Source organism: Zootoca vivipara, chromosome 1 (genome assembly GCF_965207765.1).
Source record: "Zootoca vivipara chromosome 1, rZooViv2.hap1.1, whole genome shotgun sequence".
Lineage (NCBI taxonomy): Eukaryota > Metazoa > Chordata > Lepidosauria > Squamata > Lacertidae > Zootoca > Zootoca vivipara.
The window spans coordinates 105692406-105836584 of NC_142582.1; the positions used below are offsets into that span (position 1 = coordinate 105692406).

Sequence of the window (144179 nt, forward strand, 5' to 3'; positions counted from 1 at the left end):
TTGGAACAGGGGCACGGCAGGTATTTTCCCCACTTGGCTGATTGGCTGGTGCCATTTGGGTTTCGCCTGCCATGTAGCAAATCGTCACAACTTGTAAGGTTGCGGATAGGCTCTGGTTCAGGTGATAGGGGTGGCAGAACGCTCTAGCCATCCCTATGCGTTGGGTATTCCCTCTAAAGGAATCCACGGACTCATTGGTTGGTCTTCCCTGTGAGGGGTTGTGCCCTGAGCCTGAGTCCAGGGGACATCTGGGTGGAGGACTAGCACGGCTCCTGCTTTCCACTGTCCCAGGTGTTCAGCCGAGGCTGACCTATGGTTGGTGCCCTGGGTCAGCGCTACCTGCAAGGGTGCAGGGAGCTAGTTGAACCAGAGCCTATGCAACCACTCACTTGATTGTAATCAATAAAATTGTGGCCTAAATTCTGCCAAAAACCAAACCAAAATTTGAGTCTTGTCTGAATTTATTTTGGGGGGTGGTTAAAAGGTCTCCACATGCAAATATATATACCGTATGACAACCCACATTCTCCTGAACAGTTCAATGACCATTGAGCATGCTCAGTGGCTGTGTGTGGTGGTGGGACTTTGGAGGAGCAGGGATGGGATGGAGTGTCATGTAAGAGGGCACCCAACACTTCCAACAGATCCCACTTATTCCCTAGTTCTAATGGTTAAATGTTGGCCTGGTGGCAATGTTATGAACTGACTATGTTTTCCTGCTGGCTTATTAACTGTTGGTAGCTGGTTGCTGTTGCTTTATCTTTTTTTTTTTTTAATGCTTTGTATTGCTTATCTCCTATCTGCATTCTGAAAGCTGCATTCTGCAAGGAGCAAAGTAGGCAAATGCATGCAACAAAGCTTCAGTGTTGTGGTGGCGGTGGCATTAAGTGTAAATTAGCCTTAGGAGGTTGTGATTTTGAGAAGAGGAACGGGGGGAGCATGTGCTGCCTTCCACTGAGAGCTCCTCTCCTTACTTGGGGATTCCAGGTTGGTGCTTATCGTTCAAGTCAGATGATGACATGCTTGCAATGATCTGAATATAAGGCATTGGGGCATGAGTTTACACCAGGCTTCCTCAAACTCGGTCCTCCAGATGTTTTGAGACTACAATTCCCATCATCCCTGACCACTGGTCCTGCTAGCTAGGGATCATGGGAGTTGTAGGCCAAAAACATATGGAGGGCTGAGTTTGAGGAAGCCTGGTTTACCCAGCCAGATGGGCGGAGTATAGATAACAAATTATTATTATTATTAGAAGAGTTTGGATTTGATATCCCGGTTTATCACTACCCGAAGGAGTCTCAAAGCGGCTAACATTCTCCTTTCCCTTCCTCCCCCACAACAAACACTCTGTGAGGTGAGTGGGGCTGAGAGACTTCAAAGAAGTGTGACTAGCCCAAGGTCACCCAGCAGCTGCATGTGGAGGAGCGGAGACGCGAACCCAGTTCCCCAGATTAGGAGTCTACCGCTCTTAACCACTACACCACACTACACACATATTATTATGTTGAATATGCTGGATGCATGGATGCCGAGGGGCAGGGGCAGCAGACACAGCCCTGTTGTTCTCTGTCCACAAGCTGGTTGACTCCATGCAGAGGGTTGTTGGATATCCCTTATACTGTATTCCCCTGGAGTTGCATATTAATCTCACTCAAAAATGTAATCTAGAAGGCAGAATGTCCAAATGCAAATGTGTGGAATGGGCCTTATGCCCCTTCACAAGACATCAGTTCACTTTCTCATTTATCATTTCCTTCAATGAAGCAAGTTCCATCCATCGACAATACACCGTTTCCTTTGTTTAGGCATTCACATATTTTAATTGAGCGTGTTAATAGTTTAGCCTCCCACAAAGTCGGCAAAAGAGGAAATTTGCAAGGAACAGTGATTAATATAACCTTGCTTCTTTAACAGCCTTCATGATGTAAATTATCATATTATCCCCTTTGTCTTTGAGACATACTGTGTTTGGGTTGTATCTAGTGCCACTCATGCAACACCTTGCTGCTTGTGCAGTGGAACTTCCCTTTCCTCTTTTTCTCCCTGCAGCCCTCCCCCATGGGCACCCTCAAAACCTGCTCCAGAGTATTGGAGAACTCTCCAGAGCAGGCCAGCACTTCTCCTGCACAGTATTAGATACAACCCTTTGGTTCTGACAATTATGAAGGCTCCTGCACTCCTCACTTCCTTCAGCACAGCCACAAGGAGGAAACCCAACTTTTTGCATCCCATCTTCATTAACCACAGCTTGTTGTTTCATCTGAACCCGTAAATCTTAACCAGTGCTATTTTTCTAGAAAAAGAGGTGCCAGAACTCCCGATGAACACTTTCCTTGTTCTCTTATAAAGGCAACGGTGCCCACCTGACAGGTGCCAGAACTGAGTTCCAGCTGGGGGAAAAAGCCCCGATCTTAACCATGGTTTGTTTAAAACAAGCCAACTTTAAACCAGGGGTTATGAAAGTAGTTTGTTCAAGCAAAGCACAGTCAAGATTAACTGCAGTTTGATCTGCTTGTGGCTGTGCTGGAGGAGGAGAGGGGAGGGAGGCAGCATGCAATCCCAGGGTTTGCTGCGGCTAGTTCCTGTCACAGTTTATTATGACTTTCAGCTGCAGACTTTTCATGAGCTAAAGTGAGATTTATGTGCAAAAGAGAAACTCCTGTTTGATTCCCCCCCCCTCTCCTGCAGTTTGGAGTATTGTTTGGTGAGTTCCACATCATCGACTATATTTGCATAGTCAAGAATATGTTATGCTCTTAAATCCTTATTTGTTCAGTTTTGTTTATATACAAGTTCAATGATAGGGTGCCACTGACACTTCTGGTCTTGTAGCATTGACAGTGGTCTTCAGTCTTCAGGCCTATGTTTCACACCAAACTCCAATCTGCTTTTAATTTTTCTCTCCCTCCTCATGCACCTTACTGTAAATGCCCAGAAGTTAGTATTTAAGTTGTATGCCGCACTCTCGCTTCAACACACACACACACACACACACTGTGCATGTCTTTCTTCTTTGCAATCCTCCTTCTTCCTTGACAATGAGCAGCAAAAGCGGGGGGCGGGGAGGGAGCAGAGAGAAATGGTTGAAGCACCACAAACACACCCACCTTAAATCATGTGATGTCATAGACGTGGCACAGTAAACATGCAACTTAAGTGGAATTTACACACTGAGGATTACGTCGAAAGCCAAAATCATGCTTCAAAGCACATTGGGTGCTGTGGTGGGTGGAATTGCCAAAGTCTTTCTCCCCTGGACATCCGCCCTCTTTTTATTGATTTTTTTTTGCCAAGTATGTAAAGCTGAACGTGCACAAGTTAAATGCATGTAAGTTGTGAGCTTATTGTATTCAAAATGAAGCCAAACTCAGAGTGGGCCGACTGAAATCCATGAGCTGTGGTTAGCCATGAATCTGAGTAACTTAAAGCCATTGATTTCAATGGGTTTTAATTTGACTACCGCATGTTGGATGCAATGCTAAATGTATTCTATAGCAAGTGATTGTTGGAAGTGTTGAAATGCAATCAGCTAGCACTGGAGCCTGATGTGTGTCTGCATGGGAAATAATAGCTGGAGGGAGGAACCTTCAAGTTTCCTAGACTGTCCTTTCTGAACAAACCTGTGCTTACCTTCCCTCAGGTGCTATACTAATACTCTCAGGGTTTCTGAAATCATTTGCTACTTCCTTCTTCTCTTTCATTACCTTGGGACTCTGGAGAGGCAACATCTTTTTGTGATTCTCCTGCTGAGATGAAAGAGCAAGCATAGCTCTTTGCATCTCCTCCTTACTTAGTTAGAACTAAGATCTTTCCTATCACACTTGTACTTCCTGCAATAAACATAGTTTTCTTATTTTCCTAAATTCAGAAGTCTCAGTGTGATTATATTCAGGGCAACGTGTGCTTCTCTAACATAAATCCAGTGCCCAGTTCAGTCTCTCTGTACATTTTAACCCCAAACCAGCAGTTGCATCACCATAACTCAATGACTTCCACGGAGTTGAAATTATTCACGGAGTTGAAATTATTCGGATGACCATCATATCTACTACTGTGGGCAAGAATCCCATAAAAGAAATGGACTGGCCCGCATAGTCAACAAAAGAGTGGCGAAAGCTGTACTGGGATGCAATCTCAAAAATGATAGAATGATCTCGATATGAATCCTCCAAGGCAGACCTTTTAACATCACAGTAATCCAAGAAACTGAAATTGACCAATTCTATGAAGACTTACAGCACCTTCTAGAAATGACACCAAAGAAGGATGTTCTTCTCATTATAGGGGATTGGAATGTTAAAGTAGAGAGTCAAGAGATAAAAGGAACAACTGGCAAGTTTGGCCTTGGAGTTCAAAACGAAGTAGGGCAAAGGCTAATAGAGTTCTGTCAAGAGAACAAGCTGGTCACCACAAACACTCTTTCCCAACAACACAAGAGACGACTCTACACATGGACATCACCAGATGGACAGCATCGAAATCAGATTGATTATATTCTCTGCAGCCAAAGATGGAGAAGCTCTATACCAGGCATCCCCAAACTGCGGCCCTCCAGATGTTTTGGCCTACAACTCCCATGATCCCTAGCTAACAGGACCGGGAAGATGGGAATTGTTGTCCAAAACATCTGGAGGGCCGAAGTTTGGGGATGCCTGCTCTATACAGTCAGCAAAGACAAGACCTGGAGCTGACTGTGGCTCAGATTATCAGCTTCTTATAGCAAAGGTCACTTGGTAGGTCATATTTAATGTTACAACTTTGTGTATGCCAGCACAATCTTGTGCACGTATGTAGTCCTCACCAGGAAGGGATGCAGTTCAGTGGTAGAGTGCATGACAGAACCAGCGCTACCGTTAGGTGGGGTGGGGGGACTTGTCCTTTGGCTTAGGCAGTTTGCCTGCTTATGTTTTTACAGCGGGTTTCATTTTCAGTACTGTATACACCTGACAACTTAATTCCCATATGAGATGCCGCCTTTGCATTCAGGGTCAACGAGCCACGAACTTTGCCTCTGTTCTTAACAGAACGTTGTGCGTGTGCGTGAGAGAGACTTTTGAGGTTTGTGTCTTTTTTGTTGCTGTTGTTTGTACGTTTTAAAGAGACCGAATCTGGTGCTTAAGGCTGCCGTCTTCTGTTTTGTGTCCCCCTCACCCCTCACCAAAAAAACAAAAACAAACCACGTTTCAGCGCTGGCCGTTTCCACGATCTGCAGCTACCGGTAACGAGGCGCGAGGCACCATTCTGGGATAAGCGGCGCTTAGGAAACCGAGAGCTCCGCTAATGGGCTGATAAAGAGCTGTCAGATTGGCAGCCACGCGCGCGCACGCGCCAGCCGCTGGGGAAAGCTGTGCATGCGTGTGTGTGTGTGAGAGAGAGAGAGAGAATGTGTGCGTGTGACGGAGGCGCGTAATGCAAGTTACAGACAGTATTTCCAAAAGTTGCAGGACGGAGACTGACCTCGTCCCTTGCCAGAAAGAGGGGTGGGGTGGGGGAGGTCAGCCAGGATCAGGCTCTGTGAGGATTCGTTTCCTCTCTGTCAGTGTCTATGCTGCTAACTGCTTAGCTTCATGCCAACGCTGCCTTCTCTCTCTCACCCCTTTCCCTTTTCTTTTTGGCTCAGAGTCCCGCTCCCTCCAGGATCATTTTATAATTGCCTTTGAGGAAAGAAAGAAAGAAAGAAAGAAAGAAAGAAAGAAAGAAAGAAAGAAAGAAAGAAAGAAAGAAAGAAAGAGAAAAGCAAGGAGCCACACAGGCCAGCGTCCGACCCGCGCCGTTTGCAGCAGCCGCTGGCCGCTTTCCCTGTCAACCGGTGGGGAAAGGAGCGAGCGGCAGCCTCGGAGGCGGGCGGGACGCGGCGACAACAAACAGCTACACGCGGGCGCTCCGAACACGCGAGCGCGCCCCTTCGAGCCGGCCGCTCCGCCCGCCTCCCTCTTTCCTCGCCCGGCTCTCTCCGCGCGTGGGAATGAGTATGAAGGTCGCCCGCGCCGCCCACACTCCAACCCGCCAGCCCTCCGGCAGCGCGAGAGAAAAGGCGCGCGCGACAAAAGCGAGCTTCCCGGCTTCTGCGGCGGCTGTTTGGCCACGTGCGGGGCTGCGAGTCGCCCTCGCGCTGCCCTCCATCCGGCGCTCCCCTCTCAGACTCTCCCTCTCGCCCCCGCCCGCCGCCGCCGCCGCCGCTGCCTCTCTGTCACTCCAAGTCCAGCCCCTGAGAGGCAGCCAATAGCAGCCGTGCCATATTCATCAGTTGGCCCGTCTTAAAGCGACAGTGGGGGGTTAGTGGCATCTAAATCTCCGGCGCCTGGGCCGCCTCTGCCGGCTCGCTGCTCTCGGCTCGCTTCAGTGTGATTGGATGAGCGGGAGCGTGTGGATGGGCGAAGCGCTGAGCTCTCCCTCCCGGGCTGCCTGTCCTTACTCTCCGTCCCGGCGCCTTCCCTCTTCTGCTTCTCCTCCCCCGCTCTCTCTTCTTTTCCTCTCCTTTCCCAGAGTCTGGTCATTTCCCTGAGTTTGCCTCTGGTGCTTTCCCCTTTCCCCCTCTTGCTCTCTTTCTCCTCGGTGTGATCTAGTCGCTCCCCACCCCACCCCCCTTTCTGCCAACTGGGAATGCTAAAACAGAACTGATGGACATTTCCGAACTTTGCATCTCAGACCCTCTCAGCTACCACAACCAGTAGGTGCCCTCATTGCTTTCTTCTCTTTCTTGGGAATGCTGTTTGCAGGGGTGGTTTTTTTCCTCCTCCTCCTTCCTTTGGACTCTTGCAGGAGAGCGTGCGGAAGCCAGATGCGTTTGAGTTGGAAAGGGGAGAAGGAAGTATTTTAACTTTCTCTCTACCCCCCCCCCCAATTGCATGTGGAGACGTAATCTCTCATTACACCTGCACCACCTCCTGGCTACAATATGTGCCAAAGTGTTTTTTTGCGTGCGTGTGCGCTGCGTATCATGGTGTAAATAGCTTGCTCCTCTTAACAAGCAGGAAGGATGCAACTCTCCCTTTGGAGAGATGCCTAGACAGTGGGGCTGTCGTAAAAAAACAAGAGGTTTGCCGTGGGAAGCTACTAGGTTGGGGTGGCTTCAACTGGCACGGCTTTAATGATCGTAAAACTTCTTTCTCTTGTTTCACAGGCATGTAGATTGACAAACATTGGACAGGTGTGGCCTTTTTTTGCTTTACTGTAAAAGTTTTATGCGGCTGTATTAACTCAGAGATGCGTGTGCACCAAGGCGTACCATGCCCCATATATATCTGTGGCTATTGGGAGCTATTTAAAAATAAAATAATAATTGTATTCCATCTGAAATTCCCCAGAGAAAGCGACCCTTCTGTTCACAGGGAAGCCAGTGTAGGGATGTTGTGAGTGGACCGGAGCAAGCATCCCAAGCTGGGACTGGTGATGACAGACAGATCGTCAGCTTGCTGGTGTTCTTGTTTTCCTTTGTACGATGCAGCAGTGATGCTTTGCCTGCGCTTCCTTGCCAAGCAAATAAAAGCTGCGCGCCTTCCGTGGAACTTTGGAAAGTGAACGGGGTTCGCTTGTCATTGGCGTCCGCTCCTCTTACGCGATACGGTCTCCAGCCCGCTTCTCCTCTTCTGATAAATCAGCTGCGAAGGAAGCAGCCAAGTCCCCCTTTTGTGTGTTGGTCCGCATGAAGCGCCTGAAAGAACCGTGCGCTGCTGAGAGGGTGAAAGACCTCCGCTGTCCTGTCATCCCGGATGGATAGGGCATAGCTTTAAAAACTTCACCTTAGAAAAAGAAATATAAAAGGGCTATAATTTCTTTGAAAACAATCATTCCCTACTCTGTTCCTTTGGATCTCTCTTTTTCCTCACCTCTTTCTTTTTCTGAGCAGCTGTCAATTCCATGTCCCATCTTATGAGATGCCAATCATTTATTTATTGTTGTATACGAAAATTTCTAATGTTGTTGGTTCATGCTTTTCATAGCACTTTGGTCTATGCTCTACTGGACTATTTAAAAGTAAAGTTCCCCAGTCGCCCAAGAGTGGCTGGAGAAACCCAGCCAGAAGGGTGGGGTATAAACAATAAAATTATTATAATAAAATTATCATTCCCCCCTCCAAATTTTATTTTCATAGAACAGTGGATTCAGAATAAAATAGAAATCAAATACCATTTATTTTACTAAAAACTGCGAGCTTAAAAAGCGAAGTGTGGTCTCTTTTCAAAAGAAGGCTTTTATGGTTTTGTAGCCTCTAGTTTTGTGCTTTTCCTCCTAACTTTTTGTTGTTGTTGTTGACATCCAACCTACTTGTAGAACAAGAAGGTGGTTGCAGACTCAGGAAGAAAACCAAAATGAAGTACTTAACATATTCCGTTTTTAATGGCTTGTAAAATTTGGTAGAAAGTAACCAACAGGGCTGTGAGCCTGGTGCAATTTTCCTGCTTCAGTTTTATCTTGGTTTCCAATTAAAGGTAAAAAAGTGGACCAGGTGGATTTCCTAGAATGGAATGGATGGGCAGAAGAGGCACGCTGTTCTTCATGTTACTAAATATAGTCCTATCAGGCTTGGCAGAAGTGGTTTTTTTCTGAGTTGGCATGGGACTTCTTTTGTTGTTGATGTTGAAGGACTGTGTGCTATATCAGGTCCGGAGGATTTTCATAAATTATATTAAAAATTTATTTGGAAGACACTGGTACCTGGAGAAAGTGCAGAGTAAAAGGCATTCTGAAAAACACGGTCTAATTATTTCAGCATCCCATTTCTGTTTTCATTTACATATTTGTTGCATAATACAGCAAAGGTATAAGTCAAGGCCAGCTACAGTTGTGCAAATGGTAATTCATCTGGGGTATGCATGTGTTTGTAGGCGTATTTTTTAAAAATGATATGTAGATATTTGTATGTAGGAGTATTTTATAAGAGCATTTTAAAAAAATCATTTGTCTGCACATGTGTTGCAAGTTCCCACCGTGAATGCTGGTCACTTAGATAATTTGCACAATTATTTGAAAGCCGGTCCTTTTCTGTAATGGTTATTGTTGCTATTTTTAAATAAGCAAGAAGCACATATTAATTCATAACATTGAAAATGAGCTCTTTTTATTTTGCAAAGCCATTTGATTATAAAAATGAGTATGGCTGCAGCTAATGGTTGATTCCCCTTATATGTTCCAAACACTGATTTGGAACTTGCAGTATACATGTTTTAATATTGAGAAAGTCGCAGATGTGGCAGAGAAGTATTCCATGCAGGTCTCGGGACTGTGGACTCAGTACATACCACAGAATTCAAATCCTGTCCTACAGTGACTCTCACCAGGGCCTGACTGAGCTGAAGAAATCAGCATCTGTTCACTCAGGGCATGGCATTTCACCTTACTGGGGTTAGGAAAGTTACCCCTCCCCCCTTTGCTTGTTCAAATGTGAGCCCTTCAACAGGGTGTTAGCAGTAGCCTTCATGAAGCTTAGGATCTTGCCTGTGGTAGCTTGACTTCAAGCATTTCTATATCCTTTTGCTAATTTCATCTCCGTATATATATATTGGAGTAATTCCTTGCAATCACTGAAATGGTGTTAGAAAAGTCTGCCTGTCTGAATGTAACACGGAGAACAAGATGCAAACTAAAACTTTTTTGTAAGAGTAGGGTTAGCAAGCAAGCATACCCCCCCCCCAAAAAAGCCCCTCCAAAAACAAAATAAAAAACCACCAGCTTTATAAATGAATCTGCAGTTTTTCTCTTTCAGGTCAAGGCAGGTAAAGTCCATAAAATTAGTCAAATTGTACCAGTGCTGCCTGTCTGCGGTACAACAATTGTGTAATATAGATCTGTATGTGTGCATAAATATGCATGAGGTCCAGCTACATCTGTGCATGTATCTATGCATGTATATCATGCTTACATTTCGGACTGTAATTGTCAACACCCAGAATATCCCTTGAAGTGAAATTCAGCACTTTTTGTTTGCTTTAGCATTAATGTCACAGCCCAAGATGAGAAGCGATTTCTCCCTCCTTGTTTCCTTTCAGCTATAGCCTCAGATGTTGTAGGACGATACCTTTTGCCATTCCTAATCAATAGTGTGTATGGAATAATAGAATAGACCAAGGTTAGCACATTATGAAAAAATAATGTCACTTTGGTGTACAGCAATATTCTGCCAGGTGTGCCTGTTAAAAATGCTTTCTTTGACAGGTTAAAAAGAAAAGCATAAATTACGGCCCAATAAATGAGTTAACAGCTGCAAAAGAAAGTGCAAAATAATAATTTCATCTGTGGACATGGAAACCCATATTTAGAGGAATTGGTATAATTCCATTTAGTATTAGGATAAACTTGGGATAATTATTATCTTTTGCGTTTGATTTTGTTGATCCTTATTTACAGGCCAAAGAAATGTGACTTAGATTCTGAAGGATTGTTGAAGTGCATTTGCTTCTGTATTGTCAGAAAAGCTGAATGAAGCTACTTGAGTTCTAGGCACTCCTGGAAATCTAGAGTGAGGAGTGGTTGCTCTTTTCCCCTTCTCCCCAGATTTGTGAATTGGAAAAAAAAAAAACCTAAACAGAAAGACTGAATGAAGCTGTAAGTGCTCTGGGCGCTCTTGTGTACCTACAATAGGGAGTTGTTGCTCTGTGTGTCTATTTTCTTACTGACAAATTAATTCAAGAAGAAGCTGTAATGCAAAGGAACGGGACTTAACTTGTCCCTTGAATAGATTTCCTATTGTGTCGCTGGGTCCCCTTTTCAAGAGCCTGGCTAGTCTTGAATGTGAAAAGAAAATGTTAGCCTTTCTTCTGCCTGTCTTTCAGGTTCTACTTTTTCATATCAATTATTGAAAATTATGGAAAGATCAATTTATTATTAATATTTTAGGGAAGGAAATACAGCGGGACAGGGATATTTTCATTGTATTGATTAAAAGCAATCAATAGATATTGTGTTTAGCCTGAGAGGGACAAGACTTTGGAGGAATTGCGTCAGAGAAAGTTGCTGTGACAGAAATTTCACAGCACTGTGGTTATTATTATTTTTCTGGGAGAATATGGTACTTGAAATCCTCTTTCTTTAAATTTCTGATCCACTCCCACACTCTCTACTGTTCTCTCATTTTAAAGTGTGTGTGTGTGTGTGTGTGTGTGTGTGTGTGTGTGTGTGTGTGTGTGACATGTCTTTCACACCCGCACTTATTTAATCTCTCCAGTAAGAAATTTCATATGTGCCATAAGTCTGAAGATCTGAAATGTTTCTGTTCTGGATATACAATCACTTCCAGTAAAGGAGAAAAGATGGGGGTGGGGGTGGAGGAAGAGTATAGATTTAAGCTGTTATATAACCATAGTTCACGAATGCAGTCATACTAGATATCTCATAAGCATGTCTAAATGTTTGTGATGCGTTCACATACAGAAAGAAATAGCAAAAGCGGAATAAGCCAGAAATGCTTATAGCTCTCCCTACTCTGCTCTGTGCCTACTACCACACTGGGGTTGATAAATGGTCGTGGTTACCCTGTTGTGGGTGGAACCTTATGGCACCCTGGAGACACTTAGATGCTCCTTCAACTTCCTTTAAATATGCTGCAATCCCAAGCAGCATATTAGTCAAACATGAGTTTGACCAAACTGCGGGAGGCAGTGGAAGACAGGAGTGCCTGGCGTGCTCTGGTCCATGGGGTCACGAAGAGTCGGACACGACTAAACGACTAAACAACAACAACAAAAGCTTCGCTGATCTCAGTGGGACATACCTCTGAGTAAACATATTAAGTTCACACTAAAAGTGAGATTGGCACGCTTCGTTTGAAAGCTGCTCAGTAACGATTTTATTTTTTTTATTTCTATACAGACGAACAGGTAGGGAAATAGTTTCATTATCTAGGAAGTGTCAAAAAAACACACAGAGCACAGGAGCCCCACAGTAACCTCTTACAAAGCGTGAAACTAAAGATTCTGTAAATATTAAGGAATTGTTTGGACACTTGTTTAGGGATAGGTCAACATAACAAATGCCATTCACGACCAACTCTAGAAATTAACCGGGGGGGGGGGCGAGTATGCTTTATTTCCACATAGCTAGCATGTTTTGATGTAAGACAGAAAAGCACATTAAAGTTCAACTTGAAATTGTATCAGTTGGGGTGAACGATTTGCAATTTATAAACCCTGACAGAGACTTGGAGGGGGGGGGGAGAGCTTAATTTCTGGGGAATAATTTTTATGGAGCTCTTACAAGTTCATTTTCCTCCCTTCTCTGCCCTGGCTTGGCCTCCTGTCTTGAAAGCTCTTTCCTGCCTCCTCTTTCCACTTGGACTGCCCACAAAGTGGCCTTTACAGCTGAAGTGCCAGTTATTTTGTCTGTCAAGAAGCACTTGTGAGCTGTGTGCTGCTGGAGGTGACTATCTGTTAGGGAAAGTGCGCCTGCTTGAAGTGCAAAGCACTGTAGAATAATATCTTTGTCATGTTTGTAATTGCAAATGTAATTAGCAAACAAGCTCTGGGGGATTAAGGAGTTGAAACTTTCGCTGCACATGACTTGACCCTGTGTTAGCCAAACAGGAATGGTGTGCACTGTTTAACCCGTGCCAACTCTGCATTTTTGTCCGGGCATATTTGCTGTTCATAGATTTCTGCTTGCTCTTAGTGTTCCCTGTGCTCCAAGCTCTCTCCAGAAAGAATTGCATTTTTTCCCAGTGTGAAAGAAGAATGTGCTAACATATACTAGCTTGCTGAGCTGCTTGGTGCTCATGAGCGCCACAGACGGCATTGCCCTTAATTATCCGGTTGTATTTTGCACCGGGCAAATTGCGAAGAGCAGGTGGCACAATGTGGTCGTGCAACTTGTGATAGCTTTGTGACTGATTTTGCTATATTGTCTCCCCTGCGTCTACCGTGTTGAGTTCACTTTCTCACTCCCCAGGGAGAAATGTCCATGTTTAGATTTTTTGGGGGATCACCTCCCCTAAACGTCCAAGTTCTCTGCTCATTTTTATCAATCTGCAAATAATATTCTTGCCTCTGGAGTGTCATGCAAACAGCAGACACAGAGTCCATTCAGAAAGTCACAAACTTTGAGTGTGTGCATGTCCAGGAGGTGTTTGCTTTCTCATGCAAATTCTGCCATGCTAGAGGTTCTTTTCTGTCCCTTTTGTGTGCAGTATTTAAGTTGCAGTAACATGCCATGACCAAGCTGTTTTTGTTTTGTTTTTTAGTGTGAAAGGGAATGGATTGAGAATAGAGAGAGGCGGCGTATCTTGTCCGATTCTGCATTGCCGGTGAGGCGTTGATTTCTAGGGTATCTCCATAATTATTGCATCCTGTTTATGGGGTGGCTGGGAGGAAAGGGAAACACCACAGGCAGGCTCCCGAAATTTGGTCACATCCTTTTGCCCACATGTTCCTCTCTTGTTCAACTAAATTTATTTTCATATGCCTTGTATGCATCAAATAACAGTTGGGTAGTGTTGGGAGCATCTTCTGTGGTGACGAAGGAGATGTTCTTTTATCTGTCTTCTTGGTTGACAGTATATACAGTACTTTAACTGAGCTGTTCTAGCTGACTACCACCCTATATATACATATAAAACCTGACTTTCCATCAGTGGACATTAATTTTGGGGGGAAATTTCTTTTGTAATTCAAGTTTTACTCTTGCACTCTTACCCTTTAAAACACCTTTTCTGTTGAAACTGAACACTCATTGTTAAGGGTACCTGAGCGCATATTGTTTTGCCTAGCCAAGGATAGGGTAAAAAGTATGTTTTTTAAAAATGTTTACTTACCTGGTTTGGTATTATATAGGAGAACTGCTGTTTGAAATACTGTTGCTTCTTTCCTGTAAAAATACAGGGTGTGTGTGTAAAGGACATAAATATAATTTTATAGGTAAAATAGATTCTATAATATTCTTTAAGTGTGCCCCAGAGACCAAGGACATATCCTTTTACTGCTATACATGTCACTTTATAGGTCTCTTCAGCCAATGGTCTTTATGCAAATATTTTTTTACTCATTTTGAAATGTAAGTGAATGCCAGTTACCTATAATTGTTTATTATGTATCTGCGTATCTCAGATGGCTGTTAAGAACCTGGATATTCATTTCAGGGGAGAACAGGTCTTCACATTTTCTAGGACAGTCATTAGATTAGTAGCGGGGGCTTATTCCTGAGATGCTTTGCAGATTTCCCACCTCTTAAAAACAAACAAACAAAAAAGCAAAAACACACTCTGATACAAAATAGCATCTGAATTACAGGGTCTTTTGATTGCTATTAACACGTTATGCATTTAATATGTGAAAATTACTTCTTTTTAACATCAAATGATAATGATAAATAGCTGAGGCACATCTCCATTCAAAATCCTGTTTATAAGCTACCACCTCCCATATTATCCTTTCCCAAGTACTTCTGTCCTTTTGCCACCCCTCTCCTCTTACCACTTCATTCAACATCTCAAGTGTTTCTATTTTTATGCCATTTACTTTTTTAGTAACTCAGGGAGGATGGGTGGTGGTGGGGAGAAGAAGAAGAAGTGGGGGTATTTGTGCTGCAGCAGCAGATCCGGTGAAACCTAAAACCTTAATGCCCATTCATTGCCTGCCACACTTTAGCAGTCAGCTTGTCATACAAGTCTTGCTTTGTCAAAAAGAGGTATCTGCAAGGAAGGGGGCCTTTATGTTGCTATCTGGTTTGTGACAACGGGTTCTGCAATGCAGTCTAACCTGGGACCAGAGGCAGGGGGGAGAAGGTGCTGCTTGTCACAACCTTCCCTCCAGGCGCAAAGGTAATCCCAGGCTGGGCTTCCTCGGCTGATGTCCCAATGCCCTTTAGAAAGGCTTGCCTTGGCTTCTCACTAGTGGATCCTCCATTAACAGGTTGTAGCAATGAACCTTTTCGAGAAAGGTAGCAATCGGTGCATTCAGGTGTTACTTTCAATAAAGGGTAATGGATGACTTAGCTTTAGAATAAATGTTCACGTGGCTGTACCTTTCTTCTCATACAGGCGTTGCATAGGTGATAGAAAGGAATCTGTTTTCAATCGCACTCGTAAGCCTGAGTAAGGTGTGTATACCCTGTTTCTCATATTTTAAGACATACCCATAAATTAAGCCATAGCAGGATTTTTAAGCATTCAAGGAATATAAGCCATACCCCGAAAATAAGACATAGTGATAGGCACAGCAGCAATGCCGGCCGCAGCAGGAGGAGGAAAAAAAAAAAAAGACATCCCTTGAAAATAAGCCATAGAGTGTTTTTTTGAGGAAAAAATAAATATAAGACGTGTCTTATAATATGAGAAACACGGTATATGCAAAGGCTTTCATACACTGTGGGTTCCTGTGCTACATTTACACACATATAGTACATGTGAGAATCAATAGATATGTAAATCAGTGTGAACTACGCAGGGTATAGGTGTGCCTGTAGTACACAGAAGTAAGCATATGTTATATGTATATCCTTCTACATACAGCATGAATGTTCTTGTAAATCTGTCCCTGCAGTCTACGTTTATCACCATCTGTATCTCTAAGCATATCAGTCTGTAGCAATAGAATAAACTTAATCTTATCTCCCTTAAAAGGCAGTTCTGTGTCAATGCTTGTGAAACGTCAAAGATTATTGTATAAAGATAACAGAAAATGCAAAGTAATGTAAAATGTAAATATAGTGCTCATAAGGCTTATTGGAAAATATAGTTTGATGTGGAGCAAAACAGAGCAGGAGAGCAAGCAGCATGTTGCAGAAGCAGGCAATAGCTTTTTTTTTTGGCTTGTTAAAATTTAAGGACAAAACCCAGATGTACAAAGCATTAACAAATCACTGCCTTAGTCTGGCAACAATCAAGCAGGGTGATTCTCTGGATTTCATTCATGTGTGTTTCATACAGGCTCTTCAATAACTTTGTGGAAGGGGTATTTTGGCGTATCATACATTCATTGTTTATTACAATATGAGCAATTCAGTACTGTATGCATCTCCCCTAGAAGCCATCACAAAAGATTGCTCTTGAAAACACTTAATTGCATCAAACAACTTTTCTCTTTTTTTAACTCATAAAACATCAACTATTCTTTAAAAATAACAGATAGTTTCCTCTTTTTTTGGAATTCTAGTTCTCAGACTAATATTGCAGAAAGCACCTGCAAAAAAATCATATCCATGACTGCTTCCCTTTCTTACTGATCTCAGAGTTCCTCATCTTCTGAAAATACTTTCCTGTCTTTAAAGAACCAGTGCAGTTGAGCCTTAATACTGCATTTGTTCAAAAATATGTTTGATCCATATATATCTCTGAGGAATAAATATGAGAAATACGTATACCCAAACAACATTGCATTGATTCACTTTTCTTTTCAACTCTCATGTAGGAATTTAAGGGAAATCGAGTAAACACTATTTAATTGTCAATTGAAGAATGAAAGAACCTGACTGGTTTTTCCCCCTCTGTCAGTGAAGCTTCTTTGCCTCAGTCTGTGCAAAATTGTATAGATTCAATTCCCTTGTTGGCCCAAGAGTTAAAAATTAATTCATGAATAATAAAAACCAATCAGTCTTGTTGAGTTTAAGAGGGATTAGAAGCGAGGTTTTTGTATAGAAGCAGTTATATATCTTGGTGCCGATGTTGTTGGACTATTAGACATTGTATAGCAGGGGTGTCAAATTCAAATTCATCGGGGGCCGCATCAGCAGTTTGGTCACCCTCAAAGGGCCGGTTGTATCTGTAGGACTATGTGTCCACTCTTTATTATCATAAATTGTTGTCACTGCATTCAATTATTACTGTTTTTGTAATAATGTAAGTAATAACTAGCAGCAGCCGTTTCCAGGCGCCGAGCCGTGGCAGGAGGAGGAGGATTCAAAGTGCTACAGAGCACTGCTGCGTCGCAGAGGCTCGGGACTCTCCGTGCGGCGCTGCTCCGGCCGCCTTTCTACCCACCCCCCCGGCCCCACTGTTTGTTGGCGCTTTGTCGACGCGGCGCTTCAGCAGCAAGGTCCCGCTGCTGGGTCCCGCTGGCTGGGGCGCTCGGCGGGCCACATGACGAGGTCTGGCGGGCCGGATTTGGCCCCCGGGCCTTGTGTTTGACACCCGTGTTGTATAGGGTCTTGCTGGTCTATCTGATAACAGTGCCTGATTTGCAAAATACAGTTGTTATCCTGATGACTAACGAGCCTAATATTGGGTGGATTAACAGAGGTCACACAGCTAGTGTCTGTTACAGGTTCTGAGTCCCTTCAGAGATAATTCACTTCATTCGAAAGCATTTGGAAGGTAAAGCGATGGTTACAAAGCACATTTGAACGAGAGCAGTTCTTGCTACTGTTGCTCATTAGTTGGATAGAGCTTTTCAAAGGGATTTAGATTATTACTTTCCATTGAAAGCCAGATGGAGATTTGGGTGTTCATTTGCCAACACTGTTTACAGTTCCATACACTATGCACATTTATTCACATCGGTTTTCCTGCCCTGGTGAGGTTACGGTTCAGTACATAAGTACTAAAGGTAATTTTAAGTCAGGCTATCCCAGCCTTTGGAATACTTTTTATTTCCTCCTGTGTGATGGGTGCTTTGTATAACAGAGGAGCCTTGGCTGCTATTTATTCATTTATTGCCATTACTGAGCCCGTCTGCACCATTTTAAGTTTTTAGGAGAGGATTCCTAAAATCCTCATGACTACAAGGCAGAGATGGGGAACCTGTGGGCCCCCGAGAAGTTGCCATCCAATTCCCATAATCCCAAATCAGCATGGCCAATGATCAGGGATGTTGAGAATTGTACTTTCACAACGTCTTGAGCGCCGCAAGTTCCCTACCCCAGCTCCAGATCACGTACTCCTGTGACATGTCCCTGATCAGGTTCCTTATCTGCTGTTGGCAAACTATCGCTGCTTATTCTATTAATTTGCTTGAAGCCAGGCTTACGATGTCAGGTGACCAAATGCATGCTTTCCCACAAGCTTCATCTCTATCCCCACACCTCTGTTCAGCGAGCACATGGATTCAAAACTGTAAAACCACCTGGGTTGGGTGTTTTGTTTAGCCGAAGTATCAGCTAGCTCCACTAAGAAAGCTCAGTGGTAGAATGTCTGCTTTGCACCTGGAAGGTCCCAGGTTCAATCCCTGGATAGAGTTTCTCAAAATGTGGAAAGCCTGTTCCAGTCAGTGTTGATGCTAATGGGCAAGATGGACCAATACTCTGAAGTATAAAACAGTTTCGTATGATGTGGTAGTGGTGTTCAATATGCCATTTTGCCTACTTTCCTCAGGTTGGGGAAAATGTGATGAACCTGCTGTTTTGAGGTTACAACAGATTGGAATCAAAACATGAACACTTTAAATTTTTGCACAAACACAGAATAGAAACTTCAAAAAGCTCTGATGTGTTAGGTCCATGAAATATTCACACTGACTTTCAGTGCAACAAATTTTTTAGTAGATATAATATTCATATTTGGGATTACTTTTATTCTTACTGATTATAGTTAGGGCTGTTCATTAAAGAAATCATAGTCAATTCTAAGAGTTTTAATTAATCGCTTAGTTGAATTTGCATAAATTTGCAAACAAATAAAGCTATTTTTTCTTAAAAGTGGAATCCGATTTAGAAGCTTTTTGGCTATGGACAAAATCTGATTCAACAGGCACCTCCATTAATGGAAGAGAAGGAAAGGTGACTTTTTGTGGATTCCCCATTTCTCTGGCACACCCCTCAACCTGAGGGGGTTTCAAGTTGGACGGGGAAATCTCCTCCCCTCCTCTTTTGTTGATGGAGGCATCTATTGGAGCAAAGGCCCTTCCAGCTGGATTCCAGTCTTTGTTTCTTTGATTTTGCATAGTTGTATCACAACATGCACCATTTTCGAAGAGGCACACATCTATATCTCTCTGTGTGAGTGAGATATACGTAAATAAAACCAGCACCTCTTCTAAGGTGGAAGTGGCCACCCTTGATTTTTTTTGTAAAAAAGCACATTAAAAATAATTAGCAATTTTAAGAAATCCTCCTGATTATTTAGAAACACTGTTTTAATCGAACAAAAGCAATTTGATCCATTAATTTGATTCATTAACGAAATGTTGATTATAATACGGTTATTGCATAATATGTCCTTACCTATGTTGGTAACCGAACCAAAATAGGTGTAACATGAGTCATGTAACATTCCCCCCCTATTTATCCCTGCCTCCACTTCTGTTCCATTCTTGTTCTCCTGTGAAATTATAAACTGCTCAGAGCCGAGGCCAGTCCTCTTGTATTCTGTAAAGCATCGTGCCAACTGATGTGCTATATTATTATTATTATTATTATTATTATTATTATTATTATTATTGCTACATTTCGGTCCAGTATTCCTGAAGGAGCGTCTTCACCCCCATCATTTAGCCCGGACACTGAGATCCAGTGCTGAGGGCCTTCTGGCGGTTCCCTCACTACGAGAAGCCAAGTTACAGGGAACCAGGCAGAGGGCCTTCTCGGTAGTGGCACCTGCCCTGTGGAATGCCCTCCCAGCAGATGTCAAAGAGAAAAACAACTACCAGACTTTCAGAAGACATCTGAAGGCAGCCCTATTTAGGGAAGCTTTTAATGTTTAATAGATTAGATTATTGCATTTTAATGTTCTGTTCTGTTGGAAGCCACCTAGAGTGGCTGGGGAAACTCAGCCAGATGGGCGGGGTAATAATAATAATAATAATAATAATAATAATAATAATAGGCAAATTTTGCCTGTCTTCATAGGCAAAAGTTGCAAATTTACCGAGGGTTAAAAGCAGAGTTCGTGCTCAGCTGTTATTTGGACACGTAGTTCTAGTGATCAGGATGTGAGGCATATGGGGAGCTCTGTTTTATCTGTCACTGCCCAGTCAAGAACAGTCTGTCAACATCAGATTATGTTATATAGATTGGGAAGGAAAATGAAGACAGAATGATGACGCTGGGTATGGCGCTGCAAGAAAAGTCTGTTTTGCTTTCAAGACTAAGGGTATCTATGCTGGGGGCACTAAAAGTTAGAGCACCTTTTAATCTGGTACATGTGTTGAAACTGTTGTTCATGTAAGACAGGAAGCCATTCCGGTCAACTTTTTTCATTCAATTTACCTGTGCTGATAATGCAAAGGGATGGGGAGTTAACATGACAGTATTGCACATTTTTATTCAGAACTAAGGCTCACTGTGTTCATTGGTATTACATATATGCATCCTAGGATTGCGGCCATAACACTTTCCTGGGAGTGCGTACCATTGAGCACAGTTGTACTTACTTCTGAGTATACATTCATAGGATTGCGCTGCATGGCACTCGTTAATAGAGCGTAACTAGTGGAAGCATTTTGTGTCCCAGAGCAATGCAAGCCTTTAAAAAAACAACAACCCACCTTGGTCATTGCAAATGTAATGTAAACTTGGGTTCCATGAAGCCTTAATGGAAAAACATGGAACTGGCTATCCAGGAGGATATGTCCACTTATCTGTTTAGCGTGAAGCAGACATGCTGTTTTACAGAGGAGGTGTGACAAAGTCTTTGACTAGCTCAGTTTAGCATCATTGCAATCCTCCTCCAAATAGCTCTGCACGCTTTTCGGGTCCATGTGCTGTGGCAGCCACAGAATGTGAATGCAGAAGAGCTCGACAGCCCCCTACAGGACTCTGTTGACACTTAGCAGCACATGGTTTTCGGCAGAGCAAAGAGGCATGGTTGCTGTTGAATTGCACTGGGGGGGGGGGGGTCAGTCATGGTATTCTTTTTACAGATGTAATCCTCAGAGGTAATGAAATTACATTGTGGTTTGAAAGGCAAAATACCAATTCCTCTGCCATACTTTGATGATTGTTTAATCCCTTTCTCAGGCACAATTTTGCAGGGCTTGAGATGAGCATACAGATCAGATTCTCTAACGGGTTTCTGTTTGCTACCTCAGGATTCTGTCCTGAAGGAAGTTTTTCTAATTGGTGCAATCTCATTTTGTCCAGTTAGGGCAGACATGGCTATATAGCCATCAATACTAGTTGCTGCTCTGTATAGGCAGCTGCCCTTGGTAAATGAGCACATTGCAGAATAAACAAGAGTACATTCCAGTAGTCAGTCTAGACTCCTTTTCATAGGATCAGTGATTAGCCTCCCTCCTTTCTTTTCCATCCATAAAATTTATTTTGCAATTAAATTAATCCCGTTCTACAAATATTTCTTTCTCCTAATAGTCAATCTACCTTTTTCTATCATATTTGATGTTTTTGCATTTTATTTTCTATATATTTTTTTAAATGCCTCTACCACTATTGCTGTAAGCTCATCATTTAATCCATATACTATAATAGTTCAGCCTTAATCTTGCCTTATGGGCCAAGTAAATCACTTCAGAGCTTTTGGTGCTTCCGAAGTTTCAATTTGCAACACAGTGCTATAGTCCCACATGGTGAAATCTTCATCTTTACTGAATGAGAAGATTCCCTTGGTAGGCAACTTACAGTGCAATCCTATATGTGTTTACTCAGAAGTAAATCCCACATTACTCAGTGGAGTTTACTCCCAAGTAAGTGTTTATAGGACTGCAACCTCTTTCTTTTCGGCAGACATGTTCCTACTGCAATGTCATAACTGTTTTTCCGTCTATTCTAAACACTCAATTTCTGTATTTTATCCTCTATTAAATGCATCCCCATGTTTCAGATTCTGCCTTCTATGTCTATTGCTGTTTCCAAAACCACAATTTATTATTTAATGTGTGTTGCTTTCACATTATGTTTTTATAATGCTAGACAAATATGACTTTTTTCCATTCTGGTGGGTAGATAAATATCAGAAAGCGATTGGGGCAGTTGTTTGAATTGGACTGAAAAACACATTTATGTACATGAATGACCACAGCTACGATATCCTTACATTTGCAAACTGTTGAATTTGTGGTCTGCACCAATTTTTAAATAGCTTTCAATTTCCAAACCTCATTAGGGAGCTCAGCAGGGTTTCAATTTTTTCCATTAAGTTCTTCTTTATCTTTCCTGTATAAGTAGTTTTGAAACAAGCTATTGAATCATTCAGTTATTTCCATACTATTGCTGTGAATTGGCACATAATATTTCATTTTAAAATTTATTTTCATTGCAAGTTTCATTTTCTTTGGAATTTTTTTTCCTTTTAAAACAGGCAGGAATTTTTTTTTTTTTTGCTTTATGTACATGGCCATGCTTCTGATTCAACTTCATTATAAGGGTTATAATAGGGTGCTTGGGTTTCTTGCTTTTTACAATAGGAAATAAACTGCGATTAAAAAGAAAAGCTTCAGAAGTTCAAGACTGAATTTCAGATGCTTTTGGGCACAGAAGTTAGCTGATTTTAAAATAGACCCGCCCCTGTCACACACAAAAATGGACCAAACTGCTTCATATAGGGGTTGGGAGAGATCAGATAAACTTGGGGAAAGGGGTGGGGAAGAAATTTGATTCAATTATCATTTAAAGGCAAGCCCACCTAATTTGCACTTTCTGAAGGAATGCATGAACTGGGACACAACCTTCCTCCAAAATATGCAATGCTTCAAATTTCACCATGCGATTCTTCAGACAAAGAAGGGGCAAAATAAAATGTGTAAGCCAGGGCAAAGTGTGCTTTAAAATGCATATAATAGTGAAAACAATACACAACATTACATCAGGGGAAATGGTTTTGAAAATATGGGTATATTTGGCAAATACATGTCTTAGGATAACTCCATACTAAAATGCTGATGAATTTTAATCCATACCTTTTTTCCTGCATAGGATATTGACGATTGATATTACTAACTGTAAGAACGAAAACTTTCTAACCCTCATGATTACCAGACCCAGCACAAGTATTTAGCATACGGGGACATTTTCTGGGCTCCATGCTGGCACCTCTGCCTGCTCCCCTGCTCCCAGCTAGGGGTGGGGAAAGAAATTTGATACATTTAGCATTTGAAGGTGAACCTACTTAATTTACATTTTTCAAAACAATACACAGACAAAAACAAAATTCACATGTCTCTGAATTTTGCAGTGCAGTTCTCCAGCCAAGTAATATGTACAAAAATACATATACTAGGGTAAAGTGTCATTCAGATACACATATTAGTGCGTTATATCAGGCAAACTTGTTTTGCAAAAATGTGTATGTAAAGCACACAAAATATGTGTTAGGAGAAATTTGCACTAAAATGCTGATAATTTTCATGAAAACTTGAAAAAAAAGGGGAGCAAACTGATATGGAACCATGTGGAATTGAAATTAAGCTTCAGGAAAATCTGTTGCATACACAATTTAGTCTCGGAGTATCTGGTCAGCCGCATGCTGTTAACATACAGCTCTGCTTCTCCTTTACATTTGCAGGTGTGTTGTAGTGTATGTGTTTGCTTCAGCAATGGACTGGATGAGAGACTTATGGACTTATCTGAAGCTCAATTAGATAAGACTGAGAAGCTGTTAGTGGGCAGTTTCCTAGACTGGACAGATGGTAGGTAGCCTGCTTTTGATGGGGACACACTTCCTCTGGAGGAGCAGCTATGCATCTTGGGGTCAGGTGGCCTTGGTGTGGCGTGGAGTGCCTTCAATTGGCTTCAGCTGCTTGCCTATCTTGCATCCCTATCTTGACAGGGGTAGGCTAACTTGTCGATGCTCTGGTGACCTTTCGGTTAGATTACTGCAATGCATTCTATGTGGGGCTGTCTTGGAAGGTGATTTGGAAACTGCAGCTGGCGCAGAATTCAGCAGCCAGGTTGCTCACCGGGGTAAAACAGTCTGAGCTTGTTGTTGTTTAGTCGTTTAGTCGTGTCCGACTCTTCGTGACCCCATGGACCAGAGCACGCCAGGCACTCCTGTCTTCCACTGCCTCCCGCAGTTTGGTCAAACTCATGTCCGTAGCTTCGAGAACACTGTCCAACCATCTCGTCCTCTGTTGTCCCCTTCTCCTAGTGCCCTCAATCTTTCCCAACATCAGGGTCTTTTCCAGGGAGTCTTCTCATGAAACAATCTGAGCACATAACACCAATCCTGGTCTTAACAACACTGTCTATCAGTTAGTTTCAAGGCTGGTTTTGACCTATAAAACCTTATGTAGCTCAGGGCCCCAATACCTCAAGGACCACCTCTGCCCATATGAGCCAACCCACACCCTGCAATTGTCATCTGAGGCCTTTCTTTGTGTGACCCTTCATCGGAGGTTCAGAGAGTAGCAACGTGAGAGCAGGCCTTTTCAGCGATGGCTCTGTGGCGCTATCATTGTGTAGCTTTAGGCACCAGGCAAAGACATTTCTTTTTCATTGGGCCTTTGCTTCTTAATTATCTGTGGAATGGGTGGGATGTTTTAAACCTGCCTTTTAAAAATAAGACTGTCTTCTAGATTTTAGTTTGTTTTTATTTTATGCCGCTTTTAATGTTTGTTGTTGCTGCTGTTGCTGTTTTCCCAGGGTTGACTGGAGGGCTCACAAATGGGTAAAAATCAAATCAAATCAATATAAATGCAACAGATTTTCTCGGGTGGTTATTCTGAGGAAAAAACCCTTATTATTATGGTCTCAAATTCCCAAAGTTGAAAGTGACTACATGGCCTCTCTTTCCACAACCCTGTTTAATTTCTAGGCAAGCAAGGACAGGAGAGATGGGGAGGGCAGGTGGCATAATTCAGTGGCCAGCAATAGCCCCGGAACCACTAGTTGCACACTCCTTATGCCAACAGCTAGAAGCACAAGATAATCACTTTTGCAAAACCCTGCCAGGTGCATTTATTGACTCAAATCACCAGCTGCTTCCTTCTGAGTTAAGGTTTCATGCTTCCAGTGCATGAAACGATTCCTTTAGCTCTTTGGGAGTAATTTGGAGTGTTTGGGAGGGAGCTCCAGAGTAGTAACCAGGGAGTAGTTTGCACTGGTAAAATGCACAAAGGACAAAAATGCCAAATGAGGTGTGAGAGGAGATGAAGTGTGAACTCGCTGAAGTTGCAAAGATGATTATTATTGGGATTTTAAAGCGCGCACACACATCTGAGATGAGTAAAGGGCTCAGAAGCGGAATTATGCACCAGACACAGAGCAAGAACTGGAAGTTGGCAGCAAAGAAGAAGCCCCTAGCAGAGGGAAAGTTCACTCAAAGGCTAAGACAAGGTCATTATGACCATAAACTGGGAAGGAGGGATGGCTGACACCTCAGAAGATTGGGGGGGGGATCAATACTACCTGGACAAAATGAAAAATTGGGCTAACGCTGACCAATTCTTTATGCAACAATTAAAGTAAAATGCACAAATATTGGGTGTGGGAGGCCTGGCTTGGTGGTAGAACATATGAAAAGGGTCTTGGTATTGTAGTCAAGCACAAGCAAAACATTATTCTGAACCAATCAGACCTCATTGGGAGGACTGTGCCCTGTTCTGCTGCAGCGTTTTAAGGAGCATGACCAAATTTCAGCAAGTTCAGCAAGAAGGGCAGTGAAGACAGTCAGAGCTACAGAAAGCAGGACCTGTGAGGACAGGCTGAAGGAACTGGTTATGGAGAAGAGAAGAAGGCGGGTGACACAACAGCTCCTCTCAAATGTCTGATAGGTGGTCACAAAGGAAAGGGCACAGACTTCTTGTCTACCACCCTAAAAGACAAGAATAGATTTAAAGGGCTTACCCTACTGGAGGATAGATTTCAGTTGACTCTTAGGGGAAGAACAGATTGTCAATGAAATAAATTACCTTCTGCAGTGATGAGAACTTGTGGACCTCCAGATGTTGACAGATTCCAACTCCCATCAGCCCAGCAATTTTGACCAGTGGTTTGGGATGATGGAACCTGTAGTTAGAAACATCTGGATGGCCATAGGACATAGACAGCTATACTATACCAGGTCAGACCATTGGGTCCATCTAGCTCAGTATTGTCTGAAAATTGTTCTCCAGAGTTTTTGGTAGGAGTCTCTTCCAGCCCTACCAGTAAATGCCAGGGGTTGAACCTGGGGTCTTATGTATGTAAGACAGATGCTCTACCACTTTCCACCCCGACCCTAGAGTATAAGAGAAGCTTGGCAATGAATCCAATTGCCTAGAGGTGTGGCGGGCTATTCCTTGCTGGAGAGCTTCAAGCTGAGACTGGAGAGCATATTTTAGAGGCATTCAAGCTTTGTGTTTCTTGTATCAAGCAAGGGAAAAGGACTGGGTAGCCTACAAGGACTCTCTCAGATTCTTTGATTCTATCAGTCTTGGGTATGAAATGTCAAAGATATAACGGGGCTTTAAAGAGAAACTCCACATCTGGATTTCATATTCGTAACATTTTATATAGCGCCACTAAACGGAAACTTGTATGAAAATGACTATGAAAGATGATGTCGAGAGATGTAGGCTACCTGCCCCCTTCGTTTTGAGTTGCTGCCTTTGCAGCAGAAAGTTCCCCGGTGACTAAGCCTAGGCAGCATATGAACCAGATGCACAGAAATAGCATTAGCATAGAACTGAAGGCTTTGGAATGCTTTGCATAAGAAGTTGGAGGCTACAAGGGGAGGCAGACGTTGGTCTCTGTGATGGATGGAAGCTGATAATCACTTCTGTCATGGGTCTGAAGGAGAAAGGGAATTAAAAGGCATTGTGCATTCCTCACTTAAGCAAGAAACCATTAATTGCTTAATTGTGCATTCCTCAATTAAGCAGTATGCCATGCTCACTCCTGTGGCATGTGAAGAAGGATGGTGGTGGACTGAGGAACATGTATAATGGTTGAAAACCCAATGCTGGTTTTGCCTTTTTTTGAAGCCTGTCAATTTCTTCATACCACAGGATGCATTTTATAAACTGTATATAAAGTTGTTCCAAGGAGAATTAGGCTTCTAGTTTATGATTTCCAAAACAGAAGCAGATGACAATAGTTTGGGTTGTGGGGTAGGCAGATCTAAGGGACAGGTGTGGCCTTAAACTGAACAAGGATCTGATATGTGTTGGGAAAATAGGAAGGTAACACTGAATACCTGAGATACCGCCTCTTTCCCTACAGACCCTCTTGGGTGCTAAGATTGGTGGAGGAGGGGGAAGTCTTGGTAGTTCCTCTGCCCTCAGACGTTTGGGTGGTGTTGGCCTTTGGGACCCCTGACCATTGGGTCCAGTCGTGACCGACTCTGGGGTTGCGCGCTCATCTCGCATTATTGGACGAGGGAGCCGGCGTATAACTTCCAGGTCATGTGGCCAGCATGACAAAGCCACTTCTGGCGAACCAGAGCAGCACACGGAAATGCTGTTTACCTTCCCGCTGTAGCGGTTCCTATTTATCTACTTGCATTTTGACATGCTTACGAACTGCTAGGTTGGCAGGAGCTGGGACCGAGCAACGGGAGCTCACCCCGTCACAGGGATTCGAACCGCTGACCTTCTGATCAGCAAGCCCTAGGCTCAGTGGTTTAACCCACAGCGCCACCTGGGTCCTTTGTTGGCCTTTGGGACTCCTGACCATTAGGTCCAGTTGTGACCAACTCTGGGGTTGCGGCGCTCATCTCGCGTTATTGGCTGAGGGAGCCGGCGTACAGCTTCCAGGTCATGTGGCCAGCATGACAAAGCCACTTCTGGCAAACCAGAGCAGCGCACGGAAACGCTGTTTACCTTCCCGCTGTAGCAGTACCTGTTACTCTACTTGCACTTTGATGTGCTTTCGAACTGCTAGGTTGGCAGAAGCTGAGACCGAGCAACGGGAGCTCACCCCGTTGTGGAGATTCGAACCGCCGACCTTCTGATCGGCAAGCCCTAGGCTCTGTGGTTTAACACAGTGGTCCTCAACCTTGGGCCTCCAGATGTTTTTGGTCTACAACTCCCATGATCCCTAGCTAGCAGGACCAGTGGTCGGGGATGATGAGAATTGTAGTCTCAAAACATCTGGAGGCTCAAGGTTGAGGACCACTGGTTTAACCCACAGTGCCACCTGCGCTGTTGGCCTTTGTTTGTTTGTTTGTTTTTAGCCGTTTAGTCGTGTCCGACTCTTCGTGACCCCCTGGACCATAGCACGCCAGGCACTCCTGTCTTCCACTGCCTCCCGCAGTTTGGTCAAACTCATGTTCGTAGCTTCGAGAACACTGTCCAACCATCTTGTCCTCTGTCGTCCCCTTCTCCTAGTGCCCTCAATCTTTCCCAACATCAGGGTCTTTTCCAAGGATTCTTCTCTTCTCATGAGGTGGCCAAAGTATTGGAGCCTCAGCTTCACGATCTGTCCTTCCAGGGAGCACTCAGGGCTGATTTCCTTAAGAATGGATAGGTTTGATCTTCTAGCAGTCCATGGGACTCTCAAGAGTCTCCTCCAGCACCATAATTCAAAAGCATCAATTCTTCGGCGATCAGCCTTCTTTATGGTCCAGCTCTCACTTCCATACATCACTACTGGGAAAACCATAGCTTTAACTATACGGACCTTTGTCGGCAAGGTGATGTCTCTGCTTTTTAAGATGCTGTCTAGGTTTGTCATTGCTTTTCTCCCAAGAAGCAGGCGTCTTTTAATTTCGTGACTGCTGTCACCATCTGCAGTGATCAAGGAGCCCAAGAAAGTAAAATCTCTCACTGCCTCCATTTCTTCCCCTTCTATTTGCCAGGAGGTGATGGGACCGGTGGCCATGATCTTGGTTTTTTTGATGTTGAGCTTCAGACCATATTTTGCGCTCTCCTCTTTCACCCTCATTAAAAGGTTCTTTAATTCCTCCTCGCTTTCTGCCATCAAGGTTGTGTCATCTGCATATCTGAGGTTGTTGATATTTCTTCCGGCAATCTTAATTCCGGCTTGGGATTCATCTAGTCCAGCCTTTCGCATGATGAATTCTGCATATAAGTTAAATAAGCAGGGAGACAATATACAACCTTGTCGTACTCCTTTCCCAATTTTGAACCAATCAGTTGTTCCATATCCAGTTCTAACTGTAGCTTCTTGTCCCACATAGAGATTTCTCAGGAGACAGATGAGGTGATCAGGCACTCCCATTTCTTTAAGAACTTGCCATAGTTTGCTGTGGTCGACACAGTCAAAGGCTTTTGCATAGTCAATGAAGCAGAAGTAGACGTTTTTCTGGAACTCTCTAGCTTTCTCCATAATCCAGCGCATGTTTGCTATTTGGTCTCTGGTTCCTCTGCCCTTTCGAAATCCAGCTTGCACTTCTGGGAGTTCTCGGTCCACATACTGCCTAAGCCTGCCTTGTAGAATTTTGAGCATAACCTTGCTAGCGTGTGAAATGAGCGCAATTGTGCGGTAGTTGGAGCATTCTTTGGCACTGCCCTTCTTTGGAATTGGGATGTAGACTGATCTTCTCCAATCCTCTGGCCATTGCTGAGTTTTCCAAACTTGCTGGAATATTGGGTGTAGCACCTTAACAGCATCATCTTTTAAAATTTTAAATAGTTCAGCTGGAATATCATCACTTCCACTGGCCTTGTTATTAGCAGTGCTTTCTAAGGCCCATTTGACTTCACTCTCCAAGATGTCTGGCTCAAGGTCAGCAACCACACTACCTGGGGTGTACGAGACCTCCATATCGTTCTGGTATAATTCCTCTGTGTATTCTTGCCACCTCTTCTTGATGTCTTCTGCTTCTGTTAGGTCCTTACCACTTTTGTCCTTGATTATGGTAATCTTTGTACGAAATGTTCCTTTCATATCTCCAATTTTCTTGAACAGATCTCTGGTTTTCCCCATTCTATTGTTTTCCTCTATTTCTTTGCATTGCTCATTTAAGAAGACCCTCTTGTCTCTCCTTGCTGCTTTTTGGAAATCTGCATTCAGTTTCCTGTATCTTTCCCTATCTCCCTTGCATTTTGCTTGCCTCCTCTCCTCCGCTATTTGTAAGGCCTCGTTGGACAGCCATTTTGCTTTCTTGCATTTCCTTTTCCTTGGGATGGTTTTCGTTGCTGCCTCCTGTATAATGTTACGAGCCTCCATCCATAGTTCTTCAGGCACTCTGTCCACCAAATCTAAATCCTTAAACCTGTTCCTCACTTCCACTGTGTATTCATAAGGGATTTGATTCAGATTGTATCTTACTGGCCCAGTGGTTTTTCCTACTTTCTTCAGTTTAAGCTGGAATTTTGCTATAAGAAGCTGATGATCTGAGTTACAGTCAGCTCCAGGTCTTGTTTTTGCTGACTGTATAGAGCTTCTCCATCTTTGGCTGCAGAGAATATAATCAATCTGATTTCGATGCTGCCCATTTGGTGATATCCATGTGTAGAGTCGTCTCTTGTGTTGTTGGAAGAGAGTGTTTGTGATGACCAGCTTGTTCTCTTGACAGAACTCTATTAGCCTTTGCCCTGCTTCATTTTGAACTCCAAGGCCAAACTTGCCAGTTATTCCTTTTATCTCTTGATTCCCTACTTTAGCATTCCAATCCCCTGTAATGAGAAGAACATCCTTCTTTGGTGTCATTTCTAGAAGGTGTTGTAGGTCTTCATAGAATTGGTCAATTTCACTTTCTTCAGCACCGGTAGTTGGTGCATAAACTTGGATTACTGTGATGTTAAAAGGTCTGCCTTGGATTCGTATCGAGATCATTCTGTCATTTTTGAGATTGCATCCCATTACAGCTTTTGCCACTCTTTTGTTGACTATGAGGGCCACTCCATTTCTTCTACAGGATTCTTGCCCACAGTAGTAGATATGATAGTCACCCGAACTGAATTCGCCCATTCCCTTCCATTTTAGTTCACTGATGCCCAGGATGTCGATATTTATTCTTGTCATCTCATTTTTGACCACATCCAGCTTACCTCCATCCATGGTTCTTACATTCCAGGTTCCTATGCAATATTTTTCTTTACAGCATCGGACTTTCCTTTCGCTTCTTTTCGCTGTTGGCCTAGGAAAGGGCAATTTCTATGACAACCTCCCCACAGAGGTGCATCTGGCACCTTCATTATATAGCTTCTGGAGAATGCTGAAGATCCATATCTTTACCTTGGCTTTTGGCAATTGAGGTGTCTATTTTTAAGTCTCACCTATCGTAAGTTGTTTTAAACTGTTCTTGATACTGTTTTTTAATGTTGTAACTCACCCTGAGAGTTTCAGATGAAGGGCGGGTAAATAACAGTAATTGTAATAAAGAAATTTGATTGGCTGTATAACAATATGACTTCATCATGCGCACTGTGTGCTCCCTGATTTGCTGAGATCACAAAGTTTCACAAGTGAACATTCAGTGTTGCATGATTGTAGTCTTTATTTTAGAATATAAATGGGAGATTCCAAGTTTGAATGCTTCTCCCCCCCCCAAAAGTATCTTGTGTGTGGAAAGCTAATGCACTATAGGGAAGGGATCTGAGCTAGCCTGACCTAGCGCTGTCTCTCCTTGACATGTAGTCAATTTTTGATGTTGAGGAGCATTCATATGTAGGGTCCCCCCATTTGCATTATGAAGTGGTGCACTTCTGAGACAACCGAACCATGTGTTATTTCCTGTATGTTTGAATCAGATATACTGTGAAGTACTTTGGCTGAGGTACTTTCTGTAACAACTTCCACCTGAATAAGATTGTAGGTATAAGAGCAGAAGGACAAGGGGTTTTCTACAAAGCATCAGAGTATTGTTTCCTAACTTATGCCATCCAGGGAAGGTTTAAAAGACTTGTGGAAATAACATTGCACATTTTAAGATATATGAGTACATATGGGTACAATAGAATAGGGAAGGTCAACACATTGATTGTGGAAGCTGGCAAACTTTGAGGGTTTTTCTCCCTGCACAGATGCTCCGAGGCCCTTTCAGTTTTGTGAATACAGTACTTGCAGTTGCTTGATTATTCAGCAAGCAAGGACAGAACATTGTTTCCGGCAGTACAGTTAATATCCTTGTGTGACCAAAAGGGCAAGTTGGATTCCAGGAGGCACCAAATAGCAGCACTCAGTAAAATTAATAACAATGAAAACACATTATATAATTCATCAATCTTTTGTTTCTAGCATGGGAGTGGTGTGGTGTGAAGTTATTCAGTATTCAGTTTATATAAGGGCTGGCACTTTCATTAGAAGCCCCTTCCCTCTCACCTCTCTTCTTAAGGTGTGTTATTGATGGAAATTTTCTGAAAATATTGATGTTGAGCTTGTCTGTATAGAATTTTTTCCTCTAATTCTCCTCTCATTCCTTAAACTCGATGAGGATCAAGTTTTTGCCCGCAATTCTACTAAAAATGTGAACCATTCTTGCATTATTCTCCGCCCGCCCCCCCTTTTCAACCAAGAATGCACGGGCAGCTCAGACATAAGTGGGCACCCAAGGCAAGAGGCAGGCCAATGTAAGCAAAGCTTAATTACATCAGAACTGTCCAATGCCACAGGCATCCTTCTTGCCTCTGTTAGATGGAGCTCACCTCTATAATAATAGTAGAAGCAGGAGGAAGTTTGGGAAATGAAATGATTTAAAAAGAGAAGCGTCCATAATACTCCTTCCCACACACATACATAAGCAAGATATTAGAAGTTTCCGCGGTGTCAATATAAGCCAGGTCTGATTTTAAATGGGAACTAATTAATCCACTTCATTGTTAAATAGCTTGTGGTGTTTTGTTTTTTTAAATTAAAAAAATGTGTGAATTTAGTGTTCATGAATGTGAGGTTCTGAAAACCTTGAGCTAGTGGTAGGCACACATCATGTGAGCTGATTCTCTCAAAATATTGGCTACCAATTTTATTCTCAACCTATAGGAACTTCCGTTTAGGGGTTTTGTAAACTTTGGCTATCCAAATTTCAGGGTTGCCTGGATTCATTTCGTGTATGTTGCAGATCAGGGTTTACCAAACAAACTTGGATCTCCAGCTGTTTTTGGACCACAACTCCCATCATCCCAAACTAGCAGGACCAGCGGTCAGGGATGTAGCCCAGTAACCACTGGAGACTCAAGTTTGGGAAACCTTGTTGTTGAGTGTGGAATGTCACAGGATGTAAACAGCTGGGCTTCTGATTCTCTGAATATCTCATGTTTTCTGAAAAATCTGGAGTGGGGGGGGGTGAGATGGGACTGTTTTTTCCATACATATCTCAGTCTTTCCCCTATATTTCTGCCCAGTGCTTCCCCCCCTAAAAACAATGTTTAGGGGTACTCTAATTTTGACTCAAGAAAACCACCATTTTATAGTTCAAATTGGGAAAAATGAATACATTAAATGGACAAAAGTACAAAGAGTCACAAAATGTTTAGGGGTATCATACCCCTGCGTACCCCCAGAAAAAAAGCACTGTTTCTGCCAATGCACCATTATCCTAATTCCTAGCATACTCTTTGTAGTGGATTCCTTAATTCCTTCACCAGACTCCTATTATTTATACTTTTACTTATGTGATTATTTTAATTGACCTTTTAGCCTGCTCCATCCCTAAGGCATAATAAAATGTCCAATTAAAAATCAAGTGGGATACACACAGATATATGATTTGCTGTCAAAAACAAGCCTAAGAATAGGGTGCTCCTATAACCTTTCTGAAATAACCAACCAGAACACCAAACCAGAGACTTGAAACTATATTAAATGGTGTAGGTGCATGTTTAATGTATTGCCATTAGATATTTATATTATATTAGCACACACACCCCAGTAATCCCTATGATTATGGGCTCTCCTATTTTTTATACTGTTGGAAAAACACAGAAGAAATATGTTCTGCCCCAAAGATGAGATATAAAAGAAACAGCAACCAAACGGGCACAGAAAGCAGAAATATCGGCTAGAAACTTTACTTTGTGGTTCATTCTCTAATTTTGAAAATGTCATTTCTAGTGTTTTACTTTGATCAGCTAAAATAATGAATACTTTTGGACATAATTTTAGTAAAAATAAAGTACCTTTCTGCCCCTTTTCTCCCTTGATGAAGCATCATCTTACTTTCTTTTAAGGGCTCACATAAATATGTGTAAACCTGTAGGTTTACGTCCTATTTCCATCTCCTTTCTAGTTAGAAAGACAAAGCTAGGGTTGGGAGCCGAGAGTTTGAAATTATGTGAGCTAGAAGCAAAGCAGCAAGCTGGGAACAGAGAAATAGCCATGGCGGATTTATGTTTGAATCCAAGGCTGCAGCTATGGGGGAAAGCAGGGCCCTCTTGGGGTGATAATGCTGTGAAACCCTCCATCACAGGCTCAGGTTGTATATATGTGTAAATTAACCATACATCATAAAAACACCACAGTCTCATTTCCAAAGTAAGCGCCTGGAACCGCTGGAATATTGCATTGCCTGGAGATTGGGGTGATGTGCAACAATATTGCCCACAGTTATAAATGCTTGTGTTTGTGAGAGAACACCCAGTAGTGTCTTCATGTTGACGCTTAGGGCATGGGAACTGTGTTTGTATCTTTGGCATATTTATCACATCTGAAAGATTGCTAAAGCAAAGGCAACCGAACATTGTGAATATTTAGCATTTGAAGCTCAGCCACCAACATTTAATAAGAGGATGGAACAACTTTGATTGTAAGGCACAGTAGAAGCACCTTGGGTGTCTAGATATCATGCTGGAAGTTCTGAGTGATTTTGTGAAAGCTAATAAGACAAAGTAGGAAAGATTCCCAGGCTTTAAAAGGCTAGGAATTTATTTTTAAAAAGTAGATTGAGAAAATCCTGTTTCATTTTTTAATCACCCAGGCATTTAAAATGATCAGCCAGCTGGTAGAAATAGTTTTATTCCTCTCAATTTCATTATATTTCTGTTTGATACCGTTTTAATATTGCATTGTAGATTTTAAATTCTTATGTATACTGCTGTGAAAGACATCTTGGGATGAAAGCATGGCTTATACATTTAAAAAAAGAAATATAAATTAATATATTTCAGCTGATTTTAGTTTATCTAAAGAATGGTTCAGATTTGCAGTTCACACAAGTTATGCTGTCCATTTCCAGATACACAGTTCCTTATGCAAACTTACTGGCTACAGTCCAACACAATAGGCTTAAGTGCACTTAATTCTGTATTGGATTGTGGCTGCTGAATATCTCAGGATGATTGGCTAACAGCAGCTTTCATGGTTGCCGGGTAGGTTTTCTACACACCGTGATTCTATTGCCTGATTTACACACAGAATGTGTGTATATATATATATGTACATGTTTCCAGGAGCACTTGGGATGCTTGCAGGAAGCATAAAAGTAGCATTTGAAACCATCCCTACATATCAGACAGAGCATCATGGAAGGAGAAAATTAACACCTACCATTTGGACCCATCCTTTCTTCCTAATGGAAAGTTCTTTTGTTTGAGCTCAGTTTGCTATTTTGAAACTTCTCCCCGGGAAACAAAAAATTGCTCGTTCTTTGTTTCTAATAGATTGAAGCCAAATCTACTCTCTTCGTTTTTGGCTTTGTATAGGGTTGAAAAGCTCTTTCCCCCCCTCCCCCTACTGACCTTTGGTAACCCCATCTTCAAAGATTTGTCTTATTTCCAAGGGAAACATGGAGTCCCCAAGCAAAAGGGACAGGCCCAGCAAGCACTGTGGCCTCAGCTGAAAGACTTGTGCAGTCCCTAGCCAACACTAATGGAACATGGATGAAGAAGACGCTATGCAATCTCAAGGATGCCCAAGAGGACAAAACAGCAGAAAATCTGTGATTGAATTTCCTATGTTTTTCAAGGACAAATAAAATGAGTGACTTCTCCATTTTGGATTGGGTACTGAGGCTTTGTTTTTCCCCTTCCATATCATTTTCCAAATCAGACGTTTGACCCATGGAGAAAAATATACACAGATCTCTTGTTGGCTTGTCTAGTTTGGTCACAAGGAGAAACCTCCCAAGCTCAGCCAGATTGTTGCATGGTCCTTGAGTAAGCCCAAAGCAGTACTGTATCTCCTTATAAACGTTCTCACCCTCTGCCTATGTGATCAGGGTGGTTATGAGGCTAGGGGCAGATAAGCTCCCAAGGCTGCTGTTAGCTTGAAGATGGGGACTCTGTGGCTCTCCCAAATGTTATTGAACTCCAGCTCCCTTCAATACTGACCATTGCTGGGGCTGATGAGAACTAGATCCCTGCAACTTTTGGAGAGCCACATAGTCTCCATTCCTGGACCCATCCAACAGACTATTGGGAGGGCTTTTATGGGATATATATCTTCTTCTTCTTCATTGGCGATCACACATAGCCAAGTAAGATTGTCTTCCATAAACATGTGTTGGGTTTTTGGAAGATGCCTGTGCTTGAATTTGTTTTATGTGTGTAGATCAGTGTATGCTGATCAACGCACAGTCTTCGCAGTGGGGCTCTGTTCCGATGGCATGAGTAGTCATGATGAACTGGTAGATCCTATCTGCTGCAGCCTTCATCCGCCTTCACAGCCATTCTAACATACCACTTGTTATCATCCTCCTGTTCTGCCTTTGAGGACTTCTTGGATCATTCTTTGTCTAGCTCCTTCCCACCTTGGGTGACCCTGCTGGGAGCCTGAGATTCCCGACGGCTTTGCTCACAAGGGTCATAGGAACATGCAAGCCCACTCACCACGACAAGGTGATGATCTGGGGAGTGAGGCAGACAGAATAATTGTTGAAGAGAAACTGATTGAGGTGGGAAGAAGTTGAGCAATGTGTCACAGTCCTTTGTTGGGGCACATCAGTTTAATGAAAGAGTATCAAATTAACTAGAGCCCAAGCTGTCTGCTGCGATAGTCATATTTGTCTAGACCAGTGTTTCCCAAACTTGGGTTTCCAGCTATTTTTGGACTACAACCCCCTAGCTAGCAGGGCCAGTGGTCAGGAGTGATGGGAATTGTAGTCCAAAAACAACTGGAGTCCCAAGTTTGGGAAACACTGGTCTAGAGAAACAGTGTAAGAAACTGCCTTCGGACTCCGTGATATATGTGATTGATATCCTGCCCTAAATATTGGTATATCCATATATTAGAGACAGGGGATTCAATCTTTTGCCCCATCCTTGGCTTCATGTGCTCTTCTTACACATCCCTTTCTCTTAGAGCTTATGTATAATGTGCTCCTTTTGCTAGGGTTACATTCCTGGAAGACTTTGTATGTGACACAACCATCCAAAGAGGTTGACTCCAGCCACCTCTCCTCCCCTGGATCAATATGAGCATGAGACTGAGGCTGGCAGTTCCTGCTCCTTTCAGGTCTGGCATTGATTAGGAGCAGCCTGCAAATAAAACAAGACTGCATGGCCTTGATAACCCATTCACAGGAACCTGCTGGAGCCAAAGGTTTTCTCACCACCATTGCAGCCAATAAAACCATTTCATTAGGCTGGAAAGGTTAATAGCATTGAAAGCTGGCAGCATCTTCTGCATATATGATTGCCGTAAAACTGCACCACGGCAGGAGGCCTGAAATCTGCCCAGGGAGGAAGGATCTTGACTGCTAGGAATGCAGGCAAAGACAATTCCATTCAGCTCAACTGTTGTAGAACAGGCATACCTTCAAAACAGAATGGAATCAGAATGCAACAAAGTTCTAGACTCCTTATCCCTTTCTCTCATGTCCGCATCATTCGACCATCTGTTTCTGCGTGTGCTTCGTTTCTGCTTTCATTTTATATCTCTACAGTCCATTCTTAAGAGGCATTCTATCATTTTTCTGGGAGTTTATCAATGGTGATAACTCTCTTATCAACAAGGAGGCTCACCAGAACTGTGCAGTGATACGAGCACATGCAAGCAACAGATTTCTATCACAGATTAATATGGAAATGAAGGCTGCAGCTAAAAGGGTCGTTTGCCCCATATCTAATACCAAGTCTAGGATGAGCTGGCCATATCTGAGACTACCAAGCTGCTGGCTGGGAAACTGAGCCAGGCTGCAGACACTGAGCCTGAGTCTACTGATGCTGTGTCTATAGATAGCAAACAGCAGGCTAATAAACCAGAACGCACAGATCTGGGACCAGGACCCCCCACAAGCACCTCTCCCTGAACCTGAGAAGATGATAGCTTCCCACACAGCTGCTTCGTCTAAACAGTGCAGGCCGCACACCAGCCAGGAACCCACAGAGAAGATAAGAGGCACTTGGTTACGATCCATGTAAGAAGCTTCATTCTTCAAGGAAGAGGTGAAGGTGGCACAGTCTGAGAGGGATGGACTCAGTTCACCTCAAACCTTTGTTGGAGCAGCACATTGTTCTCCATGAGCAGTCTACAGTGCTGCAGCCTCTGAGAGCCAGTGCTTTGCTGAATCCTGCTGCTCACTTTTGCAGAAGTCTTCACCCTCTGTGTGAGAGAGATTGCTTTTCTCCTGCCTCTTCCACAGAGAGCAGAACTTGGGTGACTATTTGGGGGCTGTGTCTCTGTTCAAAGCTCTAGACTGCCCTAAAGATTGTCATGCTTCCAGCTTGATTATTGGAAAGCTGCTTTTTGATGCCAAATATCAAGACTTCCATTATATTACTTCCTCCCTCCCTTTCATAGAATGTTTTTAAGGTTGCTGTCTCATATTAGCTATATACACTAAGCCTGATCGAATCCAGTAGGACTTACTGTTCAATCCTGTATATATCTACTCAGAAGTATGACACTTGTAGCTAGACATATGTATACATAACGCTTGCATATGCATGCAGATGGATAATCATTATTATTTTCCCTTTAGAAATCCATTAAGTATCAGGAATGGGAACAGTGATGGACATTTATTTGACTTAAAAAATAATAAAAATCTATACCGCTGGGGAAAAAAAAACAGAAATAGAAAGCTTCCAGTATTTAACAGAAACACTAGGTGCATTTCTTTATGAATTCAGGACTATAGCAAATGTGACCAAGCTATAACTTATGGATGCCCATAACAGGTATTTGGGATGGATGGGTGTGTCTTAGTGAACATCTAGGAGACCCGTGATCCTCTATATGTTTGACTCCAGCTCCCAACAGACTTCGCCACCATGGCCAATGGATAAGGTGATGAGACTTGTAGTCATACAACATCTGTAGGGCCACACTTTCCCTGCATTACAGTAAAAGAAAAGCATTTTTGGGGTGCAAACATCTCCGCAGATGGCTGCTCCAAGGGCGGGGACCCCTCTTCTGTGTGACCCGTTTTAGAGCTAAAGTGTTTTGTTTTTAAAAAACCCTTTAACTTAACAGAATGGACATGTGGAAAGAACTGTGTCTGCCACCATCAGATCTAGTTAGGACCTTGGATTCTCATTTGAATCTTACCCCAGTGGGAGCCTTTAATCTATTTCTCTTTGCTCAGGGCTGAATAGTGATGATGCACAAGAAATCTCTGCTGCAGTTTGGAATGTGGTATGAGAGGGAGAGAAAGGAGAGATTAGAATGAGAGGATATAGAAGCATGCTAGACTAAATCTTATATTGTTGCGTGCGTCCCAGTTCTCCAAGCAGCAAGAACTCCAGGGGTTGCCACATGTGCCCAGGTTTCATTTCCTGCAGAGTGAGGTCACTGGAGGATTTTTGGCATTTTGTGATAAGCAGTTTATTTACACTGGCTGAGCATGGATCCACAGCACTAAACACCCCAACTTATTTTATTTTACTTATTTATAGGACTTGTAGCCTGCTCTTCAGTCCAAAAGGCTCACAGAGGACTCAGCTATACAGCTGCAATTAAAATGTTTTAAGTGTGTTGTAAAGTGCAGTATACAAAGGTGACACTAGATGGTGATCGCGAGCTATGGCAAATTAAATATATTTTTCAAAACATTTTTTTAAAAAAGCATTTTCACAGCGGTTTTTAAAATATGTGTGTAGATTCCACCAGAGTCATTAAAACAAGACAATCCCTGCCTGCAGGTTTATAATCTGAACACACACACGAACAGGAAAAGTGTCAGGGAGGGAAGAGGGAGCGGGGAATCAAACGTAGGCACCAGATCCGAAAGAGTTGTTATTTTAATGACCAGATTATGTAGTTCAGAAGTAGGAGGTCCTTGATGGAGCTGCGCTTTCAGAAAAGCTAATGGAATGAGCCCTCCCTCCTATTTCTCTGGTTCTCTATTTCTCCTCATCAGATTTCCAGGGGAATCAGCAGAACCACTACAATTTCTTACAGAAAGCAAGCCAGTCCTCTGTGCTCTCCTCCCCGTCTAATTCATTCAGATTCCAGAACTGCAGATTTACTTCACTTCCTCACCTTGGTCAGCAGGAAGACAAATAGGAGCTGGTCAGCTTCATGCCTTTCTAGATCATTCAGATATTTGCTGACCATTGATAAGGAGGTGCAACAGCTAATCTCCATAGCATTAAGAATTCAGTCAGGCCAGACTTGTCCAGATGGGCCATTTTAGCAGTCTCGTCTTGTAATTAGAGTCAGTGCATTAGAGGGGTTTCTCTGAGGTCGTTTAGAACTACCCCCAAATTAATGACAAGATATTTATTATTACATTTGTGTCTTTCCTCCAAAGATCACATTGTTCTCCTGCTCTCAATTTTATTCTCACAACAACCCTGTGCAGTAGATTAGGCTGGGGGAAGATGGCTGGCCCATGATTACCCAGCGAGCTTCAGGACTGAATGGAGACTTGAACCCATGTTTCCCAGGTCATAGCCCAACACACTTATCACCACACCACATTTGCTCTCTTTCTCTAATGGTGAAGCTGGCCTTGGCTCCCCTTTTACTTCTTTACCCCAGGTATACCTCTGTGTAACCGCAGGCCTTGACAGATTTAACTAACACAGCCAGTCCTTTTTGTTTACCATTTTTATATTACCTCAGCTCTGCAGACAGGGAATTCTGACTTGAGCATGACTATAGAAGAGGGTTAGACAAAATCTTAGAGGATAAGGCTGACAGTGGCTGCTAGGCATGGCAGTTATACTCTGCTTCCACAATCGGAGACGCTATGCTTACAGTTTCTGGAAACTGCGGGAATTTAACCACTGTGAGAACAGGATATTGGACTACAGGTGTGCCAACTTTAGGGGGCTGAAGGCACCTCTGCCCCCACAAAATATTTGTTTTAAGGGAACCGGGGGTCCTGAATCTTGAGGTTGCCCTGCACTCATTGACTGGCTCCTCCAAAGCACTTGGCCTCCTCCATCACGAGCACATTGCTACATCTTAGGGGCAACCTGGTGCCTATGCTGGACTAGATGGGCCACTGGCCTGATCCTGGTCTTATGTTAAGACCCCAGACTCTCTTTCAGCAGTATTTATTTTTCCTTTCAAAACCTCCTTGAACACTCACCTTTTATAACAACAACAACAACAACAACAACAACAACAACAACAACAACAACAACAACAACAATTCATTATTTATACCCCGCCCATCTGGCCGGGTTCCCCAAGCCACTCTGGGCGGCTTCCAACAAAATATTAAAATACAGAAATCCATCAAACATTAAAAGCTTCCCTAAACAGGGCTGCCTTGAGATGCCTTCTAAAGGTCTGGTAATTGTTGTTCTCTTTGACCTCTGGTGGGAGGGCATTACACAGGGTGGGTGCCACTACCGAGAAGGCCCTCTGCCTGGTTCCCTGTAACTTGGCTTCTCGTAGCAAGGGAACCGCCAGAAGGCCCTCGACGCTGGACCTTTTAAATCTTACTTGTAAGATTGAAGCATTGGGAAGCTTGGCTGATCCAAACAGAGGCACTGTTTTGGGAGTAAAGGTAAAGGTAAAGGTAAAGGGACCCCTGACCGTTGTGCCCCTCATCTCACTCTATAGGCCGAGGGAGCTGGCGTTTGTCCACAGACAGCTTCTGGGTCATGTGGCCAGCATGTCTAAGCCGCTTTTGGCGAAACAGAGCAGCGCACAGAAACGCCATTTACCTCCCCGCCGGAGTGGTACCTATTTATCTACTTGCACTTTGATGTGCTTTCGAACTGCTAGGTTGGCAGGAGCTGGGACCGAGCAACGGGAGCTCACCCTGCCACGGGGATTCGAACCGCCGACCTTCTGATCGGCAAGCCCTAGGCTCTATGGTTTAGACCACAGCGCCACCCAATTCTAGTACCTTGGAACTATTGTGATTCGGTCTGTAAAGGAAAGTGGTGTGTGGGAGTCCTAGGGATCTGACTGGAGAACAAAAGTGCTTGTCTCTCTGTGTGTAAGATCGGAGCAGTAATGTTTTGGTGTCAAGAAGGGCAGTGTGGCGTTTTGAAGTGCTTTCCCCATGTGCATTGGGATCTCAGTGGCCAGGGAGCAGCAAAGAGCTCTCTCTTTATTACAGTGTATGTTTTATCTCTGCAGTCTTCGCGAAGACTTAGTTTAAAGATCTCGGCTCAATACCATTAGTGTATCTCTGCTGATGGCCCTTTATAAAATTGATTAGAAACTGGGCTTTTGCATGTGTGTGTGTGGGCGCTAATCTGATTTGAGTCCGAGATGGTATCTTTAATTCAGTGCATCGTGGCAACTAACTCACGAACTTCACCGAGAGTCAGAGCCCCTAATTTGGTTTGAGAATACATTAGCAAAACGAGCTCAGAAGGCCCCTTTTGGGAGTGGGGGCTGGTGGGGGGGGAAGGAGGAGAGGTCTGCTTGATAGAGAACTGCAGAGTTAAACCAAGATCCCGGGCACGATATTGCTGCAATAGTTCCCAGGGTGAAAAAGAAAAAGGAACAACATGAAAGCAGAAGCTTAATTGACTGGCAGGCTTACGCAAATAATAGCCAACAAAGTGAGCCTCAAAGCAGGATTAACCCTTACCAACACAGGCAAATAAGGGGCAATCACTGTGCTGTGTATTAAGAATTTTCTGTAACTGTTTTACTTCCATTCTATTTATATGTAAAGAACAGCATATACACATGGCTTTCACCTACTGAAACGTTAATTACAAAATGGTGTATTTCTCCTGTGGCCCTTGTGCAGATTTTCTTTAGGGTGGTGGTGGTGGGGAATCTGCTTTGATTTTTAAAAACCCTCTTAGCTCACTGATGGACCAGTCAAGAGGTTGAACCTGAAGTGATGGTGAACACAGGAAAGTAGCTGAACTCCCCGGTACTGTATTATGCAGGCTGATTATACAGTTGATCATTCTTATTGCTGAACAAAGTAGGGATACCCTTTCTTCAGTGGGCCTCTCTCCCCTTTCCTTTTAAAACTGATGACAAGTACAATCCCCTGAGAAACAGCCCCAGTGAAATTAGTGGCAGTCAGACAAAGAATATCTTTGGGGCCTGTACAGCAGAACTAGTGGAATTCATGTTATATTCTTAAACTTGGGACTTAGCCAGATAATGATGGTTAAAGAACTAGGGGCTACCCCCTTATTTGTGCTAGCTCCAGGCTAGCAGCCCTAGCATGATATTCTGGCCTTCCAGAATAATGAAGAATTGCATTAAAAAAAGATTGTGGGAAATGTGGACTTTGTTGCAGGGGCGTAGCTAGCTGCTCTGGTACCCAGAGCGGCAGGGGCGGGGCGAGCCGCCATGGGGTGACTGCAGTGATTTACGCATGGGGGCGATGCAGTGAACTGCCCATGGAGTCTTCCTGGCAGATGGAAGCCCCACACTGCCGTTTTGGGTAGCGTGGGGCCTTGTGCTACCACGTCACTCCCAGGAGAGATGCATGGCTCATGCTGACACCCCCCCCCCCCGCATTGTGCCATTTTGTCACTCCCCTCAAGGATGACACCCAGGGCAGACCGCACCCCGCACCCCCCCTTCCTACGCCCCTGCTTGGTTGCAAGCAAAGGGGAACACATCAAAAGGATATAGAATAATTTCCTGGAATTGTAAGTGGAGTCCTTTTTGCTGGGTATTTCCTAACTTTCCTTTGAAGAGAGACATCGCACCTGGGTTTTAGGCCCATGGTATGAGGAGTGTTTAGCCTCCACCAGTCCTCCCAGACCCAAAGCCCTCTTCCGCAAGGGCTATAGAAGTGCTAATCAACTCTTGCAAAATTTACACCCTCTTGGAGAGAGCAAATTTAAAACAAACTAGCCTGTCAGGCTGCTAATTTTATTTGTACAGTGGTACCTCTACCTACGAATAACTCTACTTACAAATGTTTCTACTTACAAATGGAGCTCCATCCGCCATCTTGGATGCGGTTTAGATAGGATTTTTTCTACTTACGAATTTTTAGACAGGGTTGCTTCGACTTACGGATTTTTTCTCCCAATGCATTCCTATGGGATGCGACTTACAATTTTTTTTCTACTTACGAATGTGCATTCGGAACGCATTAAATTCATAAGTAGAGGTACCACTGTATATATTCTCTTAAAGAAACCTTGCTTTTTTTATCCCACGCAAACACAGTCCCTCACCATGTTTTTTTTAAAAGAGTTGTCCCAAAATATTATATCAGACTCAAGCAATATCTTAGTGATTGTCTATGCAGAAATTTGAAAGATAAATCACGTGTCCAGTTTAGGGTAGTAGTCTTTGGGAAAGACCTTTGCCTAAGGCCCTTGGAAGTTGCTGCCCATCAATGTTGCCATAGGTAACATTGGGCTACATGGACAGATAGGCAAATTCCTATGCTTCAGAACTCACCCATAGACACAAAGTTATTTCACCTGCAAAGTATTTGGTGGCAAGCGCACATAACTCTGTGTTTGGTAGGTTATGACATGCTGTGTTTAGTGAATTTTCTCCTTCCCACATTCCCTGTGAAACTGCAGCAGTCAGCTCTTTTATTTCTGTGGATTGCACCAATGAACTTTAGTTCTGCACCTACATCTCTATCCAGTCAGCACCGCACTGCAGAGAAATAATCCAATTTTCCTTGATTATTAATAATTACTCCCTGCTGCTATTTTTTGAGTCGATTGATTAAAATAAGCTGTGATCCGACAGGATACTCTACACCTCATAACCTAACACCTTGACTCCTTCTCCATTACATCTTCTTTGATTTTCAAAGGGAGGGAGACCTCACAGTCCAGGGAAAGGGGAAAGGAAGTAGATGGGAAGGTAAAGTCTGAACAACGACGGAAAGTCTTGTAATACCTTCAAGAGTTTCAGATTCATTCTGGCATCAGTTTTTATGCATGAATAAATAATGCACACATTACCAGATTAAAATGGAGCCCAGGTGTCATTTTTCTCAATTTGGATTGAAGCTGGTTTGGGGAAAAAACACATCAAAATGCAGAATTTCCCAAGAAACTACAGGATAGATGTGTACTGCGGCTAACACCATGTGTGTACCCTTTCCCAAACTAGTGGTGGGAGCACACTGGATGCAGAGCAAACAGGGACTTGTGCACAGCCTTAGTCACTAAGGTGCTACAAGGCTGTGTTTTGTCTCAATAAATTAAAATGGCTTAAATTAAAATACCCTCTGGAAGCATATAGGTTCTGAACTCCTGCTCAGTGCGTTCCCCCAACCACGAAGTAACTGTAACCAATGGCACTAATCAGGGATGAGAAAGTAAACCAGGATTATCTATTTCAATAAAACTACCAGGGTGAGCCCCTCTCATCTAGAATTAAGGAAACTTGACAGTTTTGAGTTTTAGGTTGGTATCAGATAGAACCAAATTCATTGTCAGATGACTGAAACTTAACCAAATATCCAACTTCGCTGTGACAAGAATCACTTCATTTGAGTGGCAATTGTGTCTGCAGGATACTTGTGGTGGTTTCTTGGATTCAAATAATAATAATAATAATAATAATAATAATAATAATAATAATAAATTATTTGTACCCTGCCCATCTGGCTGGGTTTCCCCAGCCACTCTGGGCAGCTTCCAACAAAAATTAAAATACATTAAAATGTCACACATTAACAACTTCCCTAAACAGGGCTGCCTTCAGATGTTTTCTAAATGTCAGGTAGTTGTTTTCCTCTTTGACATCTGATGGGAGGACGTTCCACAGGGCGAGCGCCACTACCGAGAAGGCCCTCTGCCTGATTCCCTGTAACTTGGCTTCTCGCAGCGAGGGAACCGCCAGAAGGCCCTCAGTGGTAGACCTCAGTGTCTGGGCAGAACGATGGGGGTGGAGATGCTCCTTCAGGTATACTGGGCCGAGGCCGTTTAGGGCTTTAAAGGTCAGCACCAACACTTTGAATTGTGCTCGGAAATGTAATGGGAGCCAATGTAGGTCTTTCAGGACCAGTGTTATATGGTCTCAGCGGCCGCTCCCAGTCACCAGTCTAGCTGCTGCATTTTCGATTAGTTGTAGTTTCCGGGTCACCTTCAAAGGTAGCCCCACGTACAGTGCATTGCAGTAGTCCAAGTGGGAGATAACTAGAGCATGCACCACTCTGGTGAGACAGTCCAGTTGTGCAATCCGGCTTTCTTTCACCTTGTGGGCCATCCTGAAATGATGTTTCCTTTAAATCCCTGTAAGAGTTTTCTGTGTTGATTATTCTTCCAGTTTGTTCTGAATATTTGCACAGAGACACCACCTGCATTGCCTTGAATTCTGATCCTATACTGTGTGGTCCAACAAGAGCAGGGAAGTTTAGCATGTTTGCAGATGCCCCAGAAATGGAAACGGCCAGGGCCGTCTTTAGCAGATGCAGCGACGGGGTGCAAATATCTGCTCAGCGCCCCCAAATTACCATGGATAGTGGGGGGGGGGGAGAGCGCAAAACTGTGCACTGCCAGCCATGGAGGGGGTGCACGCACAACTCTCCCCCATGCCGCTGTGCGATAGCAATCCCTGCAGAGGCTTGGGAGGGAAGCTATGCGCCTGCCCGCCATCTAGTTACTGGGGTGCAGCTTCTATCCTAAGCCTCTGTGCAGGGATTGCTCTCCTCCCACGGAGGCTGGGAAGGCAAGCTGCACGCCCGCCAGCCATATGTTTGATGGGGAGCAGCTGGCGGGCATGCAGGGAAAGGGGAGGCCGCTGGCAAAGCCGCACAGGTCCCCCACTCGCTTGGGCGCCCCTGAGAGGCCAGCGCCCTGGCGCAACGAACCACTAAGCTGTATGAGAAAGACCAGGCATCCCCAAACTTCGGCCTCCAGATGTTTTGGACTACAATTCCCATCTTCCCCAACCACTGGACCTGTTAGCTAGGGATCATGGGAGTTGTAGGCCAAAACATCTGGAGGGCCGCAGTTTGGGGATGCCTAAGAAAGACGGCTCTGGAAACGGCAAAATTAGCATTAGCAAAATGAAATGAACAATCTTCCAGTTGCTATAGCAAGTTAAGATCTAACAAGGATCATTCATGTCATAATAATCTTAAACTTAGATTACTGTTATGATTGCACTAAAATGACATTGATGGGCATTTGGTCAAATAATGGGGGCTGTAGCACCTTCACTGGTTCACTTTTATTTTCTGGGCACAATTAAAGCTGCTGATTTTATAAATTCCTTAAATACCTTGGAGACCCTTACATTTGATCATGTAATTTTAAGAACACCCTCTTGAATATACTATCTGCAGACTATGGACATCTCCAGGCTGTCAGGATTTTGAGGAAGGGATTGAAGCACATACTGTAACTCTGGGTTTGTGCAATTAAAAGGCTTTGTTGCTAAATTTGGTTTAAAAAACCCCAACAAACCTTATACAGTTAGCAAACTGATGGGGAAATGGATTGAAAAGTGAGGGATGAATGAATCACTAGCATGAAGATGTATAAACACCCTGTAAGCAAATCAGGATGAATGCTCAATGAGGACTGAATATAATCTAACCTCCACATAATCTCTGGGCAAGCAAACCAAAATGAATGCTGAGTAAATAGGTCATTTGGAGGAGCCCAATGTTTGTATGAGGAGGGCAACTGAAGAGTTCCCTTCCTCTGAGACTCACTAAAGTTTGAGACTGAGTGTTTTCTGGAAGTGCTGTGAACTGTTTTAATTTGGGATCCCATTGTTGTTAGTCAGGTTAGGTTTAATTGAAATCCTGAAAGTGTATTTTAGTGTGTTAACAGGTATTTTGTGTAAGAGTTTTACCAAACCTTGCTTTTAGTGTTGGCATCCCCCCTCCACGTCAGGCTAAAAATCTATTTAATTAACTGCTTTCCATCTTCTCAGGAACTGCAAGTATTCATGTTAATGAATGCAAACCAGGGTGCTTCTTCCATCACCTTTCAGTCAGTCAAATGACACAGAAAATCAGAACACTATATCAAATACTCTATAACGGTTATGATGGGCTAAATAATATAATTTTAGAGTCTCAAACAATCCTTCCTTAAGCAGAGGGTAAAATTCACTGCTCTATTATTTTTGTAGGAGATGACATGGCTGAAGCCAATAGGGAAGAGATTTCAGTCAACTGTGCATTAAAGGGGCTCTAATGTCCAGGTCAATATTTGCAAGTCAATACGAAGCCAGCAGAAGCCAATGCAAACATCCCAGTGACACTATATGGATGATTTTATAAATTCATAAAGCTGGAAGGGACCTCAGATGTCATCTAGTCCCCGACCTCTATTGACGCAGGAGAAATTCCACAGCTGTAGCATCCCTGGTAGGCTGCTATCCACCCTCTGTTTAAATGCCTCTGACAAAGGCACACCCTCCTTATGCGCTCTCATTTTAAATCAGTTGTGTCTTCTGTTTCATGGCTCACTTTTTGGAACAGTGGCAAAATGCCCATCCTTATGATAGGCAAAGTGTGTGGGCTTTGTAAAAAGACTCTTAATAGGGTCCAGCAATGTATCTCTGTGCAATATTGTACATACAGATACATTGGAACATGCCGTATTATGGAATTGTTGCCAGCGGGGCCCAGGATGTTCAGTGTCTGGAGTAGAGGAGAGTTTTTGTCTTTGCTGTGATACAGTGCGGCGGTATCCTTAAACACAGCTCTCTTGTTTTCTTTGCACACTGTTAAGTGAACGGCAACCATATACAGTATAAGGAGATCACCATTATAGGGACACCATGATGGGGGGGGGGGGAGATGTCTAAACATGCCCCTTATGCAGAGTGACATTCGTTGAGAATTCATTCTTCTGCCTGCCTGCTTTTATTACTTACCTATTCCTGAGATTGTAATTTGTGTTAAACTATTTTTAATGATGTGTTTTAAATTGATGTGACCAGCCCCTGGACCTTTGTGTGTAGGACAGATAAATGATGCTGGTGGTGGTGGCAACAACAACAACAACAGTGGTTTTTTTTTTAAAAAAAAAAACCTGTACACGCAAAGGTGCATTTAACATCATGTTTAGGTTCTCGTGTCACGTGTGTTTATTTCATGCACTTTTATGGCCACATTAAACAGCAAACTCTTGAATTACTATGGCTTCTATGCTACCGTTTGCTTATTTTAAGGTCATTCAGATCCAGTCTGAATTATACGTTTGTGTTTCTTTCTTACCCATCTGATTTTGGAGCTGTGCGATGTTTCCAAATTGGTCAATTTTTGTATACAGCACAAATGTATAGATAGCAACCTAAAGTGCTGAATCAGTGCACGGCAGATGAGGTCAGAACACTAGAGGGCTCAGGTACAAACTCTGTCTGAAGCTGATGAGGATGGAGCATAACAACAGAAAATGTAAGCAGTTGGGGTCAGAAGAGTCTTGCAAGATGTGTAATGGGCATGCGAAGATAGAGTAGCGGAAAGATAATGGAAGAAAAATAAGATTGATCTGTAGGGTCCCTTCCATCTGTGTGATGCCATGGTATCTATGTACATTCTTTATAACAAACTCCAGTACAAATTATCGGCATGATTTAAATCTCAGCCTTTTGCCACAGACACTGGTGTTCATTCGTTTCCAGGGGAATGTGCTTTGGAAGATCTTTGGAGCTGTTTTATAGTAGAGGGAACACACCCTTGTTCTGGCTGCAAATCCAAGCCTCCTTCTACCAGTTAGGGTGAACTATATGGTATCCCTATGTTTGTGACCCAAACTTCTCAAGCATCAATTGCAGGGGAGTTCTTACTTCCCTGGCATTTGGACTACAAATGTGTCTCCCTTCTAATCCAAGGACCACTTCCATTGGTGTGCCTCATCTGCCCATAGCATCACTGGAGATCCAGGCAGTGGAGGCAGATTCACCAGGCCACTGGAGCACAGCTCTCTCACTGAAAATGTCAAGCAATTTTTGAACATTTCCTCAAAGCCACCCACTATTTCCTGTCAATCTCCTGTTCTCTGACCAATCAGCTCTCTGCACTGCTCAGCTAATTCCAACCTGAAAGCATTGCTGTGGCAAAGAGGTCCCTACCAGGTGTCTCCAAGCAGAAAAACCATGTGACTGATTGGGCTGCGAGAAAGTCAGCCCTAGTAGGAAAGCTCTTATGCCATAGACCAGGCACCCCCAAACTTCTGCCCTCCAGATGTTTTGGACTACAATTCCCATCATCCCTGACCACTGGTTCTCTTAGCTAGGGGTCATGGGAGTTGTAGGCCAAAATATCTGGAGGGCCGCAGTTTGGGGATGCCTGCCATAGACAATCTGTTGGTAAGAGCCCATCTGGCACAACCACTATAGCAGATACAGGAGGAGTCAGGACTGCTTAAGTGGCAGCAGTGTTAGCCTATCAGAATCATACACTGGTCCTGAGCATGATCAGAGCTGTTTCCCTGAAGGCCAGAGAAGCAGCAGGCAGTGTTTCCTACTTGGTTTTGGGTTAGCTTTTTTGAAAATGTATTTAATTTCATTTTATAATGTGTATAAAAGATAATAACAGATGGAAATTAAAAGAGGGGGAAAAAAACACAAAACTATAAAATAGGCACATAGAATGGGTATTGTTGCACATCGGTTAAAGTATCAAAGTCCAAGTGAAGATTATCAGCGTTATCAGATTATCAAGTATAGATCCAGATTTTCTAGGCTTATGACAAGGGTCGTTTTGAAAATGAGGGTTCCATTGTATATGTCATAAAAACACGCCACATCATATGAAAAGCTTCTGGAGGTTCTAGCCCTTGTTCAAACCTCGAATTATGTGTAATTTTCTCCATTATAGCTATACAGTGGTACCTCGGTTTATGAACACAATTGGTTCCGGAAGTCTGTTCATAAACTGAAGCGTTCATAAACTGAAGCGAACTTTCCCATTGAAAGTAATGGAAAGTGAATTAATCCGTTCCAGACGGTCCGCGGAGTAAGCGTTCATAAACTGAAGCAAACTTTCCCATTGAAAGTAATGGAAAGTGGATTAATCCGTTCCAGATGGGTCCGCAGAGTACTTAAACTGAAGCGTTCATAAACTGAAGCATGGGTGTAATTGGTTCCAGAAGTCTGTTCATAAACTGAAGCGTTCATAAACTGAAGCAAACTTTCCCATTGAAAGTAATGGAAAATGAATTAATCCGTTCCAGATGGGTCCGCGGCGTTCATAAACTGAAAATTCATAAACCAAGGTGTTCATAAACCGAGGTTCCACTGTATTCCAGAGTGAGTGGTACCAAGGGTCCAGCGTAAGATATTGGACAGCTTTTCTTCCTTCTTTTGGTTCAGTATGACTTGAGCATGCGTTGCAATCGCTTCCCTGTGTTCATTTATTAAAAGCTGCCGGTACAGAATGAACTGCGGAAATCTACCCATTTTAGAATCTTTGAAGTGCAAGAGGTAGCTAAACACAGCATTAACTTTTGGTTCTAAATGCTCTTGTGCCTTTTAGCCTCAAGAAGCTGGGCTCAAGGTACCGATCACATCAGAGGCAGTAAGAGTTGGGATCTATGTGGTAGTTGAGGCTGGCGGTTGTGGGTTTATAGATTCTCTGTCTTCACACATCATATTGATCTCGCTCAGTTCACTGTATTATACCGAGAATTTCATTTATGTAATGTGACATTTTCCTATGGCTTTGTTTATTTTTAACTCTTAGCTTACCAACAGTTTCCTAACTTTGATAATCAGTTAAAAACACACACACACACACAACTCAACAGCCCTGACTTTGCCTATAGGAGAGAAGCAGATGTCAGGCGCGAATACATTTTTTACTAATTCGTACTTTCAAATAAGAGAAACACCCCCACCCTGCAAAGTTCAGATTTTTAGGTTGGTGTCAGACACTTCTTCATATCTGGCGTCCCATGGCATCATGACTTGCAGAGAAATACAGGTATATACTTCTATGAAATGGGAGACAACGATAGCATTGCTCTGGCATCCCTCTTCCCCAGATGTGTTCAGTTTCTAGAGCAGCACCCAAAATAACCCATTGTGATTTTCAAGTTTCATAACAAAGGGGAAATATTTGCCTGGAGAAATGGGGTTGAATATTTATAGAACAATCACATCCCTTGGCTTCTGTGTACATGTGGACAGAAATTAACACTTGATGTTTTTTATATAGCTGGGCTTAAGGCAGGCATGAGATTTCCAGAGGGCACATGCCAGTGTTGGGTAGAGCAATGCATGCAACTCCTACTTTGTATTGTAGGGTACATTCTAGGCATGCAAAAGCCAGAGGTTTCTACGCCCTGCATTCCCATTCAACTGCATATTTTCATCCTCCACCCAAGCAAACAAGAGGCACTATCACACTTCAAGGACACATTCCAGCCAGGCAAAACCACTTGAGCATAGAGCAGGGCTGCTGAAGGGTGTGGCCAAGGGAGAGTAGGTGTGGCTTAGGGCTGTGGCCCAGGGAGAGTCTTGATGGCTGAATAGAGAGGCTCAGAGGGCTGCGTTTCGCCTGCAGAAAAGAAGCAAAAGTTCCCTTATCCCCATAGCTGCCAAGTTATCCCTTTTTTAAAGGGATTTTCCCTTATGCTGAATAGGCTTCCTCGCGAGAAAAGGGAAAACTTGGCAGCTATGCTTATCCCTGGGTTAAGAATAAGTTGTTGACTTAAAGCTTTGTAAGGATATATTCTTGCAGCACATGGAGATTTGGTGCGAGTTCCTTCATTGCTGGAGCAACCTTGACTTTTATAACCCACAGATTACATCAGACAAATGGTTTTGCTAATCATATTTCTCATGCTGAAAAGCAGTTGCCCACTTGCTTATACTTGCAATCCTGGGAGACATCAAGAACCTGAAAAAAAGATTTCTAGTGCAGATCCAACTTGGAGGGCACTGGGAACCACAGATTCATAGAATTTTAGAGTTGGAAGAGACCCCAAGGGTCATCTAGTCCAACCCTCTGAAATGCAGGAATCACAGCAAAACAAAACAAAACACTGACAGGTGTATACGTTCAACCTCTTGTAAACCTCCAAGGAAGGAGAGTCCGCCACCTTCCAGGGCATTGTGTTCCGCTGTTGAATCAGAATTTTCTTCCTAATGGAATCTCCTTTCTTGTAATTTGAATCCATTGGTTTGGGTCCTACTTTGTGAAGCAGCAAAAAACCAAACCTTTATGTGTTTCTCAATAAATGACCTATTGGCATCTCCAGGCCGTTGTCACCTACAAGCCATTAAGATGCAGATGTGCCCTTTCCTTTTTCCGGGGGATCATCTCTCTTGCCTTCTTTCATGGAAACTCAATGATTTGTATGTTTTATTAGTTGCATTGTCAGTTATTGTGTGTATCTGACATTCTATTTATATAAGTGAGATTTTTCAAGAAGAAGAAGAAGAAGAAGAAGAAGAAGAAGAAGAAGAAGAAGAAGAAGAAGAAGAAGAAGAAGAAGAGATGGTAGCATGCAAGCTTCAGTGGTTTCTGATATCAGGCTATGTTTCAGGAGTATGACATTTCTATATTCCTGTCTCCACGTGAGGCACCTGGGACCACAGTCTAAAGTAAAGATCGTAATCAAATAAAACTTCTCTTTGATGCACCCTTAATTACACTGTCCCCAGGACTGCCCTTGAGTAAGCACCACTGTCTCCCCAGTGACTTCAAGGTTATAGTTATTTAACAGACTTCTTCTCTCCCAAACTCGAGTGACATTTCTTTTCCTTGGCTTTAGAAAGTGAGCAACCTCACCCCATATGGGGGCCCCGGAAGCTTGGAGAGGAAGACATGGTTTATAGGGCAAGGACACTGGAAAGGGGGGTGGGGTGGGAACTGCAGCTCCAAAACCCTCCAGCAACATCACAATCCTTAAGGATGGGCAAGCAACACAGTTAGGCTTCCCAGTCCTCAACACTTACTTCAAAGAAGCAACACAAGGTTTTTATTTCGTTTAGCCTTCCAGGACTTTCCAGAGTGCCTTACAACTGGCATTATGCTCTTTGGCTGTCATTTATGTGTATTTTTTTTGGGGGGGGGTAGGAGGTTCTGTTTTATTGATTTTTATGACGTGACCTTTAATTGTTGCAATACACAGTCAGTGTGATAAAATAATAACAGAACTTTTTTTTAAAAAAAAGAATAAATAAAAATCAATAACTGCAAGAGAGGAGAGTCAGAGGACCTTTTGCAGATCCTAACTGATCAGAGAGTGCTGTGTGATGAGTTGCTGGGTGTCCTTTTCACGGGTATTTTGTTTGTAAAACATTTTTATACTGACTTTCAACCCTGGCAACGTTCACGTGAAAGAACAAAACCCAACAATCTGCTACCAAGGTGTTTTGTTTTCAGCTTTTAAAACGTTGAACTTTGATGAAGTCAATGGAAAGATTTCAAAAGAAGGATTCAAAAATTTGGAGCAATGTAGCCTAGCTGACTCACTGGGTTTTAAACTCCTTAATCTTCGTAAGTACATTTGGGCAGCTTTGGGCATTTATATGGCCTTTCTCTTTTCCACGCGACAATTGCTGTTGGGAACCACTTTCCCAGGGTTTCCAGCTAGTGTGCTCTGTGTCCCCGGAAAGTTTGTTTAACTAGTGTCTCTTTTCAAGCATGGTCCTCAATTTCATGTGTTTTGATAGCCAAGAAGTTAGCAGGCAGAGCAAGATGTCTCTTCGTCCTGCAGCCACCCCCAGGAAGCTATAAAACCCACCCAGCAATAGCAGAATTAGTTCTGTGGCTGAGCCAGAGATGGTGGTAGGAGAGGTGAAGGAATACAGTTAACATTTAAAAGAATTCTTCTCATCCCAAAAGAGCACAAGGGGAGAAAGGATCAGCAGCATGCGGACACCACCTTCTCTGTTTCAATGTTTATATTACTGGTCCATCGCCACAAATTGATTTCCAGTCTTTATACCATTGAAATCTTGGGCACTGTAACCAGCTGGGCACAATCCAACTTCAGGGTTACCCACCAGGGGCCTAGTGAGCAATCTAGTTGGCCAGGTCGAACCTTGCGACGTGTGCGTGTGTGACCTCTTTCTTGATCCCGCCATGCTCCGCCATGCTTTCCTTTCTGCCTACGTCTGTCCGCTTCCCTTGCAGGACTGCCGCCTCCCATCCCTCCTTCTCCCATGCACCTAATGGAGGGTGGTAATCCTGTTAGGTGTTTGCAGCAGGCACCGCCGCTGAGTTTGCTCACAGCGCCTGTGCCAGGTCGAGTGTCATTGCCAGCAGCGCTCTTGGCGGGATGAAGGTTGCATTAGTGAACAGTAATTGAAATGCAAAATAACATTTTGATCGAGCGAGCAGGCTGTTTATTTATCAGATCAATAGCCAAAATGCCCCATCTGGAGAAGTCAGTGTGATAATAAGTGATAGCATTCCAAGGGCAAGCGGAACGCACACAGCAGGGAGGACATGCAGGAGGAGGAGGAGGGTGGGGTGCGCAGGGTGGGGGGTGTCTCCAAAACATGCTCTCTCTCCCCCCCCATCTCTTTTCCTTGTCGGTGGCAGCCGTCTTCCTAATAGCTTTCACCAAGGGCGGCATGTTCGTTTCCACATTTAGCAACAGGAAAGCAAACATCCCTTTAAATAGACCATTGACTCCAATCCTAGATGTGTCTGTAAAACCATATGAGGGAATTGTTTCCCTTCTCGCATCCCCAGGAGAGGCAGGGCTCAGGTTTGGGGAGTCGTTTGACAAGGATGTCCGTCAAGGATTTTCTTTGCTCGTTATAAAGGTGTTCTAATGTGATAGGGCTTTGTAAGTAATATAGTCATCATAGTTACTGACGGATCATTGTGTGTGTGTGTGTGTGTGTGTGTGTGTGTGTGTGTGTGTGTGTGTGTGTATTCTTTTAAAAGAGTTTCAAAGTCTGGATGGTACGGATTGCAGATTTTTGGGACTGGCATGGCCGAACTGCCCCCAAATGGAAAATTGACATAGCCCATTTTGCCACCCTCTCCTGAGGTCTGAGCCCTTGGACTCACCTTTTCCCGCTCGCCATACAATTATGTTCAGTTGCATGGTTTTCATGGTGCTGTTGATATCCAGTCATTTCTGTTCATATCTGTTCTTAGACATGTTTTTCAAGTTCAGACTTCTAATTCGCTTTTAAAAATCTCAGATTAGATTGTCAGCTTTAACTCAGTATGTAAAAGCCAGAATATTTATTATTACCCCTCCTAAGACTTCTTCCGTCATCACTGATCACCTGCTCAGTCGCTTAGGCATGCAGTTTTGGTAGTTCACCTGTCTGTTTCCCCCCCTCTGGCTTACAGGGAGCATGGTTTGTATCGGGGAACCCACATGGGTGAAAGCGGGGAAACGCCTTCTCCTCTGACTTGGCCCTGATCCAAATCCCCATTTTCTTCCCACTCACCCCCCATCCCCATACATTTATGCATTTCTGATGTCGCATCTAAGTTTGGTCATCAGTCCTTGGTTAAAGGGTGTTAAAATAAATGAAGGGTTAATAATGGATTTTGCTATTTATTATTTCCATTGCCGAGATTTTGGTTAATGCATTGGGCCACAATCTAGCAAGCCGCTTTAGGGATGGAAAGTGGCCTGCCTGGGTCCACTGTGGCTGACCAGAAATTCTTCTTTGACATGTCACAACACAGACTGCCTCAGATGGTCTCTCAACTTTTATTGCAGCTTGCTGGGTGGGATAGAGAGTAAGAAACAGCACCAGCAAAGGGGCTTACTGGACTCAGAGCTATCTGCACACTGTTGTTGTGGTTTAGTCGTTTAGTCGTGTCCGACTCTTCGTGACCCCATGGACCAGAGCACGCCAGGCACTCCTGTCTTCCACTGCCTCCCGCAGTTTGGTCAGACTCATGTTGGTAGCTTCGAGAACACTGTCCAACCATCTCATCCTCTGTCGTCCCCTTCTCCTTGTGCCCTCCATCGTTCCCAACATCAGGGTCTTTTCCAGGGAGTCTTCTCTTCTCATGAGGTGGCCAAAGTAACTACTCTGGATCAAAGTCTTGCTCTTTCCCCATCTTGATTACTGATTAATCTTCTTTTCGCTGGCCTTCCCCATTTGCACCTTGACCTGCTTATCTCTGTTTAGAATGCTATTGCTGGAATAATTTACTTTGCTAGTCATTTTGATCACATCCGTTTTATATGCAACATAAACTTCACAACTTGCTTTCTTCTCATTGACTTACCTTACTCCCCTTTTGGTGCTCCTTCCTTTCCATAATTTTCCCTGTATGCATTTCATATCAGACTCAAAACTGACGTCGTGGTTTGAAAGAGCAGTCGGAAAGCTGCTTTGCCATGCAGCCAGTGTCAATGTACATTGAGCCTATTGGGCTATCAGAGCTGATTTTAAGTTGCATCACTTGGCCCTAATTACTGTATTTTTCTGTGTGTATAAGATGCCCCCATGTATAAGACGACCCCTTGTTTTTTTAAACCCAAAATTAAGAAATTAAGTTGTTTAGCTTTTTGGGGGTGGGGGAGGTCACTTCTGCCAATCTCTCACCTGCCTGCCCACCACTGCCAATCGCTTGCTATAGCAACTGCTGATCGCACACTTCATTGCAGCCGCCAATTGCCTGCCCACTCGCCACCATCAACAGCCCACTCACCCACTTGCCACAGCCGCCAATTGCCACAGCCACAGCCAATCGCCAGCAGGCGTTGCCGCAGCCACCAATCACCCGCCCAATCGCCACTGCCAATCTCCTGCTTGCTGCTGCCATTAATCACATGTCCCCCTCCCTCTGCATTCACTATCCATGTATAAGACAACACCCAATTTTTGCCTAATTTTTTCAGCAAAAAGCATTGTCTTATACATGAAAAATACGGTATGTGTCTGTGAAGAATGATGCAAGGACAGTTTCACCGGCAGCCATGTGACACCGGAAGTTGCGTCGACGTAACTTCCGGTGTCACTTTGAACTTCTATGGGCACCAAAAATGGCCGCTGCCGGCTTCAAAAGTCACATCTACGCATGTCCGGAAGTGCATAGACGCGACTTCCGGTGTCGGCCATTTTTGGTGCCCATAGATGGGCAGAGCGACACCGGAAGTTGCGTTGACGCACTTCCCGACATGCGTAGAAGCGACTTTCGAAGCCGGCAGCGGCCATTTTTGGTGCCCATAGAAGTTCAAAGTGACACGTCGACGCAACTTCCGGTGTCACATGGCTGCCGGTCCCGGATTCTGCAGTCCAGGACTTGGAAGGTAAGGCCAGGACTCATATTAGAGCAAGCATCCCCAAACTCGGCCCTCCAACTGTTTTGGGACTACAACTCCCATCATCCTTAGCTAACATACTACTGCCTGTTTTGCTTTCAGAAATTTGAGGTATTTTGGAATAGATGGAGTGTTGATGGCAACAAGTTTTATGAAGATAAATGTTTCGGAATTACTCATCATATACTTTGAATTATATTGTGACCAGACCTTTGATCTTGTGGTGAAGGTTTATAATATGAATGCTAAAAATGAGTAGATACATTGAGATGAATGGGAGTTAAACAGGCAGGTGGTAGTGCATTTTGGTGAAGCTTGTGCAGAAGAACGTCCTGCTGGATTTTCTCAAGCCTTTTAAAGACATTTGCAGTGGTGCGTTAAATTAGTGCTGAGGATCTGGCAAAGCACAAATTTGTCTACTTCACCATTCCCATTCAAAATGCTGCCCCTAGAAGCAAGCAAGCAAGCAAACAAACAAACAAACAAACAAACAAACAAACAAACAACACACACACAGGTTGTGTGGATGATCTGTTACTGATAAGATAAAAAGATGTTCAACTAAGTAGTCTTGCTAACACAAGATCTTTTTAGCTTCACAATGTATCTCCCCTCTGCCCCTCCCCAATCTGAGCAAATTTAGGTGATGTGCATGATGTGTACATGGAGAGGGCAGGGAAGTTACATTGCACAGCTAAAAGTTGTTGGGATAACACAACTATTTAGTTGAATACAGGTCATATACATTTCAACTGTCTCAGAACGGGATATGTTGTATAGCCCTACATTGTACATTCTCAGTGAAAGCCTTCGCGGTGGTGGGAAATAGCATTGGAAATGACCACTTAAGCTGGACGTGTTAAAGCCGGTGTTGAAAAAGTACCTTCTAGCATACAGTTAATTGTTTTGAGGGTATATTGGTACAGGTAGCCCAATGGATGGGGCTATAGGCATTCTATATTTAATGTGCATTATTTAAAATAGGTGAAATCCATAGAGAGGTTACAGGTGTTGTCAGAGGTGACATCTTGTATGTGCAATTGGGGGGGGGGACACACACACATGACATCAAGATGTTACATCAGGACATTGGGAGCATGACGACATCATGTCAGGACGTCAACATGCCGGGATGTTGAGACCCGGACATCATGGCGGCAGCGCAGCTTCAATGGCCAGTGACCTCCTCCTCCTCCTCCTCATGCCGCCACCACAGGCAAGGGGCTGCTTCCAACCTCCTCCCCAGCTCCTCCAACCTGAGATGATGAACAATGAGGGGGCATGGCCCCCCTCAAACAATTTTTTTTGGGGGGGTTCAGCTTCAAGGAGTATGCACACCTGAGTGTTGTGTGGGTGTAGTTAAAAGATGTTAAGATAATTTCTTAGCTGCTATGTAGCTGCCTATTCCATCCCAGATGTCAGCAGGTTCTGCAGATATATTGGTGCATTTCATCTCGGCTTTTAATGTGCCCTAACTAGACATTTTTTGTGTGATTTCATCTCCCCCCCCCCATCTCTAGTCTTTAGTTGCTGGCATCTCTTCCATTATATCTATATGGTCCTGCGTACACAGCCAAACCCTCAGTCTTCCTTTTCACAATTCTTCATATTCATACATCCAGAAAAATCATGGATAACAAACCCTAATTGAAAACAACTAATTGCCTATCATTACTTTCCATGCCATAAGATGCACTGAATTAGATTGTAATTTGTCATCCAGGACTGGCTGCTTTTTTATTGATCTTATAGATGGTGCTGGATTCTAGGGCTGCGCCAAAGGTTTGCCCCTTCGGCATTTTCGGCTAAAAGTGCAACTTTTGGGTGCGAGTGGAATAGTTCTCAAAGAATCCCACGAAGTACACAAATGTTCCTATTTGTCATATCTCCCTGCTATTCTTTCCCCTCTCTGTTACTGCTGTTCTGGTGCTGTTGTGTTTGCTTCTTATTGCTGTGTTTTCTTCAGTCAATCGCATGGCTGATACCCATAGCCAACAGAATATAATGGGATGACATCGCCATGCTTGCTTCAAAGTCAGTCAGATTCATCACTGAGGGCCAATTGAAGCCAGTTCAGAGTGACGGCAATGTTTCCTAGAACAGCATTGCTCTCACTCTGAATAGGAAAACATTTTTTTGGGGGGGGTCTTATTTCAGAACCCCATGAAAATACCATGGGGACTTTGTCAAAAGCCTTAATGAAATCAAGGTGCACTATGTCCACAGCATTTCCCCAATCTACCAAGTCCTTATTTTATTCAAGTTGGCACCCCTGAAAGGAGAGGGGGGGGAAAAGTCTCTCTGTTTTTAATCTACTGAATATATTTTTGTTCAGAAGTCTGGACCCAAGTATCTGCTACCCCCACCCCTTCACAGCAGAGCCTGGAATTGAATCTCCCCATCTCCTCCATGGGAAAGAAAAAAATCAATTTCTTCGATTCATTTGGAAGAACTGGGTCTCGGCCAACTTCCACATCAATAGACCTAATATAACCCAGTTCTCCTTGGACTGCCAGCAAGACTGCCCCCTGGAGCCCTGTCTCGAGACAGGCTTTCCAGGTTGGGGAGCAATTGCATTGACTGGGTACTCCTGTTTTTTTCCAGTTCCAATCAACCCCACCTTTTGCTTTGGACATATACTTTCCATAACCCGATGGCTAGCCCTACAGCAAGATGTCTATAGTGCACATGCGACAAAGCAGTTGTGATAGAAGGTAGATTCAAAGCAAAGCTTGGCCTAAAAAGAACTGGGGTTCTGAATGAGAGCCATTTGTTCCATTTGCTTTGCTGCGGCTGCTTCCCTTGTGTTTATTTCGTAGTTGATTGTGTTGGGTGTGTTTAACAACATTACTTAGAGGCTTTGATGTGAAGGCGACTGTGAATTTAATAAATAACAAGAACAGTGATGTTGTTGATCTATCATTTAGTGCTCTTGAGCAATTCAGATCTAATCTGTGTAGCTTTTTGAGGCTATGGGAGAGTTTTTACAGCACTTGCTCAATTTTAACTCAGGCTAACTCAGGCAATTGGTCCAGGACCAACTGCTTCAGCTGGAAGAGGTCTCAGGTGGAGCTATTTCTCCAAGCCCGATATCTGAAATCTTTTTTGCTGCACACACTAGGGATATAAAATTTCTGCATTCAAAACATGTAATCTTCCTCTGAGCTATAGTCCCACCTTTTGCTGCCTCTGTAAGCAAGTCTGTCCACAGTCATTGCCTTTTTGCAGATATTGTGGGTGGCAACTATAGGTAAGGCTTTTTCAGTGGTAGCACCACCAATTATGAAACGTTCTGTTAAAAGAGGCTCGCAGGCCATGCTTTTTATCATGGGGTACTCAAGGGTACACAGTACTGTCACCTCACCTTAATGTAAAAACTTCATGATGAGTACCAGCACCTATTTTTCTAGAAAAAAAGCTCTGCTCACATGGCATTTACCACTGTTACTTCAGCAACGGGCAAAGACTTTTTTAATAAAAAAAATCACTGGAATTTTAAATATGTGTTTGAGGTTTTTGATATTGCCTTATGATTTTGCATTATAACCTTGGTAATTTGCTTAAAACTGTGTTTTACTGTTGTTACTATTTCTGCTATACTATGTGTAAGCCACCCTCACAGAGTTTTTTAAGGTCAGGATTCAAATTATGCAAATAAATAAAACAAAATTACTAAGTATTGCTATTGGTTGAAAGGAAGCCAGAGAACCAAAATCTAAAACAACTCTCCTGTTTGAAATGAAGCGATTTATTCATTCTTTGCTCACAGGAAGATTTGTAAAAGGCAGAGGAGAGAAGTGTCGTAAGAGAGCTGGTGCACAGTGTGGAGGAGGCAAAAGGTGTGGATTGGGCTGGTTCCCTGGTTCAAATGTCACTGTACTTTTGGCCCTATGAACCTGGGTTTATTGCATTCTTTAGATTGATTGATGTCGTTTCTTGACTTATGCTGTAGTGCAGGGATGTCCAACACGTTGATCGCGATCTACTGGTCGATCCCTGTGAGGCTTTGGTAGATCGCGGTCGATCACCGGGCCCCTTCCAGGCCCCTGGGCCCCTCTCCCTGCACTGGCCTCTATTGTTGCAGAAGGGAAGCCTGAGTTTTGAAACGGAGGCTTTTATGTTGTCAGCGATCGGAAGGTTAGTGGCTGCCTCTGTTCCTTCCCCCAATAGTGTGGTTTCCCCCTCTGTAAAAAAAAAGCTCAACCACTTTGAGCTGAACCCAAAAAAGGGGGGTAGATCACCGCCAGATCTTAAATTTGAAAGTAGATTGCAGTGTCTCTGGAGTTGACCACCCCCTGCTGTAGTGGGTTGTTGCTTGCAAAGCATCTGGCTGACCGCAGCTGGAAACAAAATGCCAGGAGAGATGGACCAATACAATAGACTTTCCTTACGTGCTCTGATGAACTAGGCAATTCAGATAGAGCAAAGAACAAAATCAGAGGCTGGGATCCACCACATAACTTGTTCCATGCACCCAAAGAAGTTTTATACTCATTGGTCTCAAATTGCAGGCCCCACACCACTGACAAACTGTTATTGATCTTGAGTGCTGTTTCAAAGGCAGTGTGAGAGGTAAGGTGGAGGACTGGGGGGAGCTATTTAAAGAGATGAAGTTAAAAAAAAAACCCTCCACAGGTCAAAATTTGAATTCTTCAGATTACGGCACAATTTAAATGCATAAAATACCTACTTCACTCCTAACGATATCTGTTCCTCACTGGTAGAGACTGACTCAGGATCTACACAGAATAGGGCCCTTCCTTAATTTTTCGATCCTTTGCAAAGTGGTTGTGTGGAAGAAAAAGCACTCTCCTTTAGCTTTTTTATGTTCTATAAATCCCCCCTCTAGGCATATTTTCAGAAAATACTAATTTTTATCAACTCTTGTTTTAATCAGTCTTGCTAATTGATCCACAGCAAGACAAACTTGCTGCAAAGCAATTGAGCAATTGCCCATATTGCCAATAATGCATAATCAATTTAATTAATTGATTCTTAAGCAAACAACAAAAAAATGCTGCAAAAAGTGCAGCAAAAACTACCTAATGCTTCCTATTCACATTATGCTGTGTTATGGATTGCATTGAAATGAGCTCACAGGCAGAGCTGTCCATGGTGCTTTCCATCAAGCAAGACAATGCAAGTTTACTAGTTTCCTCTGTGCTACAAGTCTACAACTCATAACCAGAATAGCTTATAACAACAGCTTAAATCACCACCCCAATTTATATATTGCTAACCATTCTCCTTCCTTGCTGCATTGGTTTCTTTTCCAGAACTTCAGTACACCTACCTTCATTGTAAGGGCTGAACTTTTAAAAGGGTCAATCTTTATTTTATTTATGCTTCAAAGTTTCCTTGGTTTATACATCTTAACAGCCATTACAATTTACTCCAGACTACATAATCTATAGCCTCCGGGTGGTATTCAAGTAGGTTTTTCTCAGAGTGAAATTAATAGACCTAACTTAATCATGTTAATTAATGGGTCTACTCTAACATAGTTGAATGCTCCCCAAGTTAGAGGGGGTATTTCTTTATCCTGAACTGCAGCTCTGAGGTTAAACAAATATTTATTTCAATCCAGCATAGGGGTATAGTTTTTGCCCAATGTTTCAATGCAAGCTGATGTTCAAGTGACTCTTTTGTGATTGGTGTGCCAATCTGCATGGTCAACGAAGGCAAGGACTCAAATATCTTTGCCAGCAGAGCCTTTAAGCAACCAAAACCATATTCTTACATGCTACATAACCCACACAGATTAAGCTTTGTGTATATAAAAGCACCAGTATTTTTCTAAATGCAGCAAGTATTTTATTGTGAATATGTATGTACATTATTCCACAATAAGCACCTGCAAAAAAGAACAGCTTATATACTTTCTGGTGGAAACTGCCTGGGAGATGCTATAGTAATTTTTTCAAGTCAAAGTAGAAAGGAGTATATTTAATTCAAAATTGCATGCCATCTTTTAAAAACTGGTTTGGGTAATACTTGTCCCATAGGTGGCATGCCACTGATGTGCATATGTGCAGTTTATGAGATCATGCTGGGGTCATGGGAATTCCATAAATTTAAAAAAAAAAATTCTAGTCCTCATGGTCAGTGAAAAAACACTTCAGAAATGTTAATGGAACAGAAACAAGGATTAAAATGAATTTACTTCCCCATCTTATATTTTAAAAGGATTGCCCTCAGTAATAACAAAGCTTTGGCTATTTAGAAAATTGATTGAGGTGAGAGTAGCTAAAAGACATTAGGTAGGATTAGCCAAAATGAGGGTTTAGCAAAAGGACACTTACAAAAGTATTGTATGAGATATATATTTTAATAGTGGGCTAGAAAGGATCTGATGCACCGTTTTAACTGTTTTTAATTCTGAATTTTAAATTGTCACCTGCCCTGAAACCTGCTGTTCTGTGTTTAACAACAACAACTTCTGATGCACTGTCAAAATGGGCTCATTTGGAAACTTTGTTTAGCTGTGTTTTTAGTATTTATTTGTAGTCCTGTATTTTTAGTTTTTTATTGTTGGCTTTAATGTAATTTGCTTTGAGTTGCTTGGTGAGAAAAGCATCTAAGAAATATAATGGATAAATAAAATAACTAAAAAGTTGTTTTAAGGCAAAATCAGTGGGATTTTGAGGGGACACATCCGGGTTGGACAAACTGAGCATCGTGAAGAATCAAGATTAATGTGTTCATTAAAATGTATATATAGCTTTTCATGATGTGATTAGATAATAAGTGGTCTAGGGGAAAGTAGTGTATAAACTGCTTCTTGGACATTATTCACACATTCACCATAGAGCTATGCACATCTTGTTAGCGAAATGAAATCAGCCGAATGTGGATGCAAATGTTGATGTTTCGTAGGTGGCCAGCTCACAGGGGATAATGAGAGAATGTAAAAGCATAATGTAACATAGAATCATGGAATCATTGAGTTGGAAGGGATCCCCAGGGGTCATCTGGTCCAACCCCCTGCCATGAAGAAATCTCAGCACGCAGACTCCCATCCAATTTGAAACCATACCAGACCTTGCTTTGCTTTGCAAATGGGCTGGGAGTTTTACTGCTGCACTACGGACCACTAGGAATCAGCGATGGGTCCTTTTATCTTTGCAAACAACTTCAAGAACAAAATGTGAAATTAATAGGGACAAATGTAAGGTTCTGCACTCAGATTCCTGCATTTCAGTGGGTTGGACTAGATGACCCTTGGGGGGTCATTCCAACTCAATGAGTCTATGAGTCTATAATAGGTATGAGTGCCACACCTGTGTTTTCATTTTCTCCATAAAGTTATCTTACTACCTGCCCTACTCCTTTTGTTGAAATATTAGCTTGAACCTAGTAGTGTACTCTTGGCTAAAGTGTTCTGTGACATCAGTGTAGATCAGCTGCAGTCATTAAGAGATTTGAATTTAGGATCTATGAGCAACGTCTGCGAAATTAAGCCTTGTAGTTATTGCTTTTGCAGGGAAGACGAAGAGGCGGGAGGGACAGAGAAGAAGCGAAGGAGGGGGAGAAGGGGAAATGTGGTGAACAAACCCAAACTGTAATAAAATAAAATCAGCATTCAAAGAGCTCTAAGAAGTCCAGTCATATACTACTGAATTTAGTGGCAGCATCATGACTATTAAATACTATTAATCCCTTGACTGCCGGGTCTCACACAAGATTTTTGGTTTGGAACATGATGCAACATCCCCGGAAGATGGTATATGGCCCAAAACTTGGTTAAGAGCTGAACACCTGAAGTCTTATCATTACTTATTCATAGAAATTATTTGAGTAGTTAATTAAAAAAAGACTTTTGATGTATTTTAATTTGCCATTGTAAGAGGCGTGTGTGTGTGTGTGTGTGTGTGTGTGTGTGTGTGTGTGTTTAAAAACGTAAGGTTATTTTTTTGTAGTAAGCGACACATCATCCTCACCATCAAACAGACAAACCATCACTGGCCACAGACAGAGAAAACAGCCGCTGCTTTTTAAGCAGTGCCAGAGCACAATTTCTCGTTGTGAGAAATTCATCGTAGGTAACAGAACTTCTATCCAAGCTTCTATGTGAGTGAACACGCATTTTAAAAAGGTAAAGGACCCCTGACAGTTAAGTCCAGTCACGAACGACTCTGGAGTTGCGACGCTCATCTCGCTTTACTGGTCAAGGGAGCCAACGTTTGTCTGCAGACAGTTTTTCCGGGTCATGTGGCCAGCATGACTAAGCTGCTTCTGGCAAACCAGAGCAGCGCACGGAAAAGCCGTTTTCCTTCCCGCCGTAGCGGTACCTATTTATCTACTTGCACTTTGATGTGCTTTCGAACTGCTAGGTTGGCAGGAGCTGGGACCGAGCAACGGGAGCTCACCCCGCCGCAGGGATTTGAACTGCCGACCTTCTGATCAGCAAGCCCTAGGCTCTGTAGTTTAACCCACAGCGCTACCCACGTCCCTTTCCTGATGGGCTTTCCTAACTCCCCATTCCAATGCACAGTGCACTGGAACATTTTCTGGAAGCTTCATTGACTTCTGGGGAGTTTTTGCTGGCTGCACTGCTAAAAGCGAGGCTTGTGCCTGAGAAACTCCTGCTGCCGCAGAGAAGTTCTGCACACAGCCATTTAGATCCCACCCATGAGTTTTTGAGTAGTAGGGAGGATTGCAGAAGCTAATGGATATAATAGCTGCTAAAAGTGGCTAATATACCATGCTGAGAGAAATCTGAGGGGAAGAATGGCTATCCAGTGATATCAATCTGCAATGTGATACATGGCTCAGAGAGCAAATGGCATGGTAAGCTATAGAGAGAACTGTTTGGGCTTCATGTTTAGGAAGCAGCCTCTCACTCTGCCCCTCTGTCCCGTCCGTGTTTCAGGGTCTGCGTTCTTATCTGGGCACCTCAGTTCAGGAAATGCATGAGACAATTTGGAGAAGATCCAGAGAATAGCAATGATCTTATAGTCCTATAAGGGGCTTTAGGAAATGACCTTTTTTAAAAAAAAGTGAAAAGAACACAATGTTTAGAACCTCTGAGCCTATTATGTGGGGCCAGGAATAGTAATAGAGTTTCCCTTGCCAGGTCACAGGAGAATTGGATCAAATCTCTCCCCCTTTCACATTCCTCATAAAGTAGCTAGAGCCAAGTAAAATGTTTCCTCACGGTGGATGTATCCTAAGACAAATAGGAAAACTTTGCCCTTGTATAATGTCCCACAAGACTTTGCTGTTTTAGATTTTGGGTGCCTTTTGAATACTTGCAATAATTCTGAATTGGGTCAGCAGAACAACAAATATGTAATGGCATTAAAAACAACAACAACTGTGGAAGTTTTATTGAATAAATGGTGAATAGTGCTTCTTCAAAGAAACAACCTAAGAGCATGAGAAAACCTCAAACAAATGGTTAGGCCAAGTGTCATCTAGACCGATGAGTCACGTGCATCTAGAAAGTTGGCAAGCCAAGCATGAAGGCAACAGCCCTCCCTTGTTTATCCTCATCTTTATTTTAAAGCAAACTGCTTTGGAATATGGAGCTTTTATTTAACTATCAACACTAACATTGATAAAGCAATCTGAGCAAGTGACAATGAATTGTATATGTTAATTATGCATTGTGTAAAGAATCACTTTTTTTTTTGTCTGTCCTGAATCTACTACTAATCGTTTTCATATGGTGAATTAATTTTGGTGGTTCTGGGGTTATAAGAGGGTTTTGCTCTATTCACTCTCTCTGCACCCTTCTTAATTTTAGAAACTTCTTTCATGTCCCTCTTTTTTTTCTAAATAAAAAAAGCCCCAAATGCTTTAATAATTCCTCACAAAAAAGATCCACAATTTGCTAGAATGATCACTATAATCTGAATATAAGAATTCTTTTTTTTAAAAAAAAGTCAGACCAGTGGCTTTTATAGTGCAGAATTCTCATTTTTTACAACATTTTTCCAGTTCCAGCAAAGTTTTCCGTATCTGTCACTACAACTGTTCACCTATCTGGTTTTGAGACTCCTAAACATTAATCATGGCAATTATCAAAATTTCCATTCTGATGTCAACATAACATTTGGTTCATCCAACCATTTCCAGGCACATCACCCTGTGAGGAAGGACAGGATAGGAATTTAATGGGTGGAATGCAATGTAACACTAAAGGGATTGCTCCATCAGTGAAGCATGCCTGATGGAACAGTCTCTCCCCCCGCCACATTATTCTGGTTCCCCCCCCAACACCCCCCAGCCTATTTGGGGGACAAGAGGGCATATGGAGGAGGAGAGGGGAATGCCTTGTTGCTCTGGGAGATCTCCTTGCATGGCCATCCACTAGCGAGATAAGTTAGTTGCATCTAAACCAATTAATAATAATTATAATATATGCACAAATATACTGTGGGAAATGGTTCATGATGGACGTACCCAACAATACCCAGATTGGTTGAAATATATGTACTAGTGGTGTTCATCAGCTCTGTGTGCACTGTGAATTGTGAGGTAAACCGGGGTGACTCAGAAAAGGTTCTCACGTTTCTGAGTTTGATTAAGCTACTAAGAAGGCACCCCACTGAATTAAAATTCTAAATTAAAACAACAAGAAGTTTGTCCCAAGGCAGAATCTGAAAGCTTCTGAGTGGCTCTGTGGCTTCAGCTCCAAGAAAAAAAATCCCCACCCCACCCCACACATCTGTTTTTTGGATATTTTTTGAAGAAATAAAACCAAGTTACCTAGCATAACCCTCATGCTAGTGGTGAATGTGGGTTAAACCACAGAGCCTAGGGCTTGCCGATCAGAAGGTCGGTGGTTTGAATCCCCACGACGGGGTGAGCTCCCGTTGCTTGGTCCCTGCTCCTGCCAACCTAGCAGTTTGAAAGCACGTCAAAGTGCAAGTAGATAAATAGGTACAGCTCCGGCGGGAAGGTAAACGGCGTTTCCGTGTGCTGCTTTGGTTTCACCAGAAGTAGCTTAGTCATGCTGGCCACATGACCCGGAAGCTGTCTGCAGACAAAGGCCGGCTCCCTCGGCCTATAGAGCGAGATGAGCGCTGCAACCCCAGAGTTGTTTGCGACTGTACCTAATGGTCAGGGGTCCCTATATATATATATATATATATATATATATATATATATATATATATTCTGTATTACAATTTAAAATACTAATTTTTACATCCTTAAGATATCAGTGACTTGCCTTCTTCTCTTTCCATAGTTCATTTTACATATCATAAATCCCTGCATATTTTACAAAAACTATACCATTCAGCATTCCATTATTGGATCCATCAAAACTTATTTACACTGTTGAATTTATCTTAATGCTGCTAGCGTTTTCAACCGTGCACAATTATTCCCCATATATTCTATAAACGTTTTCCAATCTTCTCTAAACGTATGTTCTTCTTCTTCTTCTCTTACTCTACATGTTAAGTCTGCAAGCAGCGCATATTCCGTCAGCTTAAGTTGCCATTCTTCTTTAGTTGGGACCTCGCTCGTTTTCTGTTTTATTCTAAGAAGACACGGGCCGCAGTAGTGACATACATAAACCACCTTTTTTTTTTTGACACCTGGGAATTTCAGTCTGAATTGTCCGCAACAAAAAGGACTCTGGTTTCTTTTGGAAAAGTACTTTTTAACAATCAACTATTGAAGCAGATTCTATTCCAGTTCCGTGTGGCTTTCCCTCCCTATCAGCTAACAGGTCCCTGTGCTTCCTACCCACAGGCTGTTAGGCAGAATGTCCACAGATGAGCGCCACCTCACCTCCAGTTGTGGATCCTTCATCAAGACTGAGCCATCCAGCCCATCTTCCGGCATCGACGCCATCAGCCACCACAGCCCGAGTGGTTCATCCGACGCCAGCGGCGGTTATGGCATCACTATAGGTGGCCACCCCAATGGCCTGGATTCACCACCCATGTTCAGCAGTGCAGGGATTGGCGGAGGGCCCTGCCGCAAACGGTACGATGACTGCGCCAGCGCCATCATGGAAGACTCGCCCACCAAGTGCGAGTATATGCTGAACGCCATCCCCAAGAGGCTGTGCCTAGTGTGCGGGGACATTGCGTCCGGGTACCATTACGGAGTGGCGTCCTGTGAAGCATGCAAAGCCTTCTTCAAGAGGACAATTCAAGGTACGGGGCCTGGGAGAAGGGATGCAAGCAAGGGGGCCAATGTGACAAAATGGGTTCTTTGGTTTGCAAGTAGAAGCTGTTGTAGTATGCTCCCCAATAACTGAAATAAGATCCGGGGGGGGGGGGGTTGCTATGTTTTTAGAAAAGGGTGAGAGCTGACAGCCGAGACTCTTGTTGAATGTGGAGTCAGGATGCAGGGTATCCAAGTGAAAAATGAAAAATGAAATGCTTTGCAATCCTTACCATTTGGGTCAGTAGCAATCAGTGTACATGTGAAAAGGATCTCCTAGGCTGCATCAACAGAAGTATAGTGTCCCGATTAAGGGAAGTAATAGTCCCACTTTATTCTGCCTTGGTCAGACCACACCTGGTGTACTGTATTCAGTTCTGGGCACCACAGTTTAAGAAGGATATGGATAAGCTGGAACGGGTCTGGAAATCAAACCCTGTGAGGAACGGTTGAGGGAGCTGGGTGTGTTTAGCCCGGATAAGAGGAGACAGAGAGGAGAAATGATAGCCACCTGCATATATCTAAAAGGCTGTCACGTGCAAGATGGAGCAAGCTTGTTTTCTCCTGCTGTGGAGGGTAGGACTCAAACCAATAGCTTCAAGTGACAGGAAAGGAGATTCTGACTAAACATCAGGAAGAACCTCCTGACCATAAGAGCTGTTTGAGAGTGGAAAGGATTCCCTTGGGAAGGTGGGGGACTCTCTTTCACTGGAGGTTTTTAAGCAGAGGTTGGATGGCCATCTATCATGGATGCTATATTTGAAATTCCAGCATTGCAGGGGGTTGGACTAGATGATTCTAGATGATCCTAGAGTCTTCCAATTCTACAATTCTATGACAAGCACTGAATTTATTTATTTATAAAAATATTTGTATACTGCACTGCCCTCCTGCTCCTGCTCTGATCAAAACTGGAGCCTCCCATGGCTGCTTTAAAGAGGGTCGGGGAAGATTCGAACACAGATCTCCTGTGTCACGTCTCTTTCAACCCTGAGACTTCCAGGGCCTTGTACGTTTAAAGTAAGTGCATCCTCATGCTTGTCATGTTTGATTGTTATTATGGGTTGACCCTTATTTTTGCTTGTGACAGTGAAGTCGTGCGCGGCAACTTTACAAAGAAGGGCCCACTGTCGATTTCCATGGCTTTCAGCTGTTAACATGTTAGCAATCCTGTGAGATAGGATCATTGGACACCCTCAAGGTTCTCATTTATATTCAGTCTGTATATCCCTTAGCACCTATTACCACTTCAAAATGTGTGTGTCGGGGGGGGGGCGAATGACAGAAGATGCATTAATACAGAGTTATGGTAATATTATTCATCAGCCGATGCTACAGAACCAGGAAATGCCTCCTAACAATAGCTGGCAGTCACTTCACTGTAACAGTTGTTGAACGTACATCAAAAATAGCCGTGTGCTTCTGCAGCAGCAGCCAAGTGCTGTTCAGTCCTGACAGAAAGAGGACTTTTGAATTAGAGGATGTAAAATGGAACAAAATGCTCCTTGTGAGTTTCTGGTGGGGTGGGGTAGGGGGCAGAGGTAGCTATTCCAAAGTTAGACCTGATGTATGCGTTCTCCACAAGGAGAATAAGTTTGAGCCTCCCCCTCTTCCAGAGAAAGGCTTTCTGGTGGACCGCTCTGAAAGTGACTGCAGCACAGTCCTCTGTGCCGAGTGGTTACAGGATAGAGTACTTCTATTTTAGTTCATCACAAAGCCCCCAATGTTGCCTCTCTCTACGCAATCATGGGAAATGGACCGTCTTTCATTTCATTTATTTTATTTTCTCACATTTAGGGGTGAAAATAGGCCCAAAGCTTCACCTTGCACCTGCTTTTGTGCATTAAAACAAAATCCATCTGCTTCTGGGTTGTTTGTTGCTCTCTTCACTTTGTTTCTGTAATTTGGGTTCCAATACATTCTGTGTAAAACGAGGCTCTGGGTTCTCTATTCAGCAGAATGAGAAATCCAAAACTGGGCTATACGTTTGTTTCCCCCTTTTGGCCAAAGTGGATGAAATTTACAAGCCTGGGAGACCCTTCAGATTGGGTTAAGTTCAGCAAATTGTGGATGAAAAGGTGTAGTGACTTCCTGTAAAGGGGCTCACTTTTCTTTATGATTCCCAGGAGGCAGGGAGGCATCGGACTGGAGACTTGTCTCATGTTCTTCCAAGTCATATGATAATTAAGAGGCAGATGAGTGGTGTGTCTTGTTGGTAGTACGCTAAAAAAAAACACCCAATGTTGTAGCTTCACACCAGCCTTTCCTTTCCATCCCATTCCTCGTTTGTTTCTTCCAGTAGACCTTACAATGTGAGGCTGTCCAAAATTTTGCCTGGAGAGTTCCAAAGAGCTCTCTTTTTGGTTTGGTTTGTTAAAACAGCGCAATGTAGGATTTTTTAAAACACACACACACAACAACAACAACCACCTTAAATGAAGCTTTTTGTTTTAAAAACAGTCTGCTTCTGTGCTTTAACAACTACAACAAAAACCAGAGCTCCTGTGTGCTTGGCAGGCATTTTGTACAGCCTCACTTCTTGCAAAGCCCGATGCCTTAAAGAAACATAGAAATACAGGAGGTACAGAAATTGCAGAGTGACACGAGACATTAGGGGGGGGGCTGCTGATCCAACTTGAGTGTGTGCCTGTATGGATTCCAACTCACCTTGTTATTTGTGACCCACCTTGAACTGATGCACACTCCTAATTTACACTCCATCTTTCCAACTGCTACAATATGGCTTACAGTCAGAACAAAAGCAATACAGAATTTTTATAAAAAATGTTTTCCACAATACCACAGTACAAATTAGGGGTAATTTTAAATGGCAGGCACCTCCCATGCAGAGGGTGCGGATGGGGCAGAGTGGGCATCAGCAGTAGGTTCTGCTGAGATGCAGGAATCCTGGCATCTGTCTGAGCATGCTGATACTTTCCCCGATCCCCTACTCCTGAATTCTGGGAATGGGAGCTAGAAAATAGCAGGGTACAGGTTCTGCTCTTGTTCATAGGGAAAGGATAAGAGGTTGAGCTCTCAATATTTATAGCAACCCTGGCCAATCCAGGGGCCGCATGCTGTCTGTCAACCCCCAAGGCTGCTGATGTTGCATAATTCCGTTCTGTTCTGAGACCTCTGAGAGGGCTCTGAGATCTAAAGCACACAACGTCCTCGGTTGCTTTCAAGATTATGTCCCAGTTCAAGCCCTGGATCTCCTAGCTAGCCCAGCCTTTGAAGTCATTCCCCTCAATTATGCATGGTCAAATAGGATGAGTGACATGCTCAAGGCATACTCTCGTACACATGTGTGAGCATGCATGCATGCATGCATGTGTGCATCTTTTGCTGCTGCTCATTGGCGTGCGCAGGTTCCTCCTCTGGCTCCTGAAGACACCCTGGAACTCTTTCGGCTGCCGGCTGCCAGATCGCCCCAAGTCCACAGTGACTGAAGTGGCAGCCTGACTGCCAGCCGGTGGGAAGGCTGTTAGAATCCCAATGAGTTAATCTCATCACTTTATCACAGGGCACTTACAGAAATTGCAAGGCAGCGTGAGTGGTTCTGTCCTGTTGGCAGGCAGCCTCAGGACCCATAAAAGAAATTGGGAAAGTTGTGGGAGGTGGGGGGTGGGGAGGAATACAACAACAACAACAACAACAACAACAACAACAACAACAACAACAACAACAACAACAGAGCAGAGAACTTTGCTAAATTTTGAAGAGAGTTGCTTATCTTGAATGAGTTTGACTGCTACCTTCTCTTACCTGTGATTTTCTCTAAAGAAGAGAGAAAGAGGGGTTTTTGCTGCTCAAGCCCATCTGCACCCATTCATGGCAGCACATTGCTCTACTATTAGACACAATACAAGGTGATCTGATGGCATTAAGGTTTATTGGCAATACTTTCATAGTTCCTCACTTTTAGTCAGGGACAACATGAATGCACTGGAGCAGTTTTTTGTTTGTGACTTGGTAGAAAGTGTGATAAAAGGACGTGCAGGTCACAAAGCAACATTGCTGGCTGATTCTTGACACCAGATTTATTTATTTTTGTTACCTGAAGATGGAGAAAACTGTAGGTTTGCTCTGAAGGAATTGTACCCTTGCATTTGAAAGTGAGAAACGGGTGATTTAAAGAACGGGATGCAAAACAGACAAACCTACTGTGCTTTCCAGGTCCCTTCCAACTCTGCAATTCTATGATTCTTGTGTATGTGTGTGTTTGGGTGAGGGGATGTACTGCAGAAAAGCAGGGATTCTGTGGCTGGCTGGGTGTACCTGCCTTGCTACTGCAGTTCATTTGTTAACTAGAGATCAAGCTTGAATTTCAATTTCCAGCTTTTAGAGATATTTGATACTTCCTTGGCTATTGAAATTCAGGCGCTGTGCAATGCCAGGGTATAGACTCAATGGAAGCAGCTGGTACTGCTCTCCAAGCTCCTGAATCTAACCATGTGGTGGCAGGGCTGTGTGAGCATGCTGAAGGGCATCAGAGAAATGAAGTTGTCTCACGTTGGTGTTGACTGTCAGGATGTGGGTCTTAAAAGATAATACTCTGAAGGTGAAACCCTTTTGTAAGGCAGGCAGGCTCAGAGTCAGCATCGTTGGGGGTTACAGTGTTCCTTAATAAGCCCCAGGAGTTAACTAGTTCAACCTGCTGTTTTGGCAGCGTGGTAATTATTCTTTAAAAAAACAAGTAGCAATTTCAATGTGATTTTCAGTCCTTAGCTCATTTCAGAACCAGAAGCTATGCCTGTAATGGGGCCGCTACCAAAAATGGCAACCCATGTTGAAGTTTTTCCTCCTCTCCTTGTATTTCATTAAGGAAATGTCTGACATTATATCATCATGCCAAATATTTTCCTGCATTCTCCAACATCAGCCAATGATGTGGCGCAAGGGATGGGGAACTATGTGATGTTGCGTCACATTTTTGCCAAAAACTGAGTGGCAGGGTGCAGTAGCTTTTAATAGCAGCCCTATGGTCCAAGTCATATCTCAGCCCAGCTTCATTCATTCCAGTATGGACCATGTAGGAAATATTATCCAAAGTTAAGAGATGATGTACTAAGACTCCAGGATGGTGACTTGTTTAAGGTCATCTCAGTACATTTCCCCCCTCTATGCATGAATAAACTTTCGTTCGAGACCATATCCACTGATTAGGTTTCTCTTCTCAAAGTGCTTTGAAAAGACCTGTCGTGTGTGTGTGTGTGTTTCTGCATATATGTGAAAGGGTAATGTCAGAACCGTATCTGCAAGAAATCTTTTCTAGAGTCTTCATCTTCACTGTTCTTCCTCTGCCACCTCACCCTCACTATTCATGAATTTATAAACTTCTGACCACCTCCCTTCATTTTTCAAATGTAGATTGTAAGCCTTCTTTGCAGGAACTAGGGGTGGGAAACAAATTTGATTCAGTTTTCATGTACTACCTAATATGCATTTCCTGAAACAATACGAGAACCGAAAAGCAGCCATCCTTCAAATTTGCACTTCTTTCAATTTTACAATGCAGTTCTCTGGCCAAGTAATGTGTACAAACACACACATACTGGGATAAAATGTATGCCTAAAAATGCATGTTAATGAAAATGGCATGTGAGAATGCATGATGTTAAGGGAAATTGCTTTGCAGAAATGTTGCATATTAGACAAAAGTGCATACAAACATATGCCTATTAGAAATAATTAGAGGACATTCATACTAAGATGCTGAAGAATCTTCACAGGGACTTTTCTTTTTCATGAGGAAAACCTGAAAACTGATGGGGGAATGCAGAGAATTACATTTAGGACTGGGAAAATGAGAAACAAGTGAGAAATCAAAAACGGATACATCTGCCCATTTGTAGTAGGGCTCGTGTAACAACGGCACTGGTCAAAGCAGCGATTCCGTTTTTGTTGTTGGAACACTTCTGAGGGCATGATACCCTTCACTTCTATTTGGTGCTAGTCCTTAGTGAGCCCCTCTTTGTCTTTGCAGGGAACATTGAATACAGCTGCCCGGCAACCAATGAGTGTGAAATCACAAAACGGAGGCGCAAATCCTGCCAGGCGTGTCGCTTCATGAAATGCCTCAAAGTGGGGATGCTGAAAGAAGGTAAGGCGAGCCGGGCGCATGACTTCTGTCGATTTGCCAGCACCTAAAAAACCCTCACCTCTCTCTGACTGAGGCCAGATTATGCTTTTGATGTGGAGGAGGAAGCAGCTGAAGTCGGTTCGAATTCTGAGTGACTCAGTGACATGCCGGTTGTGTTAAATTGAAATTCTGTTCCTGACCTGACTGAAAATGCTAAAAGCAGGCAAATCTAAACCTAACACACCACAGTCAGGGGTGAAGAATGCATATGTGCCGAACTGCAGTTGTGCATGTTTTGCTGGTTTGTTTAAAAGAGTTGGTGTCCCAACCTTTAAATTTCAGACCTCCTAGGTCAGCTTCCACACAAAAAATGGAAATGTGTTTTAAGATGCTTTGGCAAATAAAAGGGTATTTGCCTAGCACTGTGAAAACCTAAGATTCCCCAAACTAATCTGAGGAGAGCATTCCACACTTTGGGTACCACACCTGAAAAAAAAATCCAATATTTCTCTGTGGCCTGCCTAATCTCAGAAAGTGGAGGTACCCAGAGAAGTGACTTAAAAGATTGCATTTGGGCAAGAATGTAGGCCTCCAACACTGATGGATATGTGCAGGTGGTGCCATGGCTCCCACCGCAATATGCTGCTGTCTTTTTTAGTGAATTGTGCTGTTTGTATTAATATTTTGTTCCATTGGAAACCCTCCTAAGAGGGGTTGCACTTGACTTATTTTCCACGTGTGAAAAAGCCTTTTCCTTTTTAAAAAAAGGGGGGGAGTCATCTGAGCAGTGGCATTCTCCTTCCTCTTTATAGGCACTTAAAAATGGCTGAAGAATCATTCCTTTGATCCCCCATTTATTTGTACACATTTATTTTATAAGAAACATTTACAGAAGTGGCGTGCTACAAGCTATAAGATTCCACACATGTAAAACCAGAACTGCATTTTTATGCTCACACAAACTCTGTTATATGCATTTTGGTACACATTACTTGACTGGAGAACTGCATTACAAAATCTGGAGAAGTGTGCATTTTGAAAGGTGGTTGGTTGTGTTTCGGTTCTCGCATTGTTTCAGAAAGTGTGTGCTGCGCTGGTTCGCCTTCCAATGAAAACTGAATCAAATTCACACACGCACACCCATCCCTTGGCACGACTGGGAAGAAAGTTTGATCATAGTCCATTTGTTCTGAGAAGAGATAAACATCCCTGGCTGGAGAGAGCCTTTGTCCCTGTGCAGGTGGTCTCCTTTGCCCTGCAGTGCTCAGCCCACCACCTCACCCCACCTATTGATCTGCTCAGTGCTGTCTGAACAGTGCTTGGCTCATCCCCTTGTGCTCCTCTCCTCCCGCCCCCTCCATCCATCCATTCAAGGTGCGCCACTGGGAATTCAATGGCAATTAAACACATTCTTATGGATTGGCTTCAAAGCTTCATTTCCCTGGGCTCCCTCCAGAATGGAAGGATGGAGGGGGGGGCAGGGAGGAAATGTAGCACTTGTAACTCTCTGCATCGATGTACTTGGAAAAGCACAGCTGCCTCACAGCCTAACCCACACTGAAAGGATATCAGCACTGGAGAGTGCTCCAGCCCAGCACATTTCAGCCAAAGCAGGCAGGCTGCCATCTGCGGAAGCCAGAGATGAATCGGAAGCCATAGCGCTTTCCTCTGAGGTGTTGCAAGAGTGATCAAAAGCTAGTGCTGTTAGTAATGTAGATTTAAACCCTGTTTTGCCCTTTGATTGACAGATCTTATCTGAGGTTAAATTTCTGCCTCTCGATCGCTCACTCTCTCGACTGTAGCTCTCCTGACACTGGTGAGCTCAGGCCTGTGTGTGACCCTTCATGACCTTGCTTTTAGATTAGGATGGTGATGGATTCAGAGAGAGAAATTAGCCTGCTTTGAAGGTGGTGGAGTGACCTACCGGTGTGTTGTCCTTCGGAAGCTGGGAAAGATGAGCTCTCTTTTGGTCCCTTAGATTCTTCCATTTTACTTACTCTGATTTGCTCCAGGGCCGTCTCCAGCAGGTCAGGCGCCCGTCACGCAGCACCCCCCCTGCCGGCCCCGCGCCCTGGCGCCCCGCGCCACCGGGACGGCACCTAGAACTGGGCCTGATTTGTTCTTTCCTTTACAGCTTCAAACCACATTCATTCCAGCATCCACTTCGCGTCCAGTTCTTTATCTCATACAGGCTTTCCAGCACTGAAGTTTAGATTACACTGCTCCAAATGCACACTGCTTTAATTGAACATGTAATCATATTATATGTGCAACCATTAATAGTAGTGATTCAGGACATGCCTGTTTCCCGGACCTCGGATTGCTGCTGCTTGTCTAGACACAGGGTGATATCCAGTGCTATTTTTCTAGAAAGAGGCAATGGCACCTACCTGAGAGGTGCTGGAACTGAGTTCTGTTGAGTTGCAACTGGGGGGAAAAAGCCTTGGTGATATCCCATCATCTCCCCAACTTCCTCTCATTATTTCCACATCTGTAATACAGGCACCATACTGGTGCGAGAGACTGTGGCTGGAACTAGATGTTCATAGTTGCCCCTTGTCTCCTCCTACAAAACTGCTCCATTAACATCTATTAATGCAAAACTCAGAATGTGACACCGCTGTGGTTCCTTACCCTCACTAGTGTCAGCCAATGAAAGAGAGCAGGAAAACTCTCAGAGCAGTGGCATCCTGTTATTATTTGTTACCAGACTTGTGGGGAGGGGAAAACAGAGGACAGAGCTGCTGCTTTTTTCAGCAGCTATGAGTGCATGATCATTTATACTTCCATCCTATGATAATATACAGTACATATGTATGCAGGTAGCCATGAACTATTGTTACTGCTATAAAGTCTGCAACTACTAGCAACCATCATTGTAGGATTATTATTATTACTATTATTATTCTTTGCAGTAATATTATTTGGAGAAGAAAAGGAATTCAGTCAATACAATGGCTTTAAAAGCCCAATAAAGGCAAGAAAAAATAGTTTTATGGTATTTAGTCTCCAAGGAGTCAGCAATTTTCTAGGAAGAACAAATCCAAAATTGTTTGACTTTCAGCACAGAGATGCAGAATTGGCTGGGGATTCTCATTTATGAAGGGTTCATTGATTCTTCCTACCTCTGGCTCTCTTAGATCATCCATTCAATCTCCCAGTCAATGCAGGGTTGTTCCCAAGTGCACATTTTTCTAGTATTATATCCAGGTCAACCTTACAAGTTCCAAGTGCTTCCCTTGAGAAGCACCCCATACTGACCAGAAGAGAGCCTTGATACTCAAAGTAATATTTTTCTCCTTCCGGGATCCCATTCGTCATATTGTCCCCTATCACCAACACTTCCAAATACCACATTAAATAATTCTCCGCTGCTTGCTGTTTTGAAAGAGATACAATGTGCTTTTGCCATCTCCAGAGACGTCAGGATCGCATCAGACTGTAAGAACAATTCTGGCATAGAAGATAGCTCTCTTGATTTTCTCTTGTGACCCATTACCAGTCACTTACTATAAAGTTCTGGTGAAAATCCCAGTGAAAACACAGATCGTCTTAACAAAGGGATAACGAGATTCCCCGTTTGGTGTTTTGTTCTTTGGGGCATTTTCACACAGACTAAAAATAGAGTCAAGCTGAGCACAATGTCATCTCCGAAGTGCCCAAAGCAAAATAATATAATTGGGAGTTGTGTTTTTTTTTTGAAGTTACTGTAAGGTCATTTTTGCCCATCATAGCGCGGTTAGATTTATTTGGAGCTCGCGTGTCGAACGAATCCAGTAGTTACTGAAATCATGACTCAACATTACTCCAGAAAGTCTCTAAACAAGTTTGTTGGATATTTCCAGGCATCCGCCTCTAGCTTCTCTTCTTTTTAGCATCAGCAAACATCTTCTTCTCCCTCAAACTTCCTGGCAAAGTTTGTTGACTGTTGCTGGTTACAAGCTTGAAGACCCTTGCTGTCTTTCTGAAGCCCATCTGACAATGGCTGTACGGTACGCTCTCCTGAGCCTCAGATGAGTTGCAAGGGCTTTGGGGGAGGAAGAAGGAATGAGCAGCAGTCTAGTCCATGCAGTCCCTTTCCCAACCAAGAAGCTTCCTTCTTCATCCTCTTTAGGTAGGACTTTGGTTAGGAGCTGTGTGATAGAGCTCACACACTAGTGGTGCAATCCTAACCATGTCTGCTCAGAACTAAGTCCCAATGAATTCAGTGGGTCTTACATCCCAGTAAGCAGGGATCAGATCACAGCCTAAGAAGACCTTTTGGGCACAAACCCAAAAGGCAAGATTTGCCAGAAATAGAGACTGTCTTTGTCAGGTTATGGTGACGGGGGGGGGGGGTGGAGGTGGAGAGGAAGGCTCCAAATGAATCCTTAAAGACTGTGAAAGACTATCCTTGTGATGTACCCAGCACTGGGGGTTTGTTATGGCAATGCAGAAAGCGATTGAGAAACAGAGGCAGGAAGGGAGCAGAGTGAGCAATCAATAGTTTTCTCAGATATCCTGGCCACTTTGCTTAAGAGAGCCCTAATCAATGCAGTACAACGCAGGGAATGCATGTGCGCCGGGCCATCTCAGTTTCTTCCCTCATGACACTGCAGAGTGGAAACTCGCTACATCATGTGGATAAAACACAGTGTGGGAAACTTTCCACGTCAAACCTGATATATAAGCCCAGCGCACACGTCTAGCTTTCTTACCTGTAGTTAACCATCTTTTTTCTTACAATGATTTGCCACCGTTGCATCCATTTGGTTGGGATCTGCAGCTCAACATGCCTATGGAGCTGATGCTTCCATTTGGCCTTGGCATCTTAAGTTGTACAATTCTAGTTCTACGTTGGTTGCCAAATAGTCAACCAGTTGTGGGGCAGGACTTACCTGACCACCTGGTGGTAGAGTGGCTGCTGGGAGGGAGAGGGGAAAGGCAAGGAGACTGTGAGCAGGAACACTCTATTGGCTCCGCTGCAACATTCATATGGCCCTCCCAGAAAGCATCAGTAACACATCTGCCAGGTCAGATAGCCCCACCCAACATCCACTATTGCATGTAGTGATAGCTCTGAGGGCCAGATAAATGGTATCCTGGTTAGTCTTTATGTCTTAAAGATACCTTTGCCTAGAAATTAATTGGTACCATATATATATATATATATATATATATATATATATCTGATACATGGTGAGAGGATCAGTCTAGACTAGGTACTGAAAACCTTAAAACTGAGCTACACATCCAGCAAAATCATTTGGTAGACAGCATTTCAGACTGCCAAGTGGAGGGTGATATTTTTGAATGTCCCCCCATGTTAAAAGCAGCAACAGTGCCCTTGAATATGGAAAAAACAGTACATCAGGAATAGGCATAGCCTAGTGCTTTTCTCTTTGATGTGCTGCATTGGTACAACTAGAGAGGCAACTCCTCCTGCAGTCTGAACTGGTAAAGTCAAGGGAAGACTTTGTAATGTTATTTTATTAAATATATAGCTCCTTTTTTTTCTTGCAAACTGCCCTGAGATATTTTGATGGGCAGAATAAATAATAATAATAATAATAATAATAATAATAATAATAATAATAATATTCTCTGAATTCTAAAATATGAAACTCACCCTGTAGGAAATATTTCAGAGTGCTGAAAGTTGGAATCTTGCATGCTGGAAAACAATAGAGTTGTTTGGCTCTTCAAACTCAACTAGTATTTTATCTGTGGGGGAGGGGGGCAGGGAGACGAGAGACTGAAAATGGCAGTGTGAGGTCGCATTTCAAATGTGAATTCTTTGAATGAGGCTTTCTTAGATCAAATTGCATGTTTCTGATCATGCACTGAGGTCATTCTTTTGTGATTGTGACCTTACAAAGCGTTGGTGCAGAAAAATGCTGTTTTGTCCATTTACTCTGCATTAGGCAGCTCGGGTGGTTTGGGTTAGCAGGCATGGGCAGAAAAACACTTGATTTGAGGTCCTGTTTGAGTTCCTTTCCTGTGACCCTGCCCCCCCCCGAATTGCATAGAAACCCTAAGAATATTTCCATTACGTTTATCTCACTGTGTTAGCAAGCAGTGTTAACAATACAACTTACCAGGTTCTTCACCTTTCAAAATCTTTTTTTACTCTCCCAGAGATAGGAATAAAGCATAGGAAATGGAGAGGAACAAAAATCTAACCATGTGAGCAGAAACCTATTAGAAAACACCAAACTAAGAGGAAAAGCTAGCAGAAGAGGACAGGGTTAAAAAGGCCAAGAGAAGAGGTTAGCTGTATTAAGTTTAATTTGAGAGTGAATATGTTTTCTTTCTCTCTCTTGATATTTCTACAAGATAAAACTCAACAACAATCCAATCATGAACCCAAGATTACCAGGCAAGCTGCTTAGGCAACGAGAATTTACAAAAATAATTCAAAACTAAGAGAAATAATGTATTAACCACTTCCGTGATCACAGCTAATCCACTTTTCTCTAACATCCATGACGCTAAGAATCCCATTTTTCTTCTTCCCTAATCCCAAACCTGCTAACTGCTTTAACTAGCAAATCCCAGCTGCTCCTTCCCAGAATTTCACCCTCCAATAGACTTCCACTCCTACTTGGCGTAGCTTAACAATATAATTTTAGAGTTTTAAGGGACCTCAGCGGTCATCTGTTCCAACACTGCACCGTGCAGGGTGCAATTACAGCATCCCTCATATATGGCCGTTCCGTCTCTGCTTAAATGCCTCCAGCGAAGGAGGTCCTTCATTCCAGCCTCCAAGCAATTTCCTCCTTCCATCCAGCAGATTGTGAGCACAGCTCACTGCATACCCTCCGACATTTCTCCAGTGAAAATACAGGTGTCCGACCTAAGGAAAAGCAGGACATTCCAGGATCAAGTCAGAAACCGGGACGGCTTCTGGTAAATCTGGTACTATCCCTGGAAAACAGGGTCACTTGGAGGGTCTGTCGCTGTAACACATTCTCTTACACTGCCACTAAGCAGAATACAGCACACTCTAAATCCACTTCTGTTATACTGACTGCTGTAATCCAAGCAGCTAGCTAAAACAACAAAGAATTAATTTGAATGGGTTATTTTTGTCTCTCTTACGTACTTTCTCTTTAAGTATCTTTTGGTGGAGCACAACCGTTCGAGAAGTGCCCCCTGCTTCTCAAGTGTTCCCTGGGATCCTCCCCCCTCCCCCAAAACCCCCCACTTCCATTCTGTGCATTTTCTGAAAGATATTTGATTTCAGTGAAAGCTCTGCTGACGTCCATGCAATATGCTTGCACTTTCTCTTTGTGCTTCCTGGGAAGGATGAGGACTCCTCCGGGGATTCTGGGTAATTGGGTTAGTGGCCAGCTCATGTCAGGAAATTAAAAGGCGGCCCTGATCAGGTTGCGGCTGCATGGGGGTTTAATGGCTTTGTATTTATAGAGTATTCTGCTTCTACCCGTGCCAGAAATACCACTTTTCTGCATACCGTGTTTCCCCCTTTTTAAGGCGTAGTCATAAAATAAGCCATAGCAGCATTTCTAAGCATTTGAGAAATATAAACCGTACCCCGAAAATAAGCCATAGTGATAGGCGCTGTGCGGAAGAGATCACTGAGCTCCCCGAGTCAGCAGCAGCAACGCCGGCCGCAGCAGTGTTTGCTGAGTCCTTTCTTGCTTTTGGGACTTGGTTACTGTGCTGGCTTGGGATGGTGTGTGTGCAATTGCTGTTGCTGCTTCGTGTTTTTCAGCTGGATTCTCTGGGTTCTAAGCACTTTCCCCCGTTTGTTTGTGAAGCAGCACTCGGCTGCAGCCCCTGCCTCTCCCGACGGCTGCATGAATGCGAGGCTGGATTTGATCGCTATCTCCTTTTCCATTTCTTTTGTCTTTGAGCACCCGGCCCCGCCCCCTCTCCCCTTCGTGGAATGAAGAACGGAGTTTTAGCAGCATTTCCTCATTATAAAAAAAAGGTCAGGAACTTTTACTTTAACCTCAAAAATGGGATATTTCCTCTCTCTAAAAACAACTCTGACCTGAACACCAATATAACGGGGGTAGATCACCTCCAGTTTATAAATCCGCAAGTAGATCGCAGTCTCCTAGAAGTTGGGCTCTATACTTTGGCTGATTGCAAGCCTTTGCATCTTTAAAAAACAAAAACCATGCGCTTCTCAGTCTTAATTTTCCTTTAATTCATCCCCCTATACCCTCCTCCAACCATTGCCTCCTTCCATTCCTTACCCCCCTCCCTCTCTCCCCACTTCCCTCACTCCTGTGCGATCTCATTTAGTCATATACTTGCTTTTTCTGTTGTGTTGTCTATTTTATATTTAATATTATTACCCTTTATGATGTTATTTTTCCCCTTGCGATAATTATTTATTTTTTATCTTTAACTAACTTTCCTTTCCATATTTTTCCATATATAACTCAACACTTTCCCATTCCTTCTTAACTCTTTGGATAGAGTGCCCCCCCATTATTGTTGTTAATTTTACAATTCCTGGATTTTTTATGGAACCGAACAGCTCGGGTGCTTCAGAATGTGCCTTCTGTTGCTACAGGGCTATGGGGCTTCACTATTTGACCCCCCCCCAGGTTGGGATTTTTAAAGTAGTTCTGTGGGTCCCAGGGCACAGAATCACCCCCGATCCTTTCCTTTGTCTAAACAGACCTATTCCCCCCTGACTTTGGAAGGCTGTGCTTCAAGGGTGATACCAGGGGTTTTTTAAGACCTGCGCCTCTTAAGGATTGTTACAGTCCATAACTTCCATTGCTTTCTACAGGGTTGGGGGTTTAAAGCACTGCCACCCCCACCCCACCCTGCAGGCGCTCGGAACTGGCAGCGCCAACAACGCGCCCAGCAATGTGCAGAAGAGAGCACCGAGCATCCTGAGCCAGTGGGTCCCAGTTGTACCAGCACTTTTTTTTTAAAAAAAAGACACCCCCTGAAAATAAGCCACTGTGTGTTTTTTTGAGGGAAAAAAGTTATAAGACGGTGTCTTAAAAAAGGGGAAACACGGTACTTCAGGTGAACAAAGCACATGGAGGAAAGTTCTCTCACTGAAGGACAATTGCGCTTTGAGAAACAATTTGTGTTTTTGTTTGTTTGTAACAATGCTGATATCTTTTCAGGAGAGATGTTTGAGGAATTAAGTTTCTGTGGATTCTGATGCAAACTGGCCTCATCACCTCCCAGACTGAAGTGTTGGTCACAGTTATCTAATTATCATTAGAAGGTTGCACGTCTCCTAATTTTGCTATATGCCCATAGCTGCCAAGTTTTCCCTTTTCTCACAAGGAAGCCTATTCAGCATAAGGGAATTTCCCTTAAAAAGGGGAGAACTTGACAGCTATGTATGCCTATTGACTAAAAAAAAGTATCCATATAAATAAAAAATGCATATTTTGGGATGAAATGTTTAGAAATGTATACACAGAGACATATTTTGTGGGTTAACAAAACATTTGCAGATTAATTGGATTTATGAATGAGCATGCAAAACTGATACGAGCTGGAAATATACTATTCAGCACTAGTTTTAAGAACAAATTTGATTACTATTAAACCATTTCCAATGTCCCAGATGCTTAATGTAGGATTTGCTCCACTGCACCCTCTCTCTTAAAGCAATCTAGTTTTTTTAGGGCAGGGATGGGGAATATTTTTTCCCTGGCAGACCACTCACCTGTCAATCAACTGATGTCATAATGACATCAAATGATTGGCATGTGGGTGGTCCCACCCAGCTGTCAAAGTTGGCCCGCGAGGGTAGGGGGGAGTTCAATTCCGCATGGGGAGTTCAATCCTGCTTTCTGAGATATCAGGTGTGGGGCAAATGGGCATGGTTTCTGGAAAAGAAAAAAAACAGCCTTATCGGGCCAAATGGGGAGGCCTGGAGGCCCTAATTTGGCCCTCAGGCCCGAGGCTCCCAGTCCCTGTGTTAGGGCATTTCCAGACGATAGGTGGTCTTGCATCCTGAAAATGGTATGATTCTTCAGACTTAATTGAAATCCCATAAGTGCATTCTCTCTTTTGGCTATTATGATAATAAAAAGCTGCTTCTGGTGAATGCTTTTGTGGTGTTCTGCATAGCAGTGTGGATTTTAACAGGAGGAAATAGCCTGGCAATGGGGATGTAGCATGGTTGGCCATACCATGTGAACGAATAAGGTAGCTGATTGTGAGCAGCAAACTTGCATGTCTGTTTTGGGGGGCGTATATGTTTGTGGGCATGCACACATACCCCCATGCCCACATGTGCACCAAGACATTAAAAACAGAGCAGGGTATTTTACAGTAACAAGCATTGCTATGTAACAGGACTCAGCTTCAAATCTTCAAATCAGCCAGACACATCCTTGTCGTAAAAAGCACAGGGGGGTGAGTAATGCAGTAAGATGCAATAAGTTGCGAACAGTTGGGATGATGGGGACTCCTTAAACTGGTCATGCAGAAAAACTCTTAAATACGGACACACACAAAGGCACACATGCAGAAATGCAGACAGACAGACGTACAGGTACGTGGCGCCCCAAGGATCAAATACAGAATGGTAAGTCAGGAGACCTACCCTGCCATAGGGACTCAACTGAAAAGGATGCACAGCCTGCAAATTCAATATGACAGCAAATAGGCTGCATTTCCCACTGTCTAGGGCTTTGCTTCATGAAGCTTTTAGAGGTATTTTTAGTCTCCGGGTAAGAAAAAAAGAAACGAAACTTGATTGCTTGTGCTACCTCCTCTGCACACTCGGCTATTTTTACTTCCGAGAGACTGGGCCTACATCCAGCATGTAGGGAGGGGGGGGCGGGGGTGTGTGTGAAGCTGGAATTATTTGCCTTCCATTAAGAAAAAGGCCTCCCAAGCCTGATGTTATCAAGTCAGTGAGGGGACATCTGATCTCAAACTTGTTGGACAGATGTCTCTTGGCAGGGCTGCGCTGGAGAAATGCAGGGAGAGCAAACAGATCAGTAGAAATGGCTCTCATACTGCAAAGGGCTGGTACTGGCACAGCTCCGTTCGAAGGACTTCTGGAACATGAGTGGCACCAACAGGATGATTAGAAAACTGACAGCTTTATTCAAGGCAGGAGGTAAGGCTGAATCTGAAGCCACCATGATCCCCCCCCCCCCCGTGAAGTGCATCAAAAGTCTTTTTTTTTCCCCAGAAAAGAGAGTTAATAGGAAGAAAGCAAAAAGTGAAAACACTACAAGGAGAAGGGAAATTCTTAGCAGCTTTTCCCAAATAGGGTCAGCAAGCAGGTTGGGAACCTGTATTACATTACATTCACCTGCCTTCAAAAGCCATTCTTTGGGTAACGATACATGGGGGGGGGGAATACATATTTGCCCTACAAAAATGTCTCCCGCAGTTCAAAACTGCTGAAAGTCCAGCAGCCATTTTGCATCCCGCACAACGTCCCAAACCTAGTGTTGTTCAGTCACGCGGTTGCAGGGAGATGGTAACCTAGCACATAAATGGTGGAGAATATTCAGCAATATGGCCCTCTTTGGGAAAGAGCCTGGAAAAGAAAATGTTGAGAATTTTTTTTCCTGAAAAAGTTCTTATGAGAAATTTTGCCTCAGCTCTGTGCTCACTATTGCTTCACACAACACAGACACAGAGTCGCACACGCTGCTGTCCTCTTCCCCAGAGGAAAGTCTAGCATTTCATTCTCTGCCTGTATTTATTCCTTTTAAATGCATGCCCATGTAGTGTTTCACAGGAACGACCGCTGAGTAGTTGGGTTTTTGTTTTGTTTTAAATCGGCAAGTAAGTGAATTGGAACAGTGGAAGACAACTTGGTGGGATGCGGGTGGTGTTGTGGGTTAAACCACAGAGCCTAGGGCTTGGCGATCAGAAGGTTGGCGGTTCGAATCCCCACGACGGGGTGAGCTCCCGTTGCTCGGTCCCAGCTCCTGCCAACCTAGCAGTTTGAAAGCACGAGGTGCAAGTAGATAAATAGGTACTGCTCCGGTGGGAAGGTAAAAAGCATTTCTGTGCGCTGCTCTGGTTCGCCAGAAGCGGCTTAGTCATGCTGGCCACATGACCCGGAAGCTGTACACTGGCTCCCTTGGCCAGTAAAGCGAGATGAGCGCTGCAACCCCAGTCTCGTGTGCGACTGGACCTAATGGTCAGGGGTCCCTTTACCTTTACCTTTAAGACAACTTGGTATGTTAGGTAACTCCACTCCCCCAAATAAGCAGTCCTAAAACAGAACTAGAACGGCTTCATGGTGCAATGAGCAGATTGCTTCTCAGTCTAGTGAAGCAACCAAGCCGCACTACAGACCCTTTTAACTTCCATTCACAACTCCCCATCTCAGATAGCAGCGACCCTTCTGCAGCTGCAGGTGACCCGACTCTGTGTTGTTAAGAAACTTTAACTAGACTGATTTGGACAGTATGACTCACATGAGCTGTGTTTTCCCTCGCCGTCTTTGTCTGTCTTCTATAGGGCACTTTCATTTAGTGCTGTCACTGCACTGCTGTCAAACCTCAGACTCAAGTAGCCGGCGTGAAATGCAGAATAATTACTGTAACTTAATTTGTGATTGATATCCTCATGTATCTTGCAAATCTCAGCATATCCATCCTACTTCCATTCCTGTTTCTGTTCAAGCCTCAGAACTGATTTTTTTCTTTGTTTTCTTCACCCCCACCCCTACCATTTCCTCTTTACGGATGCAAATCCCACTAACTGGGCTTTCTTCGCCTGCCTTGTGAGTGCAGCCTCTCCTGCATTTTCATGGAAGCATTGAATGCACTTGTCTTTCAGCTTGGGGCAACGGGGTTCTGAAGGGGCAGATAGGGCCCCGAGGCTTGGAAAAATTAAGCCATTTGCACCCATTCATTTTTGCAGGTTGCAGATGTCCTTATTCAGTGTGTCCCCGGCTTCCAAGCTATACAGGATAGCACGGTGCATCCTATTGATCACCCTGTTTACATGAGGTTAGGTGTTATTGCCCACCCTTGGGATGGCGCCTCCTACAGGACCAAACAGGCAAAGCATAGAACCTCTTGCTCTGCTTGTGAGTCGATAGGTCAGGCTCCTGCAGTCTGACCAAGTTAGAACTTTTTAAAACATTTTTTTTCCACCTTTAGCTCCCCTGCCTTCAGTTCCTTTCTCATCTCCTACACAAACACCACATTTTTTATAGAAAAAAGTGTGTGTGGACCTTTTGGGTTCCTTTAGCTGGGGGTAAGGATGGCACTGCAGCCTGGTTCCCGCCAAAACGCCTAGGGCAGAGGAGCCCAAAGATAGGAGTTCAGTGGCACCACTCCAGTGGCTGGTAGCAAAGGAAAACAAGCTGCTTCACAACACCTTTAGAGGCTTGTGGCCTTGGCTGACCCTTTCCCTGCCTTCCAGGGAGGCATTTCTCCTCAGAAATTGCCACACTGGACACAGCAGGGGAGAGGAGCAGCTGCCCTGCATTCACTGGTGAGGGCAGACCACAGAGCTCATTTCTAGAAAACCAGCATGGCCCGTGTTTCTCTCTCATTCCTTTCTCAGATGCATTAGCAAAAGAGGTTTCTTCTTTTCACTATTCTGACAGCAACTTATGAAACAACTCAGGGCCCTGCCAAACATTACCTACTAGCTGCTGGATTGCATTGCCTTTCATTTCTGCAGAGATTGTAAGCTCTTTGGGGCAGGGATCTCACGTCAGTGTCTTTTACACTGTATCATAGAATCATAGAGTTGGAAGAGACCACAAGGGCCATCCAGTCCAACCCCCTGCCAAGCAGGAAACACCATCAAAGCATTCCTGACAGATGGCTGTCAAACCTCCGCTTAAAGACCTCCAAAGAAGGAGACTCCACCACACTCCTTGGCAGCAAATTCCACTGTTGAACAGCTCTTACTGTCAGGAAGTGAGAGTAGGTATAGCATATAAATGTAGGTATAGCATATAAATGTTTTACAATTTTATGTAAGCCACCCAGAGTGGCTGGGGGAACCCAGCCAGATGGGTAGGGTATATAATAATAATAATAATAATAATAATAATAATAATAATAATAATAATAATATGAGGTTTGCTGCTAGATCACCTAGTGATTCCTCTGCATAGAAACAGCAACAGCTGAGCGGGAGGGTTTAGTCTGCACACACTGTCTCTTTAACGCTAGCCATGATGATGACTGTTTGGATGAAACAACAACTGTGACCTTATTTAAAGTGCTTGCCTGAAGGAGTGTCAAACAGGATGGAGGGACAGGGGGAGAACAGAGTCTCTCCTTTGAAATTAACGAGCTAATGTCCTTGGATGAATAGACATATCTACTCAGCAAGGAAAAGAGGGATGGAGGGTAAATCTCCTTGCATCTCCCTCTCTCCCTCTCTCTTGCTTATCTCTTTTAATGCACTTAAGTCCTTTTGTGTTTCTCTAATCTGATTGAGGGTGCCTAATACCTTTGCAACCTGTGCAGCCACCTTCCTAGCCAAGCACCGAGGACAACATGCTTATATGTGCATGATTCTGCTGGGTAAAAATAGCAGAACTCCCTCCACTAGCTCCTCACCCTTTCCCTTTTGCTATATCTAAATGCCCTGTTACTGCACACTTGGGACTTGCAGTGGAAATTAGTTTGACTGGCGTTCCAGTGTACGCCAGCGTACACCAGCCATTCCCACCTCACTCATCCAGTGAAGATGTGGGGAGAAGCAGGTCCAAGCATACAGGTCATGCGCCCCGCCCCGCCCCGCCCCCCAAATGCCAGAGCATCAGCTGGCCATGCCTCTAGCACTGAAGGCTCAATATTAGTGCAAAAGGGTGCAAAGTGCATAAGGCCCCTTTCACACCAATGGCAAACACGTGGCAGTCCCACTTTAATCCCTACCCACATATTTGTAAACCACTGTGAGGTTTTCTTTTATAATCAAACAGCATAAAAATGTTAGGGAATAAATAACATGAATGAATGAGAGTGAATGTCTGCGCACTTCTTTGACCCTCACCAGGCTGTGAGAGCCCTACAGGTTTTTACAATGAATTTATTCAATTATTTCCCAAATTTTATATACCACTAGAGTGCAAGCACAAACACCTCAAAACAGTTTTGTTGTTGTTGTTTAGTCGTTTAGTCGTGTCCAACTCTTCGTGACCCCATGGACCATAACACGCCAGGCACTCCTGTCTTGTACTGCCTCCCGCAGTTTGGTCAAACTCATGTTGGTAGCTTCGAGAACACTGTCCAATCATCTCATCCTCTGTCGTCCCCTTCTCCTAGTGCCCTCAATCTTTCCCAACATCAGGGTCTTTTCCAGGGAGTCTTCTCTTCTCATGAGGTGGCCAAAGTATTGGAGCCTCAGCTTCAGGATCTGTCCTTCCAGTGAGCACTCAGGGCTGATTTCCTTAAGAATGGATAGGTTTGATCTTCTTGCAGTCCATGGGACTCTCAAGAGTCTCCTCCAGCACCACAATTCAAAAGCATCAATTCTTCGGCGATCAGCCTTCTTTATGGTCCAGCTCTCACTTCCATACATCACTACTGGGAAATCCATAGCTTTAACTATACAGACCTTTGTCGGCAAGGTGATGTCTCTGCTTTTTAAGATGCTGTCTAGGTTTGTCATTGCTTTTCTCCCAAGAAGCAGGCGTCTTTTAATTTCGTGACTGCTGTCACCATCTGCAGTGATCAAGGAGCCCAAGAAAGTAAAATCTCTCACTGCCTCAATTTCTTCCCCTTCGATTTGCCAGGAGGTGACAGGACCAGTGGCCATGAAGGGACAAAACAGTTTAGACTAGTCTCCAAATGAGCATCCAATTCATTGTGCTGCTGGTAAAGTTGCAGATAAGTGGTGTTCATATGCATAAAAACAACAACAACACTTTGCTGTAACCCATTAGCTCATTTGATCATGGCCGAGATCTTAAATGCACAATTTGGGAGAATATTCTTGGAGAGTGCAGTTATTCCAAAGCTACTAATGAAGACAGGTTGCCTGTGTAGTGTTGGGTTATCAATGCTAGTCAAGTTGGTTTCCTGGGAACTGGGTTTTTGCCTGTCATTCTGTTTGCTTGGATTTTATTTAACAAACACTATAGAAACAGTTCTACCTCACAGGGTTGAGATGCTAATGGGAGGGTGAAAAGGGAAGAAGCTCTGATGTTTAAAAGCGCATTGTTTGTTTTTGTCCCTTTTTTCATCAATTGGGTGGGGGAGAAAGCATATCTGTGTATATTTTAAGAAAGATATTTCACGGAGCAATCCAAATTCCTGGTGGGCGGCAGCAGGATTTAACAGAGTAGTGGAGCAACTGCTATGTCTGGAGTCCCACTGGTTGTACTGGAAAATAACTTCTCCTCCTGCCCCCACATGCCATTTCCAGGTTGGCGCAGCCGACAGACTCATATCAGGCCAATTGCTGGTGGCTACAGATGAGGGAGAAATTAGATTTTGTTAAAGCAAGCCTACCTAATTTGTACTTACCGAAACAATACACAAACCGAAACACAGCCATCCTTCAAAATCCATACTTCCCTGAATTTTCAACACCGTTCCCCAGCCAAGTAATTGCATAAAAATGCACATAGCAGGATAAAGGGTGTCTATAAATGCATCTTTTTAGTGAAGACAGCATACAAAAATGCAAAAGTAATTTGTAAGAATGTGTACATTAGGTAAAATTGCATACAGAAATATGTGAATTAGGAGAAACTTGTGTTAGAATGCTGATGAATTTTCATGAGGATTTTTTGTTTTTGTTTTTTATTAAAAAACCCTGGAAACTGAGGTGGAAATGTGGAGAACTGAACTTAAGAACAGGAAACTGAAAAAGGAGACAAACCAAAATTGACAGATCCACCCATTCCTGGTGTGAATGCAGAAACTGAGTAAATGAAAAGTTTCATTCTAAGGGTCCATGCAGACATCCTCTTTATTAAGCACCCATCATGATATGCATACGTGATGTTATTGGGTGGTTATCTGCGATCATGTTTTCAACATCATCTGACCACCTGTGGTTTAGGTGGGTGCACTTAGGAGCTCTGTGTTGATGGGAGCCCTCTCCCCCCCCCCCACTGGCACAGCCAGACATAACTGGGTGAACAGAAATCTCAAGTTCTATCCTATCTGCACCACTTCCAGTGTGGAAGATGGAGGGATTGTTCCATCAGTCAATTTATCTCATCAGTTTTTCTCTTCATTGGCAGCAAAATCCTAAACACGCCTACTCAGAAGTAAATTCCATTGGGCTCAGTGGGGCTTACTCCCTAGGATGTGTAGTTAGAACTACAGTGGTGCCTTGCAAGATGAATTTAATTCGTTCCGCGAGTCAATTCGTTTTGCAAAAAAATCGTCTTGCGAATCGTGGTTTCCCATAGAAATGCATTGAAATTTCTTTTTTTGCCCATAGGAACGCATTAATTAAATTTCAATGCATTCCTATGGGAAACCGCAATTCGCAAGTCAATTTTTTTGCAAAATGAATTCGTCTTGCGAGTCACCATCAGATTGCAAGACGTATTCGTCTTGCGAAAAAATCCGTCTTGCAGGGCATTCGTCTTGCGAGGTACCACTGTACAGCCCACGTGCATAGGAATCAATAGGAATGCATGTGCATACAAATATACCTGTAAAGAATAAAGAAACATATCTGATTCCACCAAAAATAAAACACCCTTAAGATTTCCTTCCTTTTTTGCCTACAGGGGTCCGTCTGGATCGAGTTCGTGGTGGCCGTCAAAAGTACAAAAGGAGATTGGATTCCGAGAGCAGCACTTATTTGAGCTTACAGATTCCTCCTCCAGCCAAAAAGCCATGTAAGTGCCGGTATCACACTCTGTTGCCTGGGGCAAGCTCTCCGTTTCCTTCCCCCTAACATAGTGCTGTGGGATTGTGCTGCTGTCCCTGAGTGTTCCCCATAGGAAACCAGTTCTCAGCTGTCTTAATTAGGGAGCCACATGAGTTAGTGTCCTCTGAGACTTTTCTGAAACTGAAGCCAAGGGCAATTGTTCAGATCCATGGTTTAAGGGAGCACCTGGCCTTTCCCTAAATTTACAAGAGATCAGCTTGCAGGTGAAGATGGTGGTCTACCCATCTCAGCATGGTGGTCCTCCAGCTTTGCATGACCCTGCTAGCTGCCTAACAACCTATTCATCGTAGATCTCTATGCTGCAGCCTGAATCTATTCCTGGTGCATTTCACACATTATGCAGAGGAAATCCTGAGCTTGCCACTGAGTCTGCACTCAGTGGGGGAGATTTAGCCTCTCGGATTCCTTGGTGCCTATACCTGTATGATACCTGTGCTTTTTGCTTTGATACCTTACACTTAAGACACACCTAAGTGTAAGGTATCTTTGGGGCACACCTAAGCCAAATAGTAAAAGCTCTTAGTTCTCTGGAAGGTCTTGCTTCATTGCTCATTGATCTTATTCTGTTGTCTGCCCAGCTACTAGCACTTTGGTTTGAGGTGGAGAAACTCTCCCTGGAAAAGATATATCACCCTTCCCACCAAGAGTACCTTCTGTCAGAGTTCAGCCAAGCCACACAGACTGCACTATCTGTGCTGGTCCTGCAGCACCAGTGATCAGCTTTATGTTCTAGATCAGGGATAGGCAACCTAAGGCCCGGGGGCCGGATTCGGCCCAATTGCCTTCTCAATCTGGCCTGTGGACAGTCCGGGAATCAGCATATTTTTACATGTGTAGAATGTGTGCTTTTATTTAAAATGCATCTCTGGGTTATTTGTGGGGCCTGCCTGGTGTTTTTACATGAGTAAAATGTGTGCTTTTATTTAAAATGCATCTCTGGGTTATTTATGGGGTATAGGAATTTGTTCATTTCCCCCCTTCAAAATATAGTCTGGTCTAAGCCCATGGCTGAAAAAGGTTGCTGGCCCCTGTTCTAGAGAGTGGTCAGAACAGGATGAGGTCCCCTCCATTAATGTACCAGTGGGCTCAAACACACTAAGAGCCACTTCACTTTCCAAAAATCAGTATTTTACAATAGAAAGTTGGGAAAATATTTAAAGCTGACATGAGAAATAGCCCATAGTTTATTTTAATTTCCACAGGGGTGTTTCCTTAAGCCGTTTTCCCTGCATTTCCCCCCATGTCAGAAGATTCCCCATTTATTCCAGCCAGAATGTCCATATGTGCGCTTCCTATCAGTATTAATTAGCCAGAATACATGGTAAAACGATTATCAGTTGAAATATGTGGAGTGTTCAGAATGGAAACTTCTATCTTGGCAAAGGATGCTTAGGTATATCAGTAATTAACACATGTAAGTATCTATGATAGGATCAGGGACTGATCGTAGCTCAGTGGTAGAACACATGTCTTGCATGCAAAAGGTTGCAGGTTCAATCCTTGGGGCCTCCAGTTTAAAAAGGAGCAGGTAGCATGTGATGAGAAAGACCTCTGCCACGGTCTCTGGAGAGCTGTTCACAACTCCAAGAAGGCAATACTGGGATAGAGGAACAAACAGTATGATCAGGCAGGAGCCAGCTTCCTACATACCTGGCATTCCCAAGCAAAAATAATCTCACCTTTATTTCAGATAGCGGAGTTTTAAGCTACTTGTGTAGGTTTGTCAGAAGCACATACTGATTTCTGCTTTGGAATTTGCAGTGACCAAGATCGTCTCCCACCTGTTGGTGGCAGAGCCGGAAAAGATTTATGCTATGCCTGACCCTACCATGCCGGAGAGCGACATAAAAGCTCTGACCACGCTCTGTGATTTGGCAGACAGAGAGCTGGTTGTGATCATTGGCTGGGCAAAGCACATCCCAGGTAAGAAGCTAAGGGTGGGTAGCAAAAATAAAAATAAATGGTTGCGGTGACTTACCGTCATGGGCACTAGTTTATTATTTTCAACAGGGAAGCTGCCATTGCTTGATGAGGAGCTCCGAAATTCTGTGTGTAAAACCCCCCCCCCCAAGATTTCGCAGCTTCAGTCCCCACATTTTGCAAATCGAATAAAAATGCAATGGGAATCTTTAACCCGTGAGCAGCCTTGGAGGGATCCACCTCTCTCGTTGCACATTACAAGAAGCAACAAACTGAAGTGGGAATAGTTCACTCCCACACACACACACCAGCTTTTTTGCTGCTCTTTTAACCATGCGAAGCAGCCTCAAGGAGAACCTGAGTTCAATAGAAAATAGAGGTTATAAGAGGACTCCTAGTTTACAACAGACTCCTTGCTTTCAATCTGAATTCCAATGCAGTTATTGATTTATTGGTATAAATTAATGTATCCTTAGATGCTTGCGATTATCTTATAGCTTTAGCTTTGAACTGAGAAAACTCCAGCTGATGGGTGCTTGGGAAAGGAGGTCAGTCTTTGGATACTGCTTCTCAGCAAATCTTAATCCCAATGGTGCCCTTCTTGAAGGAGGCCTGTCATAACAGGGATTACCCCACTCACTGGCTGCACAATCTGCCAGGGCCTGATTCAGCACAAACAGTGTAATGCTGCTGATTAAGGAAACTCTGTCTGGATTGCTCCACTAACCCAGCAGCTGGGAAGAATTAACAGGAAGGATAATAACAAACTACACCAGACGACAATTTATTAATACTCAGGGCCACCATCTCCATATTGATGAGGCCCCTTCCTGCAAGAACATTTGTGAGGTCAATGTACTTCCCATTTTTAGTGCACAATCCAAACAGTTGTTGACCAGGTAGAGCTGCTGTTGTGGAGATACACATTTTCCAAGCAGGTTAGATGTAATCACACTTTCCTTTATGTCCGTCTGTCTAGAAAGATGTAGACAGAGCATCCCCCCCCCGGTAGTACTTTTGTTACTTGCCTGATTACAGTGCAAATTGTGGTTGTTTTTCACTAAAGAGCACTTGATCACATCCTGTCCCATTACTTCTCAAAGCAGTGTGCCAATGTACCATTTTGTGAAATCCTTTCCCATTGTTTGGAAATTTTGCAATGGAAAAGTCCACAAAGTTGCTCCTCACAGACAAACCCAAAGCTAATTCAAATGGGGTGTGGCTGTGTGAATTAATAGCTAAATGATACTCAGTATGGACAGGTCCAGAGTGAGTTGACAGCATGATAGAAAAGGAAGAATGATCTGAGGGTAACAATATGTTGTTGTTGTTTAGTCGTTTAGTCGTGTCCGACTCTTCGTGACCCCATGGACCATAGCACGCCAGGCACTCCTGTCTTCCACTGCCTCCCGCAGTTTGGTCAAACTCATGTTCGTAGCTTCGAGAACACTGTCCAACCATCTCGTCCTCTGCCGTCCCCTTCTCCTAGTGCCCTCAATCTTTCCCAACATCAGGGTCTTTTCCAGGGAGTCTTCTCTTCTCATGAGGTGGCCAAATTATTGGAGCCTATGCTTCATGATCTGTCCTTCCAGTGAGCACTCAGGGCTGATTTCCAATAATATAGTTAGGTCCTAAGTTTCTGAATATTAAGGCAATATGTTGATTTCGTCCAATGAAATCTCTGAAAGCTGTGAGTATGTGTGTACATGTGCACAACTTTCAGGTTTGCATTAATTCCTAAACTTGCCTCAGACAAACAACTGTGCAAGGACCCTCTCAGTGGTGTCAGCACATATGTCCAATTAAGCTTGAAGCCACTCTTCAGCAATTGAGGGGGGGAATACATTTTAATAGTGTTCAGCAAATATTATTACCTCCCTACCAAGGCTGTCTTCCCCTCTGGACAGGACTCCCCTTCTTCATGCTTCACACCCAGCCCCTGCATTAATCACCTATACCTTGGTTCCCCATCACTGTGCCTCCCTGCAGGAAGAGGAGACTTCTCTTGAGGGGTGATGACAGGGGCTCTTTGGGTGTCTGTTTTGCTGCTGCTCTTGCTGGGAAGACGAGAGCTTTGCGCAGGATGAAATATGGCTAGTGGAGTGACAGCAGCTGTGTCTAGAGTGGCCTCAGATCCTATAATTACATCTCTCTTTATTACAGCTGCTAATGGCCCTCCAGGATGACAGAGATGATAATAAATTAACAGATTATGAACTCCACTTGCCACAAATTATGTGTTTTCTCTCTCTCTCTTCTCTCTCTCTCTCTCTAGTCTCTCTCTCCCCCCTAAAGATTCTGGTTGCTCCTGCTGCCAAATGTCTAAAAAAGAATAGGTTTCTACACCCATGGGTACAAATACTACAGGTTTCAGAGGGAATCTGTGAAGTTCAGTTGGGATACTGCCAAGAGGAGCTTATGCATGCTTCTCTGTAAGAAAGGATGAAGTAATGTGCTTTATTTGGAGCAATGTGGGGCATGCAACAATTTCCTAATACATGGATGAGGAGGAACCTGAGTGGTACAGTTATTCTGTTGGCATTCTTATAGTTTGTTGTGGTTTAAACCATCTTGAATAACTGGTGACAACCACAGACTTAGGTTTATCTTGATTCCAGATAATTTATTACTAACTTGAAATCTCTGGTCTCAAATAGTGCTGAGCCAGAATTGAAACCCCATGAATTCATAGCCCTCTTTGTGGTCTATGAAAGAATCCACCCTGTTGGCGATGCTGAGGGAAAGAGCTGTGAACCTATCAGCGAGCCTCAGTCAACACGTGGGTCTGATGGGCATTGTGGTCCAAAACATCTCCAGGACATCAGATTGGGGGACGTTGATCTCAGCACTGTCGTGCTTTCATTGTTTGCTCAAAGTCTGGTATCCGCAGCAGGCATGGCATTTTCTTGCACAGCATGTGATCTGCTCTCTGCTCAGATGCGTTAGGCATCCCACTGTTTAATTCCCTCTGTTGTAAAAGAGAATACTTTGATGCCAGCCCCCTATAGAACACCTTGCATTGGCCAGTTGGATATCAAGGAGATGCAGCATGGATGACAGCTATCAGGTCTGAATCTGACAAAGGGGATTTCACCATCCTCTCTGGACAGAGTTGGTGAGAAAGTGCTCTTGCTTTGTCCCAGAGTCGCAGCTACAGTGTTGAGCACAATGCTCAGGATGTGAACTTGGAGTGGCAGGGTGTTCTTTGCCCATTATAGAAGTGTGTGTTCTCTGTTGCGTGTACCTGTGTGCAACACATTTTCAAGTGTGTGTTTGTCGCATTCACGCTGCACACTTTAGGCATACACTTAAAATCCCTAGTGTAATGAGTGAAGAGGCCCTGAGATACCAGATCAGATATTGCATGCACTGCATGTTCTGTGTGGTTCTCATGTTCTCACACTGTTTCAAATTATGTGTGCTTGTCTGGCTCAAAGAAGATTGAACTTTTTCTGTAACTGCTAAACTGGCTGGATTATTATTTCATTTTGATGATTCTCGGTTATGGAATGGAAGCTCCTTCTTCCATTAGGACATCGTCAAGCATAAATGAACTGACCGTAATAAGTCGGTGCGATTAATAGTTACAGGTCTCCAGCGGAACTTGTGAGCATAGTTTTCTTGCTACATAAATGTGGATTAGCAACAGAAGAGCACAGCTCCCTTGCTAAAAGGGCAGCTTGTTGTTATTCAGACATATACAGGGCAAAGCACTGGTTTGTGGTCAGCAATGCACTGCAAACTAGTTGTCTAGCCTAGCTCCTTTCCATCTTCAGACTTGCCAAGAAGGGTTGGATTTGCAGCTCATGTCCCTGATGTCCCAGCCTCCTCTTCAGCTGTCCTCTTATTTCTTCTGGTACTCCTCCCCAGTGCTTTATCGATCTCTCCCTCCTACCCATCAGGCCTCACACACGCACACACAACACGTGACAGCTGATTGGTATCTGTTAATTAATGTGGCCTGCGGCCTCTTTTCTATTCAGTGGCCTGATAAGGGAAATTGGATGTCCAAGGACTGCCGTGCCATTATCACCCCTTACCTCCTCTGGCAACACAAACACAAAACATGGTGTAGTGATAAATAAATACCACTAACCCATCCCTCTGCCCTCACTTCCTTGGGCTGAGATAGCCGAGACAGAAAAATGGAACTCCCGACCAGTCAATACAGCAATCACCAGCTCTTTTGTTAATTGCCAAGTTGATAACAAGAGAAATCAAATGATCCTTGCAGTGACTGGCTCCCTTGGCCCAGATGCAGGCGAACGAGTACCAGAGCAAAGGACTCTGGGAATAAAGGCATCCTGCTGAGCGTAAATCACACCTAGAGGGACTGGAGCATCTGTGAGTCAAAGGTTAATGAGCTTAGGAGGAACTGTGAGGCAGCAGTGAAGCAGTTGCACAAAAAGAAGAAAAGGGAAGGAGAATGATCTCTTACAACACTTGGCAAGAAATGTTAGGTAACTCCCTGTTTGTTACTGGGAACAGATGAATCTGTCAATGTCATTTTCTAAATTTTCCAATCTCAAATTCGGTTTGCATCACTTTGCAAACCCTTAAAAACTCAAACACATTTTAGGGTACACTTATCCTAATATATCAGGTTTTGCAAGCAGTGTGTGCATTTTTTGCAAGAGCCTAATATAAGGCATTGTTGTGTGTTATTTTTGCTCACATGCACCGTTTTGTGCTTAGTTTTCCCTAATATATGTTTTGTGAGAACTGCACCACAAAATTTGTTGAAGAGTAAGTTATAAGGATAACTGCATTTCGATTTGCATATTGGTTTGGAAAGTATGGTGTTATCTAGGTTCACATTAAGCAAAATGGACAAAATGAATTTCTCCCCCATTCCTGGTTGTAACCAAGGTGTGAAAATGAATCACTCTTTATTGAAGGAGCAGGCAGACGTGGGACTAGGTTGAGTCACCATGCTTTCTTTATATGTAGGATTTGTATGTGTTGTGACAGACTAGGAAGAGTCAGGAAATACTGAGAAGAACTTCAGTTGTTTCTACTCTCATCCTCTCCCGCCCTCACCAAGAACAGTTTCCCCCATTTCTTCAGGACTCTTGTGTGAGTCTGGTAATTTTGAAAGAGCATCTCAAGAGGGAAAATGGAAAATCTCATCATGCAAAAGTGAGGTGCCCTTGACACCCTTGTGAGTAAAGTTGCAACAGAGGGAAATTTATGCCTATGTCTGTTTGTGAGTTAGATAGCCATATGCCAAACTACTCCCAGTGTTTTACTCATGTCTGGATCACTTGTAGACAGACAGTTGTCCTTGGCACATTAAGACATTTGTGATATTGGAAGTGGCCTTTTCTTACACTTGTGTTTCACACAGGAACAAAGCCTATCCTTGCCTCCTTTCCCACACTGGCTGTAATTAGGGTTGCCAGACTCAATAGAGGACAGAACTTCTGTGCCTTTAATTGCCCTGCTCTCTTTTGAGTCTGGAAACCTTAAAGAGAAACCAGCAGACCCTTTGCTTGAAAATTAAACAAAGGGTCTGCTGGTTTCTCTTTAAGGTTTCCAGACTCAAAAGAGAGCAGGGCAATTAAAGGCACAGAAGTCCTGTCCTCTATTGAGTCTGGCAACCCTAGCTGTAATGCCTGATTTCATTTTTCCAGTGTGGACTGTATGTTGTTCCTCTCCCAGATTCCTCATGACTTTTCCAGTTTTGAGAGCAAGTGGGCAGGCTAGGTGCCACTGCCTCCGGATGAACCATAATCTCCAGATCCCCAGTTTTCATGTAAGAAGAAAAAAGGAAGTGAGAGTACATTTCTAGCACTTGTGGCATCTGAGTTCTAAGGCAAAATGCACTGGAACTGTTCTTTTTAATTTTGTGAGAAACTAGCCAGGCCCCCATTTAGTATGTACTTTGCATCACCACTGCCACCACCTAGAAAAATTATTGGCAACACACATGATCTTACCATGTAGTTTTCAAGCACAGCACTCCTCTGTTGCGAGGATCTCAATGCTACTAATTCTAATTTGTTCAGTTCTCATTCATGGCTTTTCAGTGTCTGGTCTGGCTGGTACTCAAATTGCTGTTCATGACAGAGTAGGTGCTGTTCGTTCCTGTGGGTCCTAAGGTAACATTAATGATCCTGTGGTTGGTGGAGGCAATGTTCTAAAACTGGACTGAGTTCCATTGTTAAGAAAAACTTGACTTGGCTCCTAACTTTTTTCTGTAAAGGGAATGAGCTTCTGTTTTTGGAAGGGGGTTGCACTCATGGAGGGGGTCCTTCTGTTCGCAGCCTGAATGGACTTAATGGATTGTGAATGGACTTTTGTGATTAAATGCTACAAAGCTTGTCGGTGTGAAGTATAAGCAAGCCTAACATTAATAGCCAGGCACGGGGCAGTATTTAATGCTATTCTATGGCAGCAAGGGCGAAAAGAAACACATCCACAGCTCTGCAATAGGAGAGCATTTATTTGTTTATAGTATACATGGTTTATTAGGCAGCTGTTCCACCTAAATTTCATAGATCAGTCCTTTTAAATAAAACAACTGAGTCTTTACTTTTTCATTCAATCATGTGTACAGCTTCCAAAGCAAATAGAAAGCTTTGGTATGTGCATAGCTGCCAAGTTTTCCCTTTTCTCGCGAGGAAGCCTATTCAGCATAATGGAATTTCCCTTTAAAAAAGGGATAACTTGGCAGCTATGTATGTGGCAAGCTGAAGGTGATTCCAAATGGGATTGTGTGAATAAAAGTATTCCATTACAAAATCCCTTTTGCATGTGTGTCATTGAATGGTTAAAATCACCCAAACTACATAGGAAGTGGCTTACCATGTGGAACTGCAAATGCAACTGGCTCTTAAAATGTGGCACACCTGTGAGTGAAATGATTGAAAGTTTCACTTCTTCTTCTTCTTTTTAGCACTTTGTCAAAGGAGCATTTTTTCACCTTGAACTGTGGTTAAATGTTTATGGCCAAGGGCTCCCCATGGGAATATTGAGGCTTCCATTTCTAAGCTTCAGGGCTTGGAGCAGGCAGTGCTAAAACAGTGTCTCCTACTTGTGTACGTAAGTTGACTTGCTCTTCTTGCCCTGCCAGGCTTCTCTAATCTTTCCCTGGGGGACCAGATGAGCCTATTGCAGAGTGCATGGATGGAGATACTCATCCTGGGTATCGTCTACCGCTCGTTACCCTATGAGGATAAATTGGTCTATGCTGAAGATTACATCATGGATGAGGAACATTCTCGCTTGACAGGCCTGCTGGAGCTCTACCTGGCTATCCTGCAGCTTGTGCGCAGGTATAAGAAGCTGAAGGTGGAGAAGGAAGAGTTTGTGACACTCAAGGCTTTGGCTCTTGCCAATTCAGGTAAGGTTACCATCTGGAATGGACATGAGTCTATCCACCATCGCCCATGCAACTGAAAGGCTCACTGACATTGGGTTCATGAGCTTTACATGTGGTCCAAATGGGGGCTTTCTTGACTACTAGAGTGAGATAACATTCCTTTATGATTCCTTTGGTTCAGTCTGATGGTGGTCAAGGTAGAAAGGATGTTCTGAGCACCTCCTTTAGTTTTTATATTCCTCTAGTGTTTTCAGTTGCCGAGAGAGCTTCCAGATCACTGGGTCATAGCGATTTCATACTTAACCAGCATTGTGGTTTGTTTCACTTCATTTTTTACTAACTCCAATGCTACCTTGATCTTGGAAAACTGCCACGAAGAGGCTCTGTGATACAGAGCCAGTGCTTGAACCTGGCTTGAGGCAGGTGCACATTGTAGAGAGGCCTATCTAAAAACATTCCATCGTGACAAACAGATACATTAAAAACACCCCCCCAATGCCTCGACACTGCAAATTGCATTAGAAAGAACCATAAGATCTCGAACTGAAAATACAAGAACCCATAACTTGCAGTGCAGTCCTAAACCATGTCTACTCAGAAGTCCTAGAAAATGCAATGGGACTTACTCCCAGGTAAGTGGAGTTAGATTGCAGCCACAAACAGTAATAGAACCAAAGGCTTGTAGAGAAAGGAAGGTTCTCAAATACTGGTAGAATATGTGTTAACCTCTAGGGCAGGAAGTTCCATCTAGGAGGTGGTGCAGGCCACAGAGAAGGCTGCCTCTCTCACATCACACCTCAGAAGACAGTGATATGCGTAAGAAGGGTGCATCAGCTCTTCTTAAAGGACACTGAAATAATGGGCTAATGCTGCCAATTTCTACAAAAGTCCAATACAAGCAGATAGCATATACAAATAAATACTGAAAGGCAAACCAGTCTTTATGGTCTTTGAGCTGATAACCTCAAAGACCATAAAGACTGGTTTGCCTTTCAGTATTTATTTGTATATGCTATCTGTTTGACGTTTGGTTTTGGTTTCTGTGTCAGCACTTGTACATGGTTCTCTTATTGTTTTCTTTTTGTACTAATAATACTTGATTGAAACTTGATTGAATCTTGTGCCCTTGCATGCTGCTTGTATTGTATTGGACTTCTTAAAGGACAGGCAGATTTGCCCTCTCACTTTTTTGCTGGTTTGTTTGTTTTGCCTTGTCACTCTGCAGATTCAATGCACATAGAGGACATGGATGCAGTGCAGAAACTCCAAGACCTTCTCCATGAAGCTCTCCAGGATTATGAGCTGAGCCAGCGTCATGAGGAGCCACGGCGTGCGGGGAAGCTGCTGCTCACCCTTCCCCTCCTGCGGCAAACAGCTGCCAAGGCCGTGCAGCACTTCTATAGCATCAAACTGCAGGGCAAGGTCCCCATGCACAAACTCTTCCTAGAAATGCTCGAAGCCAAGGTCTGACAGGCTTGCCCAGGAAGGAAACTGGAAGCCAAGGTTGCGGCCATGGAGCTAACCAAACAGAGGTGGCAGCTGGCTTTTATCTCCAATCATTTATTACGGAAGAATTATTTAACATCCATCTGGCAGCCACGCCAGTCTGTACATCCATCTGAAGATTATTGTGTACAGAGAAGGAAACTCTTTTAATCAACATCACTCTTCCCCACCCCCCCTCCTTTCTTTCTTTCTGGAAAATTATAGAACAAGCTCTTGCACTTGCAGAGGGAGCCCAAAGGGAGTCTGGAGCTCCTAAGAGTGATGCTGTTTGCACTATCCAGGGCAGCTGATTCCTATCTTCTTTGACCTAAGAGAAGGGGTATGGGGACTGAAGCAGAAAATGGTGAAAAATAAGAGTTTGTAACATTCATAGCATGGTGGCGTGAGAGGAGATTAAAAAAAAATCTAGGCGTCAGTGGGTCTGCAGCTTGACCCCTTTCCTCAATGCTGTGGTCCATGTGATGGTGGTCTGTTTGGGGAGGAGCGCCATGGGATCTCTTAAGTTGAGAATGGCTGCCTTCTGTGCTCAAGATACACAGAAAACATGTACATAGAGGCCCTCCTTATTGGGAAGGACGTGTAAGATATCCTGTGATATTGTACAGCATATTTGCACCTGGCTTTTCCCTATCCATGTGCAATCATCACATTCCCGGTGGCGGTTACTAGACAAGCTGGAGACATGTCCTAGAGAGAGAGAGAGAGAGAGAGAGAGAGAGAGAGAGAGAGAGAAGATCTCGTTGTGTGAGAGCATGCAGATGGAAGTAAATGGATACCTTTTTTTTTTTTTGTTCCAAGGCTGATAGTCACTCGGTTATCCCTTCATCCTCCTAGATGTGGTGCTATTTAAAAAGGAAAAGGAAAAAGAAAACCCTCTACCTCCTTTCTTCCTTTCCCCACATGGCTCAAGGTCACTGGAATCACAGGGAATGGGCCAAAATAAAAGTTATCCCAAACTAGGGCATTTCCCAATCTTTCCTCACCAATAGATTTCAAGCTCCAAATATTAGATATATTCCCTGAGAGGTAGGAGAGAAGAAGAATTAGAAGAACTCACCTGCTGGGCTTGCGCCATGTTAAGAGATCTAAACCAACCCAGGGGAGATACTTAATCTTTGCCTCCACATCCCTTTCCCACTGTAGCAACTCTCTCATTGAGGTCAGTTGCTTGAATCCAGCCCAGATCATGTAGCTGAAGGAAGGCAAGGGCAGCAAGGCCTGTATTTGAGCTAAAACCTGTTTTGAATGGCAGGCTTGAAAGTGATAAGTAAGAGAGTGCCTCTGAGAATTGGAAGTGCTTCTCCCTCCTCATTGAGGGATTGGGGAGGTAAAGTTTCTAGGTTATATTTATAAAAACAATGGCTTCCAAGTTAGCTTGGTCCCCGCCAACCCTCTTTTTCAGAGATTAATTACTTTTCTTCTCATCGGTCCCACAACTCCAGATAGCTGACTGGTTTGTGGCTTTTCAGGAGGGTGATGTGTTTGTGTGTCTGTTTTCACTGTTATTTTGGGATCCAGCAGTGAGTTCAAGAGTTAAACCCACTGTTTGTAGAAGCAGCATTGAAGCCAAGTTGACTATACAAGTGAATTTCACTTCCAAAGGGAGTGGTCAAAACAACATATGAAAACAGGTCTAACCAAAGCAACAAAAGGTATGGATGGCAAAAAATAAAATAAAATAAAAAAACTCATTTGCCAAGTGAGGGCTGGGCAGTGTCCCATCTGCTTCCTGAGGTAAATCAGAATAGAGGGCTCAACATCTTTATTTTGTACTAATTCACTATGCTGCTTCATCCAGATGCTAATCCAAAGGTCCTCTTTTTTTGAAGAGGGAAAAAGTGGGTAGGGAGGGAGCTAGCGTATTGCTAAACTGGTCTTCCATGACTATGAAGGATGTGACAGAAATAAACACAGTAATCATGAAACTACCTTCGGACGCCTGCGGTTGGCAACTGATTTGGGGGGCTGGACCATACTTACAGTCTCCTGACAGTTTTGTTTTTGGATGACAAACAGCTCCAGTTTTCTGCTCAAAATGGCTCCCTACTTCTTTTCCACCCACGGGGGCAAGTATTTTGATGGATGCACCTTTTCTCAGAGTAGCCTTCCTCTCTCCCCAGCTTTCTTTATCCTACTAACAGTCATTGTCATTCTTCTCCAAAATAGCCATCACATGTAGGGGACAACCATAGCTGACCAGGAGAGCGTCTGCTTGGCATGCAGAAGGTCCCGAGTTCATTTATTGGCATTTCTGTTGAAAATGATTAGATCACAGGTGTTGGGGAAGGCCCCCACCTGAGACTCTAGAGACCCACTGCAAATCAAAGTAGATAATATTGGGCTATGGGCAAATCGACTTGCATTTGCACAAGACTTCCTGTGTTCCTGTGTCTCACCTTTGCAAAGCATGGTTGTGGGATTTCTCTGCTAATGGCCAGAGAAAGAGCTTCTGGCACTACAAGCCTCAATCATGGGTCCTTATTGGGAGGAGCATTTTCATGCTCATTTAAAGCAGCCTTCCTTCATTGCCACTTTGGGGCAGTAAAAAAATGAAGACTCAGTGAATGCAATAAACACGGGAACAAACACTTCTTGTTCCCATGTTCGTAAAACTACCACTTTGTTCATTTGCAAATAGCCTAAGGTCATCTTACGTTGCTGGAGCATAAAATCACTGCCTTGCTGGGTTACACCCAGGGTCCATTTAGTGCAGTGTTTTGTCTCCAATTGTGGCCATTCTGGTAAGCTCTCAAGCAAGGCATTGCCCAAACCTCTGCATATCCAAGGATATATTGTACCAGTGTTTATTTTTTCTGAAGTCAGAGGCCATGTGGAGCCTGCTTGTCCATTACTCACTGCGCCCTTTTGGGTTCAATCAGAGATATAGCTGCATCACTCTAAACCAGGCACCCCCAAACTTCGGCCCTCCAGATGTTTTGGACTACAATTCCCATCATCCCTGACCATTGGTCCTGTTAGCTAGGAATAATGGGAGTTGTAGGCCAAAACATCTGGAGGGCCGCAGTTTGGGGATGCCTGCTCTAAACCAACATTCCCCAATCTCATGCCGTCCAGATGATTTTTGGGTTCCCAGCTCCCATCAGCCCCAGCTAGAATAGCCAGTTTTTATGGAGGGTGGGAACTGTACTGTAATCCAAAACATCTGAATGGCACCAGGTTGGAGAAGACTGGTAAAAACTAAGTGAATAGGTACAGACCACGTAACCTTCAGTAATTTTGAAGATGGTTTAATCTTAGAGATAATAGGGTTGTCATGGTCTGCCAGCACAAGGATTTCTGGTTGCACAATGGGACTTCTCCACTCTCCTCTGACCACCAATCCCCTACATCTCTTCCAGGGGTTCCCCCAACCCTCCAGAGCAGATTTGGGGAGGTTGCAGAGTGCAAGGAGGGGGAGAAGAGGGGAGAAGGTCCCACTGTGCAAGTGGAAATACACATGGAGGTGGAAGGCATTATGTGGATACCATCCATAATCTTAGAGGGGACTGAGGCCACATATTCCAAATTAATTTAATAGAACATACGTCTGAGGAAGACAGTAGCAATCAACCAGGGCAGCAACTTGGTGATGCTTTAGATCTTCCAGGGAGAGTGGATACCACAGACCAGCTTCAGATTTTAGCAATACAGTATGGGGACAGCTCTGGTTCCATGCTTTTGGAACTAGCAGAAAGTGTGTGTGTGTGTGTGCAAGCATGCACTAAGCAATTATCCTGTCCTGTACATAGGAGTCAAATATTCTGTAAGGTATGAACTACTGGTACAATAATGATTCTGACAACTGCAAACCCTCAGACAATAGTCGCTTCCATGGAGTAGGCAATGAAGCCCCCAAGTGCTAACCCCGGGATTAGTTTAGGGCAAGGCATGCAGGTAAGTGCCTTCACTAGAATACCGTAGAAGCATGACATCTGTCAACCTACCCCTTTCCAGGAAGCCGCGTCACCCTACTTCTGTGCCTACCTGTAACCTGCAGTGTACTCTCTCCTTCCCAAAGCTTTACATAGGTCACTGTCTTTTGCTCTGAAATACAACCCTCCCCATGAGCCATGGAAGCAACAAATGCTCCTTGTATTCACATTCCTTTCTGGGGTCTTTGGCCTTTAGTGCAACCAGTAAGCAAACACCCAAGTTGACGGGAATCTCTTCAGATCAGTGGTGCGATACCCACCACCCCTAGCACCTGAGAAAAAGGCGGGCCTTTCTTTGAAGTGAAAATATGAAGAAACTGCAAAACCACAGCCCAACAGTATTGTTCATGCCAAATAAGGGGCGTTATTTTCTTCTCTCTTCATAACCAGACTGACTCATGTGTTCAGAAGTGTCGAACAGGTATTCTGAAACCATGCTAAAGCAGCTGTCAAAAAAGGAAGGAAAGAAACCCTAAGAATGTATGTGGCTGAGGTTTTTTTTTTTTGGCCAGTCATGTGGTCCAAAGCCAGTCCTGCTCTGGCGACTTGATGGTTAAGAGAAGCCAAAAACAAGCAAAGGGGGAAAGATGGGGAAGCCTGTGCAAAACTATGCAGGGTGTCATAGTCCAAGAGTGAAATAAAACAGTAACTACTCAACTATTATCTGCTCCTGAAAGAAAGGAAAACTGTCAAATAACTAATTAAATAAATCGTATTCTTGTGGTACAGGTCATTTCGAACAAACTGAGAAATAAAACAAATGTACAAACAAATCCTGTTGAGGTTGCATTTATTGAGTATTACGAATCATCACTTCACCTTATCACAATGAGGGATTTGCTTTCCCTATGGTACATCCAGGTATTCATATTGTGGGTTAAAATAAACACATCGGTAGGGGAGCAAGAATATGTGCTCTACCTTTCTTCTCTCCATCCTTGTCCCTCTTTAGAATTTGGGGGCAAACCTCTGAAGTGAGGAGCCTCCCCTTCCATTTTAACTTTGTCTAGTCCACAGACGCTTCCACGCTAACCCTTTTCTATGGAATTGCTCTCCTTTGTTCACCCACTTTTTATAGAACATCCATAATTTTTTTCTCCTTAACCACTTGCTTTCTGTGGTGCCCTCCCGTGTTTTTCCAGACCTGATTTGCGATTGTTTTAGAATAGTATAATATAATTGGAGATTGCGGCTGTTCAGCGTGGACCAACAAAGCAGTACCAATGTTTTTCAAGGCTCCTGTGCCTTTAAACAAATCACTTCCTCTTTGTATGGTCAGCAGACTTTATTGCTTCCTGTTGACCCTAGCTGGGTGACTTGTAATTTCCCCTTGAATAGCCTCTCTGCAAATTGCTCCACGTCAGAACCGCCCCTCCCCCCATTGGGTTATGTGCTTAATTACTGGTTTCCTATTTTCCCCATTCCTTTTTTAAATAGAAAAATAGAAAAATTAAATTAAGGGAAAAGATATGAGGAAATCAGTAACCAAAAGCAAAACCTTATGGGAGAATAATTAACATGGGGCAATTCATAGAGCACCTATTGAAGGAGACATTACTTAGTAATCGTCCCACTGGGAGCAATAAGAAAACAATAAAACCATCTAAACCTGCAAGCAATAAACCTGAAGTAGCCAGGTACCAGGTAAGTGGCTGAGAGCAGCTTATTTGTGAGAAGATATTATAGAACCGTCTTCAGCCATATGAAAGGGCACAGCTAAAGCTGTATGGAACCCTAATTTTAATTCTGCTTCCTGCTACTTGCAAAAAAAGCAATGTCTTAACAGCACTGAAGAGCTCTTGTGTAGAAGCATGCCAAACATGAATTTTGTTAGCAAAGCAGTGCATAATCATCTGGAAATGATGCTTAGGTTTTATCCCAAACACCCAAGCTCTTCTTTTGGAGGAAAAATAAAAAGGAACATGCTCTTGAGGTTTTTCAGAGGGAGATGGCAGAACTGCTCAGAGAAAAGGAGCTGTTGTCTTCAATGATGGAATCCAAACACATGGCATGTCAATGGAAGACCCCAAGAAAATGCTGAGCGATGGGTCAAATCCATGAAGCTAAACAAGGAGAAATACGGTTTTTGGCCAAAGCAAAAAGGTGCCTTGGGGCCAGTAATTACACAACATGAGGCAAAGCTAGTTATGCTACCGTTAGAAAGCCAGAAGTGCTGACTTGCTGAGACACTTTGTAAGGCCACATTCACACCATGCATCTAAAGCGCTATGATGCTGCTTAAAACAGTCACAGCTTCCCCAAAGAATTCTGGGAGCTAGAATTATAGAATGTCATGGACTGGCTGGATGCAGAGGAGTGGTGGGAGATACCAGCTGGGGAACCCCCAAGGGAAGAAGGCTCTGAGTCAGGGGCTTGGTGGTGGGATGATGAGTGGTCAGAGGGAGAAGAGAGCAGACTGGGAGAGGAAGAGGCTGCGGCAGAGAGCAGCCCAGAAGCAGAGGCTAGATGGGGGTGGGTGGATGGGGCTGGAAGCGGTGACTTGTTACCGCCCTTCTCTCTCAGCACCAGAAGAGGTATGAAGAGGGCAGAGCAAATATAGAAGTGGTGACAGTCTCAGATTGCTTGGGAAGGACCTGGGGAGGAGGGGAAAGATCTACTGGGATGCATTCCTGTGCTCACTAGGCCTGGCCCCTGAGTTGAATTTGTTTCCTTGAATAAAGAGTTAGCTTTACTCATATCTTGTGATTTATTACCGACTTGCTCCTGGCTCCCGCTCCTGACATAGAATCATAGAATTGTAGAGTTCTGTGGGAGCACACGGGTCCACCCTGTGCAGTCTAGGGATATTTTGCCCAATGTGGGGCTCAAACCCCCAACCCTCTCATGCTCAACCAATCTCATGCTCTACCGACTGAGCTATGTTGTTTGTCCCCAGAGTTCCCTGGGAAGTGAGATTAATTGTTAAACCACTCTTGGAATTGTAGCTCTGGGAGGGGGAGGGGGATTTTCTAACAGCACCTTTAGCAAACCACATCTCCCACAATTATCTAGGAGAAGCAATGATCGTTTCAAAGTGGTGTCCTAGAGCTTTAAGTGTGTGGTGTAAATGTGGCCTGGGTCAATATTTACAATTATTCTCGACAGAGACAGAATCGTTAAATTCAGTAGCAGCTTGTGCGGTAGAACAGAGCCACTCCCTGATACCTGGGCCATGGTTGCTTACCTACACAGGGCAGAATGGGAGCAATGCCTGAGCCACATGGTTACACCTGTGAGGCTGCTGCTGCCAACCTGACACTCTTGCTGGTGCATTCACATGCTTTCAACTTTGCCACTGCTCTACTCTGCCCCAGACCCATCCAATTAAGCAGCAGCAAGGAGCAGGGCTCTGCAGGTCCGCTCCACCCTATGTATAGCCACTTTTAACTAAACCTGCAACAGAAATCCAGCATGGCCAATGGCTGGGAATGAATGAGTGTGTGTGTGTGTGTGTGTGTAGCTCAACAGCATCTATAGGGCTCCAGGTTCCCCATCTCTGCTCCAAAACATCTAGATCCCAGATACCCTTTTTGGTGGTAGAACAAACCTTGTGTTGCCCCTCCCCAGAAACGTACTGTACACTTCAGTCCTTGTGACTTTTTGGCAACTGGTCAAGACTACAAAGTTCTGGCAGGCTCATGGCTTGGCACGACATCTGATCTGAAGGCAGCTTCAGGGGGTTTAATGTTTTTGGTACTTGCAAAGTATATATTTGTTTTAAATTGTATTTGATTTAAATATCATTAGCCACGTTGCAGGGTTTTTTGGTTTTTTTTGTAAAACTTGAAATGTATCGAATGCTTTAATCAATAGCTAAACCTTGGGGGGAAATCAATCGCTTTCTGGTTGTAGAAACCAGATCAGGAGTGCACCTTTTACAATGATAAAAGGGCATTATATTCAGCATTCCCCATCTTACAACTCTACGGTGTCAATAGGTCCACAACAGTCAGGGCTGATGCAAGCCTTTACAGCTGCTAGCCATAGTGCAGCTAAATTTGCATGAATCACAATGGATGCCAGTTGCAACATGCTCCAGAACTCCTGCTGAACAGAAAAAAATGTGCACAAATTTAAAAAAAGAGTACCTCTCTTGTGTTTTGGCTAGCACAAAAACCTTTGTGGTTTACTTTCTCTCTGATTACCCACGGACCATAAACCAGGGGGAACTGGATCCAGTTGATGTCCCTCACCCCCTGTGGTCCAGGAGAGGAGTGGACAGATCTGGATAACGGAAGCGGAAGCCCAGGAGATGTGAGGAGGAAGGAACTGGAGGAGGGAGATGTGGGCAGGTGGGCAACCCAGGTGAAGTGAGGAAGAGGGATCCAGAGGACACAGATGCAGGCAGGTGGCCCAAGATGAGCTGCAGTGGTGTGGTAAGGTGTGTGTGTGTAGTGTAAATAAAGGGGCAAGGAGTTAGAATCATAGACTTGTAGAGTTGGAAGGTTCCTAAGGATCATCTAATCCAACCCCCTGCAATGCAGGTATATGCAGCTGCCCCATATGGGGATCGAACCTGCAACCTTGGCATTGTCAGCACTATGATCTAACCAACTGAGCTATGGAGGTTGGTGGAGTTGAAGCAAGTGAAGTGAAGCAAGTTGGTGGAGTTGAAGCAAGTGAAGCAAGTAGGGGCACAGGCCCTAGTAAAAACAAAAACCAGCACACAGGAAGCTACATTTTTTAAGCTGACAAAACCACTGGCTTAGCTTCTTGGCCTCAACCGCCAGCTGCGAATCGACACTTTGCTTCCTCTCCCACCTGTTTGGGTCCCCAAAAGAGCGTGTGTCTCTGTTCTCTTGAGAAAATTCCATCTTCCTGGCAGCCTCTGAATGCTAATGAAAAAGTTATACAGTATTAAGTCACGCCTACATGTAAGCATATTACACCGCGCTTACAATTAAAGGGACAAACAGAGAACTATGGGAAAAATATGGGGCTGGGGCACATGACAAACCTGCTTCTTCCTCACAAGGTCCCTGTGCACCTTCAAAATCAGATTTGGGGGGGTTAGGTCCACACAAATAATATCTCATAGTAGAACTTCCACTCAAATCAGCAGGAAGAATCCACTATATTTTCGCAAAATCTGAACTATCCAATTAGTTTTAGTTCTAACCACCCCCTGCAAAAGAAATCATACAATCAGCTTTAAGCTTCACAAAGACTCTGCCAAGGGCAATATTTAGTTAAGCTATGCTGTCATGCTCTGCACATATTGTATATGTACAGCTCATAGTTGCAAAGAATTTATTAATGAGTTTCCTTCAGAAGCAATGAAAGAGTAGGCAAAATTAACCAGTGCCCATTTTTCTCTGTTTTTGACCTTTACAGCACAATTCTATACATGTCTACTCTGAAGTAAATCCTATTGATTTCAGTGAGGCTAGTGGGTTTATAGTTGCAGCCTTACCTGATGAACGGGTTCTCATCTTATTCTGTGAACCGCCCCGAGACCTCCGGATATAGGGCTGTATATAAAATAAATAATTACCTCTTTAACATTAGCAAAAATAAAGGCGAACAAATTAACATATTCTAGAGGTACCACCTTTCGGAACATAAACCTTGTGTACCTAGAAGCAAAATTCCTTTCTGTTGTGGTTCATTTTTTAAGTTTTTCTTCTTCAAATAAGAAAAGGCCTCCAGCCCAATTTTTTTCTGTGCCCAAAACCAAGGATTCGTTGACGGCCCTTGCTTCAGTGAGTAGTTGTTGCGTTTCAGCAGCTTTATCGTAACACACAAATGTGTCTCCAATGCAGAAGCAATAAAGGGAGAGCAATGATCAGATAAGAAAGAGCAAAGCTAGAGGGAAACCACTTTAGCTAAACTGGCGGCGACTGATAGAAACTAAAGCCTGTATTTAACAGCTGAGTTAAAAAAAACAAATCACATAAATGTTGTTTTCATGGGGAGATGAGGGGGGTAATTTACACAGCCTGTCAATTAAATCGAGTGCAATACGCAGGTTATGAATAATCTTACCGGGGTGAAGAATGTTATTTTTGGACAGAAAATGATCTAAAGCCAGATTATATCATCTCCAACAATTCCATTTTCAGAGTTGTAAATTCACTTCAATTTTAATATTGAAGTCAGTCGATCCTGCAAATAATGTTTATTACCATTTACATTATTAAAGGCACACACATTAACCCAAATATAATAACATGCATGGAAGCCACTTCCATGCCAGATATTCTAGGGAGGGCCTGGCCATTTTAACAACAGCAAAAAACGATACCCAGGAAGTAATTTTGAAATTACAATGTCGTCTCTATGTTCCCTGAACATTACACAGTGAGTAAGCTGGCTGAGAACAAGATGTAACGAGGGCTAACGCTAACACACAAACACAAACACACACACACACACACACACACACACACACACACACACACACCCCACACACATTATTTATTCCCTGACTTCATTAGAATGCTCAAGTCCTGCACCTGAGATTTTGGGATTAACAAGATGGATATAAACCACATACAGGGCTGGCTTTAAAATGAGGCAATATGAAGCTGTCTGCCTCAGGGGCAAGATCCATGGGGGCAGCAGATCCAACTCCCAATGGATTGCCTGCTGCTGCCATTGCTGGAGACGTTTTGGTCTCATTGCTGGAGAAGGGGCTGTGACAGCAGATTCTGTGTTCCATTAAGATCTCACGGAGCTCTCAAGAGATCTTATGGGCATAGCTGCCAAGTACCCCATATTTCCCGGGAAACCCCCGTTTTTCTTACCGTTTCCCGGAGGTCTCCCATTCCAGCTCCTCTCCCGTTAATTTCCCTTATTTTGGTTCCTGTCAGCGGCCATTTTTCTGGTACCGCTTTGCCCATCTATGGGCACCAAAAATGGCCGACACCGGAAGTTGCGTCTACGCACTTCCGGACATGTGTAGATGCGACTTCCGGTGCCGGCGCTGGCCATTTCCTGGTGCCCATAGATGGGCAAAGCGACACCGGAAGTTGCGTCTACGCAACTTCCGGTGTCGCGTGGCTGTCGATCCTGGATTTCTCCGTGAGAGACTTGGCAGGTATGCTTATGGGAAGCCGCAGCCGCTGTTTGGATTCGGCCACAGGTACCCTTCCTGCCTGCACCACCACCTGAGAAGTGAGGAGAAGTGGCAGAGGGCAACCAGCCCTTCCTCTGCCTCTGTACCTGCTGGCCAGCAGGTGCCTCCACTGCCTGAACCCAAGCCCCAAAAGAAACACAGAGGCGGGAGGTATCTGTTTGGGCCTGCCTGGTGGTCTGAGCTCTAACTGAGAGTGGGAGGAGAAGGGGTAGCAAAAAGAGTGAATGTGAAAAGAGGTGGAGAAGGAAAGGAGCCAGGAGGGAAGGGGTGGCAGATAGAGGGAGTTCTGCCCACCATTCGCTGTACCCCCAGTTGTCTTTTCCTTGGGTCAATGGTTGTCAGGCTTCAGGGAATTGCTGAATGGGAGTAGGAAGTGCAACGTAAAGAGATTTGGTAGAGCTCCTCTAAAAGGGAGGGCCACTGCTCAGGGGCAGAGCACATGATTTGCATATAAAAGCTTCCAGGTTTAATCCTGAGCATCTTCACTCAAGGCTGGGGTAGACCCCAGAGATCTGCTGCTGCTGCTGACCAGTGCTGACTGGAGTGGGGAAACTGTGGCCCTTTGGATGTTGGTGGGCTTCATTTCCCAACACCCCTAATCATTGACCATGTTTACTGGGGCTGTTGGATGTTGCTGTCCTACAAGATCTGGAAAGTCACAGTTTCCCTGTCCCTGGTGTAGACAGTGGTGAAATAGATGATGGACCAATGATGTTACTTGGGTATCAGCTAGCTTCCCATGTTGCTTGCCTTCAAAGTATGATTCTGCATTTCCTGTCCTCCCTGATTATTGCACCCTGAATAAAGAATTCATTTGTGCTTAGTAAGGGCTCTGCTGTATGGAGAGTACAGTAGTGATTCTAGGGAGACTAAATCCAAATCTATGTTTGCCTTGGACAATCCTGATTAGAAAATTTATTCACACTATAGCTCTCGTGGGGATAGGGGAGAAACCCAATTCAGTTCACATGTAAAGGTAAATTTACCTAGTTTGAACTTCCTGAAACAATACACTGAAACACAGCAGTCCTTTGAAATTCTGAATTTTGTAATGCAAGTAATGTGTGCAAAAATGCATACTTTAGGGTAAAGGGTTTGTATAAATGAATACATTAGTGACAGCAGCATATAGAATTGCATTATATCAGGGAAAGTGCTTTGCAAAAGGTGTATATTAGACAAAATCAGGCACAAAAAGTGTATTGGGGGGGAATTGTACTGGAAGAATTTACACCAAGAATTTACACTAAAGTGCTAATGAAGCTTCATGATGACTGATTTTTAAAAAGTCACAAAATGGTACGGAAATGTGGAGAACTGAATTTAAGATGAGAAAAATGAGAAACTGGGTGAAACAGAAAGTGAGAGATTAACCCATCCCTAGGCACTCGACAAGTAGGTTTTTCAAGGATTTAAAAACCTATACAAGTGTCAACATAGGCCCTTAAGACCAGTGGCGTTCCTACCCCGGCTGGTACTGGGGGCAGTGCCTGTGTGGCGCCCCGTGCATGCGCACTCCGCAGGGGGCGGGGTGCTTGCGCAGTCCGCACAGCACCCCATATGGAGTCCGCACCTCCCCAGCGCAGGCTGGGGACACGAAAGGGCTCCTGCGCTCCGCACTGGCTGGGAGCTGCCGGGTAAAGCTACAGGCGAGGCTCCGTGCTGCCCCGCACTCAGGCTCCTCGCTGGGAACAACGGCGCACAGGCAACACAAACTCTCAGGCTCCTGCTGCCGCATCAGGCTCTTCACTGGAGCGGCTCTCCGGCTGCTTTGCTTCACCAGCAGGAGCAGCACAGCGGCAGCCACCCTGTTGTGAGCCAGAGGCGGGAGCCCCAGCCCAGCAAGCTCCGCCTCCGTGTGCGGCCCCTCCCTGCCGGCCACTGTTGAGTGGCGGATGGCCGCTAGCAGCATTAGCGTAGCCTCTTTGCGATGGCAGCCACGGCAGCCGTCATCGGTGGAGGTGCAGAGAGGTCAGGGGGCGCTGCCCCCCACAGAGTGGAGCACGGGGCGGCCCGCCCCCTGCCCCCCATTACGACGCCCCTACTTAAGACTGGCAAATGTCAATGGTTAATTTAAGGCTGTTTTCCCCCCTTGACACCTATGGTGGTCTGTGGCTTGAGATTACTCTTCCGGGCTTGGGTTCAGTCAGTGACATCTGGCAAGCTTCGGAGGTCCTGCAGCCGTTCTTTGAGCAATTACACAGAGCGTAGCTCATCCCAGATGCTTCTCAAGAAGGATGGAGGGCTGACTACTACGATGTCAGGAGATGGAATTGCTGTGTGTAATGTATGCTGTCAGAACTGTCACAGTGGCAGGGGAAATGTATGAGCGCATTGAAAAATATGCTCTGCTTTTATATATGGCTTTCCACATATTCATCTCCCCCCCCCTTAAGTCTTTGCTTCAAAGCAGCTGTGGACCACCTACTGGGAGTGTGTAGCACAAGAAAAGGTTTTAGAAGATACCCAACGCAGACACAACGAGAAAGAGAGAGATGGGTGCTAATCGGAAAGTATATAAACTGGCGATGACCCTGCAGTTTATATACTTTCCGATTAGCACCCATCTCTCTCTTATCGGCTCGTAACTGAGGACTGTTTCAAGGGCTTCTTCTCTGATTGGTGACACACAACCAAACGATTTCGAACAAGCTATGACCGTCTACACATCCTATATAATAAAGTCCCTGTGTCTCTGCGTCCAGTCCCTGTGTCCCTGTGTCCGCGCTACTGCGCATGTGCCCCACGGACACAGGGACTGGATGAAGAGACTGGACACACACACACACACACACACACACACACACACACACACACTCCCCCCCACCCCTCTGCCTTCTCCAACTGCCGCTCTCAGCCGGACAGCACCTCACTGCACTTGCTCTAAAGCGCGAGGAGGAGGAGGCTGCTTTTCCTCCCTCCCCCCCCTACGCCCCCCTGGTGCTGCTTCCAGCCAAGCCAGGCCAGGGTGGGGGAGGAGCCTCTCCTCTCCGGCGTATCGCCTCGGCCCCGGCTGAGGGAGGCAGGGCGCATTGGGGAAGCGAGGGTGGAGGCCGGCGGAGGTGAATGGGGGGAGGTTTGTGCGTGTGTGTGAGAGGGAGAGGTGGAGGGGGGACGTGGAGGGAGGCGCTCGCGCCCCTTTATCTCTCCCGCCTTCCCCCTGGGCTGAGGGCTCAGGCGGCCGTTGCTGCCGCTGCCGCGCCTCTTTGTGGGGGCGGAGCCCTGCCGGGCACCTCTCTGGGCTCCCTCGCTCCATGATGGGGAAGCTGCGCCGCTGCTGCCAGTGGCATGGGATTAATGCCTGTGTGTGTGTGTGAGGGGGAGACTGGACGAGGAGGCGGCGCCACGGCCCCGGCTTCTCCTATAGCCGAGCGCCGGGGTTGTGATCCGGCCTTGCCGCTGCCGAGACACGCGCTCTAGCACCCGTTATTTTAACGGGCTTCAAGATACTAGTGAACACAATAAAAGCATCCTCAGGAATGTGGGGCAAGAGAGAAGAAACACTTCCATGCATTAATTCACATGTTAAGTAATGGATGGAGAAATCAATAGCTTCCGCCTGCATATTCCCAATATAAGCAGACTGTTTCGGTGGGTTGGTGAGTGATCCTGTGAGTATGAAAAGCAGCACTTCCCACAGTGATGATGAGAAGGCTGGAAGGGGCTGGTGGAGGGCACCTTGGAAAGGTTAAGGCAGAAAAGAGGAGGAGGAGGAAGCACACTTCTCAGCACTGAGATGGACATAATAGTAGGGTGGCATGCAGCCTATTGGAAGCAAGGAGAGGCAAAGGGACATTCTATTTCTGGGAAAGTGGAGCTCTTCCTCCTTTCTGAGCACATCCCACCATAGATCACAGGCCTCTCTCCATGCCACATCCCTCAGCTGTCCTGCTTTGCACCATCCCTGAGAGACTCTGACTGGACAGGATGTGTCCTGGAAGTCTAACAAGCGTATTGCTTGCCTGCATAGAGGAAAGACGGGTGTGTGAGCATATGCGTAGCTGCTAGTCTACCGTACAAAGAAAAAAATTGCATTCATCATTCCTCTACCCACTTATGCCCAACACTGGGATGCGGCCCCCCAGAAGGTTGCATAGAAAAGAATGTGGCCCTGGAGCTGGAAAAAGTTCTCCACATATCAAGTCCAGTGACAGCAGTACTTTAGGGGCAGAGAGTTTTTAAGAGGGTGGAGCAGACAATCTCCTGCCTCCTGGTGCATGTTGCAAACAATGAATGACAACACTCCATCCTTTTGCCGCAGGAGTTTTTGTCCTAAGTGTCAAATCTGACATCATTTGTCTGTTTGAGGTGGTCCATCTTCACTCACTGTAACATAAATATATTGATTTGTGATTCAGGGCCAGAATATTTTAACAGAAACTGCTTGTGTGTTCTCAGAGCCTGTCTTCTTTGTACTACGAGGACTCTTAAAAATAAAAAAAACAGAAGCCTTTATTTGCCTTTAAATATATGCTTTGTCCCAGGCGAAAATATGCTTTGAGTCGCCGAAGATCTGTGTCTAATTTATGAACAAGTGAAGTAAATTAATATTGATTGAGTTTATTTTTAAAAGTCTGAGAATCTGGAAGATTTTTCATGGCAGGTAGGTAGGTCCCCTAGGGATGTTTGGATTTCACATTAAAATGTTTCGCTGGCCTGTGAGATAAATAGAATAATATGGAGAAAGAAATACATCTTGGAACACTTGTGGCTTGTCTCCCAGCCAACTAACCTGGGCCATTCATTAGTCAGGGGGCTCCTTCATTCGCTGCAGCCATGGTGTCCTTGGTGGTAAAAGATTATCGGGCAGATTTGGAATATTGTTTTCATGGGTGACAAAGTGGAAGAGAAGCAGCCTCGGCGATTTGTATGAATCAAAGAGATTCTGACAAGATATAGCCAGGCTGGGCCAGACTGGATGTGCTGACTTTAGGAAGCAACTAGGCAGGATGAACAACTCTGTCTGGTTGCCCTTCAAGAAGGAGGTTGGCTTCCCTCCTGGAGACGATTGAGAAACGAGATAGTTGCTCATGACCAGCAGGTTGCAACCAAGAAAGGCTTGAATGAAAGCAAAGGTTGGTGGGGGCACACAAACATTGGGCAACACTGTGGGGAGCGGTGGGGAAAGAGCCTTTAGCAGCTCCTCAACTTTCCAAGATTGCCAATGAAAGATATGCAGGGAAATATAGAAAAGGTATTCATAGAATAGTATCGAGAAATAATGTTTAGTGAATTTATGTAACTTAAACTTAGATCATGCAAGATAAGAGGAATTTATCTTAAAGGGAAGTGGTATTATCAATAGTAGGGAGTCAATTTTTAATTTTACTATTTTTAATTTTATTTTTTGTTTCGCTTTTGTACGCTTTATTCTGTAAATTATGATTTGATGATTTTATGCTGGTAATGTCTGTTAAAGATTTTTTTGCATAGGTTTGTTTAGTGAAAAGAATTTATATATTAATTTAAAGGATTTGCTATTATCTTTTGTTTATTTTTGTTTTCCTTTGTATGCTTTTCTTCTTCTTCTTCTTCTTTGATCATGTAAAAAAATTTAAGGAATGAAATAAAGCTCTTTAAAAAACAAAACAAAAAAGTTTCCCCTGTTACTTTGCTCTACCAGGTCACAGCCACATGCAGTTATCAAGGGAATCATGGAATCGTAGGATTCCGTCCCCACACAGGGGCATCCGACTTCTATACGGCTTTCAGCGAATGTGGAAGACACACATTCCTTGGCCTTTGACATCTGTGTGTTTTCAGTATCCACTCTGCAATATGTTTTTTTTTAAAAAAAAATTAAATTGTTATAACCTGCCCTAATAATAATAATAATTCAGGTGTTCAAAATGGCACCAATTAATAGATGACCAAAATGTTACATCAAGCCTTAACTCAGTAGTTAATAGTGATTTCCAATATAGTATGAGAAGCAGCCCTTGATCTTAGCAATATTTTTCATTTTTGCAGTTCACCCACCCGTTCTAAAGGTGGGTCGTGCAACAGTTGTCATTATGTTTATTTATACCCCCACCTTTTTCCCTGACAGGGATTCAAGGCAGCTTACAGATAAAGTAAGAAGTGGTGAAGACATTGGTGGGGGTGGATCATTTAAAACAATTAAACATTAATGGAATTAAAACTCTTTAAATATATAAAAGATCTATTAAAAACATCCAGACAATCACAACAACAAAAACCAGCATGGCATCTGGCCCGTCATTAAAAGCAGCCGGTTCCCAAAAGCCTGTTAGAAGGATAAAGGCTTCACTTGCTGGTAGAAAGACAACAAGGATGGAGCCAGTTGAGCTTCCCAGGGGAGGGAGCAGAGGCAGTTTTAGGGTTGTGCTCCCTGCTGAAATTTGAGAGCCTGAAGTCTGCCACTGGAGGGAGTTCCAAAGTCTGGGATCAGCCACTGAGAAGGCCCTCTCCCGCATCCCTACCAAGCATGTCCGATCTCAAAACCCTTGTATGGGAGAATTGACTTTGGCGATCACTCGTATCCGAGTCAGATTGTCTTCCATAAACACGGTTTTAACAATGGGTCCGTAAGTGACTGTGGAGGCCAATTCTGAATCCGCACGACCTTCCACAGTGGGGACATTGGTTTCCAGGCGGGAGTTGATCATGGTGTGGATTTGCCAAGCGTGCCTTCCTCTTAGCACGTTTCTCCCTTGCGTCCTGAGATCGAGTGTCTTCAAAGCCCATGACACCTTTGGTAAAGGCTGTTCTCCAACTGGAGCGCTCGCAGGCCAGGGTTTCCCAGTTGTCAGTGTTTAAACTACATTTTTTTAGATTTGCCTTGAGACAGTCTTTAAACCTCTTTTGTTGGCCACCAGCATTACGCTTTCCATTTTTAAGTTCGGAATAGAGTAGTTGCTTTGGAAGACGATCATCAGGCATCCGCACAACATGACCAGTCCAACGAAGTTGATGTTGACCTAAGCAAAATAGGGCATTATATGGCATATTCAGCACCAGAAGCAGACCAGTAGCTAGTGGAATGGTTGTAGCAAATGAATCGTATGCTCCCTGTAACCCATCCTGGTCAACCATCTGGCTGCAGCTGAGCCAGTTGAAGTTTCTGAGCACTTTTCAAAGGCAGCTCCACGTAGAGTGTATTACACTACTACGAATGGGATGTACCTAAGGCTTGCGCCGCTGTGGCCAAATCAGACATCACAAGGAACAGGCACAGCTGGCAGACAAGCTTTGATGGTGCAAATGCATGCCTGGCCATCACAGAGACCACCCAAACTGCAAACCTTAAGGGGAATGTTACCCCCATCCAGCACAGGCTGAATCCCTCTTCCCTGTTCTGCTAAAGTGTGGATTTGCTCCCTTCCATTATACCACTGGCGTCTTTTCTGAACAAAATGTTATTTATGATAGGAGGACTTTCCACTTTCTTCATGCCATGCAGAATGTTATAAACCTCTCTCGCATCACCTAATCATCGCCTTTTCTCTCAGCTAAAAGTCCCACGTGCTCCTGCAACCTCCTCTCCCTTATGGGGATTCATTATTGTTGAGCCAGACTGAGACTGGGCAGCCTTTCAGGTTTCCAAGACTCTTTCAAAAGGAGGATTGTCCTCTGTGAAGGAGGACACATGACCACCTTAGCAGGAGTGAAGGGAAGGAAGGAGAAGCAAGCTTCAAGAGAACTGTGACCCATTGGAGGCCTCCATGAATTTCACCTGGGGGAAATTAAACTCCAGCTTCACAGCAAAGAGTCATGTGTGAGGAGAATGCCCGCCAGGGACAAATGATGAATGTCACTTGCCATGACACATTCTTTATTGGAGCTTTGTCACTGTGCTGCTTTGTGGATAATGCAATACAAATTACTATTATCATTACTTAGCCCTGTCAGCATCCTCCATTCTTTAAAGACAGAGGCCTTTCTGTTCACCTCATCTCTGTCCCACACAATTTACCAAACAGCACACGAGTGTCCTCCGTGGCTTTTGGCTACGGTTCAAAAATGGTTCCCTTCACAGCCAGCATCGAATCTGTTCTTCCTTTTTTTAAAAAAGGAAGCTTCTGAAAAATTTCAAGGAGATTAAAAAAAATGTGTGTGGAGGAAAGCCAATACATGCAACGTCTACTTAAGCACTAGTTAAACACCTCTGCAGCCTCTCGTGTCTGATCCCGTCTCCCTTTTCATAAGCGTCCTTGAGATGCACCTTTAGGCATAAGAGGGCTGCTCTTCCATGTGCTTTGGAGTTGGCCCAGAGGCTGCAGCTGCTGCAGAACATGGTGACCAGGTTGCCTTTGGGGGGAAACTACTGCCAGCATAATACACTCTGCTTGTGAGATTTGCACCGGCTGCTAGTCTGCTAACAGGCCGCGTTCAAGGTGTGTGCACTAAAATATAGAGTCTTGCAGCTCCAAACCAGGTTACTTGAGAGACCACTTGCACTAGCGGAGGAAGAGGAGTGGAGGGGGACGCACCACCCCCAGGAGCGCAATCCCAGTGGGGTGCCATCACAGCTGCCCCCCCGCCCATGCTAGGCACCACGCCCCTGCAGGTGGCATGCCCCGCCCCCAGGACATGCACCACACCCCTGCGGGTGGCACACCACACCCCCAGGATGTGCGTCACACCTCTGCAGGCGGTGCAGGTGGGACACGCGCTAGCCCCGCCCCTGCCTGCTCTCCGCCCCCCGGTGCTGGAGCATGAAGCTCCGCCACTGACCACTTGGCCCTTATACATCCAGTAGATCGCTGCAGTCTCCAGGAGAGTTTCTCTTGCAAGTTCCAAAGATCTGAGAAGACCTCTCCACAGTAATTTCCAGCAGGGCTTTTGGTGTGGCTGCTCCTGTTCTGTGGAATAATATTCAAGATACCACACATGCCCATTCTCCACACTTTCTGGAAGCAATTGAAGGCATTTTGTTGTGACCAGCTTTCCTAGCTGAACAAATGGGACTTTCCCACGGGTGTCTACTTTGTGTGGTTTTAGTCTTGTTTTAAATGCATTTTTTGTGCTTTCAACTCCTTTAAATTATTTTTAGTGTAAATCGCTTTGAGATGTTTGTTTAGAAGGTGACTAATAAATTAACAACAATGGCAACAACAATGGACTACGTCAGAGGATGATGGACTTCATTGGAGGTTTTTAAACAGAGGCTGGATGGTCATCTATCAGAGATTCTTTAGCTGCGATTCCTAAATTGAACATGGTTTGGACCCTTGGGATCCATTCCAACTCTACAATTCTACGATTTATCAAAGCAGATGCCCACACATCCTTGAGAATCCTCCCTATAGCAAATGTGTTACAACATCATACAAAGTCGCTTTGCCTTGTCACTTTCAGAAGACCCCTGCCATTCTATTGACCCATTCCTTCTTTGGAGGTGAGGGAAAGTCCCTTCAAGAAAAGAAGGCAGGAGCAAACTGAAGTCTTGTTGCCCTGATTGACAGAGAGCAGTTCTGCTGCAATAGCTTTGTTTAAAATGCAAAATGTAGATTTGTTTAGAGGACACATCAGCATCAATCACTACATGCAAATGCCTACCGGAGGGAAGAGCTTTCCCTTTGAAGCTGCTCCTTGCTGCCCTAATCAAGTTAATGCCAGGGACAGAGAATGTCTTCAGCACTGATGGGCTGGTGATAGCAAGGCAAGGTGAGAAGAAGGGAGCAGCCCTGGGGGGGGGGCACCAGGAGTTCTGTCCTGCATTTGGTTCCTGGGCCTGAGGTCCCTCAGCCCTGCTTTAGCCCTTCTAGTGGCTGTCATTTCAAGGCAACTCGGCTCTATAGAATGCAATGGAAACCCTGTGTTTCAGATGCACCTGTTCCTTATTACTGTATTGAACTTAGCAACCTTCTTTCTCTCCTGTATCACCACATAGTATTATGAAAGATTCCACCTCCGTTAAGAACATTTTTGAAAATGCCTAGCATGGTTCAGCCATTGGACTGTTATTAACAATTTGGGGGCACACTGTGTTGTTTTGTTGTTTTGTTTAAACTGTTTTGGTCATTGCTCAAGCCTATGGACTTTCTTTGTGCTCCACAACCATATTGCACAGGTGCTGTCATATCCCCAAACACCCCCATTCCTGCACTAGGGGCAAGACACACCACTCCCCATTCCAGTATGATCAGGTGCACCCTGGAAGAGGTCAGGCACAGAGGATGGATGCCACAAGATGCAGCTGCACTGCTGTTTGCCACTTGTATTTTAAGGGGGGGAAACCTGCTGAATGGCACTCAGATGGATGGGTTGTGCTTTCATCCAGGATGGACCTTCCATGGCCTCCCATCCAATTTCTTTCGTCACCTTCTTACACTTCATATCCTTTGGCATGCAGCTCCCTTTTGTTGGGAACGTTCCCAGTATTATTATTATTTCCATGGGTGCAGATAATTTCACTCTTCTTCTCCATTGATGCTTCTGTTCAAAGCACTTGGATGCACAGGCCCCATTCAGCGTATTCCCCATCAACCCCATCACTTTGAATTATTGTCCCGCATCTATCTTGTATGTCTGAGTTACACTGTCATCTCCTCCGAGAGCAGGAATCTTGCCTTTTATGTGTCTGTAAAGTGCTCTGAATGTTTATGGCACCCTATAAATAAGGGTAATAAGAGGCTGTTACCAGCAGCCCCAGAAGCAAAGGGAAGAAGTTGGCATCTGGATCAGAAGACAAAAGATGCTTTCAGAAGCCCCTTTTTTCAAGTGGCACTCGCAGTGAAGACACACTCATGCTGGCCAGCTGTATGCTTGATGATACCTCCCTCTCTGCTTGTTACCCAGGGCATTTAACTCTTTGAAAATCAACTATAGATAGCCCTTGTCTTCTTTGGAAGTTGTTGTAAGCTGCCTTGAGCTTAAGCAGAAGTGTGATAAGGAAGGGAAAGGGAAAGGGAAAGGGGGAAGGGGGAAGGAAGGGGGAAGGGGGGAAGGGGAAAGGGGAAAGGGGAAAAGCTCAGTGGTAGAGCATTTACTTTGCATACAGAAGGCCCCAGATGAAATTCCCAGCATCTCCAGGTAGGGCTGAGAGAGAACCATGCCTGAAATATTGGAGAGCCACTGCCAGTCAATGCAGACCAGGACTGGGGATTCTATGCCCCTCCAGCTGTTACTGAACTCCAAATCGCATCAGCCCCAGCTAGCATGGTCAAGGATGTTGGATGTTGTAGTCATACACCATATGGAGGGCCACAGACACTCCACCCTTGGTGTAGACCAGGCTTCCTCAACCTCGGCCCTCCAGATGTTTTTGGCCTACAACTCCCATGATATCTAGCTAGCAGGACCAGTGGTCAGGGATGATGGGAATTGTAGTCTCAAAACATCTGGAGGGCCGAGTTTGAGGAAGCCTGGTGTAGACAATGCAGAGTGGGAACAACAGTTTAACTCAGTATAAGACAGTTCCCCATGTTCCTAAAATCTCCAGGCAGCCAATAGCGTAGCAGCTAATTGAGAATAGGGACAGTTGGTATGCACAGGAATTCCCTTCTGTCGCATCTCAGTGACCTTTCCCTTGATAGCCTAGAAGTGTGCTAGCTTCTGTGTTTCCTTTGGATGGAATTAAGAGAAGTGGAAAATAGAAAGAACAAAAAATTTCAGAGGATAAGAGCAGCATACGCAGATCTATCATACCAAGAAGGTAGGACAGATGAAACTGATGAGTATTTGCACTATGATGACACAATTTGCCTCCTGCAGAAAGGAAAATATTGTATGCCAGCTTCCTTATAAGAAAGACTGTGATACCAACCATATTTATTTGGAAGCAAAATAAGGCTAAAGTGGGTTATTAGTTCCTTACAACTTACTCAGTTCCTTACTCAGGATGCTGTCAGCGGCTGCCGGCTGGTTGCCCAGGAAAGTATAAAGACAAGGAAGAGTTTCTTACAGTTCTTTTTATTTCAAACTTTACAGAGAGAGGCTATAGAACAGTGATGGGCAACCTTTTGGGCAACCTTTTGTGTCAAAATTTGCCAAAAAAAAAACCCGAGCATAACTCGGGTGGTGTGTCACTTCGAGAAAAAACCCATAATTTCACAATATTTATAGTTTAAATAACAAACATGTATAATTGTAATATATAACTGTATCATATTAACCTTATTAAACTAATTATTTAACCTAACCTAACCAAACAAAAAAACCCTTATTTATCACAAAGTGCCCAGAGTTGTTGAGCTTTTTGGGGGGAGCTGCTAACCTTTGGAGGTTTTTTTTGGGGGGTGCAAAAGTTGCTTTGCTTTTTGGGGGGAAAGAGAACAAAAATAAATGATGAAAAATACCTTCGCTGGAACTAACATGCAGCACCGACATAGTCTGCCAAAGCGCCAAAAAACCCAGCACAGAACGGGTTAAAAAATGAACGCCCAACCATACCGGTAGTCTGCCAAAGTGCCAAATAAAACAGCACAGACAGGGTTAAAAAACCAAACTCTGGCTACCAGCAGCAGCAACAACAAAAAAGGATCCGGGTTTTAACTGCGGAGACAAGCTGTAGCCTGAGGAGGAGCGGGAGAACAAATGGGGGGGGGGAACACAACAACAACAGTGCGAATTGGCCGATGGGGGTGCCGCTTAGTGCCCTCTGTCTTTGAACTCTTTGCTCTCCTACTTTTAAGGCTCACTGGGTTCTGGGAGATGATGGGTCTGGAATGCTTTCTAGTGACAACATGTAAGCCAGCTGTTGCTCCAGCTCTGCCTGCTCCCCCTCTCCCATTATTTCCCAATTTTTCCCATCTGCCTCTGAGTTGTGACCCTCACAAACCCCTGTTGTAAATCTACTGTCTTCCTCTTCCTCCTCCCTGGAAGTATCAGGATGGGAAGGTGGTCTCCACCATTCCTCCTCCTCTGCCCAGTCTCTGACACACAGTTGAGCGAACAACCTCAATACAGAACTGAGGTTAATATCACTCCTCACCCCAAAATATGTTCAGAGTTTCTTCTTGTCATACATCTCCACAACAGGGGGGAAAGCCAATCTGAGATCATCCAGAATTTTCTGCTAGAAAAATTGACGTTTTAGTACAAAGTTTCTTAACCCCTGAGGAATATTACAAATATAGATACGCATTCCCAATTCCTGCATGAAGGAGGAACAATTTTTAAATTGTTCTCAAATGATCTGGAGCCAAGAGTGAGCAGTGGGGTGTCCCTGTTTACTGATGACAGCAAAATTATTCAGCAAAAGCGATATAATTGCGTGTGTACCAAACACCTTTTCCCATATCTGTCATGACGTTTTGTTTACTTTTTGCTTCCTGGTCATATAAGCCTCTGGTGGCAAAGAGAGAGGAGGAGAACATTAAACTAGTGAGGAGCAAGCAGAAGGTTTTGGCTTTACAAGAAGATGATGAATGTCAAGAGCAGCAGGAACAAAACCAAGCATCCTTCATGCTGTCAGAGCAATGAAGTTGGCACATAACAAGATCTGGTTCCAGGACAGAACTGTGCTTCAAAAGAGCTCAGAATATCAAGTCACTTTTGGACGGAGACAATCCATATTCCACAGCTTCCCCTGAAACTGAAGGGAAAGGTGGATACCTGCAGCTGACGATTTTACTGGGGGGTGAGGGGGCAACTTTGTGAATTCATCCTAGGGCACATACAACAAAGTGGGGATCTTGTCTCTCTGGTCAGCTTAGACATTTGGCCACATGGAAAGGCTCACAACCAAAAGGAGATCGCTTGGATGTGGTCAAAGTATGTCTCACCATGTGGCTGGGCTCTACACAGCCTCCCAAGAGATGCCCCATAGTCCATTCATAAGCAGCCACCACATTGTCTGTGGCCGAGACGTGAGCCAGTGATAGACCACAAGCTTTTGTGTTCAGAAGGCCACAGGTTCAATTCCCAGCATCTCCCAGGAAGTCAGGAAAAGACCCCCAGTGCAGACAATATTGAGCAAGATGCACCAATGGTCTGACTCACATAAGGCAACTTCATACATTTCATATGTTCCTACCCACCTAGAGGTCAGGGAATTGATTTGGGATGTGTGCAGCATAGTAAATATGTCAGCTCTTCGCTGGAAATTGAGCCCCTTCCTGGCAGCCCTTTCCTTAGCCTCCTTGCCCATGCATCTAGATCAGCTTTTCCTTCAAGTCTATCGTAACTCAACAGGTGGTGGGAGAGTGTGGTTCAGATCTAGATCAGAGGTGCACAACCATGGCATTGGTGAGATCATGGCACAACCCTGGGCCTAGATTGTCTAGATCCAAACCAGTCTTTTACCTGCTGAACCGTATTGGCTTTCTCTCTCAAAAGTGAACAGTTCTACTTACCTCTGAGTAGTTTCAGATCTGCCTGGAGGCCACGGGGGTTGAGCTCATCTCCTCTGATACTTAGCATAAGTATTGCTAGAGTGAAAGACTCCACTGAGTTTAGTTGTGCTAAGGAACTTTGGCCCCACCTATTTACTTACTTACTTGCTTGCTTGCTTGCTTTTACTTAATCTGGTTTTATAAGAACGTTTATACTCCTTGCTGCTTCTAAAGATAGACTCCAACCAAAATACAATCTAAAACAATCTGCAAAAGGAGCAGAGGGAGAAATGTAGAAAACAGCAGCAAGACTGAGAGACTAGAGGAAAGGTGCGTGCACGCCATACATTTCAGGCACACAACTTCCCCCTAAGAATCCTGGGAACTGTAGTTTACCCCTCACAGGGCTACAATTCCCAGCACCCTTAACAAACTACAGCTGCAGGGACTCTGAGAGAAAGTCACATGCTTTAAATGTGCTTGAAATGCATGGTGTGAGCACAACTGATAAAATAAACCCAACATGGCCGATTGAATCTCCCAGGGCTGGGAGTTTCCAAGGGATCGGTGGTGCAACTGAAGGGCCTCTCTTGCCTCCCCACTAATCACACCTTGGGCTGGGGTCAGGACCCACAAAGGAGCCTCCGCCTGCTGACCTCAGTGCCAGGAGTATCTTATGGGAGCCCCTGTTTCCAAGTGAATCTTCTGAGGCAGGCCTGCTTGGCATAACATCACACCAGAGGCTCCAACGAGCCTACCTACGGTGCTGTCCTGTACCAAAGGCTATCGAGATAACTGTCTGCCTGCTGCGAAGGGTCTGGAGGCACATGGGGAGACAAAAAGAGGATAGAATGTCAAGGCTAAAAGCTTGCTCTGCTCACATGAAACGGGAGAGCTCATGAATATTAAATGAAAATAAGCTTTGAGAGGCTGCAAAAATCACTATTGTTAAATGGCCAAGAAATAAACCCACAAAGGACCATTAAAGCAAAAAGGAACCCGACTTCTAGACAATGGAAAAACAAAGGTGCAGTCATATCCACTAGGACTTCTGACGACAAATCAGTCAAAGCCACAAATAATTCCGTATCCTGTTGGAACAAGAAGCTTGCACGGTGTCTGCAGTGCCCAGGCAGTTTGGTATGTGTAGGTCTGAAACCGTGTAAATATCCATGGGACAGGTAACAGGTAGGCAATTCTAATCTGGGCAGTAGGTGTGCATAGGTGACAAGGGGCAAGATTGCCCCTGGCCTAAACAGCCCATGTACAGTATGTGAGGGATGTGGGGCTAGAGTAAGGGTTGTAAGGGAATCTGGAGAGATATTTGGACATCTGGGTGGGTGTATCAGGAAGATCCTGATCATTTGTGTGGCACTCAATGGGAGCTCAGTAAGAGAACATGCATGTGAAACATCCCAGGTTCAGTCCCTCCATGTAGAAGTGGGGAGGACTCCTGCCTGAAACCCCAGAGCTGCTTCCAGTTGTTGTTGTTGTTGACGATGATGTTGTTGGCATTTGTCTGTCTCAAGAGACAATGGAGCGTGCCTCCAGGGGTGAAGTCACATTCACATATATACACACATACATGCACACATCTACACACACACACACACACACACACACCCTCTGTGGAGAATATGTACATAATCCTTCCCTAAAGAGGGAATTGTACCACATTTCCCAGTAAACATAATCCCCAAAAGCTTTGGGGAATCGGACTGGTGCAGAAGAATCTATCTGCGGACTATGCTCAGAATCCCTGTATAAATCTCCCAGTAAGAAAAAAGAATTAAAGTCTGTGTTGCCTACCAGAATGCCACTTCTAATGTGAATTAAATAGCTGTGCATTTTGCTTCAGTTGGACATATAGAAGGAATAGTTACGGTCTCATTATTCTTCATTAGCCCTAATTAGAATTCTGGAAATGATTGTGTTATTTCTACATTTCCAAAAATGATTAAAAATAATGGGAATCCACACTGGGTTTGGCTCTCTCTGTTCACTGTTACACCAGCTAAACTCCCATGGTGTAGACTTAGGCCCATCTTTAGGCGAACTGATTGGGTGATATTCATCTAAATATATGCAGAAGCGGAACAACTTCTGCTTGTGCAGTGGGACTTGCCCCCCACTTCCCCTGTATGATGCAGCCCCGGCCACTGTGACTGGTACCTCAGGATAATTGTAACACTCTATAGAGGCCTGGAAAACACAGTTGGGTCCCGCCCACAACACCACCTCCATGGAGATGCGGAAGTGGTTTTCTCGAAGCTGCGAACATGAGTCTGACCAAACTGCGGGAGGCAGTGGAAGACAGGAGTGCCTGGCATGCTCTGGTCCATGGGGTCACGAAGAGTCGGACACGACTAAACGACTAAACAACAACAACAACATATAGGCCTACCCTTAGGCCTGGTCCAGAAGTTCCAGCTGGAGCAAAATGTTTTGGTTAGACAGTTGGTGGGGACAGACATAACCTTAGTGCTTAAAAGCATCGGCTGCCCATGGGCTATTGGACCAAGCTTAAGGTTCTTCCATTCATTTATCTGGCTCTTAACAACTTGGATCCAAGGTACCTTACAGACCACCTGATCCCTTATATTCCCACCTGATCCCTGACGACTTCAGGGGAGGCACTGTTAGTGCTACCCAATAGCTTGGATGGGGTCCAACTCTGTTGAACTTCCTTCTGGCTGAGATCAGACAAGCCCCCTTCATGGTGAGTGCCTCAAATGAAAGCTGTTTTCATTTCAGCAGGCATTTTAAGTTCCCTACCCCACCCCAATTTTATGGCTAATTTTAACTGATATTAACTCTGGTATTTTAAAAAATAATAATCTTACTGTGTGCCATTTAGAGACTTCAGTGCTAAGTAGTATATTAAGTAATGTGAGAAATAAAGTAAGTAAGATTCAGCTGCAGATACAGTGGATATCTGTATGTAGAATGGACGAGGCTGCCATTTTGTCCTTCACCTTGAGCAGCAAATGGCTTTCAGCCAGCCCTTTGTTAAAAGCACATGACCCTTCTTTCCCTGCTCCTACTCCTCTGGCACCTGGTTGCTCCCTATGTTAGCCTTCAGAGCCTATCCATGCTACTTCAGTGATATTTCCACATTTCTAACATGCACTCTGCTGGCCCGCTCATACTGCTCTAGAACTCTGTTTCTCAGATATATGTCAATTTCAGGTCTTCTCGGTTTCTCATTCTCCCAATCTTTAGTTCCCCACATTTCTGCAGCAGTTTGCATTTTTAAAAAAAGATCTTCATGAACTCATCAGCATTTTAGTGCGAGTTTCTCCTAAAACACACATTTTTGTACGAAATTTTGCCTATTTTTTTGCAAAGCAATTGCACATACTATTTTGTACATGATCTTTACTATGCATTTAATGCTTGCTTTACCCTAGTATACACGTTTTCATACCAATGACTTGACTGGAAAACTGCATCGCAAAATCCAAACAAAGGTGAACTCCAATGGATTGCTCTGTTTTGGTTGGCATGTTGTTTCGGGAACTGAAAATTAGGCAGGTTCACCTTTAAGTGTGAACTGGATCAAATTTCCCATCCCCAAATCTAAGAAATGCCCACAGTCATATACCAGCAGAGCTTCCATATCGAGATCCAAGAATATGAGCTACATGTGCAACTTAATGCACTGTGAAAAGTAATCTGCATGGCTAATGACTCTACTAAAGTGAAGTGATAGTCGACTCTTTCTTTTATGCTAAGTGACCAGCACAGAAGCAATTGAAAGGGAGAGCAGCTATGTTGCTCATTCTTAGCTTATAGTGGTGGCCTCATATTTGTCCAAATCTGCTGGAGTGTGGTCAACACTGGCTGACCCCACATCAGGTGGGCACACACACACCTTCCTCCCAGAGAAGCATGCAGGGGGTTAACGTCTTTGAATTCCTGCTCTAAGACAAATGGATGGTGTTTAGGTGCTGCTGCTGGAGAAGAAAGGGGGGTGAAGGCCCCCTTTTTATTATTCCAAGGTGCATTTTAATTTGCACAAGCGACATGGTGTCTGTGATGGATTACGTGGAGGGAAACATTACAGCCCAGCCAGCTTGGCAAGAGGGAGAAATAAGGGAGATATGGGGAGGATTAAAAAACAGCTTTTTACCATGCTGAATTCTGATAAGGGGGGTCTGCGAAGTGTTTTCAGAACTGGAGTAGGTGGAATTCCAGAGTGCGAGAAATGAGAGAGGGCAGGGCTCAGGCAGAAGATGGGAACTCCTTCCCTAACGCCATAACCCTCCTTGCTTTTCCTTGAGTTGCCCAAACAGACTGCTCTAGCCAGTAGTACGGCTGAAAGATCTGTCACTAAGAATAGGCTAGGATAGCAAACATAAGTGAATTAGGCCTCACACTCAACCTGGGAAGTAGAATTGTAGAATCATAGAATTGTAGAGTTCGAAGGGACCCTAAAGTCACATAATCCAACGTCCTGCAGTGTAGGAATCACAACTACATCATACATGACAGATGACTATCCAACCTCTGCTTAAAAAGCTCCAGGGAAAGAGAGTTCACCACCTACCTTCCAAGGGAGTCCGTTCCACTGTTGAACGGCTCTTACCTTCAGAAAGTTCTTCCTGATGCTAATCAGAATCTCCTATCTTGTAACTTGAATCCATTGGTTCAGGTCCTACCCTCCGGAGCAGGAGAAAACAAGCTTGCTCCATCTTCCATGTCACAGCCCTTTAGGTATCTGGTGGCTATCATATCTCCTCTCACTTTCCTTTTATCCAGGCCAAACGTACCCAACTCCAGTCAGTAGTTACCTGGGTCTTCTGTTTCCCCCTTTTTGAAGACCAGGACAACATCTGCCTGCCTCCAATCTGCAGGGACCTCACCTGTTCTCCAAGAATTCTCTAGTATCACAGACAGCGGCTCTGAGATTACACCTGCAAGTTCCTTTAGTGCCTTTGGGAGAAGCTCACCAGGCCCTGGAGATTTGAATTCATTTAAAGTAACTAGGTGTTCCCTGACCACCTCCTTTCCTATTTTGGGCTGCAGCTCCTTCCTTATTTATTCTGTTATCACCAGATTGAGCACTGCTTTCCTTTTGGGTGAAGACAGACTCTTAGTATGTGTGGAGCAGTTCAATCTTCTCTCTGACCCATTAGCATTTCTCTGGGTTCCCCACACGGAGGACCTACAACTTGCTTGTTGTTCCTCTTGCTTCAGACATAGCCAAAGAAACTATTATTTTTAACCTCTCTTGCAATCCTGAGCTCATTATGAGTTTTGTCCCACCTGGCCTTCTCCTTGCATCTGTTGGCTATTTACATATACAGGTACTCTTCCTTCATTATTTCCTTTTTCTTCCATTTCTTATATATGCCCTTCTTAAATCTCAGCTCATCTGTAAGCTCCTTATGCAGCCACACCCGGTTGTGGCCCTCTCAGAATTTTGCGCCCAGGATCACCGCCCCTCTGCCCCACCCCATGGCATTGTTGCAACCCACTATTGCACAATTCTGAAACTCTAAACTGTTTAGAAAAAAACTAAGTTTTTGTGAGTTACACTTTAGAGCAAAAGTTGATAACCAGTTTGAACATTTACAGCAACTTAAAAAACAAACAAACAAACAAACCCCAAAACCCTGATTACCATGAATTTTCTAAATGGCAAAAGAAAAATATAGGATGTAAATGTAATTTGTTATATTAGTTGGTAAACTAGCCCAACAAATTATTTGTTCTGTGAAAAGCACAGTGTCAGAAATAAAGATTTATGTTTTGATTTATACAATGCATCTCATTATAAAAACTTTCAGCATAAGTACACAATTTGATTTGAAAAACAACAACACTCAAGAATGTTTACCATTCATAATATAAAGCATAAATTAAAAAGACAGCTCTTCTGATCCACGTGAACAGGCCTGGTTTTCTCCGGATACCTACTTATATGGGAAGTGGATGATGATCACAGCTATGGCCAGCATCAACTCCTGTGGCTGCTCATGGAAAGTCAGAGACAGTGTGGTGTAGTGGTTAGACCCAGGAAGATGGGAGTTTAAATCCCCCCATCAGCCATGAAGCTCACTAGCTGAACTTGGGCCATTCACTACCTCTTAACCTCCTTAGGATCCTATGCATTTAGGGAGCAGCTTGGAAGGGAGAGTTTTGTTCTCTGCAGTTCATAGAATCATAGAATTGTAGAGGTGGAAGGGAACACAAGGATCATCTAGTCCAACCCTCTGCAATATAGGAATCTTTTGCCCAACATGGGGCTTGAACCTACAATTCTGAGATTAAGAGCCTTATGCTCTAGTTCTTAGCATGATAAAGTCAACTTCTATATTAACATAACAAGTAAAAGAATTCATCCTCTTGATGACTTCACAAAGGCAACCAGGTAATGATCAAAACAGGTAATGATAATAGGGAGTTCAAACAATATTTTGCTGAAATTCAATATTTGTAACATCATCATCATCAACAGCAACATTTTCATTCAAAGTTTGCTTTGTAACTTTGACCGTGAATATTTTATAACATAAGTAAAACCCTTCAGGTTTGTGCATAAATGGCACAGTAATAACATTAAGAATGTGAACTTGCAAGGTGTATTATATCGATACTTTGACCCAGAATACCACGTGGATATAGTAACATAGGTAATATTATTTGCTTATTTTTTTATTCCATGTATATGTTGCATTTTTGCTTGGGCATTCAAGGCAGGTTACAATTTAAACCTTTTTTAAAAAAAAGTTTTAAATGCCTCAATATTTATTTATTTAACTCATTTCTAACTGGGGTTTCAATTGTAACTGTCGAAGGCAACCGTCGAAGGCGTCTTTGAATTAAAAACGGCGGTGCTGTAATGTTAAATTGCAATTGCATTTAAATACATTGCAATTAAATATCGGCCATGAAAATAGAAAGCAGGAGCATGAAATAGGAAAGCACAAATCGGAGTTAGAGGCTGCGATCAGCAGCATGAGATACTGACATGCAGTGGCTTTAGGCCATGGGTAAGCAGGTGGTGCTGTGGGCTAAACCACTGAGCCTAGGGCTTGCAGATCAGAAGGTCGGCGGTTCGAATCCCGTTGCTTGGTCCCAGCTCCTGCCAACCTAGCAGTTCGAAAGCACGTCAGAAAGCAAGTAAATAAATAGGTACCGCTACAGCAGGAAGATAAACGGCGTTTCCGTGTGCTGCTCTGGTTTCGCCAGAAGCGGCTTTGTCATGCTGGCCACATGACCTGGAAGCTGTACACCATCTCCCTCGGCCAATAACGCGAGATGAGTGCCGCAACCCCAGAGTCGGTCACAACTGGACCTAATGGACAGGGGTCCCTTTACCTTTAAGCAAACTAAGGCCCAGGGGCCGGATCTGGCCCAATCGCTTTCTAAATCCGGCCCGCGGACGGTCCGGAAATCAGCATGTTTTTACATGAGTAGAATGTGTCTTTTATTTCATAGAATCATAGATTCATAGAGTTGGAAGAGACCACAAGGGCCATCCAGTCCAACCCCCTGCCAAGCAGGAAACACCATCAAAGCATTCTTGACATATGCCTGTCAAGCCTCTGCTTAGAGACCTCCAAAGAAGGAGACTCCACCACACTTCTTGGCAGCAAATTCCACTGCCGAACAGCTCTTACTGTCAGGAAGTTCTTCCTAATGTTCCTAATTTAAAATGTATATCTGGGTTATTTGTGGGGCATAGGAATTTGTTCATTCCCCCCCCTCAAAAAATATAGTCCTGCCCCCCACAAGGTCTGAGGGACAGTGGACCAGCCCCCTGCTCAAAAAGTTTGCTAACCCCTGCTTTAGGCAGCAGATGGGGGGGGGCACCATCCCATCCGCATTGCCAGGAAAACAGAAAAGGGCTCATTTCATATCTACTTGCAGATCCTGACAGAGATGAGCATCAGCATGCACTTCCAGGCACAAGATGGAAAGAGCTATTTTAAGGATTCCCTTGGGCTTACGCATATCCAGGTGGACCTTTGACTCCCTGCTTTCCAATGAACTACAGTCCTGCCTGCCCAAAGCAAACTGATTTTAAAAGCCCCAGAGTGAAAATTGTTGAGTTTGTTATGTGGGATGGAGAGCTGCAGTTCTACATCCCTTCCTTCCTTCCTTCCTTCCTTCCTTCCTTCCTTCCTTCCTTCCTTCCTTCCTTCCTTCCTTCAAAATAAGACATACCCATAAAATAAGCCTTAGCAGGATTTCTAAGCATTTGCACAATATAAGCCATACCCCAAAAATAAGACATAGTGATAGGCGCAGTTCTGGAGTGCGCCAAGGAAGAGGCAAGGACATGTAATTAAAAAATAAGACATCCCCTGAAAATAAGCCATCGAGTGTGTTTTTTTAGGAAAAATAAATTAAAGACGGTGTCTTATTTTCAGAGAAACACGGTAGCACAGACTTCCTGTGTCAGTCACATCTTTGTATGTAATTTTGACTAATATACACATTCTACAAAGCAATCCCCCCCCAAAAATATTGCATTTTTATATGTTATTTTCACCAAATACACATTTTAATGCACAGTATACCCTGGTATGTGCATTTTTACACGCATTAATTTGCTGGAGAGCTGTGTTGCAAAATTCAGGGCAGGGATGCCTGCGTTTCAATTCGTGCGTTGTTTTAGAAAGCAGGAATCAGTTAGGATAACAATTCAATGAAAGCAGACTCAAAAATAATAATAATTCCCCATCCCTAATTCACACCCAGATCATACAGATACTGGCTCAAAAAAGAGAAGCACTGTTACCTTTCTTTTTTGTTCGTGTTCATCTCTTAGAACAACATGGAAACTACAGTCTAATCCAGAGGTTTCAGGACTGTGGGGAAAACTGAAGAAAGAACTTGCCTGGAAAGCAAGATGTCCTCAAGAGCCTTTTGCAAAAATGGAATCCAGCCAAAAATGACCATTTCTATCCCACTGGTTTCAATGCAATTGGGGAGATTCAAGCATATACATTCATCTCCTCCTGACGTTTGGCTCTGTGCGTGTTCAACCCCCCCCCCAAAAAAATTGCTTCACTTAGGGTGGGTCATGCTCTTGACTTTCATGATATAAGGCACTGACTGATACATTCCTAATTGTTTCTAGAGGGGTATCCATGTTTACCATCCTATGCTCTCTCTCCTCTCTCTCTCTCTCTTTCTCTTGCTTACGCCAAAAAGAGCAACGCTGCTCTTTAGGGACCTTTCTGAATGAATATAGCTCTCCATATCTGTATAAGACCCAAAATACAGCGGCCTCTCCCCTCTTCCAAACAAGGCTCAGGCAGGCGAAAGGGGTTGCCTAATTGGTCTCCCACTGTGATGGACACACGAGGGGATTGGTTAAAGAGCCCCTGAGATAACCTTCCCTGCAGAGATTTGTTTTCAAGACACAGAATGACTGTGGCAGGAAACATTACTGCAGCCTGGAGATCTCTTGATATGGAAAAGGCTCTCCTCGCGCAGCGATGATGTCGCCAGCCCTGGGTCACCTGAGCAAGGCCCAACCAATTCCTCTTCTTATTTGATCTCTTTCCTCTTTAATTTGGGCTACAAATTTTATACCTCCTTTCTGAAGAATCGGCCTCATTGAACTCGGCAGGACTTACTTTTAGGTAGGCATATAAGTTTGCACCGTTTCCTTAATAGCAGGGAATAAAACTGGGAGAGTCCAAGAAAGAACCAGGTAATAGGAAACTAAGAGAGAAATGACACTCTCGGGGACAAATGCTGAACTTTTTATTCTATGTATTAAGAGCCTTTATGCATGAAACATAATAGTGATGCAGATTTTTGGATCACAACTCCCATCAGCCTTGACTATTGGCCATGCTGGCTGGGGCTGATTGGTGTTGTAGGCCAAACATCTGGAGGACCTCAAATTGGGGAAACTATATTAGCTGAGTGTATCTGTAACTAGGGTTGTGAACCCCTCCATTGTAGGCTCTGGTTGTATATATGTGCAAAGGTAAAGGGACCCCTGACCATTAGGTCCAGTCCTGACCGACTCTGGGGTTGCGGCGCTCATCTTGCGTTATTGGCCGAGGGAGCCAGCGTCATAGCTGCCAAGTTTTCCCTTTTCTCATGAGGAAGCCTATTCAGCATAAGGGGAAATCCCTTTTAAAAAGGGATAACTTGGCAGCTATGGCCAGCGTACAGCTTCCAGGTCATGTGGCCAGCATGACTAAGCCCCTTCTGGTGAACCAGAGCAGTGCACGGAAACGCTGTTTACCTTCTCGCCAGAGTGGTACCTATTTATCTACTTGCACTTTGACGTGCTTTCGAACTGCTAGGTTGGCAGGAGCTGGGACTGAACAATGGGAGCTCACCCCGTCGCAGGGATTCGAACCGCCGACCTTCTGATTGGCAAGCCCTAGGCTCAGTGGTTTAACCCACAGTGCCACCCGTGTTATTAAAGAGCAGCAAATAGTTATTTAATGTATATTATGACTCAATGACTCACTGACTTTCCATGGCTTTGTCCTAAGGTGATATTCATTCTTATTCCTTTGCTGATAATAGAATTGTTTTCTTGCTCTGTTTCCTTATAAAAATATCCTGGCACATAAAATACCCATATGATGATTCTTGGTGTAGCAATGAGAAGAGAAAAACCTCTTGCCTTTCAGTCCAGCCTTGTGTTTTCGTCTTCTCTAGACATCATCTAGTTTACAGAGATTTCTGATGGCGTTTCCTTTCTCTGGCCAGAATCCAACTGCATCACTTCTTTTAGTCCTCACCTACAGAGGTGGGAACAAGGCACATGTTATGGGATTGGAGTAGCCAGACACTGAAGCAATCCTCTTTGCTTATCAAACTGTACAAAATTGTGTGTGTGTGTGTGTGTGTGTGTGAGAGAGAGAGAGAGAGAGAGAGAGAGAGAGAGAGAGAGAGAGAGAGAGAGAGAGGGAGAATGTGCACACATTTTGCATAACCAAATGATGATCTACTGTGTCAACTTCCCCTCTCTTTTTTGCCCTCTTAAGAAGGGAATGGAACCTTCACCAACAATCTAGTATAGTTAGGGGTCCATGCACAGAGAAAAATAACAATTCCTCCAGTTTATGGGAGGTATTAGGGGAGATTGCCCTATACCTCTCCACATTGGGGGGAGGGGGAGAGAAGAGAGGGGGTGAGGAAAGAAGGCGAAAAGGAGGCGGGGGGAGGGGGGAGAGGAAAGCATTTGTAAAATTAAAAAGCAGAGCCCCATCAGATTGTGTTGGGCAGGGGAAAGCGTGTCGTAGGCAGGAGTAATTGGTAATCGGAGCAGAAGTGAAGAAGGGGATGATTTATGGGAGCATGGAGACAGGGGTGGAATAATTTTTGGAGCAGAACGGGGAACTTACTGAACGCCTGAAACTCAGCTACTTATCCACTCGTTCTTGTGATAAATTAGCTCTTGTTTAAAGTAACCGGAGCTCCATTTTTCATTCTGATTACTACACTTGATATCTCTCTCTCTCCCTCTGTTTCTCTCTGACCACTGCCCCATAGCAGGCTCCCTGAGCGGAGGCAATGGCCCTATGGGAACTCCTCCGCTGCCGTCGTGCAGCCTTCCTTCCTTCCTCCCACATAGAATTACTGTAAGGTTAACTCTCTCTTTTTGAATCTCTCCAAAGAATTCCAAGCTTACGGTCTCCCTCTCTCCTTCTTTGTGATGCAATGCAAGAAAGATGTAAAGGATGCCTGAATAAAGATGCATGTTGACGATTCATGTCAGCATGCGATGTATTTGTCGGTGTTGTCATGCCAGAATGAAGCAATATATACTGGTTATATCAGTAATTAAAAAGTCAGAAAATCCTAGGAGCTGGAAGGGATCTTTTGAATCATCTCACCATCTGACTACCTGAAACAGGTAATTCAGCTTTGTATCACCTTCATAGCTAGAGATATAAAATTTCAGGAAGTTTTGAAGCCGTAGGGGGAGTGAACCAGCCCCGCCCCCCGCCCCCCGCCCCGGGGAAAAAATAACATTTGGGGGAAATTGAAATGTATATATAAAAGTTTTCCCTGATCTCATAGTTGCTTTCTTATGAAACCTAAACTTCCTTTACTGCTATAGAATGCAAAATGCATCATTTGAAGCTTAGTTAACATATCAAATGGTATGACTTGGCATGTTTATGAAATTCAAAAGTATAATGCCTTATTTTTGTACAAGCAAGATTGTGACTATCAGTACTGTATACTCAACGGAGCTGCAAACTGTTTCACTCTATGCTAACGAAGCCTATGTGTTACAATGAATGTGCAGCACCTCCTCCTTCTCCTACTCCCACTCTTTACCACATGTTGATCATGGAGTTCTGAAAACCCTTAGCCCCTCCTCTCCTGGGTGAGGAGCCTTACAGAGTCCATGGGTGGGGTGGGGTTATCTCTTCCGTTCCCAGCATCATCAGAAACAACCACCCATGGGCATGCCTAGGAGTCTTAGAGGTAAAGTCCTGATTGGCACTAATGGCGAACTGGGGTCCTAGCACAAGGGAACACTCAACAGAATGGAACTTTCCCCTCCTCTCCTCTGTCCTGTGGCCCCTGTGTGCCCTGAAAATTAGCTCCCGGGGGTTTGGGGAGACCCTCCAGGAAAAAAATCAGTGTGTGTGTGTGTGTGTGAGAGAGAGAGAGAGAGAGAGAGAGAGAGAGAGAGAGAGAGAGAGAGAGAGAGCGCAGCAAGCTAGCAGTAAATCACACTGTGCAAGTTGGAATTAACTTTTTATAAGCAAAGACACAGAAATATCGGGCCTAATGAGCACAGCAGCTCATCTCCAGTAAGTCTTGCCTCCATGAAGCAGTTGCCGAGACTGAAGGTCCTCACCTTCCCACAGCTGCCTAAGTCCCCTCCTCTCCAGGGTTCCCCCCCAAGCAATCAGAGACTGCATCTGCATGTTGCAATAAAATAATAATAATAATAATAATAATAATAATAATAATAATAATACTTTATTATTTATACCCTGCTCATCTAGCTGGGTTTCCCCAGCCACTCTGGAAGGCTCCCAAAAGAATAAAAAGCACAATAAAACATCAGACATTAAAAAAACTTCTCTAAACAGGGCTGCCTTCGGATGTCTTCTGATAGTTGTTTAGTTCCTTGACATCTGATGGGAGGGCGTTCCACAGGGCAGGCGCCACTACCGAGAAGGTCCTCTGCCATCTCTCCTCCTCCACCCTTTTCATGCCTCTTCTGGTCCTGGGGGAGTGGAGCTTGTCGCAACATGAGGGAGAGACACCCATGACTTTTCACCCGCCTGACTCATCTCTGCCTCTTGGCCTCCCTCCTCCCACCCTCCTGCTTCAGCTCTCCCAGCTCACTAAGCCGTGTTACCTCCTCAGCTTCCAACACCTTCTCTTCCCAGTCTTCTCGCTCTGACCACTGAGCACTGTCCCACTGCCAATCCCTGGGCTCTGAGCCTTTTCCCCCAGCTGCTTCCTCCTACCATTCTTCTGCACCCAACCAGCCCATGGCATTGTGGGACGTGGGAGGAGGACAGGAGATGGAAGAGCTGCTGAACCAGCAGGACTCCACTGGCACTGCTTTGGATACAACCCTTCTCCGCCCTCCCCCCAAGGCTCCTAGTTGTAAGGGTGGTGACGGTTCTGTGCCTTACCAGCACAGTGCGATGCAGAAATATAGAAAACAAAAATATGTCTAGTTTGGCGCTGAGGTACATCCCCTGCCCTTCAGCATAATTCTGCGAGCCTTTGAAATTTGCAGTTCTCTGGGTAACTATTATGTACAACAATGCATATACACTGGTACCTTGGTTTTCGAACATAATCCATTCTGGAAGACGTCCAATTTCTGAAACGTTTGAAAACCAAAAACTCAATAGCTGACAGCTAGGCCCCAGGAACTTGCACTCAGTGGAAGCTGCATGGCATGTTCAACTTCTGAGGCGTGTTCGAAAACTGAAGCATTTACTTCCAGGTTTACAGTGTTTAAACACCTAAATGTTTGTCAACGGAGACATTTGAAAACCAAGGTACCACTGTATTACCGTGTTTCTCACATTATAAAACACCCCTACAAAATAAGGCATGGCAGGATTTTTCTGAGGTGGCAAAATATAAGGCATACCTCGAAAATAAGCCATACCGCAGGTCTGTGGCAAAGAAGAGGAAAAGGAAGGGGGCTGCTCGGAACCGGC

At 44.0% G+C, this 144179-nt stretch overlaps 1 protein-coding gene across 1 annotated transcript; it reads left to right on the top strand.

Annotated features, from left to right (window-relative positions):
- Nucleotides 1-13159: 13159 nt before the first annotated feature.
- ESRRB (estrogen related receptor beta) lies at nt 13160-106494 on the top strand. The gene is made up of 7 exons (XM_035118302.3): nt 13160-13237; nt 69750-70159; nt 76156-76272; nt 93878-93988; nt 95803-95964; nt 103037-103306; nt 104511-106494. Exons 2-7 carry the CDS (start codon nt 69763-69765, stop codon nt 104753-104755), a joined length of 1302 nt encoding a protein of 433 aa, XP_034974193.1. The 5' UTR covers nt 13160-13237; nt 69750-69762; the 3' UTR covers nt 104756-106494.
- The last annotated feature ends 37685 nt before the right edge of the window (nt 106495-144179 follow it).

Excerpts from the sequence above, each read along its gene's own strand:
- ESRRB (XM_035118302.3), top strand. The coding sequence starts at position 69,763 with ATGTCCACAGATGAGCGCCACCTCACCTCCAGTTGTGGATCCTTCATC. Across the intron at positions 93,989-95,802 it reads TCCTCCAGCCAAAAAGCCAT|TGACCAAGATCGTCTCCCAC; the intron begins GTAAGTGCCGGT and ends TGGAATTTGCAG. Across the intron at positions 103,307-104,510 it reads TTTGGCTCTTGCCAATTCAG|ATTCAATGCACATAGAGGAC; the intron begins GTAAGGTTACCA and ends GTCACTCTGCAG.